General features: G+C 50.5%; 4 protein-coding genes across 6 annotated transcripts; all 4 read right to left on the bottom strand.

Moving 5' to 3' along the window:
• Positions 1 to 2,919: 2,919 nt before the first annotated feature.
• On the bottom strand, positions 2,920 to 37,518 carry NCKAP5L (NCK associated protein 5 like). 2 transcript variants are annotated; one of them, XM_028144336.2, is made up of 13 exons: positions 37,446 to 37,518; positions 16,074 to 16,129; positions 14,910 to 15,067; positions 14,165 to 14,233; positions 14,013 to 14,051; positions 13,184 to 13,303; positions 10,217 to 10,324; positions 6,631 to 9,260; positions 5,132 to 5,291; positions 4,778 to 4,859; positions 4,144 to 4,452; positions 3,925 to 4,067; positions 2,920 to 3,329 (listed from the first exon to the last, which is right to left on the bottom strand). In XM_028144336.2, exons 3-13 carry the CDS (start codon positions 15,030 to 15,032, stop codon positions 3,114 to 3,116), a joined length of 3,999 nt encoding a protein of 1,332 aa, XP_028000137.2. In that variant the 5' UTR covers positions 15,033 to 15,067; positions 16,074 to 16,129; positions 37,446 to 37,518; the 3' UTR covers positions 2,920 to 3,113. The 2 variants fall into 2 exon arrangements, with proteins under 2 accessions (XP_028000137.2, XP_054575074.1); XM_054719099.1 differs by having other exon boundaries at positions 14,910 to 15,038.
• A 2,639-nt stretch (positions 37,519 to 40,157) lies between these two features.
• Positions 40,158 to 41,525, bottom strand: LOC103285523 (argininosuccinate synthase-like). Its single transcript, XM_054718461.1, is given in 3 exon segments — positions 40,158 to 41,039; positions 41,041 to 41,372; positions 41,375 to 41,525. Coding segments are annotated over 3 exon segments (1,212 nt in total). The 3' UTR covers positions 40,158 to 40,310.
• A 14,543-nt stretch (positions 41,526 to 56,068) lies between these two features.
• Positions 56,069 to 60,901, bottom strand: BCDIN3D (BCDIN3 domain containing RNA methyltransferase). The gene is made up of 2 exons (XM_008140655.3): positions 60,668 to 60,901; positions 56,069 to 56,672 (listed from the first exon to the last, which is right to left on the bottom strand). Exons 1-2 carry the CDS (start codon positions 60,899 to 60,901, stop codon positions 56,076 to 56,078), a joined length of 831 nt encoding a protein of 276 aa, XP_008138877.3. The 3' UTR covers positions 56,069 to 56,075.
• A 24,725-nt stretch (positions 60,902 to 85,626) lies between these two features.
• Positions 85,627 to 113,023, bottom strand: FAIM2 (Fas apoptotic inhibitory molecule 2). Of its 2 annotated transcripts, XM_008140656.3 has the most exons (12): positions 112,965 to 113,023; positions 109,605 to 109,800; positions 106,790 to 106,893; positions 106,331 to 106,395; positions 105,937 to 105,990; positions 100,051 to 100,101; positions 99,667 to 99,706; positions 98,901 to 98,938; positions 98,286 to 98,373; positions 97,987 to 98,082; positions 96,288 to 96,341; positions 85,627 to 86,230 (listed from the first exon to the last, which is right to left on the bottom strand). In XM_008140656.3, the coding sequence occupies exons 1-12, from the start codon at positions 112,977 to 112,979 to the stop codon at positions 86,081 to 86,083; spliced, it is 951 nt and encodes a 316-aa protein (XP_008138878.1). In that variant the 5' UTR covers positions 112,980 to 113,023; the 3' UTR covers positions 85,627 to 86,080. The 2 variants fall into 2 exon arrangements, with proteins under 2 accessions (XP_008138878.1, XP_054574435.1); XM_054718460.1 differs by lacking the exons at positions 109,605 to 109,800; positions 112,965 to 113,023 and adding an exon at positions 108,593 to 108,690.
• Between the last annotated feature and the right edge of the window lie 8,873 nt (positions 113,024 to 121,896).

The raw sequence follows: 121,896 nt of genomic DNA, 5'->3' as shown, positions 1-121,896 counted from the left end.
TGGCTCCAGATATGGCTGATGCCACCCTGCTTTGGTGACTGACTGACAGTCATTTTCCCAGTCAGCCCACACTGCCCAGGGACAAGGTGACAGCTTGCATTTACAAGCACTGGACAACAGAACCTGGTAGCAGACTGACCAGACCCTGGTGACACAAACATGGATGCAGCCATTGGTGTCAGCTTGTAAGAGGTGGAATCCAGAGTCAAACACACCATGCCAAGCTTCTTTCCAGAAAGGAAATAGGATAAATATCCCGCAGGCCAACAATTCTGTTCTAACAAGGCAATGATGTAATCCATCAGGTTCAAATAGAGAAAAGGTCATGAAAAAAACAAGAAATAGTAAGTTAGGAGGAGGATGATGTAGACTTCTTTGAGCCCGCATGGCAAGAAGCAGAAATTTGCAGTTTGGTAATATCATACTTAAGCCCATAAAAGCAGAAGGCATAGTGGGATAGGAACCTGAAAGTAGAAGATGGAAGTAAGAAAATGGAATTCTGATATATATAGTTAATCCTCACCCGAGGATATTTTTTCATTACTTTTAGAGAGAGTAGAAGGGGAGACAAAAACATCGATGTGAGACACATAGTTGGATTACCTCCTGCACGTGCCCTGATTTTGGGGGGAGGAGGGGAACAACGGCAGGGATTGAGCCTGCAACCAAGGTACATGCCCTTGACCAGAATTGAACCCCAGTCTGCAAGCTGACACTAACCACTGAGACAAACTGGCTAGGGCTTTAACATATATATTTTTTTAATCCTCACCCAATATGTCTTTATTGACTTGCGAGAGAGAGGGAGGCACTGATCAGCTGCCTCCCACATGCACCCCGACTGAGGATCAAACCCACAACCCAGGTATGTACCCTTCTGGTCTATGGGATTACGCTCCAACCAACTGAGCTACACTAGCAAGTGCAGGATTCTGATATTTAAAGAAAACCAAGACATTTGACTTGACCTTTTTCTAAGTCTTACCAATTTCTTCAATGATGACATAAACCAAGGGAAATAGAAGAGAGGCCAGATTGAGGGAGGGGGTAGGAAGAGCAGAGCTAATGGGACCAGCTGGTCTGGCTCAATCTCCTAATCCTCTGCAGGTAAGGAAAACCAAGGCCTGGAGAAGGAACGCAACTCTCCCCATAAAACCAGACTTAGTGGCTAAAACCCTTGACTTCCAGTCCATTGCTCGCAACCCCAGCACACCAGGAGGGATCCGCAGGCCAGAAAAGGAAGAGGAGATTCAAGTCGAGAAGAAAGCAAAGCTACACACCCAAAAAGGAACTACTCAGGGCTCCATCACTTCTCAGCCTTGGGCAACCATGGAATGTCTGAGCCGGAAGTCTCCATCTGTGAAATGAGGATGGATGGTGGTGCTTCCCCCAGCTGGGCTGTGGTGGGGGTTAGGGATCAGAGGACGAGCAATATGGTAGGTGTTTATTTTAATGGGGAATTCTTTATACCACTCTCTCTGGAGCATTAGCCTGGAGACACTGCTGGAAGGAGCTAGTGTAAAAGGAGGTGCTGACACCCTCCGCACTCCCCATCTTCCCTGGGCTCGTCAGAGTATAACTGAGTTGTGAACGTGCCCAGCACCACTCCCTGACCTTGGCTCAACTGTGGTGTCAATCCACCGTGTGTCCCCTACAGGGCCCCCATGCCCACGATGAAGTGCCTAGAGTCCCAGCCTCAAGGCCAGGAGTACCGAGCATGCACACTGCCCGGGCGGCCTCCAGACTATATGCCACGGGGAGGCAGCAAGTGTAGGCTATGTCAGGCAGGCGCGCTGAAGAATCACCCTGCACCTCGCAACCAGGTGGGCAGCAGCTGACCGTGAGATGAGCTGGTTGCCACCTTCAGGTCACTGCCCAGCTCCATGCCCAACAGGAAATCCAAGAGCTGGAGGGCGGCAACCACCCTCTGTCCTTCTCATGCCATGTGGAGTCTGAAATAACTCCTGGAAGTCCCTCCTGCACTGCCCCAGTCCTGGCCTCCCCTTCCGGAAGTCAGAGTTTGAGACCATGGGAACTTCTGGTTGAAATGAGGTAGAATAGGGGCGTGGTCTGGGAAAGCCCAAGATCTGAGGAAAAATTAGAAGGTGGCAACAGTTTGGGATCCAGCTGCCTCCCTTCATGGTAACAGGAGACATTAAACACGTAACTCTGCTTATCCTACAGCCCCTGAAGCTCAGAATTTGGAGGGCCTCCCTCATTGGATGTGGCCAGGGTTTAAGTGCATGCCCACGGCTACCCTGCCCAAGCCCTGGACCAGGGGAATCTCCCCAACCCAGGCCTAAGCAGACCCAATCCTTCAATTCTAGGTGACCCCAGCCAGACTCCCTGGAAGGTGGGTTGCTTCACGAGGGCGCCTAAGACAGAGTCTCACCCACACCCCCTTCACCCTGGTGCCCGCAGTCTCCACCCACTTGTCCATCCCTGAGCCCTCCCACAGAACAAGCCGAGTCGGGGGCACAGAGGGGCCCTCATGTTTTATTAGGGGTACTGCAGAAGCAGAGGCTGGAAGCAGAGCAGCCGCATTTATAAGGACAGATAAATTAACCGCAGTGCGGGGTGAGGGTGGGGCGTGGGGATTGGGCCAGGTGCTTTAATATATAAAAAAACAACAACAAAAAGACGGACAAATGACCCCAAAGACATGGGACAGGGGAGGGCAGCACCATCCAGACAGCAAGGAGGACCAGGGCAGATGAGAGAGAAGGCAACTTGACCCCTCGCCCCCAAACTCCACCAGCGCGGGGCCTCCGGCTCACCCCGGAGGGGCGGGGGGCAGGGAGCAGCCAGGTTGGCGGAGATGGCACAGCTGGCGGGCAGGAAGCCCAGCACCACAAGATGGCTCAGCCTGAAGTAGGAGCTAGGGCTGGGCAGCGGCCTGGAACCCAGTCCCTCAGAGGAAGGACCAAAGGTGGGGTCTCTCCCTGAGCTGAGAGTGGTCATCTCCTCCACAGCAGCGGAGGGCAGCGCCCCCTTCACCTTCTGATCCATCTGCCTCTTTGGTCCCTGCAGGGAGGAGCCCCGTGGCCCCGAGGGGGCAGGGCCTGAGGAGAGCCGGTCCAGTCTGTGTCTGAGAGGGGCCGAGGCACGGCTCCTCAGCCCTGACTCCCACAGGAGGAGAGCGAGTCGTAGAGCGAGTCGCTGAGAGACTCTGAGGTCTCCAGCCCTGGGGGGCCCCCACTGGCCACTCTGCCTTCCTCACCCATGTCCGATGTGCTGGGAGTACGGCTACCCCCAAATGCCGGGCCCTGGGGCGTTGTAGTGGCTGGGTGGCTGCGCTCCAGGCTCCGCTTTCGGTCCACAGGCAGGGCCTGGGGAAGGAAGGGAAGCTCAGGAGGAAACTCCTCTCACCTCCTGGCCCTGCCCGAAAGGCCTGGGCTCTGCCCTCGGGATGGGGGCTCTGCAGATGGGGCCCACCACGGGGGTGGGGGGGTGGGGGGTGCACTCAGCGGAAGCTGGCTGGAGGCATGAGTGAGCAGTCCTACCACGGTTCTGTGGAAGGAGAGAAACCCTTTCCAGAGAGGTGTAAGAAGGGAGACTGGCCTGGCCAGTGTGGCTCAGTGGTTGAGTGTCGACCCATAAACCAGGTCAGAGATCGATTCCCGGTCAAGGCCCATGCCCGGGTTGCGGGCTCGATCCCGTGTAGGGGGCAGGAGGCAGCTGATCAATGGTTCTTTCATCATTGATGTTTCTCTCTCTCTCCCTTTCCCTTCCTCTCTAAAATAAATACATATTTAAAAAAAAAAAAGAAAGAAAAGGGAGGTGGGCAGGCTGCTCAGAGGGGCATCCAAGGGGCTCGCCACTCAACCCTCCCCCAGGAAGGGCTGAACCTCACAGGAAACACTGGTCTCTCCCCCATCCCCCTGCCCGCCAGTCTTATGCCCTTCCCCCTCCCACCATGCTCACCATGGGGGTCCTGGGCAGCCCCTCCAATTGTCGGGGTGGGCACAGGAAAGGGTCGGTGGAGCCACCGGCTGCCCTGGCATTGGGGAAGGTCCAGTTTTTGGCCAGCTGGACAGGAGGGGGAGGTCCTGGGTCTTCACAGGGATCTATGTGGGGACAAGGGGAAGGAGGTGGTGGTAGGTGGGGTACAGGGATGGCCCACCCACCTGTGCAGACACTCACCGTCAGGGCAGGTCTGATGGCCCCGGTGGCCGGGAGCAGCAGTGAGCAGCGCGGGGAAGGCCGGCATGCTGGGGTGCCGCCCGCTCACCAGCAGCTCCTCTATTCCTGGCACCTCCCGCTCCAGCGTGTGGGCGCGGCGGGGGACTTTGGTGAGGGGTGGCGGCCGAGCTGGGGGCCCCCCGGGTGGGGGCTCCAGCCGTGGTGGCTTGGTCTTGGGAGGATTCTTGCTGGGGGTCCCACTGCTGCCATGGTCTGGGGGCGGGAAGGTCCCAATGCCACTGTCCAGGGTTCGAGTCAAGGAGCCACAGGCTGGGGGAGGGGAGGGTAAGTCATGAATGTGAGGTTGCAGGTGGCTCATCCACTCTGCCTTCTTCCAGTTTCCTGCCCCAACCTAGGCTCCACCCCTGGTCCAGGCCCCTCCAGGCCCAACAGGCTAGGTTGTCCCTGCCTACCCAGTCCCACCTCCCCTAGGTTTGGGGAAGGGTGGCAGGTACCCCGAGCGTAAGAAGTGATATATTTCTATGCAGTCCCCGTGCCCGCCTGGTGATTGGTACCAATATGGCACTCAGGGCCTGGCATCCGCTGCAGTGACAGGAAGGGGGCAAGCCCTCTTCTTGGCCCTTGATCTACAGACCTGTGAAGTGGGAGGTGGGCACTGGCTCGGCCAGGCTGACCTCTGAAGGCATCTCTTCCCGCCTTCCTGGCTCGCTGCTTGGCTGTGGGAAACAGGAGACCTCTGAGCATATTCATCCCCTACCCCAAACCCCTCTCCTAGCCTCAGCATTAGGACCCCTGAAGTATGGATCTGAGAGTGCCCAAAGCCTTCCAGCTTCCAGGAGGTCCTCGCCCCTTCCCAGCACCCTCCCATCCCCCACCCAAAGTGCATTCAGCAGCTTCCAGGCCTCAGGGAGGGGAGCCCTCCAGGGTTGAGAGATCTGACAGGACCAAGAGATTAGCCCTCCACCCAGCCCTTGTCCCAGGACCTTACCTTCCCAGGTTTTCCGCAGCTCTGAAGGGGGCCCACCAGGCCATTTCGGGGCCCACAGGCTGGCCAGGGGTTCTTGGGGTCAGAGGACACTGGCTGGAAGTCACCATACTCGGGTTTGGGCTCCCTCCAGCTCTTGGGTGGCAGCTCCTTGCCATCCACCCTAGGGGCAACAGTGCAGGAGATGAGGGAGGCCTTGCTCCCACCAATGGTGAGGGTCTAGTGGGACCACCCCCCTGTCCCTGGGGAAGGGGACATATCCCTGGTGGTTGCCCACAACAACCCCTTCTGACAAGGGAACTGGCAGAGACCCTAGAGGAACCCCAGAGGGATAGCAGGGGCTGGGAAGGTGTGAGAACTCTCCCAAAGCTACCAGAGTCAAGCTTAGAGACCACTCAACAATGTTGGCAGATAGATGGCAAACCTGGTCACACACAGCACACCCTGCCTGGCCCAGCTGCATTTGAGTGCTCTTGCTGTCCAAATCACACTTACCTGGGGCCCAATTCCTGCAGACATTCTGCCTTAACCTGGCCCAGACAGGGCCACCCCAAGCGGGGAGGCCACGTCTATAAACCACAGCTCCCACTGCTGGGTCTGTGGCAGATGCCAAAGGGCAAGATGGGAAGGAGACCCCCCCTTAGTTCTATAGCAGGAGTGGGTACCTTTTTTCTGCCAAGAGCCATTTGGACGTTTACAACATTATTCACGGGCCACACAAAATTATCAACTGAAAAATTCAGCCTGTTGACCTAGCCAGTTAGGCTCAGTGGATAGAGCGTTGGCCTGCAGACTGAAGAGTCCCGGTTCAATTCTGGTCAAGGGCACGTGCCTTGGTTGCAAGCTTGATCCCCGGCCCTGGATGAGGCACAAATTGATGTTTCTCTCACATTGATATTTCTCTCTCTGCCTCTTCCCCTCCCTTCTACTCTCTCTAAAAACCAACGCAAAAATATCCCTGGGTAAAGATTAACAAGAAAAAAAAAATTATCCTGCTATATTTGGTCAAACATTTAATTAGCTCACCCTTAATGCCTTGGCAGGGCCAGGCCAAATGATTTCGTGGGCTTTATACGGCTCTTGAGCTAGATGTCCCCCACTCCTGTTCTATAGAATGGGAAACCCCAGAGTGAGACTTCATCCGGCCATGGTCGGGAACTAGCACCTTTGACTGCTGTGTGCAGGCATTTAGGTTGGCTGCCTCATCTGACACTGGAGATGATCCAGGAAAGTGTGGACTGTTCCCTCTTCCCAAATGAGAAACTGGGCCTCAGCAAGTCTGATATCAGCCAGAACGGCAGGGAGGCAGGGAGCTGGGGAACAAACACCCCATCTTTCCTCTTGGTCAGGCCACTAACCCCCCAATATTTTGGTAGCATTTTGCTTGACCTCTGTGAAGCCTAAGCTCCCAGGCCAAGCATTCCCAGCCAGTCTCTGGTGCACCCATGGAGAGACAAGTGCCCTCAGTCACCAAGCACCTGTGACTGGTCCCAGGCCCTCACCTGTTGAGCAGCTGCTGCATGAAGGTGTCTGCGCCCTGGTACATGCCAGCCAGCTGGCCCTGGACCTGCCCCAGCCCTGCACTGGGCCCGGGTGCTGGTCCCCCGGGCCGTGGCCGGGCCCTGCTGCTCAGGTAGGCCTTCTCCTCCTCCAGCGCCCGGCGCAGATCCTCTGCCTTAGCCATCAGCTTGGAGATGTTGAGGCTCTCTGCCTCCAGCTTCCGGGATTCCACCTTTACCTCCTTCCGGAGCGGGGAGCCCCCGCTGGCCCCTTCCTTGCTCTTGGTGGCCTCGGTGCGGCGGTTTAGTGCCGGCAGCTTGCTCTTCTTCAGGCCAAACCAGCTGGCGATGCTGCTGGTGTTGCGGTGCTTAGCCTCGGTGCCTGGTGCCCGCTCCTGACCCTGGAGCCGCAGTACATTCTCCTCGATGCCCTTCATCACCTTCTCCTCAATGGCCGAGTGTAGGGCACGCCCCTCCGGGCCCTGGCTTGGGTCAGCAGGGCCCGGTGCTGAGGGTGTGGGCTGAGCCATGGTGCCACCACAGTCTGTCCACGGTGGGCCCTTCCCCTTGTCAGGCTTGGGGGGCTCCTTGGTGGCTGGCAGGGCCACAGGCCGGGGCACCACCTTGGTAGGTGACTTGGAAGGTAGTTTTGTCGGGCTGCCGTGGGGGCTCTTACTGGGCTTGCCCAGGCTGGGGGCTGAGGTTGGTACTTTGGCAGGGGTGCGGGGTACCTGGGGACACAGGGCCCCTGCCAGCCGGCTCTTGGCCAGCTCCACTTTGGTGAGGCAGCTCCTTGGTGAGACTGGCTCCAGGTCCACCCGGGCCCCCATGGAGTGGGAGGAGTAGACTCGGGCCCCAGGGTCCCCCAGGAGCCCAGGTTCCTGTTGCTTCAGGCTGCTCGTGCCCAAGGCCACTGCCCCCCGCAGGGCCCCCTTGGCTTCTGGCTGCTCAGGGGGCCTGGGGATGGAGAGTGCCAGGTCTCCAGTACTCTCCCCTGACCTCCCTGCTCCCCGCACCTTCTCCGTGCCAAGCCTGGCTGGCACCCCATTCTTCTCTGGGCCTTGGGACCCCTCGGGGCCAGTCTTCAGTTTCCCCAGGGCTGCCAGTCTGTCCCGCAGAGGTGTGTAGCCAGGATCTCCAGGTCGCCGTCCTGACCCCTGGCCGGGCTTCTTGGCTGAGCTGCCTGGGGTCCTGCGGCCAGGATGGGGAGACTCCAAGCCTGCCTTGTCCAAATTTTTCTCCTGGGGGCTCCCATAGGGGCAGGATTCTGGGAGGCAAGGGCTAAGGGGGGCTCCAGGGCTTCTGAGGACCTCAGGGGCCTGTTGCACCTCCAGAGTTAGTTGCGGGTAGGTGGGCACCTGCAATGGGGATGGGGGTGGCTCTGGAGAAGGTCCCCTAAAGGTGCTCCGGGAAAGGTCCAGGATGTTCTCGTAGCAGGGAGATACCACTGACCCAGGGGAGAGCATGGTGGAGAAGGCTGGCTGGGGAGGTCGGAGCTGTGCAGAGTCCGGGGTTGTGGAGCAGGGTGAAGGGCTGGTGGGCAGGCCCTGTACCCCTTCTGGGGACAGTTCTCCTCCACCCAGGCCCTTTCGGCCCAGCAGTGGGGAGGGGCTGCCATCCGAGCCACTGTTCCTGCAGGGGATTCGGGAGTTGCGGGGGAGCTGAGGGCTGAGCTGGGGGCCTCCTGGGCTGGGGACCTTCTCTGAGGCTGGAGGCAACTTTAGAAACTTGAGCCCTCTGGCTGGAGAGGGCAGAAGGGGTCCCTGGGCTTCCCCAGGAGAAGGGGAGCCAATTTGGAGCTTGCTTTTCACCTGAGATGAGGAGTGGGGGTGGCCAGGTCGAGAGCCCAGGGGGGCATCCCCCGCACTAACGAACATGCTGAGGAAGGGGAGCGGCTCCTGGCCCTCTGAGGTAGCACCAAAGCCTGGCCTGTGAGCCTCTGTCGTACCTCCACCCCAAGTTGACTTGGGGAAGCCTTTGGACTTGGATAGCTGTGGGGGGCCCTGGTCTGGGGAGGATGGATGCCCGGAGCCTGAGTGGTCCCCGTTGAGTGGGCCGGTGGCCCCGGCCAGGAAGGCCTGTAGGTAAGACTCTGTGTCCTCAAGGAGCTGACCCAGGTTCAATTGTTTGTGGGCCAGGGCCCCGAGCAGGGTGTCGGGGCTGGGCGCCTCATTGGGATCGCCTGCCTCATCAGAAGAGGAGGAGGAGCTGCTGCCTGGGGCACAGGGTGGGCCGGAGATGGCACCCTGGGCCTGCAGGGAGCCCCTACGAGGGCCCCAGGGCCGCCCAGCACCCTCTTCCTCCCCTTGGTTCCCCAAGAGGCGCTCCCAGTGTAGCAGGCCTCCCAGGCTACCAGGGCCTAGTAGCAGGTAGGGGGGCCAGGGTGAGGGCTCAGGCTGGGGTGGGCCACACAGCTCGCCGTTGATGGGCTCTGGGGAGCCAGGACCCTCACTTGGAGGCCGCCAGGGGGTGGCAGGTGAGCAGAGAAGCAAGGGGTCAGTCTCTTCCAGAGCTCTCAGCACCTCCAGGATCTGGGCTTTCTTTCGAAGAAATGGGGATAGGGCATCCAGCGCTGGGGGTGGGGCAGCCGGGGGTCCTGGGCCTCCTGGCCGTAGCTGCTGCTCCCAACACACCTTGGGGGAGAAACAGCGTAAGGAGACCACGTGTGGACCCGGGACCTGAGCTGCACATAACTGAGTATGGAGCACAGGAACACAGCCGGCCTGGTTTTGTCTCTGCCCCCAGAAGGAACTGACAGGTCCTGGGATAAGATGGCTCCTCCTCCCTAAGGATCACTGAGCCCTGGTCAGTCCAACTCTTTCCCGGCATGACTGGGGTTGGGTGGGGACCCCATTTCCCCTCCTGGTTATCCCAGCCTTGCCTTCCCACCACTTCCCACTGCTGTTTGGGTCGGCAGAGCTGACCACCTTCAGCACTGACAGCTATGCTTGTCCCGGGGACGGAGGCCTGTTCATTTTTCAGGCTCAGAAAGAACACAGACTCAAGAAGGGGACGTGATGCAGCCAATTCCTAAGCCACTGCAGCAAGCCCAGGTCCTTACAGGTCAGACAGCGGCCTGCTGACCTGATCTCCATGGAGAAGAGGATTGGGAATGACTCTACTGCAAGCCCATCCCGGCTTTTGCCCAGCCCCTTCTCGTGCCCAGTCCCGTCTGACAGAGTGGTTAACTCCATGGGCTCTGGAGCCAGCCTGTGTAGCTTCAAGTACCAGATCTACTACTAACTAGTTACATGGCCTTTGGCAAGTTCCTGGATCTTCAAGCTTCATAGTATCACCTGTAAAATGGATGCTAATTATGTTTAACCTCAGAAGGCAGATGAGACCAGGGGCTCAGCACAGTGGCTGGCACACAGGAAGCCGTGACTCTTACTGCAGAACTAACACATTTGCTTGCAAGGCCAGTGGTTGGGATGGGATCTATTTTTCTTGGCAGGAGGTGACACAGCCTGGCCAAGAACCTGTGCACGGGGGCACGGCCTCCCCTGGGCCTCATTAGGAAACAGCAATGGAGGCAACGGACAAACCCAGGGCCAGCGGAGCCACAGACCACGGTGCCCCGCCCTCCTACCTCTCTCTGCCCAGCACAGCGCCCCAGAGGCAGCGAGGTGGCCAGTCCCTCGGCGGAGCTCAGGGAGGCTGGTGGCTCTGATGGAGGCTGGAGTGGGGTAAGTGGGATCTGCAGGGAGAGGCAGAGTTAGCACCAGTGCTCTGTCCCAGGTCCCTACTGCCCCATGAACTAGGCCTTCCCATCCCAGGGCAGGAAAAAGTTGCCCCTTCAGGGACATCTCCTGGCCCAGGGTACGCTTTCGCCACTGTCCCCACCACCTGGTCAAGGAGCCTTGGGAGACCAAGGCACAGGCAGACTGAAGACGTGCCTGCCCCGGTGGCAGAAAGGTGAGGGCGGTCCAGGGGCTTTGGGGGAGGGGAGACGTGGCTCCTGGGCCCGCGGGCAGTGGCAGGCCTGCCCTAGGTGCCACTGCCGGTCCAGGAGCGCTCTGCTTTTCCTCAGGACCGCCTCTCTGATTACAGAGAGCGCGCAGCGAGGCCCCTCCCGTTCCCACTGCCTTTGAGCCCAGCATCACAGGCTGAGGCCAAGGGAAAGGGACTTATTACTGGGTTCCAGAAAAGAGACGGTGGTGTCAGTTATCACTTCTGTCTCCCTCCCTTAACTAGTCTCATGTGAAACTTGTCCTCTGAAGGTGACAAAAGTCGCACTGAATCACGGGTCACTTCTCTCTCAGTCCCTGAGGATGTCGCTCCCTTCTCTTTGGCATTTCAACTAGATAGCGGTCAACATTAAGTCCTCCCTGTCTCTCATTCTCCGTAGCTTTTAGATCCTATCTTGGCCGCGTCTCTGCCTCCCCGCTGGCCACCTGCAGCCGCCCCTTCAGCCCAGATCCTCACACCTGCTGGATGCTGCTCAGCATTTCAGTCCCTCTGACTTGGGTGGCCTTTCAACCTCCGATGTACAAGGCAGCCTAAAACATCTTTTTCTTTTTTTTTCTAAAGCATGTTTGTGCTCAAAGCCTCCTATGCCTGCCCACTGAAGACAAGTCTGAACTCCTCTGCCTGCATTCCAGCCCAGCTTGCCTGGTCTTCCCGATGCAGGCTCCAGCTCCGTGTCTCACTGCTCCTCACACACCCTTTGTTTCAGCCCCGCTGGACAGCTTGCCGCTTCCTAGGCTTCCTGCTCTGTTCCTTCCACAGGGAATCGCATTTCTCTGCCCCCCACTGCGCTCTCTGTAAGTCTCTCATCCATCAAGGCCCAGATCCAATGCCGCCTCATTAAGGGAGACCCCCCCAGCCTGTCTCTGATGGCCTCCCTCCCCTCTGGCTCTGGGCAGCGCTGTCACACTCTGCTTTGTGCTGCTGCTGTCTGCAGACCTGCCTTCGCTTCTGCAGTCCCGGCCTTCAGGGGTTACATTTGCTCTGCACGGGCGACCGCCCTGTCCAGTTCCATATGTGTTGGCAAAGGCACTACTCACAACAAGAGCTTAATTAGCATCTCAATGGGGCTTTCATCCTAGAAAAGCACAATTTAGGAATAACATGAATAATGATAAATAGCTGCTGCCGAATATTGACCATCTACTGTGGGCCAAGCACTATTTATTATCTTACTTAATCCTCAGGACAACCTGCAATATAAGTGCTCTTATCCCCACCTATTAAGGAAAAACTGTGGTTCGTAAGATTATGTAATTTGTCCAAGGTCACATAGCTAAGAATTAGCTAAGTTAGGGAGTTTATCTGAGGTTCATGCTCCATTATGTCATAAATTACCTCTGGGGAAGATGACTCTATGACCCTAAACCCCAAAATTCATCTAAAGAGCCCAAATTCAAATCCCAGAATTAATTTAGGTAAAACAAACAAACAAAAAAATGACTTAAGGATGATCTATACCTCTTTTATCACCAGTTACTGAGAAGGAACGGACGGGGTGAGAGTGGCCAGTGTGGTTAGGCCTCTGGGAATTCCAGGGTGAACTCTGTAGCTGGGCAAGACCAGGGCAGGGGGGCTGCAGTCCCTGCTGCTGATTCACTCAGCTCTGTACCTGCCTGGTGACAGGAGTTCTAGACAGGCAGGGTCAGGCCTCCCAGGGAGCTGAGGGCATCCTGCCCAGGGCCTGGGAGCCAAGAGCTGCCTGGTTTGTATCAGACAGACACACACACAGAAGGTACTTCTCTTCTTGTCAAGGTCAGAGGTGGGGAGGGTGCGCCGGCTGACTTCAGAACCCGAGCTGCGCCTGACCCTCCTACCCCCATGTCTCACCCCATCCTTGAGGCTTTCTGACAGCGTGACCCCAAACGAGCACAGGATTCACTCCGAGTAGGCTCCTGCTTCTCCCGGGTAAGGCAGGTGTCGGGGCTAGAAGCAGGGACCAACCGGGGTCTACGGCCACGCCTGAGTCAGTGGGTGAGCATACAGGATGGGACAAAAGTAGGCTTACAGTTGTTTGTATGGAAAATAAGACAATAATAAATAATAATACAAGAATAAACTCTGTGTTTTGTAAACCTACTTTTGCCCCACCCCGTATGCAATGTGCTCAAATACAGAGTTACCCGGTCAAGTGCCTTTCCTGACCTCTCCGTGACACCAAGCGCTGGGTGCCTTCCACCCGGTCCCACCCCTGCCCCTGGCCAAGAAGAGGCAGTGCAGTGGCCAAAGGGGCCCCTGGGGAGCGTGAAATAATTACGATTTCAGCTTCCACCCATCTCCCCACACAGGGGGAGAGTAAGCAGGAACCTTCTCTGTCAATAAGAAGGGATCCCATCCACCTGGGAGGGAAGCACCTGTAAGGTGGGGGGTAGCCCGGCTTGAGGGGACTCAGGGAGTTTTCACCCCGTCTAAGTTGCAGACCTATCAGGCCAGGCGGGCCTTCCCTGGGTGGACTGCCTCCAGAATGGAGGGAACACTGGACAGCCTGCTTCTGTAGGTGTTTTGGGGGAAAGTGGGTGGTGATAATGATGGGGCTGGGGGAGGCAGGAAACTGAGGTGTGACGAGGGGAGGAGAATGGCTTATGCCCACCTGAGGGAGGGAGCCTGTCGTGAGCTGGAGTTTCTGCTGAAACAGGGAGCTCAGCATCTGGTTCTGTCGTTCGAGGTCAAACACTCTTTTCTTCAGCTTGATGCACTCCTCCCGAAGGTCCTGCACCACCCAGGAGGAGGTGGAGGAAAAGAAGGAGACGATACCGGGGAGGGTGGATGAGCATACAGTTCCCTTCATCAGAGCAGTGGGCACTCCTCCCGGGCATGCCCTTCTCCTGCCACCTCCTCTGGGAGGGAGGTTGCAGCTATCAAATCCTCAGGGGATGGTAAACTCTCTCAAGTTAACCACCCATGTAGGGAGGTAAATCCCATTCCCATTGGTCCCTTCCCCAATCCTGGAGCCAGCCCAGCACCTCTTAGAAACCACACATTAAAGAAGGGTCCATACAAGGCAGAAGATCTAGGGGTCAGATGGACCAGGTGTCGAGAAATTACCCACAATACTTGAGTAAATATTTAGATGCCACCTTATGCTCCCAACATCAACACTGCTTTCAGGTCCATTACCATCTGGGGCCAGGATAAGAGAAGGATTCAAGCCCAAATCAAAGGCACCATAACTCAGAGATCTGGCCTCACTATGCCACCCCTGCCTCCAGATAAAACAGCACAGGCCTGTCTGACGTGAGGAAGCGAGGGGTGGGGAGGGTGGGGGACATCACTGGGCCAACAGGACATTTCCACCAAGCTCCCTCCTCTAGCCCCCATCAAAGGCTTAGCTGAGAAGGCTCAGGGGTCCCCTGAGGTGCCCAGGACCTCTCCCAGGGAGGCTGGACTTAGGGGTGAGAAGGTCTCCCATGGCCACTTACCTTTTGGTTCAGTAGTGCCTGTACCACATGGTTGGCAACCTGGGGACAGAAAGGCCCGAGGCAGAGATGTCAGCCAACAGCTTTTATCTGGAGGAGACAAGCTATGCTCCCCAACCCTCCCCAGCATGAGTCCCACGGCAGACCCCACAGACCTCGTCCAGACAGCGCTCATAGGTCTCCCGCTGGTTTTCGTTGGCCTGGGCAAGTGCCGAGTTCTCTGCCTGCAGGACGCGGGAAGAGGGCAAAAAGGAGGCTATGGGATCATTCTTCCCTCAGGGCAAACTGCTTTTGGGGAAGGGGAGCCAAGGAGTCTACCAACTACACCCCTGCCCACCTCCTGGTTCTGGATGGGCTCTGCCACGGGGAGGCCTACAGAGACGGGCTGAGGGCATTAGAAGGCCGAGCTCAGATGTCTGGTTTTCTGTAACCTCAACCTCAGTCAGTGACAGGAGGACCTAAGGTGGGAGGTGCCAAGAGTAATGCTTATTTCGCTGGGGAGAGGGGAGAGGAGGCTGGCAGGACCTTAAGAATGTGATGTAAGTAGGGCCTTAGTTTAAGGATCCATGTCCTTGTCCCTCAAATCCTGAGTGCCAGGACATCTAAACCCTCTTCCTCTGTGACCACCCCTTTCTGTGCGGGGGAAGTGGGGTGAGGAAGGGAGACATTGAGGGGTTAGGACAACCCTGCCCCTGTGCATGCCTCGTGTCCCTGAGCCGACACCTAGCCTGGAGAGCAAAGAGCAGGGAGAGGGCTTCTCAGAGGAGCTCCCCTAAGAAATGTTCGTCTCCGCTGCAGCCTGGCAAAGGGGGCTGAGAGGAAGGGCCACCGCACCCAAAACTCCCACACCAAGCTCAGAGGAAAGGGCAGCCCTAATGCCCCATTCGCCCCGTGCCCCACCTCCAGCTCCCGCAGTCGGTGCAGGAGCTCCTGGCAGGTACCCGGCTCCATGCCGCCATCACCACCCTCTCCTGGCCTCGGGTTTTCAGGACTCCCAGCCGGCTGGTCCATGGCCTCTGACATCAGGTCCTGGGAACAAGCGAGAGAGGCCGGGCAGGCTACTCCAGGGCCCGGGAGGTGAGCGGGGGAGGGGGACAAAGATGAAACTTGTTAGTATTTTTGGAGCTTAGCTCAGTGTGACTGATGTGGCACAGACACTGTAACAACTCAGTCTAAGTCTCTCTGGTCCCGGGAAAAAGACACTCTTCCCATCTGAAGAACAAAAACCATTGTTTTGTAAACCCCTGTAACGCACTCGCCCTATCACAGGTCACACAGACACTGGCCAGGAGCTGAGAAACCTGAATTCTCCGCCGAGACTGGCCTCCACCTGGCACACTGTGTCCTCCTGGCGACACTGGGGGGTGCCTGCATGCCTCCAAGGACCCCTGGTCCTCTGCAGGGTCTCGACCTTTTACCCGCCTTCCCATTTGGCCAGCTCCTTCCTATTATTCCTCAGGGCTCCCAATCCAAGCCCGCTCAGGTCTGTAACGGTCTCCCCCGGACTCTCGATTCCATGAGGGCATGTTCATGTCACTGCCCAGGCTTACACTTCCTGGTGTGATACCTGGTGTGCAAGAGACAGACCGAGCCCTGACTACAGAGACCAGCCCGTCACTCACTGCATGAACACAGCGAGCCAGGCTTCTAACCTGAACTGCGCGTGTGATGCCCCACCCCGCCACACTGTTGCCATGGTTACTGCCTGTACCGACTAGGCTTCATCTTCCATTTGAGTTTCCATTTCTCTGCCAGAGGAAAGCGCTCATTTCCTTCTTCTACACAAATATTATGGAAATTTCCAGCAGATGGGAAACCCTTCCTAATGCCAAAGGGTGGAGGCTCCGGTTCACAACGGACTACTTGCCTCCCTGCCCCACGGAAGCCCCCACAAAGGAGCTTAGCACTTTTGGACCAAGGAAGAGAGGACCGCAGCAGCTCATGCACCAGGCATCTGAACGCTCTCTCCTCCGTCCTCCACGGTGGGGCACGGGGGCCTGCCCCACCCCAGCCTTCCTCCTCCAGTCCCCCTCAACAGCGCGCACAGGCCCCAGAGCCCCTCACCTGTCTGCCCCCTCGGCCAGGCTGGCGCACTCAAACAGCCAGCACGGTCACCTTGCCTGTGGAGAAACAGGGAGAGCATGTCAGCCACAAGCATTTATTTGGCTTCTGCTGTGTGCCTGGCGCTGGGCCACAGGCAAGAACAAGCCAGCGAAAGCCCTGCCTTTCGGAAGCTTCCATTCTATTGGGGGAGGCGGATCATACACGATAAACCAAGGAACATATGCTGGGTCCTGGCAAGACACTGAGAGGCGACCGTTACGCAGAGCCTGACTGAAGTCCGGATCAAATCCTGGGATGGAAAAAGCATTCTGGGTAGAGGAAGAGCCAGTCCAAAGGTCCCAGCTCTCAGCCAGAAATCACTCAGACACCAGGCGGAAATGGACAGTAACCCACGGTGCTTTCTGGCCCTTCCACAACCTATGTCTTCTTTCATCCTCATCGCCACCTAAACGGACTTAAAAGCTATTATCAGCACCTATATTTGAGATGAGGAAACCGAGGAAGAAGAGGTCACACTTGCAGACACGGAATGTATCCTGTGTGCTGCCACTTTCTCGTGCATCATTCCACTTGATTGTCCTACCAAACCTGTAAGGGGAGCGCCAGCCTGGGGGAGGAAGCAGGCTCCAGAGGCAAAAGATGCAGCCCAAACCACATGGCTGGTTCACAAGGCACACGGGACAGGCCTGGACTTCGCCACCCCCGGGGGGCCTCTCTGTACACATATAAGCTCTTTATATTCAGTCAGCTCGGCACAGTCCCGGGGCTCCTGGACCAATGCAGTTAAACAGACCTGGGTGAGAATCCTGACTCTGCAAGATCTGGTTCCTCACCTATACACGGGGATAAGAATACTATGCAGAAAGGGTTGTTGGAAGATGAAATGAGGTAATGTACGTAGAGTGTTGTGCGTGAACTCAGTAAATGGAAGCTTTTCATATCATCACATCCCGACCCAGGCACAGTGCAAAGTCCTGCAATGGAGCCTGCTGTTACATCCCCCCGCTTCCGGTCGAGTCACAGGTAGGCAGACCCCGAGTCACCTCAGCCGGGGGTGCCCACTTAACGGGCACCTGAAGATCTGAGAGTGCTGCCCACACTGCCCTGCCTTCAAGGAGCTCCCCTTCTCCAACCCTTCTCCCGCAGCTCTCCACCCCAGAGCCAGGCAGCCTGCACTCTTCTGTGCCTGGCTCCCTGGGAAGAGGGGTAACAGCAAACAGGAGAACACTTCTTCCTGAGTGAGAATGTGTGTACGACAACGGGATAAACTGAAAACTAGAAGAAAAGGAAAAATGGTGTAATGTTTATTTTTAACACTACCGCAATCTAAAGTCCTTTGTTGTTATTATTTTTAAACGTTTTTATTGATTTTAGAGAGAGAGGAAGGGAGAGAGAGAAACATCGATGTGAGAGAGAAATATCGATTGGTTGCCTCCTGCACGCACCCTGCCCGTTGACTGAACCCATAACCTGGGCCGGCAACCCTTTGGTGCACAGGTCAGTACTCAACCGGCTGAGCCATACTGGCCAGGGCAGTCCTTTGTTATTTTAATATCATAAAAATGTACCTAGCTGCCTGGTGGCATGGCTCAGTGGTTGAGCGTAGACCTATGATCCAGGAGGTCATGGTTTGATGCCCGGTCAGGGCATATGCCCGGGTTACGGCTCGGTTCCTAGTGGGGGGTATACAGGAAGCGGCCGATCAATGATTCTCTCTTATCATTGATGTTTCTATCTCTCTCTCCCTCTCTCTTCTTCTCTGAAATTAATAAAAATATAGTAAAAATATATATCTACTATAACTTCATTTGCTATAACATTTTCATATTTGATATGTTTAGAAATGGACAGGCCTGGAAAAAAAACCAAAAAAATTTCAAGTAATATCCTCCTTCCCACATACACAAATAGGGGTCAAAACCAAAAAAGGGCCTTGGGTTACCTCCACCACTGGGCCAGTTCCACCCCACCCACCACTCATCTCTGGGCCGACTCCCTGCTCTAGGAGAGGCCTGCCCCCAGGGATCACTAGCTTTCCCTCAATCCCCTCTCTATTGATTTCCCCAGTGGGTTGGGGTGGGTGCAGAAGTGCTGGGGAGTGTGAGGAAAAAAGTTGGGAGGATGAAGGACAGGAGTGGGATGAATAGGCAATGTCCAGGGGCCAGAAAAGAATAAAGCTAATGGCCTAGCTCTGTGGTCGGCAAACTGCGGCTCGCGAGCCACCTGCGGCTCTTTGGCCCCTTGAGTGTGGCTCTTCCACAAAATACCACGGCCTGGGCGAGTCTATTTTAAAGAAGTGGCATTAGAAGAAGTTTAAAAAATTTGACTCTCAAAAGAAATTTCAATCGTCGTACTGTTGATATTTGGCTCTGTTGACTAATGAGTTTGCCGACCACTGGCTAGCTGGTTTGGTGCATAGAAAGCTGGCCTGCGGACTGAAGGGTCCTGGGCTCGATTCCGGTCAAGGGCACACGCCTGGGTTGCGGGCTCGATCCCCAGTAGGGGGTGTGCAGGAGGCAGCCGATCAATGATTCTCTCTCATCATTGATGTTTCTATCTCTCTCTCCCTCTCCCTTCCTCTCAGAAATCAATTTAAAAAAATAAAAATAAAAATACAGCTAAAACTGCGGAAGGCCCAAGTCTTGTGTTCACCACACAACAAAAACCAAAGTAAGGGTAGTTTATGTTTTCCTAAAAAAATAAAAATAGGGTTTGGCCTCAAGCTCTGAGCGGCCCCTGCTATGACCTGCAGCAATATTAGGGGGAGACATCAGAGGCTCTGAGCGTACCTTCCCCAAGCAGATGGAGGAACTAGAGCCATGCCAGGTCCTACAGGATTGGAGCAGTGAGGAGCCTGAGGAAGAGCAGCAGGTACAGGCCTAGCTGGCTACCCCTATCAGCTCCTACTCCCTGAACCAGATCCTGACGCTGAGCAGGTGGAGCTGGCACCAGTGGGGGATGGAGATGCAGTTGTGGATATCCAGGATTAGATCCAGGACTTGGGGCTTCATTTGCCAGACCCACCATTAGAGAGCAAGGGTGAAGACCAGGGAGCTACAGCATGGAGCACCCATGGACGCAGAACTGGTGGAGCTGTGAAAAGGACGACGGCTGGAGTAAGCCTGCCTGCACCAGGGGTTCCTGCCAGGGCTCGGGAGGCTCTCCAAGCCCGCAGGCATCCCTGACAGGAAGTGATCACCTAGAGAGCTGCCTTATCTCCCTGCATTCCAGACGGAACCAGCACAGGACTGTACACATGCCGGTTGTAATGTTCATCTCCTTCCTCCACATCAAGACAAGTCAAACTTCTCAGGACCCACTTTATTCAGTTCTGTACTTACAGTAGGGGAACATCGGCCCAAGCCCAACCCACCTTAGCATTTCACTCCAGAGAATAAGGTACCCTATGTATGCAGCCAATAAACAAACACACAAATAAATAAAAGCACCCAGGTTAGACTCGAGGTCCCGAATGTGAGGACTGGCTATGGGTGATGCACACCCCACAGAGCCAACCATGCCACCCTCCAATCTGAGCCCCTACGGGTCTCAGAGCAGGGAGGCCTGAGTCCCACTGTAATCTGGGGGTACCCTCCCAGTGATAAGCCACCCAAGAGCAACAGCTCTGCCATGCGTGTCTCTGTATCCCTGGCTGGGGCTAGGAGAGACTCCGGAAATGTCGGCTGCAGGCAGGCTATGACTCAGCCTCACTTTGGGGGAGATATTTGCTGCCCTCAGCCGAGGAGGTGTGGCCAGCTCAGGATAAGGGGCCTTCTCTGTGTCTGCAGGGCCACAAGCAGAGGGCAGGAAGCTTTTGGCCAGGGTTAAGAGTCACAGGCAAGAGGCCTGCATTTGACCTCGGTGGTGGGGAGGGGCACATGCTATGAGTCAGACCAGATTTTGAGTTCAAGATTTCTATGGTGTTAGGAAAACTTCCTGCATCTCTCACTCCTCTGGGGAATGTTAAGATCCAGAGAGATACTACCACCTCCGGCTCCCAATCGGCCTAATTAGGCCCTTCAGAGTCTGGGTTTTCGGCTTAAGTCTCATGAGAAAAAAAAATCAACCCAGGTCAATTCCCCAATGGGGTCCCTACTGGGTGTCACTGGGGGCCCCTTGCCCCAGGGGCCGAGTACTCTCCTCCTTCTCCTTCCCCCAGGCCCACAACTACTCACAGCTTCTGTGTTCAGCCTGACGGGCCCCCGGGAAAACCCCCAGCCTGGGTTTCTCAGGATGGCCCTGGTTTCAAACAGTCCGCTGGTGGTCCTACAATAAACACATCCTGGATACGGGATGTTGGGTCGAGGTCAGCCAGGGCTGCGTAGGGATGAAGCTGCCGGGTGTGGAAGCTCTAACTTGAACTGTTGGCTTCTCCCGCCACAACTGCCAACCAACAGGCAGCCCCGCCTCCCACAAAGGCCTGATTCAGCGGACGGTGACCTCAGTGCTGAGAGGAGGGAGGGGAGAGAGGAAGAGCAGAGCCTCTCTGGCCAGTCCTTCGGGGGAGAGCGCAGTTTTCAGGCAGCCAGGGACAGAAAAGGGGGAGCAGCTGCTTGGGGGTGGGGGTGGGGGGAGTCCCTGGCCTGGGGACGTGGCTGGTTCAGCCCAATCGCAGAGTGAATCTGGGTGACCACTATCTCTTCAGCCTAGTGACTAGGCCCTAGTCAGTCATGGCCCTCGTACCCACTGGCCCTTTAAAGCCAGGAGGGGACAGGGGCTTCCAGGGCCTCAAAGGAGATCTCTCCTGGCCTTTCCGGCAGCCAGAGCAAAGGAGTCGGGTCTGCAGCTCCCATTCCCTCCCCTGCCAGGGCACAGGCAGCACTCAAGCCCAGGCCTGGGCGGCAGGGGCCTGAGAGGTGGCAGCAAGCCCGCCCCCCATGCTCCCTAAGCTGGGCCCTTCGCCAAGGCCTTGGGGCCCTGATGAGCCCCTCACTCACCAGCTGTTCCCCCAGCGTCCTCTAGGGAGAGGAGCCAGGGACCAGGAGGCGGGGGAGGGCTGGGCAGCTGCAGGAAGGCCGAGATGGAGAAGCTCACTCTAATCACAGAATCATCCGTGACACCAACGGTTCCCCCTGCTCCCCCCATTCTCCAGCTGCTTTCTGGAATCCCTGTCACACCCAAGAGTCCACTTGTAAACGGCAACTTCCGCACCCAGCAAACACTCCTTCCCAGGCAGGACTGGCCCTGGGCCGCCTTGGGGTGTATGGTAAGGTGACCAGATTTTAACATTGGTAAAGCGGGACACCATTGACCGGTGTATGTGTGTGTGTGGGGGGGTTCCTTGATTAAAAATTTGGTCTATATGGAGCAACAAAAATTTTCATAGAACGCAAAAATAGTATATATATTGTGATATATTTTTTTAAATTTCAACGTAAGTACAATTGTAATATATTTTTTTAAATTTCAACATAAGTACAATTTACAAATATAATAAATAAAAAATTATGTATAGTATTATTTTATTCTTTGGCATATTTCTCATTTGAGTGAATTTTTTTTAGTAGATTGCTGTCGTTGTTTAAAAGGTCATGAATTTGCCGTAACGTAAGTCGTAAGTGTCACTTTCAAGGCCAGCGCTAGACTTTTTGCCGCCACTATGAAATATAAATAATATAAGTACTGTCTGCTAAGTTCAAGAAAATTTATGTATTTTTGAAATAAATAAATTACTTACCTAAATTATCTGAATAGCTGATTTGTAATGACATCACTTGTTTAACTAGCTTACTAGCACGCAGTACGATGTGTATCGTCTGAGAGACAGTTACAAAATGTTTTCGTCGTTGCCAATCCCAAAAAATGCCATTGTTCATCAAGTCCAAACAATGGTGGTCGAATTCTAACAACTGATCAGCAATGCGAACTTTGATAAGCAGTTCTCGATAATCAGTTCTCAACAATTATTTGTTATTATTAAAGTTTAACATTATGCAATTAACAAAAATAATATAAAACTCATATCCTGACTAAATAGCCACATGGCCGCCGAAAACTGTATATTCCCTTCCCGTTCTCCCGCTGTTCCCTAGCTTGTCGTGCATTCTTTCCAAAAATCGGGACTTTTTTAAAACGCCGCGGGACACGGGACAAATTGTTAAAAATCGGGACTGTCCCGCCAAAAGCGGGATGTCTGGTCACCTTAGTGTATGGAGGCATATAAGGACAGAGGCCCCAGGGCACCCCTAGCCTGAAAGTGGCCACCTTAATCCTTGACCCAAAGCATCTTTTAGCCCCAAGAATTCCAACTGGCCTCTTCCCTTCTCAGGGAAAGAGAGAAGATAGGAATTTCCTTCCCTCCTTCTGACAACTGGCCTTCTGAGAGGCATGTGTCCCTGAATCTCCCCTCTAACTTCCTCTTCACGGCCACTCCAAGAACCTCCATACTATGATGTGGGTTCTTTGAATCGATAGTGGGATCAACCACCTGCCCTTCCAGGCAGTGCAGAAGGACAGACATGTTAGGAGCCCAAAGGCTTATCTCTCCTCCCTGGGACCCCTCATGTTCCCTGTCCATAACATAAGCCAACAACAAAAACGCAGCTGCTGGGGTGGGAGGTGGGGCGGGGGTGGAGGTGGGTGGGTGAGGTGGGGGAGGCGAGGGGACTCTGACACCAACACAATGGATTTATTTATAGGGCCACATGCCAGGGGCTCTGCAGCTAAGAAGACTAGGCCCCACTCCCAAAAGCCCAGTGGGGCCCAGCCCAGGCCAGCCAAAGGCACTGGAAAAAGCCTCAGACCGAGGTAGCAGATTTAGTTTAGTCTCAACACTGCAATTTACTTGCTGTGTGACTTTAGGCAAATTACAGTCTTGCAGGGACAAGTTCCTTCATGCCAAGTGGAGGTTTTTCTAGAACAGTGGTTCTCAAAGTGTGGTCCAGGGACCCCGAAGCCCTTTCAAGGAGTCCACAGGTTCAAAACTATTTTCATAACACTACTAAGACATTACTTGTCTCTTTTAGTTTCTTTCTCTTATAATTATAGAGTAGCATTTTCCAGAGATCATGTGATATGTGATATCACAAAAGATTGAATACAGAAGCAGATATTGAGAATCCAGCTGCCTTCTATTAAGTCAGACACGAAAGATTTGCAAAAATGAAGAACAATGACATTCTTTTTACTATTTATTTTTGTTTTGGAAAAATATATAATTATTTTTATTAAATACATTAATTTCTAAGAGTGTAGAGCAGCAATTTTCAACCAGTGTGCTGCAAGAATTTTTAAAACAGTTAATATCTGACTATTATTTAGTCAGGGGCACTGATCTCTTTTCCCTTAAACTGTCAAATAAAAAAATGACAACAGCCAACAGAACAATACCTGTCTGGTGTGAATGAGTCAAAATTATACCTAATATTTTTGTTAGATCAGCAAAAATATTTTTGGTGTGCTGCAGAATTTTAGTAATTAGTTTATGTGTGGCATGAGATAAAAAAAAGGTTGAAAATCGCTGGTGTAGAGGGCTCCTCAGGCCAAATAGTTTGAGAATCACTTTTCTAGGAGTGTTGTCCAGTTTGTGATGATGAAAATATTTATTCTGTGTTGTATAATATGGCAGCCCCTAATCACACATGGCTAGTCCAAATGAGGAACTGAATTTTATTTATCTATTTAAAATTTTTTTATTGGTGTTTAGAGAGAGAGGAGAAGAGAAAGAAACATTGATTGGCTGCCTCCTGCACCCCAACAAGGAATCGAACCCACAACCTAGGTATAAGCCCTGACCTGGAATCAAACCCGCCACCTTCTGATGTATGGAGCCACAGCAGCCAGGGCAGTACTGGATTTTATATGTTGATAGCCAGATGCAGTCAGTGGCTGCTGTGTACTGCTGTGCTTAACAGTGCAGTTCTATAAGACCCCTGGAATCTAGAAGATTCCTTGACTTTAGCATTGTAGGTCGATGCTTCTTTCCACAGACTGTAGAGGTTGGCGGTAGGAAGAAACAGGAACTGACATGGTCTCCTGTCCCCAGACTCACAGTATTTCTCACTCTCACTCACCAAAGGAAAGCCATCTCAACCACATGGTCAGTCCTGCCTGACACTCCTACCAAGGCTTACTGTTAGAGAGGCTCTCTCATTCTGACACGACTCCTTCACACCCTCTCCTCAAACTCCTGGCCTGTCACCTCTTGTTTCCCCAAAGGATGAAAGCCAGCAGAGGGAAAACACCTCACATCTCTTGCCACCACCCTCCCAGTGTCATCAGAATCTCCGCATCGTCTCCTGTCACAGCAGAGGAGCTGCCCTCTTCCCAGGCAAAGCAGTCCTTCCTGCCCCAGCCCCTTCAGTATCTACCTCCTGAAGGGATCTTTCCCATCCACCTTTAACACCTGTCAGGTGTCTTTCTTTTTATTTTTTTTATTTTTATAATAGCATACTTTATTCATTTAACATTACCTTAAAGACCATTTCACATTAACTCATATATCTCATCTTAAAAATAATGTTCCCCTGAGGGATTCCAAAATGGCAGCAGAGTAAGTAGAGCTACAATGACATTCTCCCAGGACCAAACTAGAAATACAACTAAAATACAGAAGAATCACCCTGAAAAATCAACTGAAGACTAGCTGGAGAGAACCCTGATAACCAAGGATGGAAAGTGGAGACTGCATAGAGACTGGTAGGCAGTGCAGAGGCGTGAAAGGGTTGGCCAGCTCTCACAGACAGCAGCTGAAGTCTCGGAGGGATAGCTCAGCTGTGGGGGGTTCCCACTGAGAATGCTGGGGTCTAAACCCCAAGCTGGGCTCCCCAGAGCACCAGAACTGAGAAAGGTGCCCACATAACATCTGTCTGCCAATCAGAGATGTCTGGAAAGGCAGGCACCCTCTTAAAGGACCAACACAAAAAATTTCGTGTGCAGCCACTCACCTTGGGCTCCAATAGAGGCAGAGCAGAGTGGACTGGAGCTGTGTGAGGAGAGTAGGGTTGGAGGCTGTAGGGTTGGTGCTCCGAGGGCAGCCACCTCAGTTTCCTGTGTTGAGTCATTTCCTCACACTGCGGAGGAGACCTTTCTCCACAGAACTTTGCTATCCAGGCTTTTGCCTGGGGAGAAAGCAGTTGCCCCATCCTGTTGGAAGACCTCTCACCCAACCTGAGGCTAATCAGGGCAGATAACAATCAGACTGAAGGCAGAGGGAGATTAATGGAGGCTTTGAGTCTTTGTCTGATCTCTTCCTGGGCTTGGGGCTAGGAAAAGCAGACCCTGGTGCACATGTTGGTCCTTTCCAAAGGCATCCAGCCCCAGCAGAGGGAGCCACAAGCTGTGGATTACTGATAGCTCCAAACCGTACTCAGGACCAGTCAGAAACAGCATCTGACATTGTCCTGTACTAGAGATTGGAAATCGTAGCAGCTCTACTTAGTACACAGACACAGACACAAACCCAAATAGGCCACCAAAATGGGGAGACAAAAAAACAAGCCCGAAATGAAAGAACAAGAGAATTCTTCAAAAGAAGAGCTAAATGAAATGAACATAAAAAATTTATCAGACATAGAGTTCAGAATAATGATGGCAAAGATGCTCAACAGCATGAAAAAAGATATAGTAATTATGAAGAATGACACAGAACTAATAAAGAACACAGAGAACCAAAAAGAAAAAACAAGCAAAAAGCAGGAGGATAGCTTAAGGGAGTGTGGGACAACAAGAAACATAACAATATTCACATAATAGAAATGCCAGAAGGGGAAGAAAGTAAGCAAGGGATAGAAATGCATTTGAAGAAATAATGGCATAAAACTTCCCTAACCTGGTGAAGGAAAAAGTTACACAAGTTCAGGAGGCACAGAGAGTCCCAAGCAAGAAGAACCCAAACAGGCCCATACCCAGACACATCATTATTAAAACGCCAAAAATTAAAGAGAGAGAATCTTAAAAGCAACAGAGAAAAGTGATTTGTTACCTACAAAAGAGCTCCCAAAAGGCTATCAGCTGATTTCTCATCAGAAACACTACAGGCCAGGTGGGAATGGCATGAAGTATTCAAGGTAATGAAAAGCAAGGATCTGAAACCAAGATTACTATATCCAGCAAGACTATCATTCAAAATAGATGGTGAAATAAAGAGCTTCCCAGAGAAAAAAGGCTAAAGGAGTTTATCACCACCAAACCAGCACTGCAAGAAATGCTAAAGGAAGAGAAGAAATATATATAGAGAGAAACATAGGCATAAAGAATAAAAATGGCAATAAATAAGTACCTATCAATAATAACCTTAAATATAAATGGATTAAACATTCTGATCAAAAGACATGGGGTAGCTGAATGGATAAAAAAAAAAAAATGACTCAATTATATGATGTCTACAAGAAAACCACCTCAGAACAAAAGACTCACACAGGATGAGAGCAAAAGGATGGAAAAATATTTTCCATGCAAATAGATAATAATAAAAAAAGCTGGAGTAGCAATACTCATATCTGACAAAATGACTTCAAAATGAAGGCCATAACAAGAGACAATAAAGGTCACTATATAATACTAAAGGAATCGATCCAACAAGAGGATATAACCCTGGTAAACATATATGCACCCAATATAGGAACACCTAAATATATAAAAAAAACTTCTAGAGCAGCGGTCGCCAACCTTTTGGACCTCATGGACCACCAGTTGGTGACCACTGATCCAAAGGTTTCCTTAAACCCGTGGTTGCCAACCTTTCAGACCTCATGGACCACTGGTGGAGGAGGCTTTGAGACATTTTGCTCAATCCCATTTACCAACTCTGTTTTAGAGGACTTTTTTTTTTTTAAGAGACAAATCTTTTACATATATATATATATATATATATATATATATATATATATATTATTTTATTTTTTTATTTTTTACAGAGAGGAAGGGAGAGGGATAGAGAGATAGAAACATTGATGGGAGAGAAACATTGATCATCTGCCTCCTGCACACCCCCTACTGGGGACGTGCCCTTGACCGGAATTGAACCCAGGACCCTTCAGTCTGCAGGCCGACTCTCTATCCACTGAGCCAAACTGGTCAGGGCTCTAGAGAACTTCAATGGGACACAGCGAAAGCAGTCCTGAGAAGGAAGTTCATAGCACTATAGGCCTACCACAAAATACAAGAAAAATTAATAATGAACTATTTAACCCTACAACTTAAAAAATTAGAAAGAGAACAACAAGAAAAAGCCCAGAGTAAGTAGAAGGAAGGAAATAATAAAGATTAGAGCAGAAATAAATGACATAGAAGCTAAAAAAACAATGAAACCAAGAGCTGATTCTTTGAAAAGATAAACGAGATTGATGAACTGTTAGCCAGACTAACCAAGAAACAAAGAGAGAGGATCCAAATAAATAAAATCAGAAACAAAAGAGGTGAAGTAACAACTGACACAACAGAAATACAAAGGATTATAAGAAAATACTATGAACAACTATATGCCAACAAACTGGACAATGTGGAGGAAATGGACAAATTCTTAAAAACATATAATCTCCCAAAATTGAATCAGGAAGAATCAGAAAGCCGAAATAGGCCAATAACAACTGATGAAATAAAAGCAGTAATCAAAAAACTCCCAGCAAACAAACGCCCTGGTCCAGAGAGCTTCAACAGGCGAGTTTTACCAAACCTTCAAAGAAGAACTAACACCTATCCTCCTCAAACTACTTCAAAAAATCCAAGAGGAAAGAACACTTTCACGCTCTTTTTATGAGGCCAGCATTATCCTAATTCCAAAACCAGATAAAGACACTACAAATAAAGAGGACTACAGGCCATTATTCCTCATGAACATAGACGCTAAAATCCTCAACAAAATATTAACAAAAGTCACATGACACATCAATAGACGCCCAAAATCCAACACCCATTTTTGATAAAAACTCTCAGCAAAGTGGGAATAGAAGGATCATATCTCAACATAATAAAGGCCATATATGACACACCTATTGAGAGAACATCATACTCAATAGGCAAAAACTAAAACTATTTTCCCTAAGAACAGGAATAAGATAGGGATGTCCATTTTCACCACTCTTCTTCTACATAGTACTGGAAATCCTAGCCACAGCGATCAGATAAGAAGTAGAAATAAAAGGCACCCAAATCGGAAAGGAGGAAGTAAAACTCTCATTATTTACAGATGACATGGTATTGTACACTGAAAATCTAGATTCCACCAAAAAACTACTAGAGTTAATAAAGGAATTCAGTAATGCAGCAGGATACAAAATTAACATCCAGAAATTGATGGCTTTTTTATACACCAATAAAGAATTCTCAGAAAGAGAAACTAAACAAACAATCCTATTTACCACTGCAACAAAAATATTAAGATATTTAGGAATAAACTTAACCAAGGAGATAAAAGAATTGTACTTGGGAAACTATAGGATATTGAAAAAAGACATATGCAATCCCTATTAAAATACCAATGGCATATTTCACAGACTTAGAACAAATACTCCAAAAATTTATATGGAACCAAAAAGACCCCAAATAGCTGCAGCAATCTTGAGAAAGAAGAACAAAGTTGGAGGAATCACAACACCTGATGTCAGGTTATACTACAAAGCTACTGTAATCAAAACAGCCTGGTATTGGCATAAGAACAGGCATGTAGATCAGTGGAACAGAACAGAGACCCCAGAAATCAATGCAAGATATTATGCTCAATTAATATTTGACAAAGGAGGCAAGAGCATATAGTGGATTCAAGACAGTCTCTTCAACAAGTGGTGCTAGGAAAATTGGACAGATACATGTAAAAAAAACCCAAAAAACTAGACCACCAACTTACACCATACAGAAGAATAAACTCAAAATGGGTAAAGGACTTAAATGTAAGTTGTGAAACCATAAAAATCCTGGAAGAAACCACAGGCAGCAAAATCTCAGACATCTCTTGTAGCAATATGTTTACGGATACATCTCCTAGGGCAGTGGTCGGCAAACTCATTAGTCAACAGAGCCAAATATCAACACTACAACGATTGCAATTTCTTTTGAGAGCCGAAAACCGACTTCTGCGCATCGGCCACGAAGTTTCAATCACACTGTATGTGCGCGCCCGCACGTGGTATTTTGTGGAAGAGCCACACTCAAGGGGACAAAGAGCCGCATGTGGCTCGTGAGCCGCAGTTTGCCAACCACTGTCCTAGGGCAAAGGAAACTAAGGAAAAATAAACAAATGGGACTACATCAAAATAAAGTTTCTGCACAGCAAAAGAAACCATCAACAAAATGAAAAGGGAGCCCCCTGTATGGGAAGATATATTTGGCAATGATACATCTGATAAAGGGTTAATGTCCAAAATATATAAGGAACTCATACAACTTAGCCTGGCCGGCATGGCTCAGTGGTTGAGCGTCAACCTACGAACCAAGAGGTCATGGTTCCATCCTGGTCAGGGCACATGCCCTGGTTGTGGGCTCGATCCCCAGTGGAGGGGCGTGCAGGAGGCAGCTGATCAATGACTCTCTCTCCTCACTGATGTTTCTATCTTCCTCTCCCTTCCTCTCTGAAATCAATAAAAATATATTAAAAAAAAATAACACAACAATGAGGTATCACCTCACACCATCAACAAATGACAAGTGCTGGCAAGGATGTGGAGAAAAGGGAACCCTAGTATACTGCTGCTGGGAATGCAGACTGATGCAACCATTATGGAAAACGATATGGAGAGCTTCCTCAAAAATTAAATAGGAACTGTCATTACACCCAGTGATCCCACTTCTAGGAATATATCCTAAGAGACCCCCCCCAAAAAACAATCAGAAAGAATGTATGCACCCCTATGTTCATAGCAGCACAATTTACAATAGCTAAGATCTGGAAATAGCCCAAGTGCCCATGAGGAGAAGAGTGGATAAAAAAGTAATTGTGGTACATTTACACCATAGAATACTATGCACCCTTTGAGACAGCATGGAGGGACCTGGAGAATATCATGCTAAGCGAAATAAGCCAGTCAGAGAAAGACAAGTATCACATGATCTTACTCATATGTGGAATCTAATGAACAAAATAAACTGAACAAAATAGATCCAGAGACACAGAAGCATGGAACAGACCGTGGGATCTCAGAGGGAAGGTGGGGGTGGGTGGGGAAAGATCTCTTTCTTCAAAGGGAACAGGCTGTGGCTGGCTAAGCACCGCTGTGTCTAGGAAGCTCCAGGGCTGACTTAGTGGGCACCATTTGGCCAGAACCCAGAGGTGACCTCCTAAGCTGCTAGCTCTGCTCTGGGAGGAGAAAGTAGCTCTAGTTCGCCCACAAGCCTCCACTGGCTCTGCTCCTGTTTGTGCCCACAAATGGGAACAGGCTTCCTGGATTCCAGTTCTCGCTTGGTCATACTGCATGACCCCACGTGAAGCCTAGAAACCCTCGAGGACTCAGTTTTCCTATCTGTAAAATGGGGTGATCTCTCTGACTCCTCTCTCCTTACAGGGCACAGAAGAAAAGGATGAGATCATGTCTGGAAAGGAATTGTAGCTGAAAAGACAGGTTTCCTTGTGAGGGGTTGGGGGCTGGGAGTGAGGAACTCGGCAGGGCCTTAGAAAGAAGCCATTGGCTTTGATGTTGCCTTCCTCCTACAGGGCCTACAGGCTTCCCAGGAAAGCAGGGGGTGGGGTTGTGGAGAGGAAGGGACAGCAAAGCCAAGAGCTTTAGCCTTCTTCTAGCGCCAGGGACAGGAAGTGAGGTGCTGTCTACAGAGGAAGTAAGAAGCAAACACCCCCCAACTTCCCCTCAGCCTACAGTGGAAAGGAAGGCTCCCAGCTTCTGGAGGCTGAAGTCCCAGGGCTGGGGAAAGAGAAAGCAGGAGTGGGGGTGGGAAGGAGGCATTATCAACACCATCTGGCGGAGAAGAGGGTTTCATGTCTTGGACACAATAAAACTCAAGGGGCACAGACTCCGAGAGGAGAGAGAAGAGAAGCCACTGAAGTCAAGTTGAGAAACCCAGCTTTCCAGGTCCATGGTATCACATCTGCAGTCCTGGCCCCAGACTCCAGCCCCGCTCCACAACCCCCACTCCCAAGATGGGCCAGGTCTGATTACTCACTCTTACAGTGTATGTCCTTTCTTTGCAGCCTTTATCACAGATGTAATTCTATGACTGTTTAATTATTTGATTAATGTGGGCTTTTTGATGACCATTGGACCCCCGGAGTCTAGCATAGCACCCATCACAGAGTTAAGTGCTGGCTGCGTGACTGTGCTGACCACTGCTTGAGAATTCCTCAGAGGCTGGTTTTGGCTTAACCCTGGCATCTGAATCAAATTCAGTATACGAAGATGAGTGAACTCTACTCATGGCCTGGGGTCGACTGGGAGACACTCGGGTGAGTGGTAAAGGTCGACTGGGAGACACTCGGGTGAGTGGAAACCGACACAGGTGCCCGGAGAAATCTATGCACACCTAGATACTGCCAACAGGTAAGGCAACAGAAGAAGATATATCTTTTGGGTAAGGGGGGAAAAAAGAATACATATTTGTATTTGTTTTTGTGTAAAGAAACTCCTGAGGGATATGTAAGAAACTAATAAGTGATTCTCTATGGAGGGAGAAGGGAGTGGAGATGGGAGCAAGATTTCTCAATGTATGGCTTTTTCTCAATTTGATTTTTAGACTGGGTTAAAAAAAAAACAACCTAGTGAGCCCTAGCGGGTTTGGCTCAGTGGGTAGAGCACCAGCCTTCGGACTGAAGGGTCCTGGGTTCGATTCCGGTCAAAGGCACATGCCTGTGTTGCAGGCTCAATCCCCCAGTAGGGGGTGTGCAGGAGGCAGCCGATCAATGATTCTCTCTCATCATTGAAGTTTCTATCTCTCTCTACCTCTCCCTTTCTCTCTGAAATCAATAAAAATATATATTTTTTAAAATATAGTGAAAAAATAAAGTATAAAACTTTAAAAAATGTAAGAAGGGCCCTGGCCAGTGTGGCTCAGTTGGTTGAGCATCATCCCATGCACGGAGAGGTTGCTGGTTCAATCCCTGGTCAGGGCACATGCCTGGGTTTCAGGCTCCATCCCCAGTAGGGGGCGTGTAGGAGGCAGCCAATGGATGGTTCTTTCCTATCAACCATTGATGTTTCTCTCTCGCTCTGCCTTCCTCTATCCCTCTAAAATCAATAAAAGCATACTAAAAAAAAAAAACGTTTAAAAAAATGTTAGAAGGAATAACCACGTGACCAGGTGATTTCTAAAGCCCCTCCCAGCTGGGGCCATCTACTCTCTCGCCCCTATTAGAAAGTAGGAACCAAGTCCCTGAAACAGGGAGGGGTGAGGAGGTCTGGCCAAATGAGTAGGGGATTCTGGCCAAGGGAGGCCAGTGTTTCCACTCCCTTTCTTCCCAGAAATTTCTCCTTGGGCTAGGAGAGGGCCCTCCCACCCCCAGACTGTGGTGTGGCGTGGTAGCACCAAATTATTCACAAGCCGATCGGGGCCACTGGATAAGAAGAGTTCACTGTAGATTCTTGGGAAGGGAGCTAATAGGGTCTGGCCAAGGGCAGAGGCAGAGGTGGGAGGTTGGGCAAGGTGAGAGTTTGGGGCAGGTAGGAATAGAGTGGGGTGACTCCTGGACAGGCCTGGGGCTGTTGTGAGCAGGTTCTGAGGGTGTCTCAACAGATCCTCACACAAAAGGGCCAATTACAGCCCCCACATCAAGCCAGCTGGGGGGTGAAGTGAATCAGCCTCTGGGAACTACAGTTGCTGAGAACCCCAGAGCCACACCCCAGAAGTTCCAGGGACCCTCACAATCCTGCCTAGGAAAAGCCTCATTATTCCTCTCTCCAGAGGGTCTTCAGGGAGGGACAATTTGAGAACTGCAGACCAATGCCCTAAGCAGCACCCAACACCCAAACCCTGTAGGCACAGCATGAGCAGCAGAATTAAAATTAGGTATCCTTAAAAAAACGCTTACTGAGGACTGAAGAATTCTCAGGGCTCAAGGACCAGCATAAGGTTCAGGGAGCTGTGCCTGACTGGGCTCTTCTCAGTGGCTGCTGGATTTTCAGAAATCAGTAATAACAGCAATGATAATTCACCTTAATAACAGCCTGGCCTCCTCAGGACTCTTTCATCTTGTAACTCCCAGAGGTGGGAAAACGGTAATTATCGAGCAGGTGCCACACCCCAATGATGATGTGTTATTAATCCATCAGCGCAGGCTGGGAAACTGAGGCCCAGGGAGAAGGATTTCCCCTCAAACAGGGCTAAGGATGCAAGTGCCAAGGCCACTGGGCAGTGAAGAAACGAAGGTGCCGGCTCCATATCTGTTGTGTTTTGAGAGGATACTGAAGATAAGGGCACTCCTTCCTGAGTCAGCCAGATCTGGGTTTGAGGAGGTGAGGAAAGACCTCAGATATGTGTCCCAAGCCCCCTCCCTAGGCTGAAGCAGGGCTTGGTGGTAGCCCTGTCTGGGAACCAGGGCCTCTGATCTTGAGGGCATACACCCACCCACTCTCCCCAAGTTCTGCAAAGCAGCCTGACAGCTGCTCTGAGCATCTCCTCCATCTCTGCAACTCGAGCAGAAACCATAGGGTAAGTGGGGGCTTAGCCCTCCAAATAACCGCATGCCACAGGTACAGTCCATAAAGTGGGAGCGGGGCATCCTGAAGCTGGGTGGGTGGATCAGATCAAGAACCCATCAGAAGTGGGGAGACTGCTTCTTGGGAACCAAAGCCCATATCCACAGCCCCCTTCTGTTTTGGCACTGATTTTACAATAATGAGGTCCTTCCTATAGCAAGGCCTGTTTGGGCTGATCCTGTTGCAGAAAACTGCAGAGGAGGCCCGCTGGCCTGTGCCCTCCAAGAGAGCAGGGAAGGGTGGGCAAAGAGTCAAAGAACACCAAAGACCTTTTCCCAGGGTGGCCACAGAGGGAAGCAGCAGAGACTCAAATGAGAATGTAAGGATAAAGACATTGCCTGTGAAGCTCTATCCACAGTCTATATGTGCCTGGTCCTGCGAGAGATGCAACTCAGCTCTGGAGAAACCATAAGGGCCAAGCCAGGTAGCAACCAATGACCTTGTCCTCTAACCTTCCAGGGCAGAGCCTGGGGAAAAGTATTAAGCGTGATGCTGGAAGGGATTTCAAGTTGTTTACTTCCACATATTAGACAGCTGACCAGAGCCCTTGGAAGTTTCCTGAGATAATACTCTGCCCCTCCTAGGGCCCAGCTCTCTATAATCTCATCTTCAAGAACTACCCTCTCTGCTGTAAACTCAGCCAGGCCTCCTCATGCACGAGAAACTAAGGCAGAATGGTACTGTGGAAAACACTTGACCAGAGTCAGGAGCCCTGCCTGACACTCATCACTGCATGAATCACTTTCCCCTCTGGACTTCAGTTTCCCCATTTTTAACACGAGGGCATTAACACTGTCTCTAGGATTCCTTCCAGTCTATGATTCTATGTTGTTTTGATGTAGTGGCAAAGTTCAGGTTACTTTACATAAATTTGCATGTCCAATCAGAAATCCCAAACTTGCGTGTAGAAAATCCAATCAGTCCTTTAGTGCAGCTAGGCCGGGGCTGGAGGAGCCTGCCAGGTTCAGGTTCGGGTGAGGACTGTTACAGCAGACAGTGGTGGTGGTGAACTGGGGGAGGAGCCAGGGGAAACAGGGCCAGGAAGCAGCACTTGTTCTGAGAGACGCAGTTCTGGTGACCCATGGCTGATGGGGCCCAGGACCCTTCAGCTACTAAATAAGGGCCCTTTCTCTTCCTGCTTCTAAAGAGGTCTCTTGGCTTGCCGGCGTCAGCCACACCCCAAAAGGGAACAGCAGCCTCTGCCTAGCAACAGCTGCATCCTTCACTCTGACAGGGACTCCACCATCACCCACTTTCTGGGAAATTGACCTCCCTGGGAGCTTCAGTTCTCCCTTTCAGGGGCTCTTAGCAGTGAGAAAGGTTTCCTTGGGGGTCTAACTAAATACCTCCTGCTGCAGTTTCACTCCCATGGGAAGCAGGGCCCGAGGGGGCTAGCCGAGGGAAGAACAATATTGGCAGGAGAATGTGCCCAGCATCCAACTAATCCCATGGCCTCTCTAACTCTCCGACATCCCACTCAGCACCTGGGAGAGCAAGGATGAAAACAAACAAGGAGAAAGCGAAGGCCTTTGGCTCTTGGGCTACAGAGCAAGTCCCAACCTGGGGAGCCTGACTCCTGAGAAAGCTCTCGCCCCAGCGGGAAGGAGGCTGGGAAAGGTGGGCTGACACGGCAGGGCCTGGGAGGCTGGCTGGGCTGGGTGCGGGCAGCAGGCGAGAGTCCTTATAGCCCCCTGCCTGGGAGTGGGGGTGTGAGTGCAGAGGTGAGGTGAGTAGGGCAGGGAGTGGAATGGGCAACAACAGTGGGCCCTCCTTGTCTTCTTCCCATAAGAGGGCAGATGAGTGTGCTGTGCTCTCTGGCCCAGATCCTAAAACAAGTCCCAACAACTGAGATGCAAACTCTCTCCTGGGAATCTGCTTACTTTGCTGGCCTTTGGCTGCCTCCTCCTTTCTCAACCCCTCCCCAAAGGCCCAACTCAAAGACTGGCCCGCCAGGATGTCTCACCAGAGGCCTCGATGGGTGGGCCAAACCCCAGCAGCAGGAGTTCATAGCCCAAGGCACCGGGGGTGAGAAGGACAAGGACTACTCTTAGGCAGGATAAGGCGGTCTACTCCTCTCCTCCCAAGGTTCTAATCCCAAGTAATCATGAGATTTAGAACCACATCACCTAACACCTACTTCTCCAAACTGAGCCACCCTACCAGAGGACCTTTCTCCCCTCCGGAATCACTCATCAGTGGAACCACACAGGACCCAAAGTGGAAGGGAATGTTAGAGCGTTCTAGTCCAACTGCTGAATTATATAAACTGTCTTGGCCAAGGTCATACAGCACGCTAAGAGGTGCAGGGACCAAAACTTCTGACCCAGCCCACAGTGACCACAGCTTGGTCCTCATGTACATTGGTTTCCACCCGCCTATTGTGGAAGAGCCTTGTTCCCTGAAGCTCAGGCCACCAAACAGGATGGAGGGCCCACGCCACCTCATGCATGGGGGCAGATGCCACCTAAGACACAGACCGTAGACTTTGAAAACAAAGTTGAACTTTGTGGGCATCTCCCCAGAGAGGAATACTTGTGTCCCTCTGAGGTAGGAAGCACAATAACCCAGGCTGTTCTTAGAGAGACAAGGGGTCTCAGAGCCAGCTGACATGTCTTGCAAGAGGGTCTACAACAGGCAACTGGGATCCATTAACCCCAAAAGTACTAACCACAGAATGGCTAGACATTGACCCCCTCTTTAGTGTCCCTCAGTACTATCTCTGTCCCAGGCATATGTTTCCAACCATGACCTCTGGCAGACAATTGTGCTTAGGCAGGAAGACCTCTGGGAGACAGAACAGGAATAAGAGGAATTGCCTTTACAGCCAGGGAGGGAATTCATCAGCCCAAGACCCCTGGTTCCTTAGAAAGGCGAGCATCACAAAGTAGCTGCTGGACAGGCTGGGTGGATAGCGCTGACACACCTGGGAAACTAGGCCTGTGGGAGGTGCGGGCCCTCTGTGCCCTTCGGACCGTGCCTGGGCTGTATCCTTATCCTGGGCCCACCTGGGATAAGGATAAGGAGATTCCTTAAGGGGGGCTGAGGTTCGGACAATCGCTCTCCTGGTCGGGCTAGGCCAGGGGAGTGTCGGGCATTCTCGGCATTCTTCTGACACCGCAGCAAGGACCCAGAGTCTTTTCTGCAGGCGCTGCCCTGGCCCCATTCCCTGCCCAGCCCTTCTCCCTCCCTCGGCCTCTCCTTAGTGTTCAGCCCATCGGGCTGCCCTCCTCCGATCTGCATCCCCTCAAAGCCAAGAAGGGTCGTTGCCCGAGGCCCTGATCTCTCCGCCTCTCCCCACTCCTCCAAGCCCTGCCGCCCCAGGCCACAGGAACTGCTAAGTGTAAAGAGGAGCCCGCGGCTCGTCTCCGCGCCTGCGCTTTGGGAAGAGCCTCCCCCACCGCAACCACCGGGCACCGCTAAGCGGCACCCGGACGGTGGGATGCGGGTGGGGTGGGGTGCGCAGCTGGGGCAAGGTCAGTGCTTTCAAAGAGGGAGGGAGACCGCCCCCGGAACATCCCCCTCTTCCGAAAGTTTCCCTTCCGGGGCCACGGAGTGTGCGCGAGGATGGCGCGGGGGGCTGAAGGGGGTGGGGTGGGGGTGGACAGAGTCCCAACCCGACCCCTGGGGAGAGTGCGGCGGGAGGGAGAGGCAGACGGCGAGGTCCGGGCTGGAAGCCGCGCTGCCCGCTCTGAACCAAGGCGCCACGAGAGCCTTACCCTTCATACCTCTCACCCCCAGCCCGTGCCTCACGGACCCCACCACTCGCCGCCCTTTAAGTCCCAAGTAGGCCAAAACTCACCGAAATCAGGTGTGGTGCTGGACCAGGGCAGGCCGGATAGGCCGGGTCCATGGCCAAGGCTCGGGGGCGAGGGGCTGAGAAGGGGGGTTGCTGGGTCCGCCTCTTGATGTCAAGGCTTTAAAGGGGCCAGGGAACTCCGCCCCTCTCCCAGATCCCGCCTCCCGCCTCCCGTTCAGCCAATCCGAGCTCACCCTGGGTGTACGCCCCGCCCAGCTCCTCCAGATGTTCCCAGGACAAGAGCTAAGTCTGCCCGCCGGCGCGCGCCGCTTCCGCCCGGGAGGGAAGGACTGCCCCTCCCCCCCTAGACAGAAACACTTTCCCCGGGCTGGGCCGGGTGGGCCTGGTGAAACCTCCTCAGTGCCGGGGTACGGGACGCCAGGCTGGGTCGAACTGGGGTGAAATAGGGGAGCATCTATAGCACAGAAAACTAGGTGGGTGCGCACGGACCCACAGACATGCGCGTCCGCTTCTGTGGGGCTGGGCGTGCACGTGTATATGTGGTTGTGAGCGTTGGGGTTTGTAATTTGCCTTCCTGCATACGTGTTAGGAGTAAATCTAAGGGAAGAGGCTTGAATGCCTCCTTGGCCTTAAATACTCCCGCCTCTCTTTTCTTCCTTCAGGATGGGGTCCACCCAGTAATAAGGAAAATTGGGCGCCGGGACCAGATTCCACTCCTTTCAGAGCTTTGCTGGCCCGTTTCCTCACTGGTTTAGGAGGGAAGGCTGAGCAGAAAAAGCATAAAACCTTGTTCTCAGCCACTTGCTGTCTCACTGGGGATGAGTCCCTTTCCTACTGAACTCACTAACCTCGAGTTTAAAAGAGGAAAAGCAAACAGCCCACTTAGGCTCTTGAGGATCTCAGAGCTCCCTTTGATCCCATTCTCATTGGTCCTTAGATAAACTATTTGCCCTCATCTGGATCCCATATAATCTTCATAATCTGCATTGTACTGACTGGCCCGGAAATGCAGGTTCTGAACTGAATCCTGCAAGGAAATAAAAAGGGATCCCTAGCCACAGTCTCTGTCCATTTTATTTAAATTGCTTTGGTTGTGGATGCATTCAAGCATCATGTTAGTAGTCAAAGGAACATAAAAGCCGAGGGAACATATGGTGCTCAGACTGACTAGGATTAATCTAGAGTTCCTCTGTGAAGGAGGCTCCGTAATTTAAAATGGGATTTGGCCCTAGCCAGTTTGGCTCAGTGTATAGAGTGTCAGCCTGCGGACTGAAGGGATCCCGGTTCAATTCTGGTCAAGGGCACGTACATTGGTTGCAGGCTCAATCACTGGCAGAGGTCCGGGTGTGTTCAGGAGGCAACCAATCTCACATTTCTGTCTCTTCCTCTCCCTTCCTCTTTCTCTAAAAATCAATGGGAAAAATATCTTTGGGTGAGGATTAACACACACACACACACACACACACACACACACACGCACGCACACACACACACACACACGCACACACACACACACAATAAAACAAAATAAAATAAAATAAAATAAAATAAAATAAAATGGGACTTGAAGGGTAGAGAAAAATTTTGTGTAAGATCCAGTTAGGGTAAGGATATAAAGGAGACTCAGATAGGAAAGAGCAAATTATCTATGTGGGATAGTGAGCAATCACCTTGGTAGGGTGGGAAGTGGGAGAAGTTCATGGAGGAGGTCTTGTATGGAGATCAGAACCAGGATATAGATTTGACAGCACAGGTGGTAAGTCATGGTGGGTTCTTGAGCATTAGAGGTAGCTTGACTTTTTCAAATGCCTGAGGACAGTTATTATTGGAGCCTAAAAGATGCCATGATGGTTACCTATACCAGGTCTTTCACCTTTGCTTTAAAAGTATTTCATTGATTTATCCTTAACATACAGTTAAATATACAGATCTTAGGTGCTCCATTTTGTGAATTTCAACAGTAACGTATACCTATGTAACTCCCCAAATAAGATACTGAACCATTACTCCAGAAAGTTCCCTCATGTCCCTTTATAGTTTACTAGAGGCCCGGTGCATGAATTCCTGCACGATTAGGGTCCCGCCAGCCCTCCCTGATCAAGGCCGATTGGGCTGGGCTGACCCTGGGGAGGGGATACTGGCGGTTGGCTGGCCAACCCCAACCCCGATAGGGATGGGGGGAGATCGGGGGTGGAGCTGGCTGGGGGGAGGGGCTGCAGGTGGTTGGCCAGCCCCGCCCCCTGGTCAAACTCCCAGTTGAACTCCTGGTAGGTGGAGGGGACAATTTGCATATTAGCCTTTTATTATATAGGATTACTCTGCACCTAACAACACCCATCCCTGCAACCCCTGAATTCTATCACTTTAGTTTTATCTGTTCTTGGATTTTTTATAAGTGGAATCATATAGTATGTACTTTTTTTTTTTTTAAGGTATCTTTTTTTTTTTTTTTAATATGTATTTTATTGACTTTTTACAGAGAGGAAGGAAGAGGGACAGAGAGTTAGAAACATCAATGAGAGAGAAACATCCATCAGCTGCCTCCTGCACACTCCCCACTGGGAATATGCCCACAACCAAGGTACGTGCCCTTGACCAGAATCGAACCCGGGACTCTTGCATCCGCAGGCCAACACTCTATCCACTGAGCCAAACCGGCCAGGGCGGTATCTTGTTTTTTATTTGTCATCTTATAGCTCCCCATCATAGCCACCCCCTACCCTTCCCTGCACTGACCACTTTTGTAGGCTACAGGGGATCAGGGAACAAAGCTGGGGCCTGGCACCCCCTCTAAGCTGCCAGCCCTGCCCCGGAGAACAAGTCACAAATACAAATTATCACGACAATTAGCGCCTGTACTTGGGAGATGGGCAAAGTGAGGAGGCCCAGCCCTCATTGTCAGCTGGTCTATTTGCCGGTGACCTTGCTCTGGAGGCGATGATATTCCTTCAGCCTCAGGGAGTTGATGTTGATAAAACCGGTGGCATCAGTGCGCTCGTAATTGCCCTGCAAGTTCATGCTCACCAGCTCCTCATTGTAGAGGGACAGTGGGGACTCCTGGCCCAGGATGTACACCTGGCCCTTGAAGACAGACACCAGGACTTGCCCTTCCACGCGCTCCTGGGACTTGGTGATGCAATGACGGATGAATTCACACTCAGGGCTGTGCCAGAAGCTGGTGTACACCAGCTCCGGGAATTTCAAGCCCAGGCCTTGCTTGAATTTCAAGCCCAGGCCTTGCACTTTCCGATCCATGGTGAAGCCCTCGATGTCTAAATGAGCGTGGTAAAGGACTGTCCCCGCTGGGGTCTCGTAGATACCTCGGGACTTCATCCTGATGAAGCGGTTCTCCACGATGTCGATGCGGCCCACGCCATGCTTGCCTGCGATTTCATTCAGGTACACGAAGAGCTCCAAGGACGTGCGATGGGTGGTGCCGTCCTTGACGTTGGTCACCTTCACGGGGACCCCTTTCTTGAACTCAATCTCAAGGACATCAGGGGTGTTGGGCCTTTTGGCTGGGTCCTGGGTCTTTGTGTAGAGGCCTGGAGGGGCTTGATTCTTGGGGTTCTCCAGGATTCCGGCCTCGTAGCTGATGTGCATGAGGTTCTCGTCCATGCTCCACGGGCTCTTCGGGGGTGACCAGGATGGGGATCCCATGTTGCTTCGCGTACTCCATCAGGTCGCTGCGGCCCTGGAAGCGGTTGTAGAACTCCGGCATCCTCCACGGGGCGATGACCTTAATCTGGGGGGCCAGTGAGTAGCAGATGAGCTCAAACCGGACCTGGTCGTTGCCCTTTCCCGTAGCACCGTGGGACACATACTTGGCTCCCTCTCGCTGAGCTATCTCCACTTGTTTGCGGGAGATGGAGGGTCTGGCCAGAGAGGTGCCCAGGAGGTAGCGGTCCTCGTACAGCGCACTAAACTGGACGGCGGACAGGATGAACTCCTCCACAAACTCCATGCTGAAGCCTTCTTCCTGGCTTCCTCAAAGTCTTCCTTCTGGCCGATGTTGGCCAGGTAGGCAATAACATCATAGCCTTGTTCCTTCAGCCACATGAGAATGCAGGAAGTGTCCACGCCACCACTGTAGGCCAGAACCACGGAGCCTTTGTCGGACATCGTCTGGATGATGGTGTGGATTCCTGGCTTCTGGAATCTGTTGGCACTGCTTGGCGAACCACTCGGGTCCGGCAGGAGTGGTGGCGGAGCAGGGTATTATGTACTTTTTAAAATATGTTTTTATTGATTTCAGAGAGAGAGGAAGGGAAAAGGGGAGAGAGAAAAAGAGAGCGGGAGAGAGAAACATTGATGTGATAGAGAAACATCGATCAGTTGTCTCCTGTATGTGCTAACCTGCAACCTGGGTATGTGCCCTGACTGGGAATCAAACTGGTGACCTTTTGGTGCATGGTATGATGCTCAACCAACTGAATCACACCAGCCAGAACTGCAACTATATTATTTAGCACTAGAGGCCTGGTGCACGAAATTCGTGCACGGGCGTGGGGGGGGGGGGGAAGGTGTCCCTCAGTCCAGCCTGCACCGTCTCCAGTCTGGGACCCCTCGAGGGATGTCTGACTGCCTGTTTAGGCCCGATCCTACTGGTAGGATCCCTCTCACAATCCAGGACTGCTGGCTCCCAACTGCTCGCCTGCCTGCCTTCCTGATTGCCCCTAACCGCTTCTGCCTGCCAGCCTGATCACCCCCTAACCACCCCCTGCCAGCCTGATTGATGCCTAACTGCTCCCCTGCCAGCCTGATTGCCCCTAACTGCCCTCCTCTGCAGGTCTGGTCACCCCTAACTGCCCTACCCTGCAGGCCTGGTCATCCCTAACTGCCCTCCCCTGCAGGCCTGGTCCCCCCCAACTGCCCTCCCCTGCAGGCCTGGTCCCTCCCAACAGGTCTCCCCTCTAGGCCTGTGTCCCCCACAACTGCTCTTCCCTGCAGGCCCAGTCACCCCCAACTTCCCTCCTCTACAGGCCTGGTCCCTCCCAACTGCCCTCGCCTGCTGGCCTGATCACCCACAACTGCCCTTCCTTGCAGGCCTGGTCCCTCCCCTGCTGGCCATCTTGTGTCCACATGGGGGCAGCCATCTTCTGTGTTGGAGCAATGGTCAATTTGCATATTACTCTTTTATTAGATAGGATAGAGGCCTGGTGCATGGGTGGGGGCCAACTGGTTTGCCCTGAAGGGTGTCCTGGATCAGGGTGGGGGTTCCCTTGGGGAGGCCTGGGCGAGGGGCCTGTGGTGGTTTGCAGGCCGGCCACACCCCTCGGCGACCCAAGCGGAGGCCCTGGGATCTGGGATTTATTTATCTTCTATAATTGAAAGTTTGTAGCCTTAAGCGGAGGCCAAGGCAGGCCAGGGTGTGCAGAAAGCTTGGCTTCCTCCATCGCCGGGGGCAACTCAAGCCTCCTGCTCTCTCCAGCTCTGTGGCTGCTGCCATTTTTGTTGGGATTTATTTATCTTCTATAATTAAAACTTTGTAACCTTGAGTGGAGGCCTGGGCCGGCCAGGGCAGGCAGAAAGCTTGGCTTCCTCCATTGCCGGGGAAACCCAAGCCTCCTGCTTGCTCTGTGGCCGCAGCCATCTTGGTTGGGTTAATTTGCATACTCGCTCCTGATTGCCTGGTGGGCATGGCTTATGGGTGTAGTGGAATGATGGTTAATTTGCATATTACTCTTTTATTAGATAGGATAGTAATGTTTTCTTGATCCATCTCTGTGTAGTGTATTCCTTTTTATTGCTGAGTAATAGTCTACTGTATGAATTACAACACAATTTCTTTATTCATTCTTTAGCTGATGGATATTTGGGTATTTCCAGTTTGGGCCTATTATGAATAAGGCTGCTAAAACATTCTTTTCCAAATATTTTTATGAGCATGTTTTCATTTCTCTCACCTCTTTAAAATTTTTTTAAAGTATGTTTTTATTGATTTTTTTTTTTTTAGAGAGTGAGGAAGAGAGAAGAGAGAAAATCAATGTGAAAGAGAAACATCGATTGGTTGCCTCTTGCATGCCCCTCACCAGGGATAGAGCCAGCAACCTGGGCTCACCTTATTTCTTGATGATAGATAGCAGCACCTTGGAATTCAGAAGTATTAATTAATTCTTATTTATTCAATCATCCAGCATTTATTGAATAGGGATCTGTGGGAGAGTCCTTGGTTTACAACAAAAATTAGACATGATTCTTTCCTCAAAAGGCTTAAATATCCCATAAAACTCCATTTATCTTTTGCATTCCAAAGTTAGGAGGTAGATAAACCTTGTCTGTCAGGTATTTCTAAATATTTTTGGATGTTTCCAAATAACTAAATTTTGGAAAGCAAACAGACCAACTAAATGATGTTTTACTTTTCATTCAGATGTTTACCATTGTTTAATAAACACAGCCAGAACATCTACACTTGTCAGAGCAAGTAAGTACCTGCCTTACTTGAAAGGCTCTTGCACACTTGGAAGTTTAAGCATTCAGATTTTGGCGGATTCTCTATGCTTCAGAAACCTTCATCCTCATTGACAGGAGGTGAAAGTATGATATCTAACATTACTCCATAGTTTTCTGTATTTGATGAGGCTTAAAACACTTTCATTCTCAATGGTATTATTCACTTAAATTATTTAAAAATATACATAAGTTCCAAAGTTAGTTTTGAACTATTATATACCATACTAGTGGCCCGGTGCACAAAATTCATGCATGGGGGGGGGGGGGGGAGAGAACCCCTCAGCCTGGCCTGCACCTTCTCCAATCTGGGATCCCTCTCACAATCCAGAACCACTGGCTCCTAAGCGCTCACCTGCCTGCCCGATGTCCCTAACTGCTCCCCTGCTGGCCTGCTGGCCCTAACTGCTCTCCCCTGCCGGCCTGATCCCCCTAACTGCTCTCCCCTCCTGGCCTGATCCCCCTAACTGCCTATCTGCTCTCCCCTCCTGGCCTGATCCCCCTAACTGCCTATCTGCTCTCCCCTCCTGGCCTGATCCCCCTAACTGCCTATCTGCTCTCCCCTCCTGGCCTGATCCCCTTAACTGCCTATCTGCTCTCCCCTCTTGGCCTAAACCCCCTAACTGCCTATGTGCTCTCCCTTCCTCTCTGTGCCTTCAGACCCCGGTGCAGGAGTGCTGAGAGCTCTCTGCCGAGGCCCTGCCCCTGTCCTGTTGCCCCCCTCCACCAGGGGGGCCGCCCCCTGTGGCAGCCTCATGTCCCGGTGGCACAAGTCCCCACCCACCAGTTCCTGTGCAAGCGCAGCCTGGTTGTGACTATGACACCGATAGGATCAATTAGCATATTACCTCTTTATTATATAGACTAGAGGCCCGGTGCACGAAATTCGTGCACTTGGGGGGGGGCGTGTCCCTCAGCCTAGCCTGCACCCTCTTGCAGTCTGGGAGCCCTCGGGGGATGTCTGACAGTTGGACATCCTTAGTGCTGCCATGGAGGTGGGAGAGGCTCCCACCACCACTGCTGCGCTCACCAGCCATGTGCCCAGCTTCTGACTGAGCGGCGCTTCCCGTGGGAGTGCACTGACCACCAGGGGTCAGCTCCTGCGTTGAGCGTCTGCCCCCTGGTGGTCAGTGCGCATCATAGCAACCAGTTGTTCTGTCGTTTGGATGATTTGCATATTAGCCTTTTATTATATAGGATATTGTTCTTTGAGTTGTCTGTTACAAAACAAGCTAGGCTTCATAGGCTGCAAGCTGTTGGAAGCACATCAGTTTGGTGGTGTGGTCTGTGCATACAGTGCTGATGACTGACTGGTAGATGGCATCTCAGAAACCCACCCCCTTCACTGCTCACCTCAGTACTTTGGGGTCTTTTGCTTCAATACTAGGTGGTCATTCACTCAGTGTTGGAGCATCTCCTTTCCTCAGTTTGGCACTGGAACTATTTGGCCACTGTGTCACATTGGTTGTAACTCACCTCCCCTTAGAATTCTTGAGATGGTCAGGTGGTAACTGGCCTCTCAAAACATTTAAATAATCTGTTAGCTCTAGCCGGTTTGGCTCAATGGATAGAACATCAGCCTGCAGACCAAAGGGTCCCGGGTTCGATTCTGGTCAAGGGCACATACCTTGCTTGCAGGCTCCTTCCCGACCTGAGCCCTGATCTAAGGCTCGTGCAGGAGGCAATCAATGATGTGTTTCTTTCACACCCATGTTTCTCTCTGTCTTTCCCTCTCTCTTCCACTCTCTAAAAAAATCAATGGAAAAATATCCTTGGGTGAGGATATAAATAAAATAAAATAAAACAAAACAAAATAAAAACTACGTTATTCTCCAGGCTGGATTGACTCTAAGTGTGTTCTTTTAAGAAAAAAATTTTTTTTATTGATTTAAGAGAGGAAGGGAGAGGGAGAGAGAGATAGAAACATCAATGATAAGAGAGAATCATTGTTCGGCTACCTCCTGCCCACCCTCTACTGGGGATCAAACCCATAACCCGAGCATATGCCCTTGACAGGAATTGAACCCAGGACCCTTCAGTCCACAGGCTGATGCTCTATCCACTGAGCCAAACTGGCTAGGGCTCTAAGTGTGTTCTTGATGTCTTTCCTGCTCAATAAGAGGAAGGAAGGAGCTGGTATTGGTTAATGTTTGGTCATTTACTGAATAGAAATAGATCTTTGCTATTGCTATTTAATTCTACATGGGACAATTAAGTTCCTTGGGTTCTGACAGCATTGCCAGTATGTGCTTTGAAACTTACTTGGTACAGATATGATGGATCTGCTTAGGTACTTAAACGCCTTTTCCCTCATTTTAATCAATCAAAAATCCTTATTGAGTACTTACTATATGCTAGGTACTATGCACTAGATAACATGTGAGGTATGGTAAATTAAGAAATTGACAAGGTAAGCAGTGGAAGATCATACTTCATCCTAAGCGTGAAGGGAGAGCCTTTGAATTGTTTTAAGCAGGAGGGTGGGATAACCAGAATACCATTTTAGAAAAATCACCGTGGTTGCAGTACAGAGAACAGAGAGAGTAAGATTGAAGTCAGGGAGATCAGACAGAATGTTTTCATGGTAATTGAGGGGGAAAATGAGAAATATGCTCTGGACTAGGAAAGTGATGGCGGTGATCAACAAAAGATGACTTCAAGAAATAAGCAGCTCTTTCCCATGTGAGGACACGGCAAGGACATGCTGGCTGCGAACCAGGAAGAGGGCTCGCACTAGAATGCAGCCATGCTGGTGCCTTGCTCTTGGCCTTCTCAGCCTTCAGAACTGTGAGAAATATTTATAAGCCACCTAGTACAGGTACTGTCATAGCAGGCTGAAAGGACTAAAACAGAAATTGGTATCAAGAAGTAGACAAATGTCTAAAAATGTGGGAGTGACTTTGCAACTGGGTAATGGTTAGAAGCTGGAAAATTTTTGAACTTCATGCTAGAAAAAAATCTACATTGCCATGAATATACCATTAAGGGTGGTTCTGGTGAGAGCTCAGAAAGAAAATAGGAGAGCTGTAGAGAAAGCCTTAATCTTTAAGAATACACAAGTCATTCTGAACAGGATGTTGATAGAAATATTTGAACATAAAGGCCAATTATGATGAGGCCTCAGGTGGAAATGAGGAACATAACTGGAAACTGGAAAAAAGACCCAGAGTTCCTGTTACAGGAGAAACCCAGAGAGAGGTTGGAGGCACTTCATCAAGATGGAAAAAAGCTAATTCCTGCTGGAATAAAACAATGTAAAAAATTCCTAAAGGTATCTTTCTCTCAAAAACTTGACATTTATTATTCTCATAGTTCACACGATTCCTTCATTGATTTTTAGATTATTTGAACCACCTTCTAATGTTAAAGGGACTTTATTTCATAAATTAAAATTGGCTAAAACATATTTTCATTCTATCCCTACTTAAATAGGCTTACTCTTTAAGTTTGTGGTGCCGTTTACAACTCATCGTTTTGACTTTTCTATGACTTTCTGACTCCTCCAGAATATTGCTCAGTTTTTATCATTGAATTGACACCCGTTCCTCTTTCAAAGCATAATAAATAGAAATTGCTAAAAATACATAATAAACGTAGAGTCACCAAGTCTTGGGATGGGAAGTGGAGGAAAACAGAGAACTAAGCCGACACTGGGTAACTTGCAGATGGTAGGCCACTCACTGAAATAAAAGACACAGGAAGTTTCATCAAGAAATAAGATTATAATAAATGATAAACTCTTTTTTTATTGATTTGAGAGAGAGAGAGGAAGGGGGAGAGGCAGGGAGGTGGGGGAGAGAGAAACATCAATCTGCTGTTCCACTTATTTGTGTGTTCACTGATTGTAAATCTAAACTCTTAAAAAAAACAACCCACCACCAGAGGAAGAGCAGGTTTGGGAGATGATATGCTCACTTTCAAACATGCTGATATTGAAACACCTGGGGGACATGCAAGTGGAAATGTCTATCCAACAGGTCAGAGCTTCCCAACTGTAATGCCTCAAGAAGAGGTTACAGATGTGTTGCATATTGATCTTCTCAACTCTGAAGGCAGCATGAGCTTCCTGACAGAGAGCGGTCTCAGTGATGCTGGGTTGCTATGATGTGGAAAGGGCTGGGAAGCACTGATGTATAATGCTGTTGGATAAATAATTCTGAAGCTCAGGAGAGAGATCTGGACTACAGACAGATAAGAGTTTCTGAGTCATCAAAACATAGGTGGTAACTGAAATCATGGGATGGAGGAAATTATGCAAGGAGAGAAGAGGGACTGGAACAGAACCCCAAGGACCAGTAATATTGGAGAGGGGTCTCCAAAGGAGGAGGAAGAAAATTGGCTCAGTGCTGTCACTAGAGCCCAAGAGGTTTCCAGAAAAAGACCAAATGGTTCCCTGATATTGCTGGTGTCAAGCTGGATCAGGACTGCGACATTACACTGACTTTAGCCACATATCACTAGTTACTAGCAAAACCAGATTTTGAAGGGGTGAAAGAGATATGTAATATAAGGAATAAACACAATTATTTAAAACTTTCAATAATTTTGGATATGCTGTGAAGTAAAAGTTAGACAGATAGGTAGGTGGGGTAATGGGGGATGAGTTATTTTAGAAAGACACTGCTTAATTTTATTTTTAAAAATTATTTTAAATGTTATTTTTAAAAAGCATTGTGTGCATATGGTTAAAAAAATCAAATAATGCCAGGCCAGTGTGGCTCAGTGGTTGAGTGTTGACCTATGAAGCAAGAAGTCATAGTTCGATTCCTGGTCAGGGCACATGCTCGGGTTGCAGGCTCGATCCCCAGTGTGGGGTGTGCAGGAGGCAGCCAATCAATGATTCTCTCTCATCACTGATGTTTCTATCTCTCTCTCCCTCTCCCTTCCTCTCTGAAATCAATAAAAATATATTAAACATTTTTTAAAAATAAAATCAATAAAAATACATTTTAAAAAATAAAATCAAATAATATAGAAGCAATTATTTGCTTCATTTCCCACTCCCAGTGATGCATTGTTTTAACCTTTTGGCTGATGTTTTGATAGGACTAAATATGCTTTTCTGTTATTCTTTGATTTTTCACTTTCGGATTTACTTTATTATCTAGGTGTATATTCTCTTTTTTAAAAAAATATGTTTTTGTTGATTTGAGAGAGAAGGGAGAGGGAGACAGAAACATTGATCAGCTGCCTCCTGCCCACCCCCTAGTAGGGATGGAGTCTGCAAGCTGGGTATGTGCCCTGATTGGGAATGGAACCGTGACCTCCTGGTTCATAGGTCAATGCTCAACCTCTGAACCACACTGGCTAGGCCTGGCTGGGCCTCATTCCCAGGTCTGAACACATAACTTGAAGAAGCAGAGTAACTCCGAAGCCCGTGCTCTTTTACACTGGCTCCGCAGAGTAAATTTGAGGAGCCAGTGTAAAAGAGCATGGGCTTTGGAGTTACTTGAGTTCTGTGACATCTCAAGGCCTAGCAGCCAAGGCCCAGATTCTGCAACAATATAACCAATGTCCAAAGCCCAACTCTTCTACACACCTAGTGTGACCTTAGGAAAGTCACTTACCCTTTGTTTTCAGGTTCCCTCGCTATAAAATGAGGATAATATTACCTACCTCATAGGGTTATTTCAAGGATTACAAGTTGTCTAGCATATGGTATTCTATTATTAGCATTTTTCTTATTTCTAACGAGACCTCTTTTAGTTCTTCCTATTTCAGCCCACAGCCCTAGGACATAGTCCCTTCCTATCATATCCACTTATTTTAGTAATTTACTACTCATCAAATCTTAATCACTCTATATGCATGACTTCCAGATTTTTATATTTAGTCTTGATCTCCCAAAACATCAATAATTAAGGCCTTGAATACTAGCACTGTCCAACAAAACTTTCTGCAATAGCCCAGCCGGTGTGACTCAGTGGTTGAGTGTCGACCCCTTAACCAAGAGGTTACGGGTTCAATTCCCAGTCAAGGCACATATCCAGGTTGTGGGTTCAATCCCAAGTAGGGAGCATGCAGGAGGCAGCTAATCAATGTTTCTCTCTCACTGATGCTTCTCTCCATCCCTCTCCCTTCTTCTCTTTCTCTCTCTAAAAAAAAAAAAAAAAAAATTAATCAAAAAAAACATATTAAAAACCCCCACAACTTTCTGCAACAATGGAAATTTGTGCTGTCTAATATGGTAATCACTAGTCACATATGGCTATTGAACACTTGAAATGTGGCTCGTATGGTTGAGGAGCTGAATTTTAAATTTTATTTCATTTTAATTAACTTAAATAACAAGCACTTACTGTATTAAACAGTGTAAGTTTAGGCACTGGATAAAGGACAAGAGTAGGTCACTGAAGGTTTTTAAGAGAAAGAACACTGGCAGCAGAACAGGGGCTGGATTGGAGGGTACATGACAGAAACCCAGGTTGGTGCCAACCACATGGATGGAATAAATGGGACTTACATGTTATTGGTAGAATTTGTTGCACTTTGTGACTATTTCAATGTAGGGAATATTAAGTGAGAAGAGTCAACTGAAGTTTGTAGCTTGAGCAATGGAGGATGTCACCATTGAGATAGGATTAGGTTTAGAATGAGGGTAATGAGTTTGTATTTGGCATATGTTGAATTTGCGATGTCTAAGAAATATCTGGGGGATATGACTATATAACAGGAAAAACCTTCATCTGGAACTGTGGAGGTGGGGCTACCAATATATTTGGAGGTTATTACTATAATAGTGACCTGGTGCACGAAATTCGTGCACATTAAAAGGGAATTAATTAGAGGAAATATTTTAATATTGCTATTTGCCCTTTCTCTATAATAGAAGTATCAGAGATGAAAGAAAATTAGTAAAATATATATGAAAATTTTCCTCCTGTCAGAGTCTGGGGCGCACCATGGGAACCAGAGTCAAGTCCCTGCTCACCCACGTGCACCTCGAAATCATGTGAGACCCAGACCAGGCCGGCCCCACCCATGTCAAGCCCCGCGGGGTAGGGGGAGCCGCCTCAGGTCATCTGGCCTGGTGCCAGGGTGGGGGGTGCGGCCTGAGGTCCCCTGGCCTGGGCAGGGGGCACTCTGTAAGGTCCCCGTCAAGCCGCGCATGGCAGGGGACGTGGCCTCAGGTTCCCCAGCCTGGTGCTGGGGCGGGGGCTGCAGCCTGAGGTCCCCTGTCAAGCCCCGCTGGGCAGGAGGCACAGCCTGAGGTCCCCTGTGAAGCCCTGCTGGGCGAGGGGCGCGGTCTCAGGTCCCATGGCCCAGCACCGGGGCATGGGCGTGGCCTGAGGTCCCCTGTCAAGCTCCACTGGGCAGGGGACGCAGCCTGAGGTTCCCCATCAAGCCCTGTGTGGTGGGGGGCGTGACCTGAGGTCCCCTAGCCTGGCGCCAGGGCAGGGGGCGCAGCCTGAGGTCCCCTGTCAAGCTCCACTGGTCGGGGGGCGGGGCCTGAGGTCCCCTGTCAAGCCCCACCAGGCGGGGGGCACAGTCTCAGGTCCCCTGCCCTGGCCCAGCGCCACGCAGCCTCAGGTCCCTGCTGATTGCTCATTAAGGCTTGTTGCAGGAACTCAGCCTCCGCTGTGGGTGCAGCCATCTTGTGTTACAGGATCCCTGCCTCAGCTGTGGGTGCAGCCATCTTGTTATGGCATGACAGTCAATTTGCATATTCTCTCTTTATTAGATAGGATAGGTAGTTGTTAAAGGAATGGGAGTGGAGGAACTCACGCAGGAAAAATACGTAGATGACGACAGGATAGAACCCTCAGTTGGTCTCTGCTTACATCAGAATCATCTGGGATGTTTGTTAAGAGATTCCTCATTGTGAATGTATTTAATGCCATGGAATTGTGCACTTAAAAATGGTTAAAATGGTAAATATGTATATTGTACCACAACTTAAAAAATGCAAAAAGCAAAACAAAGCATTCCAGACCTGAATCACTGTTTTTGAAGATGAATCCTGGAATCACCAAAGTGCAAAATTAAAAGTTGAACCAAATGCCTAAGGGGTAGTGAAAAACTGAGAGAAGAGAATAAAGGAAGGAAAGTATGGTGGAGAAACCAAGGGAGAGCAAGAAGTTCAAGAAGAAGGGCTCAATATTGGTGTCACTGGTGTCACTGACCAGGAGGAAGACTGAAAAGAGGCTACAGATTTGGTATTCAGGTGGTTATTGATGAACTGGGGTCCCTCAGCCCGACCTGCACCCTCTCCATTCCGGGAGCCCTCAGCGGATGTCCTAAGCCGCAGTCTGGCCTCCCTCTGCAGGAGGTGACAAGGCTGATCAGGGGAAGGCGCCACCCCATCACCCTGCTGCTGCTGCCACTGTCCGCCGCCGCAGCTGCCAAGGTGTTTTCATCAACACGGACTCCAGTCCCTTCACCACAAAAAAAATGACAACTTTCTTTAGGCATTTTTCAAGATGTCTCTTTCATTGGATATGACATTTCTTTTTTTTATCCTCCCCTGAGGATATTTTTCCATTGATTTTTAGAGAGCGTGGAAGAGAGAGGGAAAGCCAGAGAAACATCAATGCGAGAGGGACACTTCGATTGGTTGCCTCCTGCATGAGCCCTGACCTGGGCCTCGGTCAGGAAGGACCCTGCAACCAAGGTACATGCCCTTGACCGGAATCGAACCCGGACCCTTCAGTCTGCAGGCCGATGCTCTATCCACTGAGCCAAACCGGCTAGGGCAGGATATGACATTACTTAGCTCCTCCAGCAGCGGACCTTCGTTTTTTTCCTCCAGGAGTGAGGTGGACAAACCCTAGATCACCTTCTTGGATTCTTATTACCCAAGTTACCAAGAACACTGAGAGTGGCGTACGGGGAGCTTGGCCAATGAGCAGTCAGAAAAGGTGTTTCCTCTGCAGCTCATGCGCAGAGGCGGGACTACCAGCGCGTGCGGCTGGCAGGCCCTGTTCTCTGCAGGCCTGCACCATCCATGGTTTGCCTCACTGTGCACGCAGTCCCCTCCCCCTGCCTACCTGCACACGCAGTCTCCTCCCGAGTGGTCATGATGTTACGGGGTCCCAGCTAATTTGCATATTACCTCTTTATATGTATAGATATAGATGGGAAGTGAGGGAGCAGAGGCTGTAGGGTCTGTTGTTTCAAAGAACTTGCTCACATTTGGGTGGTGATGATATTGAAGGAAAGCTTGCATAAGTTTGGGGAGGATATAAGACACAGGAAAAATTGGTGGTTTTGAAGATGAGAGAGAATTGAACATGTTGGTAGGTGGACAGGAAGGAGTCAATACGGCCAAGGAAACACCAAAGGGATCCTCTACAAAGCATAATTTGGGAGAAGTAGTACAGGTTGGGATCAAGAATTTAGGCAGAGATTATTTGGTAATTACTGGGTAAGTTTAGAAGTGGAAAGGAGGCAAGATGAAGAAGTTCAAGACTAAGGTTAAGAAAAGACTTCCTGATACAACAAACAAGAATGACATTAGTTGGTGGTTAAGCTATTTGCTTAGATTAATGGAGCAGGGATAGAGTCAGAAGCCTGTAAAAGTCTGAAGGGTAAAAGTCTGACGTCACTAGGATAAAAGTGACTAGGAGCAGCAATATAAAAAGATTGAAAAATAGTACTGGAATCTGAGATTGGAAATGGCACAAACCAACACAATTAGCTGAAAATAGAAAATTGTTTTTTCTAAATGGTTTTAGTTCCACCCTCTTGTTGTGTAGGGACAGCAGTGGCCTCTGCTTCCTTAGCAGGAGCTTTTACCTAACTTCTCAGTCAATAGGTCCAATGTCAAACTGATGGTTCAGACTCTCTCGTTCCCTGCTCTTCTTGAACTTAAATTCAGAAAATAACAATATCTTAGAAATTTTGAAGCTCATCAACGCAATCTCCCTTCTTAGCTAGGTATGTTTTGTTTTTCTATTTTCTCTTCACCAAACAATCTTTTTACGTCTTCCACTTTCCCTTGGATTCAACTGATGGGTGTTTTAAAAATCAAAATGTAAAAAACATCAGCAACACTATCCCACAGCACTTACAGTGTAGTCATCCAATTGTAGACTGCATTTTACACATGCTTCTCTGCATATATACCCACCTCCATATTGGTGTGCTTTGGCAGTGGATGCTGACAAGAAAGTCCTGAATTAACTTATTCACTGGCTTTTTTTCTGTTTTGAGCTTAGATGAGGTTTCTTCTTGAGCTGAAATCTTCCTGGATAGAGTGGGTAAAAGCAGAAGTTTCTTATCTACCACAGATTCACAGGGTATTCCCAACTGTACTTGTCATCTTTATTTTTTATATTATATACAACCTCATTTCATTTTTAAAAAAATATATATTTTATTGATTTTTTTACAGAGAGGAAGGGAGAGGGATAGAGAGTTAGAAACATCCATCAGCTGCCTCTTGCACACCTCCTACTGGGGATGTGCCTGCAACCAAGGTACATGTCCATGACTGGAATCGAACCTGGGACCTTTCAGTCTGCAGGCTGACACTATCCACTGAGCCAAACCAGTTAGGGCTACAACCTCATTTCATTTATACCAGTTGGATTTTGGGTTCATAATTTAAATCTTTTATTTATATCTTTATTTATTATTAATTTATTGGATAACATTAATAAAAATTATATAGGTTTCAGGTGTACAATTCTATAATACATCATCTATATATTGTACTAGAGGCCTGGTGCCATGCACGGGTTGGGGTCCCTCAGCCTGGCCTGCACCCTCTCACAATCTGGGACCCCTTGGGGGATGTCGGAGAGCTGGTTTTGGCCCGATCCCCGCAGGCCAGGCTGAGGGACCTTCGTGCACTGGGCCTCTAGTATGCATACAAGATCCTTGGTTAATCTCCTCCTACCCTCTTCCCTCCCCCTTGAGATTTATAAGTCTGTTTCATGTTTCCATGCCTGTGGTTTCTGCTCCTGCTTTGAGCGTCTGCCCCTGGTGGTTAGTGCACATCATAGCTACCGGCCAGTTGGCTGGTTGCTTAGGCTCTTTTATATATCTACGCTAATAAAAGAGTAAGATGCAAATTGACCGTACCTTCGCGACACCCACCAGCCAATGAGTATGCAAATTAACCCAACAAAGATGGTGGGCTAATTTGCATATTCAGGCACTGACCACCCCAGCTGCTCTGGGCCTCTGGGCAGCATGGGAAGGCAGAAATGCACCTCTGGGCTGGAGCGAAAAGGCAGCTCCGGCCGGAGTGAAGGCGGCACCGGCAGCCAGGGGAAGGAAGGCCCATTCTTGCACGAATCTTCATGCATCGGGCCTCTAGTCTATATATATATATAGAAATTTGTGCACAGGTAGGGTCCCTAGCAGCTGCCAGATGCTGGTCGGGGCCTCCCTTCCCCCAGCTGCCTGCCATTGCCGTCGGCTGGGGCTTCCCTTTGCACCTGCCTTGACCTGGCACCACCAGCTTACCTGCTCCACCATCCCACTGCAATCCTGCTCTCATTGGGGCCCATCGGGGCCGGCAGTGACTCCACTGCCACCTGCTGCCAGCGCCCCCTGGTGGTTAGTGCACAACTAACTCCCGGTCGAACTCCCGCCCGTGGGGACAATTTGCATATTAGCCTTTTATTATATATGATTGTATGTTCACCACCCGAAGTCAAGTTTCCTTCCGTTTATTCACTTCTACCCACCCTCCATAATTTAGATCTTTTAAATATCTTTTAAATGTCAGCCAATCCATCTTGCGTAGTGTCTGTAGCCTGGACATGTTGGAGATTAAGACCTGCTCTGGAAGATAAGATGTTTTTCCTACTTATGCTCACTTTTAGCCAAGCCAGTGACTCTTTTTTCAAATTGTATAGTGAGATTTTGCCTGAAGGATGAGTTAAGTCATTAAGAAGCCAGATTTGAATCAAGGGGCCCAGGGAACTGATACATTCTAAGGCTAGCCTGGTTTTTATAAATAACCACCAAAAGCAGCTTCTTCCATATCCCAGAAACAGGATCATTTTCTCTAGGCCAGTCAGCCCAGCTCACTGCTCCACAGATGCATTCTCCTTCAGAATCATCCTGGACAATGGGGTACAGATACTGATTTTTTCAATGGCATCTTGGACATTTTGCCAAAAGCTTCTGCCAGGTTTTGAAGCGGCCTGTTAAGGAGAGTGGACTTAATTCTCAGAATAAAAGCCTTTCAATATCTCTTTCCTGGACTTCTCCCCTTCTCATCTTACTATCTCAAGGATCTTAACCTGTTCCCTTCTTTTCCTTCTATCAGTAATTCAGGATTGGATGAGTCTCTGTGGTTTGTTTTCCCCTGAAGAGCAGAAGGCTTCGGTCCCAGCTGGTGTTGCCAAAGCAGCATACTAATTCCATGCCATGGTCCTGGGTCAAGATCTGCACAATCTGACTGGCCATATCACCTCGGATGGCAAGGGAATGGAAGTGGTCAAAATCATGGAGGCCCAACTTTCGAAGACGCCTTGCAGCTGCCCGATAGCATTTCCAGGGCTGTGGCTCCACAAGGAGGTAGTGGCAGAGGGAGGAGAGGTGAGCCAGAAACTCCCACAGGCCGTGGTCCCCATGGTTCAGATGAATCCACATGGTTATGGACATGCAGAAGCCAATGTCAAAAACTGAGCGCCCAAACTGGCTTAAGAAAGAGCTCAAGAGAACTTTCCGGCTCCTTTGATTCATGAAGTCCAGGGTAATAAAAGTCAAGGCATCAGGAAAAGGGCATTCTTTTTTAGCTCGCTCCACCAGGACTGGATCTATGTCGCAGCAGAGGAGACGGAGTTCTCTTGAGGCATCTGAGTGGGTCTCCCCATCACGTAGGAAAAGGAAGTGTTTGTACAGAGCCACACTTAGATCCTAGAGGAATCCAAAAGAGCTTTGTCATTGCAGCTTTCAACCAGTGAATAGAAGATAAACTTATCTCTTTTATTGTTGACAGTATTACAGATGTCTAAACTCTTTTTAATATTTTCCCCCATCACTATTTATCCCTCCATACCCTCTTCTATCCCCTCCTCCTCCCACAATTGCCACACTTGTCCATGAGTTCTTTCTTTTTAAAATTTTATCCTCTTATCTCTTGAGACTGCCACCTACTCCAGGCTTTAGAGGGTGTGAGACTCCTAAACTATAGCCTAAGGAGGTTGTCTGTAGTTTTCCACAAAGCATGCTCTGAGCACCCTCCAGGGGTGAGAGGCTGTAATGAATCATCTGTATGCTTTCCTGACTGGTGGCAGATTGGATAGTATGATTGAAAGTTACAGCATAATAGATGCAGAAAAAGAGCAGTATTTTTCAGCTTAATATGCTGGTAAATTCCTGATCTTTTTGTTTTTTTCTTTTGGGTATCTCAGACTTCAGGGAGGAGGAAAGGGTTCCAGGGGCATTACTGGTGTTCTTACCAGGAAGATGAGGAATAGAGCAAACACCATCTTATAAAAACCTGCTTCTCAAACCTGTTATTAGGAAAGTGGATCCCAAAAAGTCCTCATCCAGCCTTCACTCTACAGTTTCAATTTCACTGCCGGTCCTATGCTTCACCACCCCTTCTGAGACTTATTCTGCTTCTGCCTCCAACACTCCCAAAGTCACTGCTGACCTCCTTCTTCAGTGATTGTTGATTTTCACCATCTTAGCACTTTTTTATTTTACTCTTAACCAAGTCACTATCGCTTTCTCTAACTTTGACTTCTATAACCATTACTACTAATAAATGTGCTCTTTTATACATTTTTTTTCCCAAGGCTTTTTCCTATTCATGACCTCATTTGCTCTATGCAATAATCCTGTGAGGAAATATTTATGCCTTTTGTGCAGGTGAAGAAAGCATGGCTGGAAACAAACCGGATGTCTTATAATAGTACATGGATAAATAAATGTGATGTAGTCATTAAGATGGAATACTAAGTAGCAGTTGAAAATGAAGGAATTTAGCTAAGTGCAGTAATATGAATGACTCTCACAAATATATAATACTGAGTAAAAGAAAAAGGCATAAAAGAAAATACATGATAAGCTCCCATTTATTTGAAGTTTAAAAATGGATAAAATTAAACTTCATTGTTTAGGGACACAAAAATAGTAAGCTATAAAGAAACAATAAAAAGTCAGACTAGTTCTTACCTCTGGGTAGAGAGAGGGGGTTATGAATAGGAAAAGACATATGGGGGACTCGTGGGCTACTGAAAATATTTTATTCTTGTTCTGGAAAGTAGTCATAAAGGTGTTTGCTTTATAATAATTCATGTGTAGATTTATGTTTTGTGCACTTTTCTCTATGTGTGGTATAGTTCACCAAAAAACACACACACCCCTGTATTTTAAAAATTATGGTTCAGAGGCTAGTGACTTTACTTGTCCAATGTCACACAGCAAGAGTTAGGCTACATTAGATTCTTTCTTCTACACCAGGCTTCTCACTCTTCAATGTGCATACTCATAATTTAGGGATCTTGTTAAAATAAAAACTGGTTTAGCAAATTGGGGTTGGGGCTGAGATTATTTCTAATAATCTAACTTCTAAGTCATGCTGATGCTGTAGTTCAGGGAACACATTTTGAGTAGGAAGGTTCTATATTATGCTACTCAATTTCCTCCCCATCTATTTATTTCTTCCCTGTCTCCCTGCTCCTATCTGATCTTGGGTGTGCCCCATGTATGACCAGTCATTTTGTCACATCAGTCCCTTCTCCACCACATCTCTTCATTCTCTCCATCCTCGATTCCCCAGTCCTAGAGCCCCCTGGAAGTTTAAAAAATAAAATACAGACTCAAGGGCTTAATATCCCGAGATCCAGATTCAGTAGATCTAGAGTGGAGTTTAGGAGTTTTAAAATTTAAACAAAGCACCCCATAAATTATGGCACATCTGCACAATATTATGAAGCTGCTGAAAAGAATGAAGTGACATATGATTGACCTTCAAATTATTAAATGAAAAGCAAGGTGCAATACAACATACAGATGATGTATTATAGAATTGTACACCTGAATCCTATATAATTTTATTAACCAATGTTACCCCAATAAATTCAATAAAAAAGAAAAAAAAAACAAGGTGCAAATTAGTGTCTATTATTTGTAATTCTAAAAGAGGGGAGATATTTATACTTGTATACACATAGGATGTATACCCAAGAAATTATAGCAGTTGCCACTGTATAGGGGGAAAGGAGGATTTAAGGTCAGTAGAGACTTGCTCCCTAAACATACAACCAGGGTTGGGAACTACTACCCTCTTTAACTGCAACTATGTCCTTGCCTGTAATATGTATATACACTGAGTGGCCAGATTATTATGATATCTGAAAGCATAATAATCTGGCCACTCAGAATGTGTGTGTGTGTGTGTGCGCGCGCGTGTATGAGGCCTGGTGCATGAATTCGTGCATGGGTGGGGTCCGGCCAGCCTGGGCAGGGGGAGGAGACATGGGCGGTTGGCCGGCCTGCCTGCTGGTCGAACTCCTGGTTGAGGGGACAATTTGCATATTAGCCTTTTATTATAAGGACTAGAGGCCCAGTGCATGAAATTCATGCATGGGGGGAGGGGGGAAGAATGTCCCTCAGCCCAGCCTGCACCCTCTCCAATCTGGGACCCCTCGAGGGATGTCCAACTGCCTGTTTAGGCCGGATCCCGGTCACAACCCAGGACTGCTGGCTACCAATTGCTCGCCTGCCTGCCTTCCTGATTGCCCCTAACTGCTTCTATCTGCCAGCCTGATCACCTCCTAACCACTCCCCTGCCAGCCTGATTGATGCCTAACTGCTCCCCTGCCAGCCTGATTGCCCCTAAATGCCCTCCCCTGCAGGCTTGGTTACCCCTAACTGCCCTCCCCTGCAGGCTTGGGTCCCCCCAAGTGTATACACCCCTGTCAACTTTAAAAAATCTCCTGTGGTTTACTAATGCCTTTCATGAAACCCCAAGCCTTAAACCTAGTCTCTTTTCCATTGCTTTCCCCCTGTGACTTCCTATATCATTATAGTGGATAAATATTTGCAGGGGACACACAGTCACCCATTTGCTCATTCCAGCTTTGAGTCTGTATCCAAATGTCCCCCTCTCCTTTATCAGTTGTGTCTCTATAGCCTTCAACCTTCCACCAAAATCTCTTCTGACGATGACCAGCAACCCAATAAAATTCTCCCCACCCTCTCCCACTCCTGGAGGTGGAGTGAGGGCATTAACTTTTGAAGCGTTTGGTGTCAGAGAGACATTTCGCTATTTTGCATGTGGTTTAACTATAACCATTATACACCTAAGAATGCTTTTCGGTAAGAAAACGTAGCAATGCCTTCCTTCAGGAGGCTGCTGTGTTTTTGCTCCTCGATCCTCTACACTGTACTCTGAAAACCCAGTGCTTTTAAAATAAATATCTACTTGACTCCAGGTTCCGTTCTGCACACTGCAAGGCACACGAATCTTAAATCCAGGCACGATTCTGTCACCTCTGGCTTATCTCTTCCAGTAAACAAATCCCAACCCCAGCTTCCAAACGGAGGTCTCTGGAAGTCCCCCCTCTCCCCAGCCAAGTCGCCACCCACGCTGGACAGAAGGCAAGCGCCAGAAGCCCAGACACGGTGGCCCTTCCCACCCGGAGTTTGGCCTAGAGGTGGCGAACGCGGAGGCGGGGACGCGAGAATTCCGGACGTAGTTGAGAAAAATTCCGCCACGAGAGTCCTAAGACAGATGGTGGTGGGGCCTTGGAGGGCAGCATGGAGTAGATCAACGTAGCTTCTATGCCTTTAAGCGCATTTTGGGGAAAGTGTGATGCCACACCCAGGCCAGAACCCCAGCGGACACGGAGGCAGCCAACCGCTGGACTGCCGACTCCGACCCCTCCCCTGTCACTCACCCCGGAGTTACACCCCACGTCCAGCCCCAGAATCGGCTTCTTCTCGGGACCCTGAGGGAAGAGCCGGCTGAGCAGCTCCGGAGGCAGGAGGCGGAGCCGCTGCTCTGGGGAGTGGAAGCGGGAATAATGAGGGAAATTTCCGAACGGGGCGGCCCCGGGTTCCAGAACTCGCGGTTCCTCTTCCACCTTGGCCTCCTCTGCGCCTCCTAGGTTCTGTTCGGTGGACGCCGCCATTAGCCTCAGTCTGTTCCTCCGGGTCCGGCGGAACCGGAAGCCGGGGACCTGCGGCCGCGGAGCCAGTGCGCCTGCGCTGAATGGCCCGGCGCGCGGGTACGAAGGCGGCCTCGCCGAGCGAGCGATGACACCCGGAGTAGGAGCCCTCTTGCCTTAGGGAGCCCTCCCCTAACCTGGGGAATGGTTGGTAATGGCATCCCATTGTACAGATGAGGAAACGAGCAGAGAGGTTGTGACCTCCCCAAGCGAACAGTTTCAACTCGGACTATCAAACGAGGAGTTTGCTGAGATCTTGGAAATCAATTTTGGTCCAACTTCCTTCCTTTACAAATGTATAAAGTGAGACCCAGGGAGTGAAATTATTTGTCCACGGTCACGCAGCGAAACTGTGACACAGGGATCTGCACCCGGATCATTTATCCGATGATGCTAGAAAAGGGTAGCCAGGAGCCATGTGTCACTTGTGCCAGAAGACCCACGTGGCCCAGCCTGCAAAGGTGGGACAGGTGGACGGGGCAAGTTTAACTGTGAGCTTCTTGAGAGGCAAGGACTATGCCTTAAGAGCCAGCACTTAAGAATGCTTACCAAGTATCAGACACTTTTCTAAGCTCTTCACATGTATTAACACACAAACTCTGTGGGGAAAGAACCACAAATATTATCCCTTTTATGTAGATAAGGACATTGGGGCACAAGGAAGTAACTTGCTCAAGGTCACACAGTTAGAAATGGTAGTATCAGCATTGGAACCCAGGCGGTTTGGCTCCAGAGGGTGCGTATGCAACCATTATGTTTTTCACAGCCTTGAATCCTCTATGCCTTATCATAGTGCTTGGGCCAAAGATGCTCAATAAAAATTTGAATGAAAACTCAATATCAACAAATGCTGCAGGGGAAACTGGCTATTCATATGCAAAAGAATGAAAGACCCTTATCTTACACAAAAATTAACTCAAAATGAATTATCGACTTAATCATGAGACCTGAAACTAGAAAAAAGAAAATAGAGAAAGCCTTCATGACATTGATCTTGACAATGATTTCATGTATATGAAAACAAAAGCAAAAATAGACAAGTGAGACTATATCAAGCTAAAAAAGCTTATGCACAGCAAAGGAAACCATTGAGAGAGTTAAAAGGCAACCTACAGAATGGGAGAACATATTTGCAAACCATGTATCTGTAAAGGATTAATTTCCTAAATATATAAAGAACACCTATAATGCAATAGCAACCCCTCCCCCCCACCCAATAACCTGATTTTAAAATGGTCAAAGAGCTTGAATTCACATTTCTCCAAATGAAGATACACAAATGGACAACAGGTATATGAAACAATGCTCCATGTCACTAATTATCAGGGAAATGCAAGTAAAGACCATAATGAAATATCACTTCACATCTGTTAAGCTGGCTCTTATAAAAACAACAAAAGACAAGTGTTGGCAGGATGTGGAGAAATTGGAACCCTGTATGCTATTGGTGGGAATGTAAAATGGTGCAGCTTCTATAGAAAACACTATGAAGTTTTCTCAAAAAATTAAAAATAGAGCTACCATATGATCTAGCAATCCCATTTTTTAAATTTATCCAAAAGAATTGAAATCAGGATCTTAAAGAAACATTAGCACTCCCATGTTCATTGCACTGTTATTCAAAATTAGCCAATATGTGGAAACAAATGTCCACATACACACGGATATATATATGTTTATATATATCCGTGTGTGTGTGTGTGTGTGTGTGTGTGTGTGTGTGTATGTGTGTGTGTGTATGAATATTATTCATCTTAAAAAAAGGAAATTAGAATCAAAGAATAGAATGGTAGTTGCCAGCCACTGGGGGAGAGGGAAAGGAGGAATTGTTAATCAATGGGTATAAATTTCAGGTATGCAAGTTGAATAAGTTTTAGAGATCTGTACAGCATTATGTCTATAGATAACTATACTGTACTGTATATTTTAAAATATGTTAAGAGGGCATATCTTATTTTAAGTGTTTTTATCACAATTAAATAATTTTTTTTAGAAAAAGCAAACTCAATAGAGGATTCAAGGGATTAACTTTCCTGGTGACTAAAGCCAGATCAGTTTTGCAAAAACAAGAATGGAAATGGAAGGGAGAAAGGAACCAAACTGAAACAGACATGATGGAATGGAGCTAGGCAGAATGTGGACTGAGCCAGAGACAGGAACAAACAGAGCTGATGAGGAGAGAAACTAAGGGGTCAGTCTAGGTAGCAGGTTCAAATCAGAAGCCAGAATGGCCCAGACTATCCAACCGGGTCAGCCAGGGGTTGGCGAGTTGTGCTCACCTCTCCACACCTGGCCAGCCATCTTAAAGAGGCCTCCTGATTCACAAGGCCAGTGGTTTGCTGAATTTCCAAGGGACTGAAGCAAGAACCTTGCAGACAATGCCATCAGGGTAAAAACAGGCCTTGTATCTTTTCCTCTCAATTTTTACTTCATACTTTCATCTCTGCCTGATCTATTTGGGGACATAAGTTAATGATGAAAAGTCACAGTGGAATTGAATAAACCACAGTACTCTGCATAAGAAAAGGGGTATGTATAATTTCTGTTCCCAGTGTTTGACAGATTATGGCGAGTTGAGCTTACCCCTTTTTGTCATTAGATGATGCCAACACAAACACTTGACAACCCTTAATTTTCAAGGAGCTAGAATCACCTTGCTTTAGTAAACACTGTTTTTGTTTGCTAGTTTAAACACATTGTATATATAATTACACACATATTGTACACACACACACTCTCACACAATTTGCCAGTAAAGAGTTTAATTTCATTAAGGATTAAGGACATGGGCAAGTTTTTGAATTCTTAAAACACTTCGTCAGAAAAAAAAAGGCACCAGGTTTACATGGTAAAAGGCAGGCTCCTCCTGATCCTGGAGTCTTTGAGAAGCAAAGATAGGGCGGGCCTGGTCATGTTACTGGGGACCTAAAATGCCCCAGAGGTGAGCCCATGAAGAAGCATTTTAGTTTGACGCAGTCTGGTGACTTTTTGAACTTGTATCCATTTTTCAGAGCCTGATTGGTTCAGATGACCTGACAATACTCAGCTCCTGATCCTGGGGCCTAAGTAACCAGTCCCAATACCTCAAATAGCTGTAGCAGCACCTAAGAGTATGCTCTGCACTGCAGTTGGCCAGGATTTGTGGAGCCCAGTGCTTATATATGTACAGGTGGGATATTTTAAAGAAAAAAATAACAAATATAAAGATATATGTCAAAGTGAATTGTATTTATTTATAATAATAAAAGGGTAATATGCTAATTAGACCAGACATCTTCCGGACATCATTCCAGAGGTCCTTTCTGACAAAGCTGGGGCCGGAGGGAAGCAGCCCGAGTCCCAGGTGCCAAAGAGAAGCCTGTGTCGGCAGCTAGGGGAAGGAAGGCCTACTCTTACATGAATTTTCGTGCATCAGGCCTCTAGTTTACAATAAGAACATAAATCACAACAAATTACACATTTTAAAAAGCTGACACATACCACAAACATCACAAAAAAAATTCCTATAATGGTTTGATGAATTAAATACCAATCATACCTGAATATTACTTATTTTTTAAAGTTCTCAATTGAGAATATGTTTATTGATTTGAGAGGGGGCGGGGGAGAGAGAGAGACATTGATTGGTTGCCTCCCGTAAACATCCAATTGGGGATTGAACCTGCAACCTAGGTATGTGCCCTGACCAGGAATCGAACCCACAACCTTTTTGGTGTCTGGGATGATGCTCCAACCAACGGAGTCACCCAGCCAAGGCTGAATGTTACTTTTGTCCCTACATTTTTGGCTGTTTACTCTTTGATTCCTTCTTTATATGACAATAATTTGATAGCACTCCTTTACAGAGAGGACTACAAAGACAATTCAGTCTTTTCTTAGCATTAAATTTCTTTCATTTTTTTGGAAAGTTTTTTTGAGGTTCACAATTTGTTATTGGAAATATCATGTAAACATGTAGGTTTGTTATCAAATTGGGGGAAAACCTTGGTCAAAGTTTCTTTCATGTATAAGCTATAAGATTCCAAAGCATTTCAAATTTTCTTGTGCAGTGACTGAGCTTAGATGTACTCTTTTTTTGTTTTTTGTTAATCCCCACCTGAGGATATTTTTCCATTGATTTTTAGAGAAAGAGTGGAAGACAGAGGGGAAGACAGAGAGAAATATTGATGTGATAGAAACACTTGGATTAGTTGCCTCCTGCAGGAGCCCTAACCAGGCCCGGGCTGGGGAGGAGCCTGCAACAGAAGTACGTGCCCTTGACCAGAATTGAATCCGGGACCCTTTTGGTCCGCAGGCCAACGCTCTAGCCACTGAGCCAAGCCGGCTAGGGCTAGATGTACTCTTTGGATTGACTACTTTACTAGCCAGTTTGTCTTTGAAAACCTCATTATAAGTGATGTATTCGGAGTTTTAATTATCTTGGTCAATATCAGTAATTTATGTCATCATCACAAATTGTAAAAGATTGTAATTCTGATAAATTGTATTTTGAACAGTTCTCATAAGAAAAAGAAAAGAATGAATGATACATTTATAATGATATATAGAGTATATTGCCAACAGGACAAAACTTCTTTGGATTGGATGTCAATAAGGACAGAAACCCCTGCTTATATTTTTGCATAGCTGATGATTGGATGAGTTTTCTTCAGACTAGCTTCTGGCTTTATACATTTTCAAAACTTGATTCTCCTCCAGTCCCTCACACTTCTGGTGCCGGGTGCTGTAGGAAATGTCTAGATCTTGATTTGAACTTTGGCCTTGCATCTACAAGTCCCAATTCCAGGTGAGTTAATAAAGTAGGCTGATAAGAGACTCCAGGAGCTATTCCTTCATCTGGGCTATGGGTCATAGCTCAACTCTGCATGCAAGTAATTGTAAACCATGTGAATAGATACCAAATGGAATGTATCCTAATGAAACTTCCCTCTAGCTGGGTTCCAAAAATGCCTGTGGCCATGCCAGTGCCACCTAACACAAAGGGAAATGTGAAGGAGGAGAAATTGAAGGGCAAATAGACAGAAGTCTTAACCAACTACAGTTAAAATACCTTACGTTTTCAAATTTTATAAAAACATTGTGAACATAATTCTAGGCCTTGGAAGGATCTTTGTGTGAGTGAGGATCTGAAGCTTGAGCTTCATTAGCTCCAGGATAAATCCACCTCTGTCATGCACACATGTACCGAAGCACAGTTACTAGTAAAATTAAGAAGTGTAATTAGAAATATCCAAGGTAGGAATGATTCACATGTACAATGGCTCCTGTGACCTCCCAGGGAAGCTCGTACAACTGATAGCCTGGCCCATGGCCCACCTCATCCTACCTTCCTATCCTGTCCCTCTCTAGTCAACCTCAGAGCCTCTGCTCAGTTCCTGACCTTCCGCCTCACTCACTGCCTACAGTTGTGGCTTGGGGAGCCTCAGAACTGAGGATTAAGCATGAATCTGTGCATACTTTAAAATTTTAAATCTATTTCTGACATAAGCAGTGTTCCAACAAGGGAATCACACCTGTCCTTTAGGAATACAACCCCATCTATAAGTGGAGAATATACTCCTTATTATAATGGAAAAATTCTGCAATTAGTCCTTGTAGAGTTTGAAACCACTTGGAATAATAATCATACAGTTTATAATTAGAGTGTAATAGCTGAAAGGCAACTAAGAGGGAACCCATTTAAACCTCACATTTTCAGATGAAGAAATTGAGACCCAGGCGGTAAATGCAGTTTCTCCAAAGATGGAATAAAATTAGTCAGGGTGGACTAAGTGCTATAACAACCTCCAAATACCAATAAAGGTTTATTTCTTCCTTATGGCACAGTCTAGTGTGGGTCGGTGGGGGAGGAGGGAAGGACCCTCTGCTTCTCAGAGACTTCATGGACTCATCTCTAAGTTCTGCCTTTCCCAGGAGCCCCAAAGTCCTCAAGTGAGTCTTCTATATCCGGCTGCAGATGAGAGAGGAGAGCTCCTAGAGAATCTCAAGTGATGATTTTGGGGCCAGGGCCAGAAGAGGCATTTCTTACTTTCACACACATTCCATTGGCCAGAACTCAGTGCCATGGCCCACCTGGAAATAAGATGGGTGGGGAATATAGCCTAGCAATGTGTCCAGGTAGAAAAAAAAAACATGGATTTTGGAAAAAACTCACTGGTCTCTGTCTAGGAAGAGTGTGAGATAAAGAAGAGATGGAATATTTGTAGAATATTGGAGCTGGATTTTTGTACATTAATTCATTAAGCCTGACACAGGGTTCAGATTCTCCTTGTTCACATGTTGTTATTTTTTTTGGCCTCAACCCCAGATGGAAGGTAAAATGGAAACAAGATATTTCTCATCCTCCATCTCTCTGCAAAGGCGTGTTTTAGACTCCAAGGGACACATAAAACCAACAATCTAATTACAGAGGAGATGGAAAATGTGTATGAAAACCTTTAGGAAGACTTTCTCTAGCCTACCCTCCACAACCTAAATCATTTTCTTGTCCCTTTTGAAATCCCATAGGACCTGCAGATTATTAACAGCCAATTCCTTCATTTATTTTCAGAATCTCCTCTTTTCCCCTCTGAAATAAATCATTTTTATTATGCCAGTCTTGGTTGACAAGACTCTCATTGACAAACAGAAAAGGAGCAAAAAAGACAGAGATGGAAAATAGAAGATGAAAGATAGAGTCCAGCCTAGAAGGTCTGATATCCAAATATTAGGACGTCCAGAAAGAGAAAACACGAGGAACTATTACACTATTTATCAAATAAATAATTCACGAAAATTTCACAGAATTTAAAGGGCCGTTCAGGTGTCAGGTATAGCGGATAAAAATAGTTTCACAACAAGACATAACATGGTAAAATTTCAGAGCATTGAGGACAAAGAGGAAATCTGACATGTTTCCAGAAAGATTAAAAACAAAATATTGCATACATAGGATCAAGAATCTTAATAGCACGGAATCACAACAGCCACACTAGCAGCTAGAAGGCAAGGAAACAATGCCTTGAAAATTCAGAAGGAAAGGTGTTTCCAATCTTTCATTCTACACCCAGCCAAATGATTAAGTGTAAAGATAGAATGAAGCCATTTTCAGACATGCAAGAAGCCAAAAATATTATCTTCCATGAACTCTTTCTGGGAAATATTTTTCACCAAAATTAGGTAGAAAACCAAATGAAGGAAATTCATGAAGTCCAGAATGCAGGTTTATACAAAGGAGAGTGGTGAGGGAATCCCAGGATGGAGATGAAGGAAGATTCCTGCACAAGAGGTGCCAGCAGATCTTTAGAGTGAACAATACAGGTGTAAGAGGTCAGAAGATTCTGGGAAGATGGCATCAACATGATAAAATTGACAGAACATCTAATGCATTTGAATATATTGAGAGGATATTTACCCATTTAGAGAAGGGTTAAAAAAAGTTATTAGTAAAAACATATAAAATTATGCAAATGAACAGACAACTAACAACAATGACGATGATTAACTTCCAGAAAAACAAAGCATTGTGGGAGAAAGGAAAAGTAACCATTGTATGTTACATAGCTTAGTGGTCTACAGGGTTTATAGTCTTAATAATGTAAACACTGAATCTACAATTATGGATTAACCAAATCAGAAAGACTCAGGGGTTGGGAGGAAGAGGAAGAATGTGTGTGTGTGTGTGTGTGTGTGTGTGTGCACTTGATTTCCATCTCTCTCCCATTTTGTTTTTATCCTTTCTGATTTTTTTCTCTGATTACCCTTTTATTTTCTTCTCCAAACGAATGTATTTCCCAAACTCTCAATAATGCACGTGTATTAGTTTTATAGTCAGAAAATATCCCAATACAGGTTATTACAAAGAAAAGATTGGGAACCATATCTACAGGCATTTTCAGCTTCTCTTAATTCACCATGGACTTAGCATCTGTGAATTTTTCTAAATATTATTTGAGCCGACTCATTTCAGCATGTACTATTGGTTATGCATAATGAGTTCCACAACATCACCTTGCTGTACAATTTTCTTTCATAGAATCATAGAATCTTACATTTTCATTTATCATCTTTCAAACCCAACGGACTTTCAGAATTCAAGGACTTTGTAACGTGCTCAGGACAATGTGGCTGAGGCAAGGTCTGTGAAGGGAAGCAATGGGTGGAGGACTGGAGTGCTTCCGAGTATCTGAGAGGCAGAGTGATGAAACCAGGAAGGAATGGACTGGGAAGAGGAAATGAAGAACCATCTCCTGCTAAGGATGCCAAGGGAGGACAAATCTGTGTCAGACCCCCTCGAGCCTACAGAGTAAAGTCCAAAGTCCTTAAATCCAAGCTTCTTATATGCAAATGAATCACCTGAACCTCTTCTTAAAATGCAGATTATGGTTCAGGAGGTCTGGAGTGAGCTGGGAGTCAATATTCCTGACAAGCTTTCAGGTGATCCAAGGCTGCTGGCCCATAGAGCATGCCTTAAGCGCCCAAGATGACCCACAAGGTCCCTTAAAACTGATCACTTGTCTGTTTCTTCAGCTTCACCTCCTCTACCCACTTCCCATCCCGTTCCAATGTCTCTATTCCAGTCATGCTCAGCCACTCACATGCCCTGAATACGCTGGGTGGGAGCTCCACATCCTTGCACATGCTGTTCTCTGTGCCTGGAATCTGCCTTGCCTCCCCGTGTCCACATCTGCTTTCCTGAAACTCAACTCATGTGTGTCCTCTTTTGTGAAGACATTCTAAAATAGAGTGAATATTTCCCTCTCTCTACCTAGATGTGTGTCTAATATTCCCTTTATCATACAATATTGCAATTTTTGATTTACGATGAACTCTTTAAAGGAAGTGACTCTGTCTCACCTTTGTGCCCCCAGCATCTGGCACGGTGATGGCAACTAAACAAATGCCTCCTAAATGAAGGAATGCTTGTCTTATAAGAGAGAATATGTTCTCAACAATGTATCGTTTTACACAGAGGACAAAGAAATTAAGACTCAGGAAAGGATACTCATGTGCCAGGTAGGTAGTACTTGGTAACTGCCACTACTGCCTGTTTCCTTCCCATCCTCCTTCATAACATTTTTCTCTACTTGTTTATTTATTTTTATTTTTTAAATAGATTTTTATTGATTTTTTACAGAGAGGAAGGGAAAGGGACAGAGAGTTAGCAACATTGATGAGCTGCCTCCTGCACACCCCCGACTGGGGATGTGCCCGCAACCAAGTTACATGCCCTTGACCAGAATTGAACCCGGGACCCTTGAGTCCACAGGCCGATGCTCTATCCACTGAGCCAAACCAGTTAGGGCTCTACTTGTTTATTTTTTGAAATTTCCTTTACAGTATATTTTATTACACAGTAATGTATTTTTTTCAGTATAGAACAATTACTAAATCTAGATAAATCACAAGAAAAGACTTAAAGTCTTACCACCTGTAGATAACAACACTTAACAATTTAATGTATATCCATCTAGATTTTTCCCTATTTATAAGTATACATAAAATGTATGCGTGTGTCTATATACTTAATTATCAGTAAACAAATTGATGTTTTATTTATTTATTTATTTTTTTAAATTACTTTATTGATTAAGGTATCACATATTTGTCATCAACCCCCTCCCCCCGTTCCCCTCCCAATCCCCCCCCACACGCAAGCCCCCCTCCCCCTGTTGTCCGTGATCATTGGCTAGGCTCATATGCAAGCACACAAGTCCCCTGGTTGATCTATCTCCCTTGTCCCCACCCTCCCCTACTCTCCCTCCGAGGTCTGACAGTCCGATCATTGCTGTTCTTGTTCCTCAGTCTATGCTGTTCATCATTTCCCCCAGATGAGCGAGCTCATGTGATACTAGGAATACACTTATAGGGACTGAAAACGAGACAAGCAATAATGGCCATGCTGAGAGGCAAATGAATCAGTCTGCAGTGAGCCTCCCCCTGGGCCAACATTTCTTTTGAGTCCCGGTTTCCATGTCCAGCAGTTGTTAATGTGTTCATAACAGCAATGATATTGCAGCTCTGGATGGTGGACAAACGGTGGTATTGCAGGTCCGACCCTCTCTGGTTTTGGTCCTGGGCAATCTGCAGTGACGCATATCTGCTGACTGCTAGTATGGCAAAGCATTGTCAGCGTCTTCCATCTCTGGACTGTTTCTCTTCTGACTTCATGGCTGGAGCACTCCTGTCAATTCCTCTCTGTTGCAGGAATCCACATGTCTCGGAGTTGTTTTCTGAAAATATACAAACATATTCTCGACCAAAAGTTAATAAAGGAATATTTTCTATAAATTTGACTTGCGATCCTTTTTCATTTTTTTGCCCAAATGATTTTCCTTTGGCTTGTTTTGATACCATGTATGTTTTACCTGGGTGACTTGCTGTTAGCATTACAAATGAAAGTTAATTTTCTAAAGTAAAAATTTTCTAGATGTAATTTATTTGCAGGATATTTTTCCTTACATGATATTCTTCTACTATTCCCCCTTTTTTGGTTTAAATATTGGGAGGCTTTTGGAAATTTTATGCTGTAATCTTGATAGCTTTTAAATTTTACTTTTTTGCACTAAAAAGTGACTGCTTTAGGTTCATTATATGTTATGCAATTTTACCATGAGATGAACTACCAATAAAAATTTTAGTTAACACTTTAGTAACAGCTTTTTTTGTCCAGTACAATTGATTTTTCTAGAGTATTTGCTTATTTTGATTGGCCAATTTAAATAAGTCTGAAAACTTGACTACTATTTTACTGTCAAATTTAATACTCTAACAACCATCTTGTTTTACCCTGTAATTATTAGTGGAGAGGATTATTTGCCTTCTTGAGTAGGCCCTGAGCATTCCTGGTGCTAGGCTGGATTTAGATATCCTAGACCCCAGTTCCCCGGATCATGGGTGCAAGACATCTCCATCAAGTCTTGTTGCAGTGAGAGGGCATCTGCTGTCGGCCAAGTCTCTGTTACCTGGGTCCCGATTTGAGCTGGGCATGTGGAGCTGAGCAGCCATGGGGGCAGGAGATCTCCTTCAGCAGGGGTGAGGGTTCAGGCCCCTGCAAACTTGGGGGGGTGAAGGTCTGTGCCCCACCTCTGTTGACCCCCAAGTTCTCTCCTGATGGCCCCTGTGCGACTGTGCCTGTCTTAGGTTGTTCCTTCCCTGAGGAATCTTACCCGTCTCTGGCTAACCAGCCATCCTCCGGGGCCAAGCAGGGTGATGTGAGGTTTAGTTCTGTCTCCTTGGTCACCTATGCCCCCATGGCCTCCGCGCCCAGCACCTGTCTTGGGATCCCCTCGCCTGCTGGCAGGGTCGCAGCACTGATCACATATCTTGAGGAACCCAGGTTTCTTCTCCAAGGAGGCCCAGTTCACCCCACTGGGCGAGAGACACATCCCTGGTACCAGCCATCATGAGGTTTCACCCTTGGCATGAACAGAAGCTCAGGCAACAGCTGTGGACAATTGGATTGTGAGAAGCAGGTCCCTCTTGGCTAAAAGGGCAAGAGGGGCCAATTTAGAATGCTCAGGTGCCTTCCCAGGGGGCCCTCTACGTAGTGGAAGGGATTAAACCCTTTCATGTCCTTTTTAAATTGCTGCCAGACATTCAAAGAATTAGTTTGTAAGTTTGTTTGGGGTAATTATACAATATGCTGTTGTAATTCTAAAATATCTAGAGATGTGCTACGCTTGTCTCCAAACGTAACACATCTCTAGATATTCCCCCCCTCCCATGGGTGTGAGGAATTATTATATGTAATGGGGGTGATCCAAGTCTGGGAAAATTTTTAATGACAGTGTAGAATAATATCATGTAAGGATATTCTTTGTTCTAGTCCATGGCAATACCCTTTCAAACTGGCTGTCTATTTCTTTTTGTATAAACAAGGTCTTGGTTACATTCTCTGCACTGCTACTGCGGGCAAGTAGTGATAGTAGTGACACCCTTTCTTTGGTGTCCACACAAGCCAGAAACCTCTCTTTAATTTTACACACAAAGGGGCATTGTTTTGATTTTGTGTTATACAAAAGGGAAGCTGGGTGGAGACCCCTGTGTAACAAATTGATGTTTTAAATATTAGGAAAAACCCAACTGTGAGTATAGCCTACTTTGGTGATAGATCCAAAAGCCTACATTTCAGAACAGTTTTGAGGAATACAGGCCAGTAAATTTGTAGAATATCCTTCAATTTGCTTTTATCTACGTTTTCCTCAAGATAAGACGCAGGCTTTGCGTTTTGTTGTAGAAATTGTATCAGTAGCGTGTGTGCTTCTCAGTATATCAGATCAGACAGCACATAGTGTCAATTATTTGTGATGTAAACTAATTCAAGATTCAGGTGGAATTGCCCTGGCCAGCATGGCTCAGTGATTTGAGAGTCAGCTCATGCACCAAAGGATTGTGGGTTCGATTCCTGGACAAAGGCACATACCTGGGTTTCAGGTTCTGTCTACAGCCCCGGTTGGTGCACGAGGCAACCAATCAATGTCTCTCTCTCACATCCATGTTTCTCGCTCTCTCCCCCTCTCCTTTCCTCTCTCTCTAAAAATCAATTAAAAAAAAAGTAACCTGGCCCTAGCTGGTTTTGCTCAATGGATAGAGCGTCAGCCTGCGGGCCGAAGGGTCCCTGGTTTGATCCCGGCCAAGGGCACATGCCTGGGTTGCTGGCTCAGTCCAATGTGCAGGAGGCAGCCAATCGATGATTCCCTCTCAACATTGATGTTTCTATCTCTCTCTTCCTCTCCCTTTATCTCTGAAATCAATAAAAATATGTATTTTTAAATAGTAACCTGTGAAAAAATCTGTGTATATGAAAATATACTAAATATTATTAGTCATTAGTGATATTCAAATCACAACCACAGTGTGATACTATTTCACACGGAGGATGGCTGAGATCCGAAAGACAGACAGTACAGTGTTGGTGACAATGTAGGGAAATTGGCAGCCTCACACGCTGCTGGTGAAGGTGTAAAGGGTGCAGCTCCTTCAGAAAACGGTTCCTCTGAAGGTGGAGTCAGCATACACAGGGATGAAGCACTGATACATGCTTCACCCGGGTGGTCCTTGGAAACATCATGCCAAGTGAGAGAAGTGAGTCACAAAACCCACATATTTGTATTATTCTATTTATGTGAAATGCCCAGAATAGGCAAATTCCTAGAGATAGAAAGCAGATTAATGGTTGTCAAGGGGAATGGGGAAGGAAGGACTGGGGACTGACGGCCAATGGAAGGAGGGGGCAAAAGTTTTCTACAGATTATGATGGCGGTTGTACAGCCCCTTGAATACACTAAAGACAACAACATTGAATTGTGTATTTGAAATGTGTGAATTATTAATTTCAATAAAACTGTTTAAAAGAAAAAAGTAATGTGTGTGGTGATAAGGTGGAACTACATAAATATTTTGTTCCTCATCAGACTTTCACCTATAAGTTTGGCATTCATTGATTCTTGCCTGAATCAATTACTTTGATTATAGCAAAATTTTAAATTTCTAATTCTATCATCATTTCTATATTTATTAGTTGGCATTTTACTTAAGGAAGAGCCATAAATACATTTAAAATATTAAAAAATGTGATTATACTCTACATACTTTGCAATTTGCATTTTAATTTAATATTATACAAGATTGTGACTCTGTAAATATTTATTCATATCATCATTTTTAATGGCCACTTAGTATTTCATAGAATAAACATACCAAAATTTGTTAAACAGTCCCTTATTGTTTAATATTTATCTATGTCAATGGACATTCTTATATTCTTTTGGTATTTGTTCAATTATTTATTTAAGATAAGTATCTATTATCTAGTATACACTGAGTGGCCAGATTATTATGATCTCTGAGTGCATAATAATCTGGCCACTCAGTGTATTTGTATCTCAAATGGGTACCAAAAGTATTCTGGACTTTTGCTGGAGATCAACCACCTATTTGCCCTGAGCTTTCTATCAGCCAGTGCAAAGGGGAAAACTGATCAGGTGCACGATTTATAGTATCTTTGATATCAAATAAATGAGGTACTCAAGAGAAGTACACTGAGTGGCCAGATTGTTATGCGTTCAGAGACCATAATAATCTGGCCACTCAGTGTATATTCTGGGCCAAAGGGTGTCTACTTCTAAAAGTTACTTGAAACTGCCAGGCCTGCGTGACTCAGTGGTTGAGTGTTGACCTATAAACCAGGTCATGGTTTGATCCCAGGTCAGGGCACATGCCTGGGTTGCGAGCTTGATCCCCAGTGTGGGTTGTGTAGGAGGCAGCTGATCAATGATTCTTTCTCATCATTGATGTTTCTTCTTTAAAAAAAAAAAAAAAAAAATATATATATATATATATATATATATATATATATATACACACACACACACACATACATATTGATTTCAGAGAAGGGAGAGGGAGAGAGAAATAGAAACATCAATGATGAGAGAGAATCACTAATTGGCTGCCTCCCGCAGGCCCCATAATGGGGATCAAGCTCGCAACTCAGGCATGTGCCCTGACCTGGAATTGAACCCATAACCTCCTGGTTCATAGGTCGATGCTCAACCACTTGAGCCACACCGGCTGGGCATTATTGGTGTTTCTATCTCTCTCTCTCTCTCCCTTCCTCTCTGAAATCTATAAAAATGTAACTTGACAAGTCGATACTATTGCCAACTTATCTTCCACAGTTGTTTCCCAAACACAGATCTAATCTTGTCACTCCTCTACTTAGTCATTTTCAGTGTCCTCATTGTCTACAGAACCTAGTTCTATCTCCCTGGCAGAGCGTTACGTTGTGCCTCATAACTTGACTCCTCTCTACATTTCAACATCTTTCTACTCCCTTCCATCCTCCTGTGCTTCAGCTACACCAGACAACTTGTCATCTCTTAACATATTATAACATCCCATGCTACCAGGTCTTTGTTCAGGCTGTTCTCTTTGTCTTAAAGGCCCTCTTCTCTCTTGTCTGTGTGACTAAAATTTGCTCATCCTTTAAAACCCAGTTCAAAGGCCGCTGAGAAGCCTTTTCTGACTTCCCATCTAACTATACTAGCATGACACTTATCACATTCCAGTTACTTCCCTGTCATCTCCATAACACTCTGCTGAATTCCTTGAGGACAGGGTCTCTGTCTTATGGTGGTAAACAATGTGTTGTTTTTGCCTGCTTAACATTCAACTTTTTCTGAGTACCATATTCTGATTTTCCTTTGGAGAAACATCCTTCACCTCCCTTGTTCTCGTGAATGAATGTGGCTCCAGGGTGAATATATGACCTAGGTCTAGTCAATCAATGCATCCTACACCAGTACCATAGTGATTGGTCCAGTGGAGAGTTGCTGAACCAAGGAGGACCCATCAGGGTCAACTAGGAATTCTGCTGGAATTGCTAGGCCAGAGGACTCTTGGAACTCACACAACAGCACTGTCATCATGTTCCATTGGTCAACGAACTTGTGGCCAATGCTTCATTCTATCCTCTGGTCGCATGCAAAATATATTCGACTTCTTCCCAAGACTCCCATTCTAACCTCAGGCTCAGGCTTGAAGTCCAGAATTACATCTAAACCAAGTCTGTGCATTTGAGGCTCTTCAGGTTCAGTTCCATGGCTGTTCTCAATCTAAAAAGACTTCAGAACTAGAAAGACAAGTTATTTACTCACACTGCCCCACCCCACACACACATTAGAGGTTCTGGTTCAAAAGGGAGGAAATGAGAGGCCCACAGCAAACACTGGTTAGAGCAATTCGAACTCCAGCTGGGCACATGTTGCCAGTTCCTTGACCCAGTATTGGGCCAATATTGCTTCCTGGCAATGATTCTCTGTGGCTCTTAACTCCACTCTCTGGTTTTGCCTCTGAGTCATCTTTTCCCCCCATAGGAACTAGCCCATCGTGCTTCTGAGTAGTTTTCTCAGCCTGCTTACACTCATAGAAGTTCAGGAGTCCAAAGGCCTCTTCATTTTGCACTATTTCTGTCCCTTTTAGTGTGAGCTCATGGTGCTTCTACCAATACTGTCTTGAAAACAGATTTTTCTATGACGTTTTGGGGAGCAGTCCATTAGACAAAAGTCACACATATAGACATCTTTAAGACAAGGAATTCTCTATTTGGGACTCCCAGTGAAGCTGCTGAGTAATATATATATATATATATAAAGGCCTAAGCAACCGTTACGACCGAATGACCGGAATGACTGGTTGACCAATCGCTATGATGCGCACTGACCACCAGTGGACAGACACTCAATGCAGGAGCTGCCCCCTGGTGGTCAGTGCGCTCCCACAGCCAACCTCCTGTGGTCCTCCCCCTGGCCAGTAGGCCCTGATTGGCCCGGCCCCCATTAGGACTGGGGGAGATGGCCCCGATTGGCCCTGATTGCCAGCCAGGCTTAGGGACCCCACCCGTGTACGAATTCATGCACCAGGCCTTTTAGGTGATTAGGAGTACTTCTGTCTGTCTGAAATCTTAGATTCATCTTTGACCTTTCTGAGGTTTGAACAAAGGGCTTTACAATCACACCTTTGCCTTTATCTTTACCAGAAGAACACCCCCCTCCCCACCGTACCCTGGATTTTATTTTTTTCCCTGAGGCCTTTATTACTTTGAGAATTCTTTGCTGGCTGGAAAGACTGTCATGAGATTTTTACATCTCCTCCAAATTCTGACTAAAAACAAAGTAATTTCTTTTTTTTAGCTTTTCCCTCACTATCTGTTTCTTATGGTACCAAGCCAAAATAAGCCAGTTGACATTCTACCTGGAAATCTTCTTAGCCAGCTCCATCACTTCACTAGGTTCTTTTGCTGTTTTTTACATTAGTGTAGGTAAGAGTTTTGCTAAATTTTCTCCTACTACCTAACAAGAATTTCTGTTCCTCCAAGTTCCTATTACATTTGCCTTTGAACTGTCACCTGCAATCTCTTCCAGGCCCTTCCAGCATTCCTAGCAGTATCTCTGAGGCTTCTCAGGCATCTCCTACCACCTCGTCCCCAAACCAATGCCATATGTTTTAAGTTTTGTATGGCCATGCCTCGCTACCAGATACCAAATTCTATTCCACTTATCTATAGCTGCATAGCAAAATACTGTGTAACAGAATGATCCAGAGGCCTCCCCTTTCCACATCTCCTAGTGGCATAAAACAACAACTATTTATGCTCACCGATCCTGTGGATTAGGAATTTGGACAGGGCACATAAGGGGTGGTTTGTCCATGCTCTATGATGTTTTGGGCCCCAACAGGGAAGACTCAAATGGCTAGGGGATGAAATAGGTGAAGTTTGAGAAACTACTACCAAAATGGCTTGTTCCCTGGCATGGATGCCACTTGGTAGGCATGGCTGGAAGACTGCCCTGAGCAGGGTCTCTTGGCTACAGCACTTACACATGGCCTCCCTGGCACGGAGAAAAAGGAGCTAACAAAGGGGCATAGAGTTATTAGGGGACCGGGTGGGGCCCACTCCTTTTGGCTGCATTTCCCCCATAAAGAAGTCAGAGACCTTGGATAAGGGTGGGGATAGTAGGCTGGGAAGAAAGTTCCTTATGCACCTGTGTTGTGTGGGGGAAAGGGCACGACCCGGCAGCCAGATTGAAGTGAAGGCAGATGGCACATGCGAGCTGGACCGGGTCAGCTCAGCTCTGGGATTCCTCTAGCCTCCCTTGGGAGCCAGGGATGGGAATGGAATAATAAACGTTATTTATTCTCTCTTGGTGTGAAGACCCCCTAGGGGTGGGGGAGGGAAATGCACACAGAGGTCACCACTCTAAATAGTGGGTAGCATAGTGGGTTGAACAGTGCCCCCTCCTCTCCCCCATATGTCTAAGTCCTAACCCCTGATATCTGTGCATGTGACCTTTTTGGGAAATGAGGTCTTTGCAGATGTAATGAAGGATTTTAAGAAGACTTCATCATCCTGGATTTACACTGGACCCTCAATCCAATAACGAATACCCTCACATAAGAAAGGAAACAGAGATTCAAAACAGAGAGACCCAGCCCAACCCGTATGGCTCCGCGGTTGAGTGTCAACCTATGAACCAGGAGGTCACCATTTGATTCACAGTGAGGCCCCAGAGTGGGTCATGCAGGAGGCAGCTGATCATTGATTTTTTCCCCCTCTATCTCTCTCTCTCCTTCTCCCTTCCTCTCTGAAATCAATAACAAATATTTATTTTTAAAAATATTTTTATTGATTTTAGAGAGGAAGGGAGAGGGAGAGAGAGATAGGAACATCAATGATGAGAGAGAATCATTGATTGGCTGTCTCCTGCTCACCCCCCACTGGGGATTGAGCCCACAACCCAGGCATGTGCCCTTGACCAGAAGCTGGGACCCTTCAGTCGGCAGGCCAATGCTCTATCCATTGAGCCAAACGGGCTAGGGCCAATAAAAAATATATTTAGAACAACAGCAACAATAACAAAAACAACAACACAGGGAGACCCCGAGGAAAAGGCCATGGGAAGATGGAGGCAGATGTTCTAGGGCGGCCCCCGAGCCAAGGAACGCGAAGGATAGCCAGCAGCCGCCAAGCCATGAGGGAGGCAGGGCACGATGCTCCCTCAGAGCCTTCCAGAGGAACCAGCCCTACTGACTCCTGGATTTCAGGCTTCTTGCCTCCACAACTGTGGGAGATGTTTTTATGGCCCACCCAGCTGGTGGTAATTTGTTACAACAGCCCTAGGAAGCTAATGAAGACAGAAATGGGTAGAGGACAGATAGAGTGAGGCTGAAGGGCTGGAGGCAGGGGAGGCGAGGGAGCCAGTGTTACCAACCCTGCCCTCCCCCCACCCCACCCCCGCTCCCCCCTCCCCCATGCTAATTTGGACTGCCATCCCATCCTGTCCACCAGTCAGGCCCCTCAGCCTTTCATCCACTTCAGGCCCTGATCCAGAGGACTCCCCTTTCCACATCTCAGCACTTGCTTCCCTGCCGGGGTGACTTTATTTTTTTTTTATTTTTATTTTTTATTTTTTATTTTATTTTATTTTATTTTTTTAAATTTCTTTATTGATTAAGGTGTCACATATTTGTCCTCATCCCCCATTCCCATCCCACCCCCCTCCCCACGCATGCCCCAACCCCCTGTTGAACTTAACCGTTGGATAGGCTCATATGCATGCACACAAGTCCTTTGGTTGAACTCTCTCCCTCCCCCCACCCTCCCCTATCCTCCCTCTGAGGCCCGATAGTCCGATCGATGCCTCCTTGTTTCTGGTTCTGTTCTTGTTCCTCAGTCTATGTTGTTCATCATTTCCCCTAGATGAGCGAGATCATATGTCACTAGATGTATACTTATAAGAACTGAATGTGAGACGAGCAATAATAGTTACGCTGACAGGCAAATGATTCAGTCTGTAGTGAGTTTCTTTCTGGACCAACAGTTCTTTTGAGACCCAATTTCAATGTCCACCAGTTCCTTATGTGTACATGTCAGCACTGACCCCTCAGCTCTGGATGGTGGACAAATGGTGGTAACGGAGGTCCGACTCCCTCTGGTTTGGTCTCGGCCAGACCCAGGGGCACGGCTTCACCCGGACTAAGGGGCACATGGCCTCACCCATACCCAAGGGGCGCGTGGCCTCACCCGGGCCTGGGACCCACCCTCACCCAGATGGATCCAGGGGCACACGGCCTCACCTGGACCCAGGATCCAGCTTCACCCGTACCCAGGGACGCAAGGTCTCACCCGGACCCAGGGGCACATGGCCTCACCCGGGCCCAGGGACCCAGCCTCATCTGGGTCCAGTGGCACGTGGTCTCACCCGGACCCAGGGGCGTGTGGCCTCACCCGGGCCCAGGGACCCAGCCAGACCCGGGTCCAGGGGCGCGTGGCCTCTCCCAGACCCAGGGGCGCGTGGCCTCACCCGGATCCAGGGACGCGTGGCCTCATCCGGATCCAGGGGCGCGTGGCCTCTCCCAGACCCAGGGGCACGTGGCCTCACCCGGGCCTAGGTGCGTGAGGCCTCACCCGGGCCTGGGTCCAGGTGAGGCCATGTGTCCCTGGATCCGAGTGAGGCCTCGCTTGCCTAGGCCCGGGTGAGGCCACGTGCCCCTGGGTCTGGGAGAGGCCATGTGCCCCCGGGTCCGGGTGAGGCCACGTGTCCCTGGATCCGGGTGAGGCCACGTGCCCCTGGGTCTGGGAGAGGCCACGCGCCCTTGGGTCCGGGTGAGGCCATGTGTCCCTGGATCTGGGTGAGGCCTCGCGCACCTAGGTCCGGGTGAGGCCACGCGCCGCTGGGTCTGGGAGAGGCCATGCGCCCTTGGGTCCGGGTGAGGCCATGTGTCCCTGGATCAGGGTGAGGCCTCTCGCACGTAGGTCCGGGTGAGGCCACGTGCCCCTGGGTCTGGGAGAGGCCATGCGCCCTTGGGTCCGGGTGAGGCCATGTGTCCCTGGATCTGGGAGAGGCCACGCGCCCCTGGTCCGGGTGAGACCATGTGTCCCTGGATCTGGGTGAGGCCTCGTGCACCTAGGCCCGGGTGAGGCCACGTGCTCCTGGGTCTGGGAGAGGCCACGCGCCCCTGGTCCGGGTGAGACCATGTGTCCCTGGATCTGGGTGAGGCCTCGTGCACCTAGGCCCGGGTGAGGCCATGTGCTCCTGGGTCTGGGAGAGGCCACACGCCCCTGGGTCCGGGGTGACTTTAAAGAGCATTTTCCTGGGACTCTCAGAGACGTGGTCTCTGGTCTCGAGCGGTTGTGTCTGCTTCCCCTCCTGCAGTAGTCAGTGTTTCCTCCCTTTCCTATCTCTCGCTGCCTTTGGAAGTGCTTTGTACACAGTGGGTGCTTAATGAATGTTATTTATTCTCTCTTCTGAGTCCCCTAACTATTGCCCTGCTCCTTTCCTTGAATTTATACCCAGACCTGTCAGAAGTGAGGATAATGTCTCCCGCTGCTCTACTGGGACGTGTCCCCCTCTCACACCCCACCCTTGGAAACAAGTTCTTCAGAGGAACTTGGTAACATGATCATCACTCCATGTGCCTTCTAATCCTGCTCCCAGTCACTAACTTGTGTATAAACTTGGATAAATAACTGTACTTTCCTCTCCTTAGTTCCCTTTTAGGTACAATTGAAGGGTTGGAGTGGATTCATTCATTCATTCCTCCATTCATTCCAAACTTGTTTATTAAGACGGTATCACAAATCCTGCAAATTCAAGGGTAAACAAGAGACAGTTCATGCCTTCGAGGAGCTCAGGTTTTATTGAAGGAGGCGGGAGTGGTTAAGGCCCAGCTAGAGTGGCACAGGGCAGGGGGCTCCGAGGTTGGAGTGGCCAGGACACCTGGGGAAGGACTGAGAAAAGCGTCACAGGAGAGGTGACTAAGCTGCTTCTCTGGGGATCCTTCCGGGTTCTAGGTACAACAGGCTTTCCCTCCAGAGCAGGGGTGGGGAACGTCCGGCCGTGGGCCGTATAAGGCCCCTGAAATCATTTGGTCTGGCCCTGCCAAGGCAGTAGGGGTGAGTTAATTAAATGTTTGACCAAATATAGCAGGCTAATTTTTAAGTATTGTGTGGCCCGCGAATGATCTTATAAACATCCAAATGGCCCTTGATAGAAAAAAGGTTCCCCACCCCTGTTCCAGAGAAACAAATTTTGGGTCAAAATAATAACCTTCTAAGAAACTGTGCACAAAGGAGCAGGCTCCCCTGGAAGGCGCCCCACTGGGAGGAGCTTCCAGGAGAACTGTGATAGGTCGGGTGCCAGCTCTCTGGGATTCCTTCCAACTCTGGGATCCCAAGAGTCTCTGCAAAGGGGGGCCAGTGTCCCTTTTCCACGTAAACGTGGAGGAGAGTTGATTCACACTTAAATACACTGGGAGAAGCAGCTCTGGTGTGGACCTTTCACCCCAAAACCAGTTGAAACTCACACACAGACTCCATCTGAAGTGACAAGCAAAAGGCAGGCAAAGAAAACCGCTCAGGTGTCACATTACTTTTATTCTTATCTCCCATCAGTCACGGACAGGGAAGGATAACACGTGGGTCTGAGGATGTGTGTCTGTCCTCAGACACTGGGAGAAGCCCCAGGTGGGGTGGCGCACGGTGGTTTACAGCAGACAGGTAAATCCGAGGAGTGCGACGATGGGTGGACTAGAGGGAAAGCTGGAGGGGGATGCAAGCTGGGGAGGTCAGAGGAGAGCCAGGAACGGAAGCCTGCCCACAGCTCCTGCCATAGGGCCCCCTGCTTCTCGCACAGAACCAGGCCCTGCTTTTCCTCAGGCGGCCACCAAGGGGCAGCAAAGTGCTGGTGTGACAGCCCAGCCCCGCTGGAGAGCTGACAGCCTTGGGACTTGCTCCAGGTGGCCAGGGAGAGAGAAAGGAGCCTTTTGGAGTAAGGGTGTCTGTCCGATCCTGACTCCCCTGGGAGGAAGCACAGAGGATGGAAGAGCCAAGATTCCTGGGGCTTCCCCAGGCGCCACAGGAGGAGGCAAGCATGCACCTGAGAATCAGTGTGGAAGTCCCCAGTCTGCAATCTCCAGAGCGGATCTCTTGGTCTGTCTTCCCCTCAGCAGGAGACCTCTGACCTCACATCACAGATGGTCAGATTCCTGGCTGCCTCTAGCTTTATGAAACCCAACCTACCCCTTCCTGGACCCAGTCCCGCCCCTGCCAAAAATGTGAGGGGCCAGCAGGTCCCCTCCTCCTCTGCAGCTTGTGACACCTGCCCCTGTTAGGTTTCTCAGGTTTCTGTTAATCCTGCATTCCTGCTCCCCTGCCCTTCCTCCTTCCAAGTCCCATCTGGGTGTTCCCGGGGCTCCTCAGGGCTTGGATGGAGGTGGAACTCTCTGCTGCCAGCTCAGCGTGCCCTCAGGACCCAGAGGGGCAGAGGGCAGCATACTCTGCGTTGTGATGGCCCTGAGCTGCCCCTTCCTCAAGGGCTTCCCCTCTCCCCTCTGCCCAGCTCTTGGAGCTCAGCCTCAGATAAGCTTCTCATGTCCCAGTTTCTGTATAAACTGTCTTGGGAAGAGAAGGGCTTGGGGAAGGGATTCTGAGAAGCAAGACCAAGGCCTAGCCCGAGAGTGGCAGGACTAAAGGGGGGTGGGGGGTGGTGGCAATTCTGACCTCTCAGACCAGGGGCAAGAGATTAGGAGAGGCATGAAGGGGCAATTGGATGAGGGTATTAGTGGAGATGCGTATTCTGGTGCCTCCCCTGTGCCACCCTGCTCATGGTCTTACTTCTTGCTGATAGCAATTGTGAATCACAGAGAGCAAGAAACACTCGCCTAGTGCCACGAACCCGGCCTCCCAGCGCGTGTCCAGAGGTGGAAACCACGAGTGGAAAACTGGTAGTAGCAGCGGGAGGCGAGATGCAAGGCCAGGGTTGAACCAAGATGACAAATCCCTAGTAACGCCCAGGGCCTGACCACCATGCAACCTCATTGCAGCCCTCCCAGCCTATTAGCTCTACTCCCCTGGGCTCATTTCCAAGCCCCCTGACCACCTCTGCCATGAGAACGGGTGAAGTACCGCCTTTGTAGGATGGCTGAAATGGATTCATTTAGGACAACACACAGTAGGCATCTCACCCATGCTCACGATTGCCTTTATCTCCCACACAAACACCACCATCATTTCTTGGTTCCTTATTCCCTCAAATACCCAAGGCGCAATAAAACTTCTGCAGTATTTATTGAAAGCTGAAAATAGGAAGGGTGGGGAGGGAGGGGTTGGGAACACAGACAGCATCCGTAGTCATCCTCCCCACGGGCAAACGGGCCCCTCACACAGGGGTAAGAGGTATCCAGAGGGAGAGGAATCCGCTCTGAACCTCCCTGACCCCACCCAGTAACTTTCCACTGGCCTAGGGTTGGCTGCTCACACGTGCTGGCTGCGCTGGCTGCACGCTTCCCCCAGGCGTGGCCCCCTGGTCCCCTCCCCACAGGGCCTGCAGGGGGCTGGGTGGCTGACGCATTCCCTGCCGGAGATCTCAGCCGCCTGGAGGCTGATAAGGAGCCCTGGCCTCATCACGTGGGACTGGCCCTGGCTGGATAGCTTCCAAATTAGGGAGATGAGGAGATAAGGAGTGGAGGGGGCGTAGGGACTCCACGCTGAGTGGCCAGAGAAGCTAGGGAAAGGGACATAGGCACAACCAACTGAGGCCTCAGGAGGCCTGGCTAGGGATAAGCCAGCAAATGGCATGAGATGGGGAGGGTTTAAGAAATGGGACGTGTGGAAAGGCCTTGTGGAAGGGCTGGGGGCAGGGTAAGATTCCCTCCAGATGCGGCTGGACCAGTTAGAATGACCCTCCCTCCCTCCCTCAGAACATCCACTGCTCTAGGGCAGAGCACTCGCCCCAGGCCCATGGGAGCATCCTGGGGGCAGAGAGAAGAGGGTGAGAGGAATAGATCTCAGTCCTGCCAGCCCCACAGGCCTCCCGGGTGTGTGCAGGTCGGGGTGACCTGGCAGGACTGCAGAGCCCAGACCTCCCAGTTGGCTGCCCTGCGCCCACCTCCCTTGGGGCCCACCTCCTGCCCCAACTGCTCTGTCATGACCCAGGAGGTAGATGGCACTGCCCTCCTACGCCTCTCTGGGTGCTCTTGGCCCCAGGGCTCTAGTCCCTAGAACAAGCCATTCGTCTCAGAGCTGAGAGAAGATGGGCAGCCTGGGACAGCCATTCCGCGCCCCCACATCCCCTCCACACCCTGCAGAGCACCCTCACCTCAACTCCCAGCCATGCCCGACCCCCTTCCTTACAAAGCCTGACCTGGAAAGAGAGAGAGGAGGGTGTCCTGGACACAGGACAATGTGCCCCCCAACCCACCCCCCATCACACCGCTGTGGCAGCCTTGGGAGGAATCTCGGTGGGGTGCAGGCCTCAGCCAGGCTTCCTAGGGTCTCTCCCTCTGAGATCCTGCTGCTCTCCTCTCACTTGTCCCTTGGGTCCTCAAACCCAGGGGAGTCTCCAGCCTGGCCTGTCTCAGTCTGGGAGATGTAACTGGGGGAAAGGGTGGCACAGGGCATGGGGTGACCTTGGTTCCGCAGGGCCCCTCGGGGCATGGGTACAAGCTACAGAGGGTGAGGATGAGGGGTGGGCGGAGGGAGTGAGCAGGCTGGCCCCAGGCTGGCCTGGCAGCTAGTTTATATCTGGGCTTACAGGAGCACAGGGAGGGTGGAGGGCCAGCGAGGGAGCATTCTCTGAAGGGAGAGGTGGTGGGAAGGGCTCCTCATTCCCGGCTGGTGCCAAAAATCTGCAGGAGGAAGGTGAAGATGTAGATGATGTCTAGGTAAATGTTGAGGGCTCCAAACACATACTCTTCGGGGCTCAGCGTGTGGCGTCGGTTACCCATCAGCAACTGAGTGTCAAATGCCAGGAACTGAGGGAAGGGGAAGAGAGGGGAGAAGTCAGAAGGTTCAGTCACTGTGACACTGACCAAGGGGCCCAGTGTCCCCACCCAGGCCCACCCCTGATTTTGTTACTATCACTTGCTGCCTGACTGCTCAGTGACCTTCCAGCCCAGTATCTGGAACTTTCCCAGAACCTGGAACTTTCCCAACACCTCTGTCCCTAATTTAACACCTATTCACTGAGCACCTACTGTGTGCCAGGCACAGGGATACAGTAAAGAACAGAACAGACAAGATCCCTTACCTCATAGAACTTCAAGTCTAGTGGGAAGTAGGTGTTAGTACGAGTGTAAGCAAAGCACCTGGTGCAGATCACAGGACCCTGGCCCTGTGTGGGTGTGGCAGGGAGCCAGGGAGGCTTCCTGGAGGAGGGGGCCTTGAGGGACCTTCAAGCTGAGTCCTAGCCTTCTGGCCATTCCCCCCAGGGCTCTGCTCTTAGAAGACAAATGAATGCTTCAAGTAATAGTGAGCAGGGAATGGAAATTTATTAGGTGTTTTCCAGACATTAGCCTGCTTAGACCTAATAACATCCCTACTGGGTAGGGGTTCTATTACTCCCAGAGAAAACCACAGCCCAGAGATGCTAAGTACGTGCCTAAGGTTATACAATTAGGAAGTGGCCAAGCCAGGACTTGAACCTGAGCAGGCCTCCTCCACAGCCCCCACGCTTCACCATTCAGCTCTGCTGCATGCGGACAGCACGAGGGTGTGTGCCTCCTGCCGGGAAGCAGGCTCTCCCCAGGGCGCCTTTTTGGCCTCCTGGACTATGAATAGTTATTCCCGGAGAGATGGCTCCTCTTGGCCACCCTGCTGCCCCCTACCAGGCCTTCCCACTGTCCATAGTGAGCCCTCCTAACAGCTTTTCTCGGGGGTCCCTGCCTACGGAGCAGAACCCCGCAAGAAGTAGCATATGAAATCTGACGGGCATGCTGTACTTTTCTGGGAGAAAGAAGCCAAAAAGTTCCACCCGTGTCTCAAAGGTTATGAACCACTGATCCACATGGGATTGGAATTCTTTAAATCGATTCACATTCTTGTTAACTGGGCTGTGCCCGGCTCTTCCGTCACTTGTGCATGGCCCTGTATTCCTTGGACTCTCTGAAACATTCATTATACGATACCTATGCATGGGGCAAGGGCGGGTGCCAGCGACTTGCTGAGAGCTGCAGCCAACGGGGGACACAAACGCCTGCCTTTGGGGGCTCCCGGCTTAGTCGGGAGTCTGAGCTGAGTACAATAAAAACCAGTAAATGCCATAATTAGGGCTGACTGGGTAGGAGGAAGGTGTTCCAGGAGAGGTGACACTTCACCTGGGCTTTGAAGGATGAGTAGGAGTTTGCTAGACTGAGAAGGCATGGTGTGATGGGTGAGGAAATTCAGCATGGGAAGAGCAGGGGGGAAGGAGACGGAGGGAGGGGCCAGCTTACACTTTACCCTGGAAACTGGGCCCAGCTCCATTTCCTTCACCCCAGACACTGACTCCCTGACTCCAGGACCCAGGCTCCTTGGAGTTGCGTTAGGTGCAGCCCCACGGAGGCCTGTGTGGACCCCGCCTCAGTGCCAATGACCCCAGGGCACAGGGGGCAGAGGCTCCAACAGGGAGCAAGTCCAGCAAGTGGGCCCTGGAGGAGTGTCACCCTCGAAGGTGTGGCGTGGGGGCCGGTTAAGAGTGCAGGCTTGAAAATCAGACTGACTGGATTCTAGTCTTAGTTCCACTGGTGGTGGGCCCCGGGGCAGGCATTTCTCTCTGAGACAGATGAGAGCTAAACAACTTTCCTGAGGTTGTTGTGACAGAAAGATAATGCGTGCAGAGCGCCTGGCACGGTGCCTGAAACATGGTAAGCGCTTAATGAATGGTAGCTGTTAATGTGGTTTTATTGTTATTATCTGCAGGAGAGGTGCCCTCTTGAGAACATGTGTGCGCTGCTGCTGAGCCTCCAGCGTCTCCCGCGGCTCACTGAGGAGGCAGGTATGTTACCAGGGAAGCTGTGTGGCCTCCACAGAAGAAAAATGGGGAGCCATGACCAGGGCCGAGAAGGCCCTGTTCACGGTGTGTCGGCCTTCCTGGGCTCAGCGGCACTGAGGAAAGGGCCTATGAGAGCACAGGGCTGGAGCTGGAACACCCGGGTTTGAGTGCTGGTTCGTCCCTCAGTAGCCATCACCCACGTGACCTCAGCGCCCTTATCTACAAAACGGGACAGTAGCAATGACCCCATCTCCGTGTGGTTTTGAGGGTCCATATACGGCAATGTATGTAGCACCAACTATTATTCTTTAGAATCCTCTCGCTCCATTCCACGCTCCTGAATTTGATGTGGGTTCCCCAAAACATTTTCCTTCTGCAGAGAGAACAAGCCAGGAGAGGGGCCAATCCAGTGCTACAAGCTGCTAAGCAGTCACGCCTGCCAGCCGAAGTTAATAAACTGCTGATCTGACTTATCAATCAGTAGCTCGCTTGGTTGATTGCCCAGAGCCTGGTCACCCCTGGGTAAGCTAATGAAAATCAATCTCTCAACTCTCCGAAGGCTGGGACCTGACCAGGGTTGGAGGAGGCCCCTCCAAGGAGCACTCACCCGGGAGGCCCCTTAGAGCAGCCAGCTGGCTCTTCTCTCAGAGAAAAGAGGAATGAAAGGATTCCTGCCGCTGCCACTGGCCTGTGGCCATGGATGCTTATCTGTGTTGGGATAGCCTGCCCCAAATCCCACCCCACTGCCTGGCAGCCCCCTTCACGGCAACCTCATGCCTGTGAAGCAACCAAAGGCTTTTCATTCATTGATTCCCAGCAATAGTTATTGAGCATCGACTATGTTTCAGGGAACCTGCCTTCAGAGAACTAATAATCGAATGAGAGCAAAAGACATCATCAGAGATTATATTGTTAGCAAGCATTCATTATAGGGGAAAGTTACCTACTAATAATGCCCCCTGGGTGACAGTAAGCATTGCTAACTAACATCTCGGTGGAGAGCAGGTATCTTGGTTACAGTTAACATCTTAGCTGGCAGCCAAGATCTCAGCTGAGAGCTAAACAACAGGCCAACCACAAAAAGGGTAGCAGGTACTTGAGTTGGTAGCCAGCTGAAGACAAGAGCAAGTGGGATATGGGCAAGAGGCAGGAGGATTAGGCTGATGTCTGAATAGTCCTTTTACACACTATTCTTTTATCTCATCTCACGTACCCAATTTGCCCTAGGAGGTGCGTGTTACTGTCACTATTTTACATATGAGGGAAGGAGTCCCAGAGCAGGTGACTGGTTTGCTGGCCGTCATTTATCTAGTGCCGCAGCCAGGTGACCTGTCTCATTCTGATGGAGATGGGAGTGGAGGGAGGGGGCAGGGAGGGAGAGGGCATGCACAGAGGCAGAGGATCCAAAGCAAACTTTCCTGGTTCACCCAACTGGCTAGCATTGGACCTGGCCAGGGCCCCTGGCCACACACTCGGGCTGACCCTGCTGTGTCCAGGGCTTAGGCTTAGGTCTGTTGTTCTCCCAGGCGTGAGGCAGCGAGGGAGTATGCCAGGGACAGGCCAGCTCAGAGCCACCAACAAACAGGCATTGAATACAAAACGCTGAGGCTGCAATGCGTTGAATCAGCATAAAAAATAACACACGGACCGCGTCCATCCTACAGAAATGCCAGCAGGCGTGCACAAAGCGGCACGCCCCAGGCTGTCCCTGAGGCGTTGGTTCCAACAGCGAAACACTGAAAACACCCGATTCCATCAGCGAGGACCGGGTGAGAAGCTGTGGGTAGCAGTTCTGGGGCAGAGACATCTCTGACATGTGCTATTACAAGAAAAAACCAAGTTGCAGACAAATCCATATCAGATGATCCCTTTTATGTTAGCAGACAAACCTCACAGGAGCCTATGTAGCAAATATCTATAAAACACATATAGAAAGGCCTGGAAAGATATTGATCTCAGCGGTTACCACTGGGGGAGGCAGTGAGGGACATGGTCAAAACAATGCTAGCCTTACCTATATTATTTAAGATTAAAAAAAATGAAATAGCCCTAACCGGTTTGACTCAGTGGATAGAGCGTCGGCCTGCGGACTCAAGGGTCCCAGGTTCGGTTCTGGTCAAGGGCATGTACCTTGGTTGCCGGCACATCCCCAGTAGGGTGTGTGCAGGAGGCAGCTGATTGATGTTGTTCTCTCATCAATGTTTCTGACTCTCTATCCCTCTCCCTTCCTCTCTGTAAAAAATCAATAAAATATATTTTTAAAAAATGACATGTATGACTAAGCATATTCACATATTATATAGTTAGGAAATTTAAAAAGAAAGATTAATGTTACACAAAAGAAGACGTGGTGACCTCTCAGCACAAGCCCCTGTGGCAGGTGCTGCATGATCGAGCTCGTCGGGTAGCTGAGGAGACTGAGGCACAGGGAGCGTGAGTGAGGTGCCCACTCCACACAGCCAAGAGCGCAGCTCGAGTCCCTGACCCCAAATCCCATGCTTTCCACCATGTGACACTCCTTGGGTCATGGCACACATGTGTGTGTGTTATGTGCACATGTGCGTGCACGTGTGTGTAAGGACAGAAGAGGTGGGACGAGATGTGCAAACAGAGCTCATGGCCAAGAGCACTGCAGGCTTCCTGGGGGATGTAGAGAGCTGGGCCCAGCTGACCCTGCCACCACCTTTCGGGCTAGAGAGTGAGCCTGGGCTTTGGGGATTCTTCAGGAAGAAACAATGAGCCTTACGCCTCCTGTCCCACATTGAGATGTGGGTCAGGGTGAGGGAGGAGAGGTGCTGAGCCCACTAGTTGCCTGGGGCCACTGTTACATACTTCTCCTGTCTTCACTGACCTCAGTGTCAAAAATGTTAATGATACACACAACTGCACGTAGCCCTGGGTCCTGGGATGCATCTCCAGATGGGCCACTGCGGGGGCAGGGTCTGGCAGGCACGTGAGCCAGAAAGCCTGGCCCAGGATAAAAGGGGAGCGTGAACAAAGTATGTGAGAGAATGGAGGGCGGTCGTAGGAGGAAGGGCAGGAGTGTGATACAGTGTTCAAGCACACGGATCGGGAAGGCATACAGACCTGGGTTCAAATCTTGCCTCTGACCTTAGGCAACTGACTACTACTAACAGGTAATACTTATTAATCACCGATGATGTGCGGGGCACGCTCTAAGTGCTTTGCATATATTAATTCATTTTAAAGTTACAACGACCTATGGAGTGGGTACTATTACTATCTGCATTTTATAGATTTAAAAAACGAAGCACAGAGACCTGACAGCTAAAATGTGGCAGAGAATGGATCTGAGCCCAGGTACCCTGGCTCCCAAATCCAGGGCTCCGGATGGCAAGGTTAACATTTACAGTAAGGGTACAAGCTACCACAGGAGATGAGAAACTACCATGTTCTCTGTGCATGTTATCGTATGTAATCATTACCCAGTCTTGTGAGAGAGTTCATATTAGCCCCATTTAAAAGATGAGGCATCTGAGGCAGAGAGGTCAAGTAAGTTGCCCAAGGTCATAGTGGTAAGAAGAGGAGCCAGGCCGTGAACGTGGTTTGGGTGGGATGTGTGTGGCCAGCGGGAGAGCTGCCTCCCACGCTGCAGGCTCCCCTGCCCCTTCTGATAGTGCCTCCCCTGGCTCTGCGCTGGAGAATGCCCCTGCATGTGAGAGCAGTGATCCTCCCCTCCCTGCCCTGCCCTGCCCTGCCCCTGCCCCTGCCCCTGCCCTGCTCCCCACGAGACCTCTGAATCACCATCTCCCTCAGTCCTCCACCCCTGGGCTGGGGAGAGGGGGCTCTGGGTCTGGTTCCTGAGAGGTGAGACTACAGGAAGTGAACGGAGGTGAGGCCGGGGAGGGAGGCACCTTTGAGCGGACGGACGTTTCCCCAAAGGAACAATTACTGGTCAATCCAGCCTCCCTGCTGCCCTGGAGGAATCTGTTCAACTTCCCGGCGTTAAAGGGTAATGTCCCAGCACATCGGACTCCAGGCATCTGGTGCTGGCCCGCACGTTCTCCCTGCCCCTGTCCCTGACGCCAGGACGCTTCAGCGGCCTCCTAACCGGTCTCCCAGCCTCTGGCCTATCCACACAGCTTCTCATTCATCTTCCTTAAAGCAGGGAGGGCCTCACACTGGCCAGGCTGGGCAGGCGGAGAGAGTTCTCGTCTCATTAGGCCCATCACCTAATTTCTAAAACCCTCTGCCGAGTTCCTTCCTTTGGCCTCCGGCTTGGCTTCTGATTTAGGTGGCTGGGGACCCTCAGTAGCTTTTGGGAGTCCCCAAAGAAGAACTAACAGAGGCAGAGCAACCTGCCCAAAGTCATGTGGGCATGGCGGCATAATTCATTAGGCACCGTGGCTCCACAGCCGCAAACCTGTTGGCCAGGCCCTCGGCCCCACCCGCCCTCCTTTCCCAGCCCAGCCCTCCTGCTCGGTCTCAGCCCCTCCACCTTGCCCATCAGCCCAGCCCAGCCCTCCAGCTGTCCTGCCTGATTTTCCACGAGCTTCTACAGAAAGCACCTGAGAGGGCACTAGAGGGGAGAGGAGGATGGGGCCACCCTGCGGTGAGTACCTTTCGGCTGACTCACCCACTTCTACTGGCATTAGGGTCTGGCGCCCAGTGGGGGTGGGGTGGGGTGAGGCAGAAAACCCAAGGCCTCTTGAGAATGCACCAAAGCTGATGGGGTGAGGCCTAGGAGGGGCTGCCTCTCAAGGCTGGGCCACAACCCTAAACACCTGGGCTCCCAACCCCCACCCCCCCTCTCAGCCCAATCCAGCTGGTGGCCCTGCCCTCCGAAATGGGGAGGGGCTGTGATCTCTAGGAGAGAAAACCATTTGCTTCTGGTAACTTTGCCAAGGCTCAGGCTGGTGGGAGGGGGCTGGTTCTCACAGGGGGTCTGGGCCTCCTCTGACACTTCTCTTCACCCCTCCCTCAGCATCTTCCCTGCGACAGCGAGCAAGGCAGGGACACGCTAAGTGCTTTAATTTTTCCAGCTGCAGTGCAGGGAGGGCCCCTCATGGTGCTGAGAATGCCCCACGCTAGGGTAGGGGATGCCAGGATGGGCAGCTGGAGAGAGAAGGGGTGCTGGGCGCTGGTTCTGGGGATGGTGACCGCAGATTCCACAGGACAGAACTGAAGTTGGACGGAGGTCAGATTGAGGCCAAGGGCCTTCTGAGTTGGGAGTTAATGGGAAGGCCGGGGACCTTAGTTCTTGTGGGGCTCTGAGGGCCTCTGTCCACCTGAAACTGAGGGGAGGGAGGGAGGGAATGAATCCACTGAGTGTCTCTCCCCCCGGTCCCCCGCCTCAACCCTCCTTTACCCCATGGAACCCAGGGGACCTGCTGTATGTCCTCCTTCCTTTGACCCAACAACTGAGGGCAGGGCGAGGAGCAGGGGGACGCACGCACCAGGTTCCTGACCATTGTTTACATAACCTGAAGGATGAGCCCTACCAGGGCCTTTTGGTGTGTTGTCTCCCAAGGAGACATTAACGGGTAATTAATTAGTCCTGTGGTTCCTCCTCTCCTGTGACTCACAGAAGCTGGTGCAGCACTTAAGTCAACTGTGCAGCCGCTTCCTTTGCCCCACAAACAGCACCTCAGCCATGCCTCTCGGGCATCCCTTCATTCCACAACGTCAAGGGCGCCTACTGTGTGCCAGACACTGTTCTAAGCACTGGGGAGGCAGCGATACACAAGCCAGACACAAGTCCCTGCCATGGAAGAATTTATATTCTGCCGGAGGGAGACAAATGAGAAACAAACAAATCAGAAAGATACGGAGTCTGTCAGAGGATGAGAAGAGCTATGGAGAGAAATAAAGCAGGGCAAGGAGGAGGGAGCAGTGTGTATGTGGGGGCGGGGCGGGGGGGGGGGGGGCGAGGAGAGAACCTGTTTCTAGGCTGATGGGAATAATCCAGTAGAAAGGGCAATACTACTGATGATGGGGAGGGGGGCAGCAGTTACTGGAGAGACCTCCCAGCCTCCCCCAACTCCAAGACAATAGGAGTTGTCTCCTCCTCCTCCTCTCCTCCTCCTCCTCCTCCTCCTCCTCCTCCTCCTCCTCCTCCTTCTTGGAGTTGTTTTCTTTGCGGGGGACCACGGGGCACTGGAAATGGCACCAGCCTGGGCACAGGACACCTGGGTCCCGTCCTAAATCTGCCTATTCCTGGCACTGGGACTCGGTGCCAGCCCTTTAACACCCAGGGCCCCAGGTGTGAAATCAGGCCTTGTAACATCAGCGATGCCTCTCTCCCTGGTGGAGGTGAAAACCCAATGAGGTAACAGGTGTGAAAGTGCTTTGTTGAAAGGTAAAGGGTGGAACAGATGGTTGGGTTGTTCTGATTATTCTAATAACACAGGGATTAGTAAAAAAATTTAACGGATTAATGTTCATCCAACTCTACTTGTACCGACAGCCTCCCCACGAAGCTGACACACTTGTGACCTGATCCTCTTGAAGCCAAGTGAACTCCCCTACCCTCTACCCATCATGCTCGGCCCCGCCCCCCCTCCCCCCTGCACTGACCCCTCTTCTTCCATTTGTCTCTGGCAAACCCTGGCTCCCCTCTGAGGCCCCAGCAGCTCACTCCTCCCAGTGTGACCCTCCCTCTTTCTTTCCTCCTTGCAGACTCCTCGCCCCATCCTCCTAGTCTAAACTTGTCTTTAGCATATACTGCCTGGAAGAGAGAGGGCTGGTCCGGCAGCCAAGGGAAGTGAAGTGTTGTAGGGTGACCAACCATCCTGGTTTGCCCAAGATTTACGAGGCTCCCCAAGAAGTGGGAATGTCAAGTTTTGAGCCCGGAGGTCCTTTACTCATCGCACAGATATTTACTGAATGCTACCATGTGCCACACCCCCCGCTCTTCCTGTTAACGGTGGCATCCTGGGCACACAGCACATCACACATAGTAGGTGCTCAGTAAAGACCTGTGGGGATGAATGAACACACTGACCACACCCCCATTCCTGCTTTTCCAATCTATCCAAAACCTCTGCTCACATATCTGACCCCTTCACTCCCCCGTTTCTGCTTTCCCGGTCTATCACCCACAAGCCTCTGGGACCTGTGACTACGCCCAGAACTCTGGCCAGACGGAGTTGAGCTGAACACTCCAGTGAGGGCGAGGACAGTCCGGTGGCTGCTCCTGCTGGCAGTGGAAGTTCACCTTGGGTACCGCCACCCAGGAGAGGTCACCAACGTGAGTTTGTCCCCATGGTGGACCCTGGAGCACCGTCACCGTCACCCTTGGAGCTCATCATCTGAGCAAAGGGCCAACACACAGGTTGCTCCAGGGGAATGTCTGCCCCTGGTCACCTTCTGTCCCCTTTGCTTCCAGCCACCCACTCCCTTCCCCACCTGGCCGGTGGGGCTCTGCAACCAGACCATCCAGTTCCCAATCTGGCCCTCCCACTTCCTCGCATGCTGGATGACCTTGGACAAGTCATTTACCGTCTCTGAGCTTCGGGTTCCTTACCTGCGTTTGTTAACAACAGAGCTTATTTTACAGAGTTACGGTGAGGATGAAGTGTACCCTGGGAGCTTTCAGAGGAGAGGGGAGCCAGTGCTCAATAAACGTAGCTGTTATTGTTATCAGAATCGCAACCGTGGTCATCAACACGCCCCCTTTGGTGGGAACAGTCAAGAACAAGCTCAGCCTGAGTGCCTCTCTCTCACAGGGTGCTCAGAATCTCCTTTGCTCCAGGAAGCCTTCCCAGATTACCCGAGGAGAGCAGCAACTAACTCAGTCCATGTGTCCAGGACCTTCACTCTCCCACCCCCATAAGCAGCCCTGGTTCTCCCCAGACGTGAGGGGCACGTCTTCCCAGCCCTGTCTAAAGCTTCCATCCTGCTGTTCCAACCTCCCTTCCCCCTCTGCCCAGATGAGCTGGTCTGTCTTGGAGAACAGAGAGAATTCCTTGACCTTAGCACTGAGCCCTGCTCTGCCCCAGATACGTCACACAGGTTCAGGGAGGACCATGAGAAAGGCAGAGATGGTGGAGGGCCTGGGGAGATGATCAAAGGCGGGGCCCCTAGGGAGCCGCACTTACCAATGTAAACACGCCTGCTCCCAGCACGGCATACACTGCATGGAGCCAGGGCACCTATGGGGCAGACGAAAGTGGGCTTAGGGATGGCAGATGGGGCGGTGGGGCGGTGGGGAAGGGAGGAGGGCTCAGTCTAGAGAATGGAGGACGTGGGACAGACCTTCCTAGTGGGACCCTCCCTCACTGCTCCCAACCCTCCCCAGATGTTCCTAAGAAATGCCAGGTCCCCAACAGGGATCCCCAATTCTCTGTGTGTCCAGGGTGGGTGGGGGAACCCCAAGCTAACAGTGATCCTGGAGGGCCTGGCAGGGAGCGCCCAACCTGACCTGCACCTGTTCCCTCCACACAGCCCCAGGCTCAGGCAGCACCAGGGTGACTTCCCGTTGGCCTGTCATTCTCCCAGCCTGGAGCTGCCTTGGGGCAGCTCCTCCCTCCCTGCCCTGCACAGAGTCTGTCTGTCTCTCTGTGGGGAGTTCCCAGGCTCTGCCTATGCTGGTAAGGGGCTGGGGTGGAAGGGGACAAAGACTTGAACTCAGGGGTGAGGTGGGTCCATGTGGAATTCCTGCCGGCCGTGCAGGAGGAGGCTGCCTGCAGAGGCTGGTACCGCGCTCCTTCCCAGTCTCAGCCCCTGAGGTCGCAGGGGCACCCCGTGGAAACCCTATGAGCGGTACCCCATCAGCTGTGCCCCCTGTGGGGCCTTCCACCAGAAGATTCCTGGAAGCACAGGCATCCCAGCCGCCTGACAGGGTCAATAAAGGGTTCTTTGAAGCTCTGGGGCCCCTCCCTGTACCCCCGATTTTAGATACACAGAGGGCCCCAGGCCAGCTCCGGCCCCTCCCTTCGTCAACAGGATCCTGGGAAGAGCCCAGGAAATGCTAGAACCAATCCCGCTGTCCGAGGAGCAAAGCGCTGGGGGCTGGGGAAATGGGGGTGAGGAATGCGGCTCCCAACCTGGCAGAAAAGGGGTGGGGCTGACCAAGGACCAAGAGGAGTAGGGGTGGGTATAAGACTGAGCCTCCCACAGGGGCCCATTAATTCAGCTTCATCTCTTGGGTTCCCAGGATCAGAACCTCAAACCCCTCCTGTGATGCCCTCAACCTGCCCTCTTTTCCATCAGCAGAGGCCTTAGTTCCCCAAATAGGTCACTGAGCCCTGGGGAGTCCTCGTTGGATTTCCCAGAGCAGGCTGGGCACTGTCCAAGAGCTGAGACTTGGCTGCCCCATGGATGTGCCAATGGGGTGGGGACAGCTGCTTGCCGGACCCCCACCTGCCTGGCTGCCCCGAGTCTGTCCCTCTGGACTTAGCTGATCCTCCAAGAGTCTCAGGAGGCTCTTCCTCAGGACCCCTCGGGGTCTGGTGGCCCCACGGAGCTCCAGAGCGCCCTTCCCTGCCAAGGGTTGAAATGCTCCGTGGCACCCTCCCCTCCAGCCTCCCCTCCCCGCTAGAGGGGAGGCTGGGAAAGGTGAAGCCGGATGTGGCTCATGGAGCAGGCAGGGGCCCAGGCCTGCTGAGAAAGGCCTCCTTGTTGGTGTGCTTACCCTGCCAACAAGCCCAGGGCAGGTGCCAGGAGGGGCCGGATAGGGTGGCAGGCTGTGAGCCTCTGGCTCTGGGCCTTCCCTGGAGGGTGTGGGAGGAAACAGCACCCTCTGGCCGGCAGGCTCCCTCCCTCCCTGTGGGGCCCGCTGGGAGCCCCCAGACTCACATATTGGAAGGGCAGGAGGATGGCCAGGATGAGTCCACTGAAGAAGAGAGTCATGAGCAGCACGAAGAGCACGCCCTGGCAGGAGGTGAAGTCAAACTGCAAGGATGGGAGAGGTCAGCTGCTGGCTGAGGCCTGTCCAGCAGGCCCCCACCTCGTGCTCATGCAGAACCAGCATTCCTTTCCCATCACCTCTCCCAGGTGGCCTCCCCAGACCCCACTCATCCCCTTTCTCTCTCACCAGATGGGGGCTGAGCTTGGAGCCCCCCACCCCACCTGCTCCCACAGGCCCCGGAGCTGACCTTGGTCTGGAAGCTGAAGATGGTGACGGAGAGGCAGACGAGGGCCGTGATGCTCAGGCACAGCAGCACCGAGGTGGTGTTGTAGTAACTGCAGGGCACAGGCCAGGGGTCAGCAGGTCTTCGACTCCCCTGGCCTTCCGCCCAGGCCCACGCTCCTCTCCAGACCTGCCCCGTGAGCTCTTGCCCCCACCCTCTCTCCTTCCTGAGGGTTTTCCTTCTCCCTGCTTCCTGGCCTTTCTCCTGGGCCCTGACCTCCCCAACGTGTTAGAAGGATCTTGGAGAGATGGGAATGGGGGTGGAGGGGTTTGTGCTATTGCCTGTAGGTGGGAACTTCCATAATCTCAAGTTTGGGGTCTTTTAAGCTGCAGCCTGACAGGGGTCACCTTGGTCTCCTCTATCCCCACCCCACCCCACCAGCCTAGCCAGGTCCTAGGGGCACCGTCCGTGGGAGCGCACAGGGAGAGGGCTCTAGGCCAGCGTTTCCTGCCTAAGCTCCTCCCCCTCCCAATGCTCCCAGGAGGATGGAGTTGGGGGCATTTCCACCCACAGTGTGGCGAGTCCTGGGCTCTAAGCCTGGCCTAGGGCCCCCCCCTTCCTACCCCCTGTCCCCTTTACCTGGACAACATCCCAGTGAGGTAGGCCATGGACAGGGTCTGAAAGGAAAAGCAGAAATGTTCCATGACTCAGACTTTGGGGCCCAGACACCTTCCAGGTCCAGCCTGGGTCTCCACCGCTTGCACATACCCCTCAACTCTAGTTGACTTCACTCACGCACGTTACCGCTAGGAGTCGGGCCTGGCAACATAGCATCCCAACAGGCCTCACGCCAGCTGTACCTTTCTTTCTTTTGCAGCCCTGCTCTGCCCCCCTTTCGAAGACCTCCCACTCTTCATTATCCAGAGCTCGTGGATGGCCCATGCAAACCTCTTAAACACAAAATTGCAATGAAAAGAGACAGTGGATGGAGTGGGGGGAGGGAGAGACTAAGCCCATTTGGAAAGCGAGTGGGATATCTTTGTGGAAGAAGTGGGGCCTGTCCAGTGTGGCTCAGTGGTTGAGCGCTGACCTATGAACCAGGAGGTCACAGTTCAGTTCCCAGTCAGGGCACATGCCTGGGTTGTAGGCTCGATCCCCAGTGTGGGGCATGCAGGAGGCAGCCAATCAATGATTCTCTCTTATCATTGATGTTTCGATCTTTCTCTCCCTCTCATTTCCTCTCTGAAATAAATAAAAATATATTTAAAAAAAAAGAAGTGGGGTGAAAATACCCCTCTCCCCCAGTGGCCTCACATTAGACATCCCCAATCTAGACATCCTGGCCTTGAAGCCCACCTCCCTCCATCCCCACTCAGCATCTGCCCTTAGCCCCCAGATCACTTACAAAGATGGTCAGAAGAATCAGGTTCCAGGGGAAATATCTCCTGTAAGGCAAGCCACTGAATTCAGAGGAATGGGGGGGCGGGGGGGGGTGGGTTGCCAGCAGCTGCAGGCTGGGTCACCCCTGCAGGGAGGTGGGTCTCTGCCCAGCCCCATCTCCACTCTTTGGAGGCTCTTTCTTTAGCCACATTTCCATGTGCCATCTGTCTGTCCACCCTCCTCCTACCTCAGAGTAAAGGAAGGAGGTGCAGCCCTACATGAAGGAGCCCAGAGAGGGATGGGTCCTTCTTAGGGGTGCACAGCACACTGGTGGGAGGCAGGCCTGGGGTCAGAATGCCCAAGATCCTGCTCATGTTCCCACAAGTTGCTCTTCAAGCCATCATCATACCTAGGTCCAGAACAGCAGGCCAGGGTCAGGTAGGTCGCAAAGAATACAACGCTGTGAGAGACAGATGAAGGGTGAGTTAGCGGCCCTCCCCACCCCCACCCCCACCCCCTCAGGCCTCTCCATTCAGTCCCCGGCTCATCCCACTCTATACCCCCACAAGGCACCAGGCAGGGTGACAGGGACTGGGGGAAGCTACAGTCATCCTAGAACTTAGCAATGGGCAGGATGGTGGTTCAATTCTAAAAGAGAGGAAGGGGAATCGAATGAGCCTGCCTCTATAAATACTTGGGTGCCATGGGACAGCTGATGACCACCCAATCAATCCAAAGTGGTCTCCCTGGACACTAGCTTATTACTTCAAAGGAAAAGCTCATCTATACTGTTTTCTGTGTGCCAGGCAGAGTGCTATGTGCTTTATTAAAATGAAGTAATCTCATATCTTCTCTATGAAGCATGCTTTTTTTTTAGTTAATCCTCAGGCAAGGATTTTTCCCATTGATTTTCAGAGAGAGGGGAAGGAAAAGAGAAGGGGAGGAGAGAGAGAGAGAGAAACATTGATGTGAGAGACACACATTGACTGGTTGCCTCTGGCACGTGCCCGGACTGGGCCGGGGATTGAACCTGCAACCCAAGTACGTGCCCTTGACTGGGAATTGAAACCTCGACCCTTCGGTGCATGGGCTGATGCTCTGACCACTGAGCCATGCCGGCCAGGGCAGCATGCTTTTCATTGAACAGCTGAGGCACAGTGAGGTCAAGTGACTTGTCCAAGGTCATGCAGCTACCACCTGGCAAAGGCAGGATTAGAACCCAGGCTCTCTGACTCCAGAGTCCCAGCTCCATGCTGCCTCCTTCAGGCCCTTCCCAGCCCTGGCATTACCCATAATGACCTTGTGAGGTACTTTATTGTTGGTCTACCCTACCAGCAGGGGCAGGGCCCTTGTCTGTCCTCCAGTGCCTGGCACAAGCAGGAGGTACCTGCAGCATGGATTTCTGGAACAGGTGGCTAAGTCCAGTGGGAGACTGGCAGGGAGCTCAGGCACAACCCAGAGACAGGGATTGGGGATTGAGGATTTCCTGGAGAGCAGTGGAAGTGGAGGCCAGTCAGGGAGGTAGGAGAAGAGGGCTGAGGACCCAAGGGTAGGGCATGCTCACACCTACCTAGATTGGTGCCACCACCAATGTGTGGTCTCCAGCACCCAGAAGGCTCTCAACAAGGCTCCTGCCATCCTTCCCATCTCCCTCCTGCGTTCTCTCACTCATCCCCCACAGCAGCAACTGCCACCATTCTCCCCCATCCCCAAACCTCTCAGGCCCCCTCACTCTTGGCCTGGTCTGGCCTGATATGTCCCAGGAAGATTTAAGAGGAGGTGGGGCTCCCTTAGCTCCCTGCCTGCCACCTGCAACCATCACGTCCTGCGTCTATGTGCCCTTCCTCCTGTCCCTCCTCCCACCCCAGGCCAATCCCTCTGGCCTGGGCTCTGGGTCCCACACCCTCCACTGCCCTGCCATCTCTATTACTTAAACCTTTCTACTGCCACCTCTCCGCCCACACAGACCTCCTCAGCTGTTTTCCATCTTTAATCAACATCTTCCCTAGTTTTAGCTGCTGCCACCTTAGCCAACTCACAGCCAAGCTTCTTGAAAAAGTCACTCCTACTCACTGTCTTCTTCTCCATCTCCCAATGACTGCCCAGCCCAGCAAACCCGGCCCCCGCGTCACCTAATACTAGGACTTTGTTGAGTCCAACTGACACTCGTCAGTCTACCTCTTCCCTGACCTCTCCACAGCATCTGCTCTCTTCGTCGTTTCCCTGGTTCCACGATGATCCACACTTGCTCCCTTCCTGCCTCCCTGGCCGCCCCTCAGTCTCCTTCAGAGTATCTCTAACCACGGCTCCTTCCTCCCGTGCATAGGGTCCCTTCACGCTCTTCCCGGTGGGCTCACTCACCCACAGGACTTCCTTTATTAGGCAAATGCTCATGACTCACAGACTATATTTCTGATCTAGATTTTCCTTCTCAACCTAAGACCTGAATACCCAACTGCTTACTGGGCAGACATGGCTACCCCGAAACGCGCCAAACTCAACAGGTTAGACCTGAACGCGCTCTCTTCCCTGCTCTTCTCCTGCATCCCCTAGTGCAGAAGACATGCACCCTCCAGGTTTCCCAACCAGAGGCCTCAGCATCGTCCCCGACTCTCACTGCCATGCCCGATAATCACCTGGACCTGTTGATCCTCCTAGCCAGGCAGCTCTCAAATCTGTCCCCTTCTCTCCAGTCCCACTCCCATTCCTTTCGGTGGGCCCCTCTCTGCCTCTGGTCCTCCTGCCTCCAGCCCTGCCTTCTACCCTCCAAGCTACTGGCTGATCCCATCATGGGACTTCCCTGTTTAAAATTCCTGAAGACCTGGCAGTGCCCTGCCTGATCCACCCCTGCCTACCTCTCCAGCCCACCCCTCAGCACGCTCCACCCCCGCCTTTCCCCTCTCATCCCGCTCTGCACCTCACTCTCTGCTGCTGGAAAGGACCAACTGGCAAGGACACTGGAGGTCTGGGTTGGAGGGGCTTCCTCTGTGTGCCATGGGCATACCTCAACCGAAGCCCGCACCCCCACTTCCCACGGGCCTGCTCATCTGAGAGGCCCTTCTAACCCAGGGCCTGGCACTGGTTAGGCGATCTTTAAGTATTTGTGGGTGAAATGCAGGACAGGGAATGTAGGGTTGAGACACGCCTACTGGATTTGGTGAACACATCCTGCTTCATGAAGGATAGTTGAATCTCCTGCCCCAGTTGAGAAACACGCCAGCGTCTGCTCTCTCTGGGACTCCCTTCAGTCATTAGTCAGTTGCTTCAGCAACACACGTAGTAATGCCTTGTCTACGTGCGTCCTGGGTGTGGGTCCTGTCCCCTGGCCAGAATGGAAGCCTCCTGAGGACAAGGGCCCAGTCTTCTTTTGCTCTGGCCCACAGCTCCTCAACCCTGAAGACCAGTGGTCAGGAAGAAGGGGGGAGGGTGCAGCTCTGGAGCCTGATAGTCACATTCACATCCCTGCTCTGCCACTACGATCATGTGACCTTGAACAAGGGAACGGCAGAGCCCCCATTTCGTCCTTTGGAAACAGGAATATTGGTACCAACTCACTGGGCTGCGAGGATCCAATGAGAGGATGCACATCGAGCATTTAGCACTGGGCCTGGCACGAGTGAGGCCTCGAGGATAGGAGTTGTTATTATTGTAATATGATTGACAGCTCCCTAGCTCTGGTCTCTGCCTCTTCCTCCTCTGCCTGGTTCCCCTATCCCCACCCACAGCTCTCACTATTCCCACTGCCATGGCTCGGAGGGAGCAATCAGACAATAAGGCAAGAGCTCACTGAGGGAGATCACTCGGGCCTCCAGAAAGTTGTGAGGGGGGGAGAGGGAGTGCTAGAAGGCTGCCCTCCCAGGGGGCAGAAAATGAGTCACAGGAGTGAGAGAAAGACTGACTTGTATGTCAGAGCCTGGGCCCCAGGGCCTGGCCTGGCGCCACGGTCTGTTTACAGAGTGTCAGGACAGAGGAGTGCAGCTCAGGTGGAGGCCAGCTCTAACACCAGTGTCCTCCCCTCCCCTGTCCTGAGCCACGAGCGGGGGTGGGGGTGGGGTGGGGGTGGAGGGGGGCAGCAGATCGGGAAGTGCTGGAGCTTTGCAATCAGAAAAACGTGGCTATGTGGCTTCAGAAGCAATAACTCTCTGCGAGCCTCGATTTCCTCCTCTAAATGCGGATAACGATACTGCCTGCCTTGGTGGGTTTGGTGTAAGAATCAAATGAAAATATCTGTAAAGTACTTAGCACAGAGCCTCACACATTGAGAGAGAGAGAGAGAGAGAGAGAGAGAGAGAGAGAGAGAGAGAGAGAGAGAGAGAGAGAGCGCTGTTTTAGTCTTACTGCTATTAAGGGCTTAGTATGTTGCAGGAGGTGAGATTACTAGGTCTCAGACCCGGAGGCAGATCAGGGGGCAGGTGAATGGTGTTGAAGGGTGAGGAGGGGCAGGGCAGGCTGCTGTTCTGGAGAGAAGGGCACACCATGTGGTGAAATGCTCAAGTATCTCGAAGGCACTGTGACACCCCTGAGAAGCACAGGGCCCATGCCCGCTTCCTATTTCTCCCCACCCCTCCACCCCGAGCCAGGGAGAGCGTCTCTGCTGTCTGCCCTGAGCTGTTGAGGCGGCCTTGGTGAAGCTCACCACCCAGAGGCCAGGTTCACGTGCCCACGCTCAGTGGGTGGGCTCTGCCTCCACTTCCGAGGCTGCTCCCCCTGTTTGGGCTGTCCCCCTGCCACCCTCTGCGCAGGGCACAGTGTCCTGCAGACCCTCCCGCGGAAGGCCTGGCCAAGGACCTGGGGACTCCATTCCCTTTCTCAGGACACCCGAGGCTGCCTGGCAGTGCTGACGTGCTGGGAGCCATGCCAACCTGCTGCATGAGCCGTCCCTGGGGCCTCATTAGCTTTACCACACAGGGCCTCCCAGTTCCCCGGGACGCATGCCTCCTGCCCGGTCTGCAGACAGGCCCTCTCTCCTGTGCCCTCGGAAAGGCTCTGGGTGCAAATGCCCCCTCCCCTGGGGCCCCCAACTTGATGGAGACATCCCTTCACGCCTCTGCTCCTCTGAGGAGCCCCATAGGCCAGAAGGAGTCCCGCTCCGATCAGCCTTTGGCTGGCTTGCATAAACTCTAGGTCCACTCTGGGACTGTTCTTGGCTTGGTTGATCCAGCAGGCTCACATCCCCACCGGATCCCTTTCTGGAAACAGGCCTGGCACAGCCCTAGTGTGTAAGCTTCTTGGCCAGGGGTTGGGAGCCTCTACCCCATAAGCCCCCCCTGTCTCTGAGATACCCTGGATTCCCCCACCTGGAGCCTCTAGCCCTCTGACAATCTAGATTCCAATTTACCAAACGGATCAGCGCAGTCCCACTGCCATGCTGTTGCTTAAGCCACTCCAGTCTCCATTCTTTGAGGTGCAGCCCCACTGTGGACTGAGGTTCAGTGTACCAGGCTCACACCTTCCCTCGTCCCCCCGTCTGACCGCCAGTTTTCCACATGTTGCCTTGTGCTGCCCACTGCCCTCCCCAGCAGCCCCAGAACGGAGCTGGGCTCAGAGCAGGTGCTGAAGGAAACTCTGGTGAGAGAATTGTGTTGGATAACTCCTTCATCGCCCAGATAGGAGGGTCAGGATCACCTACACTGTCAAAACCTCTTCTCTCAAGTTACCTGCCACATTCCTTAAAGAGTACAGCCAGGAGCGGAGTGGCTTGAAAGGAAGGGAGTCTGCCAAGATGAGGGATTAAGAGCACAAGCCTCAACCTGATGTTTGGGTTTGAATCCCAGCTCAACCACGAACTAGCTGTGTGACCTTGGACAAATTACTCAACCTCTCTGAGCCTTAGTTTTCTGAGGTAATCATACCCTGTAGATTCGAGGAATGAATTCAATACCATACATCAAGCACACAGAACAATGCTCATCCCTTATTAGGCACCCTGTAATTAACAATTCAATTAGTAAGATTTAATAACATCAGTAAGAGTAGCAACATTATTATTAGTGTGAGCAAATGTGTCCCACTCCTCCTTCTCTACAGAGCCAAGGTCTGAGTCTCTCCAGCATGGCGCCAGCCCCACCCCTCCCTCCTTGTGCGGGCATCACAACCTATGCCTACCTCCTCCCCTTCTCCTAAGACCTAAACACCTCAGAAGGGCCCTTCTGGCCTCACACTTGTGGGAACACATCCTATGGGGTGGGACGAGGCCATGGGCTTGTGTTCTGTCAGCAGCAGAGATTTCCCACTCTGTGCCACTGAGGGTTCTCTGGGAAGGGGCCTGGGGACCGGGGGTCTGGGATATACTCACTAGGATGCCCAGTACCAGCCTGGGTTAGCCTGGATATAGTCCTTAACGGGGTCACTGCAGAGGGAGGGAGGGAAGAAGCACAAACATTTACCCTCTGTCTCTATTTCTGGTTCAACATCTGCAATGGCCCCCCCACCCCCACCCCAGTTCACAGGACTTGAGAGAAAGAAAGGAGGCATGCACCCCTGGTGGCTCAGGAAGCCCCAGCCACAGTCCCAGGCTGGGACTCAGAAGTGCTGGGTGTGGGGCGAGAGGATCGGAGAGAGACCCAGAAGGAAGGTTCTCTCCAGGCGTGAGGAGGCCTACGGCCCCACAACGTCGGTCCGGGTGCCCCCCACCCCAGGCCTGGCCACGGCCAGCCCCCAACAGGTGCTGGTTTCCCATGTCAACTCACCAGAAGGTAAAGAGAGCCACGACACTCAAGGTCACCAGCAGCTGGATCAGCAGGATAGTATAGACCTGGGGGTGAGAGGGGTTCCTTGTTCGAGGCCAGGGAGGCTCAGGTCCCCAGCGAAGCTCAGGGAGGCCCGAGATGCCCTGTGACTCAATCTCCTCTCCAGACCCGCATCCTGTGCCCTCCGTCCTCCTTCTTGAGGGTCATGGGAACAGAACCAGGACCCAGTAAAAGGAGTAAAGATGGTCCAGAACCCACACCCATAGGCAAAGGGGCCTCTCAGTATCTGGAGAGAAGAGACGACATGTTTAGGGGTGGCAGGGCCAGTGGGGGGGAATCTTAGGAAGCACTTCCCAACAGCTGGCATCACGAGAGAGGGACAGACTGTGGCCTCCGCCGCAGAGAGCTCCCCACACCCACACCCCAGTCCTTCCTGGAGAGCTGGGGAGAGGCAGTTACCTTTCTGATGAAGACTCGGCGAACTTGCTGGTCATCCCAACTGAAGGTGGTGAAGAGCTCATGGTCTCCGGTGGGGAAACCGCTCTCATAGCTCGAGCTGCTGCCTGGTGGGCAGGGGAGGGCCATGAGGGCTCCCATACGCATAAACACTGGCCCCAACAGCCACCTGCTCAGAGCTGCCGTTTGTCAAACTGGCTCTCCGGACCAGCCGAAACCTTTCTCTCCAGCCCCATGCTCAGGCCTTGCACCCCATCGTCAGATCTCTCTCCCTAGCTGCTTCTCAGACTTCTTGTTCTGAGTCCTGAGAATGAAGCTGTGCCATACAAATTCGACCCTTCCCTCTGTGTCTCCCCACCGCTCCCTAGACATTCGGGCTTCCTTGTGGCAAAGAATCAGAGAGGGACAGACATAATCTCAGAACTATCTAGCACATCTCAGGGTCAAGGGTCCTGATCCCAGCTTGCTCTGAGGCCCCTGGGGTGGAAACTGGGACCAGTTGGATGGCTGAACTTGCTGGTGATCCAGCTGGGAACCAGGGCTGGGGGAATCCTGGAGGGGAAATAAAGCCAGGAGAGGGCAAGAAGTGGGTTGTGGGTGGGAATGAAGTTTTGCAGGCTGGTCCCAGAGCTCAGACTTTCAGAAGAGCATGGACTCCACTGTCAAACAGACCCACATGTGGCTCCTCCTCTAAGACTGACTGTGTGGCCTTGAGCAAATGACCATCCATCCCAAGTCCCTTCCATGAAATGGGTCAGTGAAGCCACCTCATGGGGGTGAAACGAGATAAAAGTGATTGCCTACGGCTCTGGCATCACGAGAGGAAAGGGTATCTGCCTCGAGTCCTGAAGAATGGCATGAGTTATTCTAGTAAAGAGGCAGGGAAATGAGTCCCCCGATGGGGACTACGCCACCCTCTCCCTTGCACCCCTCGTCTGGGCCATTCCTGAGGCCTCACGTGCCCACTGTCTCCATCAGTTCTCCATGCTGTTCCCTCCACAGGAATAGCCTCCGTCTTGGTCTTTCAAAGGTGACCACAGCACGGCCTTGCTTCAAGCTCTCTGACAGCTCCCCACTGCTTTTTACTCAAGTTCAAGTTCCTTAACAAAGGCCCACAGCCTCCCATGAGCCCCCCAGCGCCCTCCACCACACATTATTCCCTCCTCCTTTTCTTCAGCCTGTTCTTCTCAGCCACGTGTTCTCTTGCTACTGGGCCTCTGCACATCCCCTTCCTTCAGCTTGGAACACTCATCTCCCTGCCTCTTGACTAGGAAAACTCATGCTGTTCTTCGGGACTCACGGCAGATACCCTTTCCTCCAGGAAGTCTCCCCTGACAGCCAGGCAGGCCAGGTGAGTGCCCAGGCCCCTATCACTGCGTCTGTTTCACTGTATGGTAGTTGTCCGTTTGCTTGTCTGAGCTCTGTGAGGGCAGGTCTTGCAAATGGATGCATCCCCAGAAACGAGCTCAGTGCCAGACACAGTGCCTGGCACACACTTAGTAACTGTTTGTCACATGTTGACTGAAATGACCTGCCTTCCTGTCCCGACAACTGCTTGGAAAACGTTCTTTAAGGCAGCCAGTCCTGGCCACCAGGAAATGGATAAAGAGGAAGGGGAGAGAGCTGGGCCTATTGCAGGCCTGGGGCCTGGAGACCCTCACTCTCTCATCCTTCACTTCTTCTTCATGTTCTTTCTGTCTGCATCCCCCCACCAAAGTCCCACTAGCCAGGCCATGGAGGGGGAGAAAAGAAGGAAGCACCCTGTGGGTATCTGAGGCGGTGAGAAGGGCTCCCCAAACACCAGACCTTTATTGGCCTTCCAGTTGGACACAAGCACGTAGTTCTGCTTGGGTCTAGGACGAGGGGTTTTGTGGCGAGTGGTGTGGACCATGGTGACTACTCCTTGTGAGTAGAGTCCGTCTGAGGCATTGTCCCTGGGACCCCTTCTAGAATTCTGCTGGGGGTGGGGGTGGGGAGCTGCCAGAGTGGGGGAGGGAGGTTGAGGGGCTACTGAGGAGGCTGAGGGGGCTGAGGAAGATTTCAGAAGGGGCCTTTCCTTACAGCTTGTGGGAGCTATATGTTCCCAGCCCTGAGGCAAAGCTCCTACAGGCTGCTCCACTTAACAAAGGGGCTCCCACCTGCTCCCATTCTGGGCACTGGCCTGGTGAGTGTGCCTCTGAATTATGCCTGGTTGTGAGGGGCACTGAGGCCGTCACCCACACACCCGCCCACATCATGCCTCCAACAAGGGCCTGGGGAAAGGGAGAGAGACAGGAGAGTAATGGGTGCCGTGGATCCTCAGGTCTCTGGCCCCCAACACTCCTAGGGCCTCCTTGGTGATGTGTCCCCACTGAGGTGTCATATCAGCTAACAAGTAAACAGGCTGCACCCCACTCCCAGGGAGCCACCCCAGCCAAGGCTGTGGCCAGCCGCAGCATCACACGGCTCCTCCCTGCACTGACTCTGTCCTCTCCGCATTGCTTTCCCGTATCCCTTTCTTCTAGGAGGGCCTCTCTAGACCAGCCCCTGGTTGTCCTTCCTGCATCTGTCCCCTCTGCCTAGCATGGTGCGTTGAAAAAAATTCCCCACATCCCCATCCAACAGCACTCTGACTGCAGACATTGTACGTCTCCCTTTTCATGGAGTCCTCCTTGACCGTCCTCAGAACAGTCCTCCAAACACCAAACCTTTGACCACAGAGCCTCCTACAACAACCACACAGGGCATCTCTTTCTGGGCAACTTCCTCCCACCCCAGGTTTCCATGTGAGTCCACCTCTCCCCCTGATGCGCCAGCCTTCGGGAGCTGAGAGACTTACTAGGGTCCACATAGGCCCAGCTGGGGTGGAGAGGCACAGCTGCAGGGGCTGGAGGGAAGGCCCCTGCCTTCAGCCCCTCCGCTGAGGTGGCCTCCTCATAGGAGGGCGGGGCCGATGGCACTGCTGGAGCCTCCTTCTTCTCTCCATTCGCCTGCTGCTGGCCCTCGGTCCCGGGGGCCTTGTTAGCCACGGAGAGCTGTGGAGTGGAGGCAGAGAGAGACGGTTACCAGGGAAAGGGTGCCTTCCGAGCCCTCCTCACCCAGCCTTCCCTTCAATTTTGGGAGTTTTATGGGTGCTTTGTCCCCCGCACTAGGAAGGGCGGGGCGAAGACAAGAACCTCCCTGTTTTTGTTGTCTACGTCTGCAATGAAACATTACTCAGCCTTAAAAAAGAAGGAAATCCTTCCCCGTGTGACAACCTGGATGAACCTGGAGGACATTATGCTAAGTGAAATAAGCCACACACAGAAAGGCAAAAACTGCATGCTCCCAGGGATACGTGGGTGCTAAAATGTCGAACTCATGGAAGCACAGAGTAGAACAGTGGTTGTCAGTGGCTGGGAGATGGGGGAAATGAGGAGATGTTGGTCAAGGGGAACAAAGGGTCAGCAGGATGAAGAAGTTCGGGGATCTAATGCACAGCGTGGTGACTGTACTTAACAATACTGTATGTTGGACTTAAAATCTGCTGAGAGGGTAGATCTAAGTGCTTGCCACACAAAAAAAGAAGGAGCGATGTGGAGTGATGGATATGTTGAACAGCTTGATTTTGGTGATCATTTCACAATGTATATCAAAACATCAAGTTGTACACCTTAAATCTGTACAATTTCTATTTGCCTCTTATACCCCAATAAGCTGGAGCGGGGGGGGTCTCCCTATTTTATAGATGGGAGAACGGAGCTCCAGGAAGGTCAGGGCTGGCCAGGCACACACTGGAGCTGGGATAAGAACGGAGAAAGGAGAAAATTCTTAGGAGAGACCCTCCCCATTGGTGGTCACTGTTCCCATGGCAGGATTGGGTTTGTATGGTTCCACTGTTTCTGTGGGGTCTAATGAGGGGTCTGGAACACAGTAAACCCTTTAAAGTATTATTGAATGAATGGTTCTCTTATTTAATCTTCCTGCTTCCTTGCTAGTTGTATGTTGACCTCTGTTTTAAAATGAGGGAATGGAGGATCAGGGAGAAGAATAACTCGTCCAAGGTCACAGCACCACACGTGGCCCACTGGGCTACAGAGCCCAGGCACCATCCACTGGGACTGGCGGCTTCTGCCGGGCTGAAGACAACCAAGGACAGTGAGGGTGGGAAAGCCGGGAAACAGACGCGGGGAGGAGAGGGAGGAGCGCGGAAGAGGAATGGGACTGCAGGGCAGAGAAAGGGCACGAGGCCCTGGCTGAGGGCCCTGTTCTGGCCTTGTCCTATCGGAATCTCAGCCTTGCCACCGAGTCAGAACAGAATCACAGAATGTCACTGCTGAAAGGGAGCTCAGAAGGCATCGAATCCAACCCCTTTTCATTTTACAGATGAGGAAACGGAGGCCCAGAGGAAAACGTGTCCATGGCAGGTTGAAACCTCAAGTGCATTTAACTCCGATGTGCCCCCTGCCCCACAAGGTACACATTTAGCTTTGGAGAGAGGATGTGAGCTGTGAGGGCCTGAAGGACGCCGCCAGAGAAGGGCAGATTGGGGTGGAGGGGTGGTATGAGAACTGGAACAGCAAAAAAGGACTGAACTCTAGATCTGCCTCCAAAAAGAATGTGTTAAACCTCAAGGTCTACTGAGGAAGGACGCAGAGTCCCTTCTTTGCAGGGTCCAGCTGAGGCAGCCAGAGTCGGGCAAGCACCAGATCTCTGTCCTCATCCAGCCCCGAGGACCACTGACCTGGAAGGGTCTATTCCGTCACTAGAAAGCCTGTGAGTAAGCTGGGGGTGAGCAGCAGAGGAGGTGGGGGAACGCAGTTAGCCCAGAACAGGGTCAGCAAAATGCCTGGTGGAGGTGAGGGTAGGGAGTGGAGGGGGAGGGTCTGGAGAGGGAGGAGTTTTCATTTTCCCCACAGTGAATACCCCCCAGGGGAAGGGCGTCCAAGCCTAGGCCTGTGGGAATGGGGTCCTGGCTCATCTGCTTCCCTCCCACTCCCCAGCCTCCATGACCAGCCAGACCAGGAAAGTCATGCGCAGGAAAATCCCTTTCAGCCCCAGAAGGAGGTCCTCTGAGCCCAGACCCAGGGCTCATGCCTGGGAAAAGGACGATCACCTCCGACTTCAGCTCTGTCCAAGCTGGTCCCTTCACCAGCCCCTACCCTGGCACGCAATCACCTGGAGCCTCCTGGGCCTTGCCCCCCATACACACACACACACACACACACACACACACACACACACACACACACACCCGGCATTCCCAAGTGAGGTCTGCCCAATGGCAGGAGGTGGTATCACCCAATGACATCATTTGAGGCCTTATGAGCTTAAAAACAGGGAGAGGAGGGTCTGAGGAGCCAGGGAAGGTTGCCATTGGCTCTGAGGCTCATCTCAGGAAGAAGAAGGGGAGTGTAAGGGAGGTCGCTATCTGTTTTCTCAGCGCAATCCTCAGTATCCCCAAGCAGAAGGCCAGGGGACCCTCCCCCTTTGCCCTAGGCCCTGGTGGCTGTATAATTCCACAGGCTGCTGATGTTACATAACCCTCCTGGGCCAGCCAAGTCTCTGCCAAGCCCTTCCCCTACATTTTAGGCCTAGAACTGGAAAAAAAGAAAAGACGTTTCATCTGGTCTCATCTAGTCCCATGCCCTGCCAAACCCAAAACAAGAATTAGAGCATCCTGATGCTGGGCTGCCATAGTAACCCTCTAATCACAGTTGATGTGTCCAGATGTAGAGTAATGACAGGGGTTTGGGTGGGGGGGTGTTTTTGTGGAGGGTGCGAAAGATGAGCTAATGTTAGGGTTGGGATTGGACCAGAAGGGGATGCTGGATGGGAACTGCCCCTCAGGGCTCACCCTGGTGAACACACAGGCACTCACACACACACATACATACACACATACATACACGCACACACACGGACACGACACCAGGCTGACTCCTTAAGGGGGGCTGGGCATCTGTGCAGGGTTCTGGGACGTCAGAGCAAGGGGTGGAAGGGGGACCAGGGAGGAGAGGTGAGCCTGGTGGGCAGGAAGAGGCCCCGGCCCATTCCGTGAAATGGGCCTTTTGGTCCCCTGACTTCAGCAAGGACCACAGAGGACCTTCCCACAAGGGCCAGGGGAGGATGCTAGAGTGGTCCAGAGAGCTTGCTCAGGATGGTAGGGAGCCGGGAGCCCGAGGATGGAGGATGGTGCAGGCGGGGGAGATGCCGGTACCTTTCCCTGGGTCATGGTGCCGTCTCTCGGGGAAGGGGTCCCCGAAGCCTGCCTGCGTCTCTTCCTTCCTCCGCGTGGGTTCTAGCAACCTCCACTGCAGCCGTGCCAGGCGGACCGGAACGTACCACCGGGGCGCGGGGGGAGGTGCGGGCGGGGGCGGGCCGGAAGGCTGCGGAGGAGGCCTCTGCGGATTCGCGAGCCTAGGGGAGGAGGCGTGCGCCGCCCCTGCTTCGGCCCCCTCTTCCCTCCTCCCTCACCCCCGGGACCCGGGCGAGCGTGCCCCGGAGCAGCTCCAGTGGATGGGTCTGTGCGGGGGGAGGAGGCGCGGGGACTCCGTGACGCCGGGCAGGTGATGCCGCCGGCGGGTAACTGGAGCTGGGGTGTCAGGGCTCATTTCTCCACCGTCTCCGCCACTGATAGGCTCTACCCCTGCCTCTGCCCCCTTTTCCCTCCCTCTTTGGATGAAGCCCTGATTTCTGTCTCCTTCTCCATTCCCCCTCTCATCATCTCCATTTCATCATCCCCGGTAGATTGGGAAAAGTCTTCCTCAGCTTCTAACAGGGCCCTAAGTTCCTATGGGCTTTGGGGCAAGCCAGGTGTGCACCTCTCCTTGCCTCCGTTTTCTCACCTGTGAAATGGGAGCAAGAGGCCCCTTACTGCCCTGTCACAGAAACAGGCTGTGGGAAGGTGCAGCCTCAGTTTTTATCGCCCTGCTGGGACATTTTACCACGTCTTTCTGGGAGCACCTCTAATTCTGTCTCAGAGCTTCTCCAACCCTCTGTGCTGCTCCTCTTCTGCTTCCACTCTCAGCGCCCTTCGCTCTTCTCCACCCACCCCCCTCCGCCCCCCATTCCAGAGCCAGCCCCATCCCCTTTCCCAGGCTTGTCCTTGGGACTTGGCCACCACCAGGCCCTGCTGTCCGCAGCTGCTGCAGTGTTACCGTGGGGCTTGCAATCTCAAGAGCTGGGCTCAAGTCCCAATTTAGACACCCACTGGCGGCGTGACTTTGGCAAGGCCTTAACCCCTGAGCTGCACCATCTCCGATGGAAAGGAGGACGACAGCGGAGCTCTGTCCATCCTAGATTAACCGTAAGATGCACAGTTTATAGTGTGTGTGTGTGGGAGAGGGGGGGGGGGGGGGGAGACACAGGGTTTACGCCTCCCAGCAGAGCATCCTGGGCTGCCCCAGTGTGAAGACTCAGAGAGCTGTCTAAAAGAAGGGTCTGAGCCTCACAGGGTGGGCTGAGAAGCCAAGGCCTGGTGCAAGCGGGGGTGGCCCCCTACCTTCTGCTTCCCTGTCAACAACCAGCCAGACCACCTCGTGACCCGTGAGAAAGCAGGGCCCTGGGTAGGCAGGTAAATAATGGAAGGCTTTATTCCACCTCTACTTGCCCTTTGTCCCCCACTCCATAACCACACACTTAAGCCTGAGCCTCCCATTCTGGAGGCTTTCTAAGCTCCTATAAACCTGTCTGCCTCCCTGCCCCCTCTCTCCTTCTCCCAGCCCTGCTCCTGGAGCTCCTCTTCCCAAAAACTGGCCCTGCACCTCCACCCCCTGCACTGCCCCTTGAGCTCTGCCTGCCCTCCCTCTCCACGCCTGTTTTGGAGTGTTTTCCTCCTCCTGTTTGACAGCTCAAGGCTACCTCCTCCAGGAAGCCTCCTTGGCCCCTAGTCTGAATTAGATGCTTTTTTTTCTATAGTTCCACCCTGACATAACACCTGCCACATAGCACTGTGGGGTTTCTTTTTCTTTTCTTTTTTTAAAATATATATTTTATTGATTTTTTACAGAGAGGAAGAGAGAAGGATAGAGAGTTAGAAACATCGATCAGCTGCCTTTTGCACACCCTCTACTGGGGATGTGCCCGAAACCAAGGTACATGCCCTTGACCGGAATCGAACCTGGGACCTTTCTGTCCGCAGGCCGACGCTCTATCCACTGAGCCAAACCGGTTTCGGCTGTGGGGTTTCTTTATCTGTCTCCCCATTAGACTCTAAGGAAGCCTGTGAGTATAAGGCATGTGGAACACACTCAGTACATCCCAGCTCTCACTGTTACCCAGCATGTGGTATTCCACAGAGCCTGCCTTTACGTAGGCCTCAGCATTTTCATGTGTTTGTACATCTCACCTGCTCCTTCTCTCCCCATTCATTCTGCTCCTGCCACACAGCCCTCTTGACTGCTCCTTGACTGGGCCACGCATGCTCTTAGTTCAGGGCCTTCGCACTTGCTGTGTCCTCTGCCTGGCATGCCTCTGCTCAGACATCACCTTACTGGGAAGGACTTCCTGATCCTATACAGGTAGCAATGACCCCAGCATACCCCCACCAGCTCATTGGACAGTCCCTCTTTCCTAACCCAGCTTAATTTTTTTCCATGGCAGTTGTCACCTCTGACATATATTTTTTGCTTAGTGCGTCTCTCCCCACCCCCCAACACCCATCTCTCACTAGCGTATCAGCTACATGAGAGGAGGAGTTTTGGGGGAAGTTGCCATTGCTCTGCACCCATCAGTTAAAATAGTAGTAGATGCTTGATAAATGTTTGAATGACTAAAGTACAGCATGATACAAAATCCTTATATTCCTCAGACATTTTGACACGGTCAGCGCTAGGATGTGTCTCAGCACTGGACCCTGTTACCATGGCATCACTGCTATGTCCCCCATTGTGTGGTCTTTGGACATTACCCAAATATTGGAATGTTTGTCTAACACTCCTCTGGCCACTGGAGGCGGCAAGATATGACAGTCCAAGGCAAGCTTCAGAGTCAGGCAGGCTTGGTTGCGGTCCCAGCCTCTCTGCTTCAAAAGCTCTATGACTCTGGACAGGTTAGTTCTCCTCTCAGAGCCTCAGCTCTCTCCTCTGTAAAACGAGGGAGAGGGATCGTACTGACCGAGATTGTAGAGTGGATTAAATGATGACGTACGGAAAGAGTTTCACGTAGCCCCCAGTATTAGTATTGGCCCTAAGAGTTCCCCAAATGTTGTTTAGTGAAATAATTCATTCCCACCCTCATCAGCAGCTCGGTTTCACTGTTACTCACTCATCACGTGTACTGTGCCTACCTCGGTGTGACACACCGTGGTGGACGCTTTGGTGAGTCAAAGAGGAATCAGATGTTACAGCCTCTGTCTGAGGCGGGAAGGTCCATTCAGAGCTCACCCGGTGATGTGCTGGCGTGGGAGCAGGTGACCCGGGATGGCTAGAGGAAGGGGTGCCCAAGGGCAACGGTGAGGGGTGGCCCAGGGGAACTTGTTGGGGTCACACCCTTGAATTCCTAGCCTAGGGATGGGCTCTATTCTGTTTGCACGAGGTGGGGCAGCGGGGGAATTTCTAGGTGCTTTGAGCAGGAATAATGTGTTCAAAGACATGCTTCAGAAAGACCCAACTGCTGTAGTGATTTTTGCCAATAAAGTGTTTTCTTAAGCACGAAGGGAATAAGGACCAGCCTGTGGCCATCGTACGGGAGGGATTGAGTGAGGGCACGATTAAAGGTGCAGGGACAAGGATGGAGACTTCGTGACGGTACAAGAGACAGAGGCTCGCAGCCCAGACTCTGAGCAGGCTGCCTGGGCTGTCATCCCGGCACTCCAGATGCTTCACTGCTCTGTGCCTCAGGTTCCTCGCCTGTAACACGACGGTGGTGCATTCACATTGGTAAAGCACTTAGAACAGAGCCAGACACACCAAGTGTTCCATGTGCGTTTGGTAGTCTAAAAGTAAGACAGATGGTCCAGGGGCAGGAAAGATGGAGAGAGGCAGACAGCTTGGGGCAGGACTGATGGGACTTAGGAAGAGGCTGGACCTGGGACAAAAGGAGAAGAGGTGTCAGGAGGGACGGAGGTTTGGAGCCCGAGTCCCTGGGAGAATGGTGTCCTTATTAAAAGGGAGGAAGGAGCTGACATGTTCAGGGCTCGGGTGGAATTTGTGGTGCCTTTGGGACAACCAGGTGGAGATGTCCTGTGGGCAATCAGGTGGAGGCTCCCGAAGTCTGGGGCCTTGCTCACCTCCGGGGCACCGTGCCCTTTGTTTTAGGGGAGTTTCACTTCCCTTCCCACCCAGCAGCCCAACCCTGGGCTTCATGGAGTTGAGTAGTGTGGCTACCGGGGACTGGACTGGATTGGGGGTGTGGGGCTCCTTGGAGAGTGGGGCCAAGGAGAGAAGAGTGGGGAGAGTAGACCCAAGGCAGCACCTGGGGTTGGAGGGGACAGACGGAAGTTCTTTCCTCCTCCAGAATTTCCCTCCAACACCTCCACTAGGCTGTGGTGAGAGTGGAGGGATTCAAAGACCTAAGTCAGTGTTTTCAGGGCTGCTGCTGGGGGGCAGGGAGGTTGTGGGCCCGGCCATTTCCGCTCTCTTCCTTTCAGGCCTACACTGTGGCGGCCCATCCCGTTCCACCGTTCTGCTCCGGTTGCCAGCCAGCTCTGTTTGGGGCAAGTGCCAGGGAGAGGAAAGAGCTGAAGGTGCGGACAGAGGCAACACGTCTCATTTTATAAAAGCCACAGGAGCCAAAGCCACAGATGGTGACTTTTCCAAACTTACATGACATTTTGGGGGCCAAGCCAAGGTGAGAAAAGTCCATCAGCCCAAGACTGTGTCAGTGACACTTAGACTGAGCGTGAGGGGTGAGTTGGGAGGTTTTCAGGGGTCCTAAGTGGGCAGAATCAGAGCTATCCAGGCACCTCTCCCCAGATCCTCACCCCAACCACGGACCTGTACACCAGCCTGCACCGGCCTCTATTCCATCGCCTGGCCCCGCGGCTCCCCAGGGTAAAGAGAGAACCTGCCCACTTGAGGCCAGTGATGGGGTGGGGCCGAGGCAGGCGCTAGAGCCCAGGTTGCTCACAGCAGGCAAGTTTCTGCCCGAGGTAGTGGGCTAGCTGAGCCCAGGCATCCCAGTGCATGCTGAGTGTAACCTGTGCCTCGGCGGGGCTGCCTCCACAAGTTTCAAAGCCTGTCATTGCCGTGCAGGTCCCTGGCCCCCTATGACTCTCCTTTCCTACCTCCTCCTCCTCCTAACGGCCCTACAGCAAAGAACCAGACATCCTGTGCTGGCCAGCCAAAGCCTGGTTACACAACCCCTCTACTCAAGGCGTCCATTCCTGCCTCCCGCCCCCCTCACACCAAGACGCACTGCCTGCCCAGATACAGTCTCCAAGGCACAGGGACAGAAGCCTTTGGCAAGCATCGACACCCCTCTTCTCAGCTGCAGGATTGCTTAAGGTGTGGAACCACATTCCTGTCTCTCCTCTCCCTCCCACCCCCTCCTTCCAGCCCACCATTCCTGGGCCCTTGCTAGGAGCTGGGGCAGGGGAGCAGAGTGTAGAGTCAATATCCCCACCTCCTCCGCTGGCCTTGCAGTATCCAGGCCCTTCAGAAGTCACTTCCCTCCCCTGGGCGTGGTGTTGGGCCTGCCCTCCCTGATTCCTGAAACAGTCACAGGTTCCGCTCCAGTCACATGTTGTGCTATGAGTATGTGCACTTCTGCTTCTCCACCAGGTGGAAAGCTCCTTAAAGAGAGGACTGTATATCTCAATCCTGCCAGCCCCACCCCATCTCTTCCACCTGGTAGAGTTCAGTGATGAAGAACAAAGGTTTTAGATTCAGGTCCATGTGGTGCAAAGAGGTGACCTCGCCACTTACTATGTGAGTGACCTTAGGCAAGTTCATTGGCCCTGTCTGAGCTTAGTTTCCTCAGCTGTAAAATGGAAACTCATTAATTCACTCATTCAACCACTATTTAGTGAAAGCCTACTACATCGCAAGCATTGATGTATGTACAGCAGTGAACACAAACGACGCAAATCCCTGCCCTGTGGGGCTTGCTTTTTACCGGGGAATATTGGTGCCTGTCTCAGAGGGTGACGGTGAGCATTCAGTGAGCTCCCATATGCAGTGCCTGACATGGGAGGCCTGAGAGCTATTGTTGTGAACACTCATTCGGAACCATTCATGGAGAACTTACTATGTGCCAGCGCGGTGCTAAGTGCTAGGAAGGCAAAATGCACAATACCCATCCACGCCCTCAAGGAGCTAGCAGTCTAAGGCACCCACTGTGTGTTGAATGGACACGATCTTCATCATTGTTCAGAAGCTTATAACCAGCACTGACTTGTATTGCAGGCTACAAAAAACACATAAAATTCCGGAATGTCAAGTGTAGCAGAGATATAGCTCTGTGTCCCCCAGTATCCCTCAGACAAAGCCATGAAAATAAATCACGTGTGGTTTTTGGGAAGTTCAAAAAAAGGATGGTCATATTTGGTTGGAAGATCAGAAAAGATTGGGGGGAGGCGTCTTTTGAACTGCATCTTGAAGAAAAGAGTAGGACTCCACAGGGACAGGGTGGCAGAGATAGGGAGGGAGGCCCTTCAGGAAACCAGAATGGCACACAAATAAAGGCATGGAGAAAGGAAAATGTAAGACACCAATTTTTGTGTTTTTTTTTTTTAATTTAATAAATCTTTATTGTTCAGATTATTACAATTGTTCCTCTTTTTTCCCCATAGCTCCCCTCCACCCGGTTCCCACCCCACCCTCTGCCCTTACCTCCCCCCCACTGTCCTCATCCATAGGTGTATGATTTTTGTCCAGTCTCTTCCCGCACCCCCCACACCCTTTTCCCCCTGAGAATTTTCAGTCCACTCCCTTTCTATGTCCCTGATTCTTTTATATTCACCAGTTTATTCTGTTTATCAGATTTTTAATTCACTTGATTTTTAGATTCACTTGTTGATAGATATGTATTTGTTGTTCATAATTTTTACCTTTACCTTTTTCTTCTTCTTCCACTTCTTAAAGAATACCTTTCAGCATTTCATATAATACTGGGTTGGTGTTGATGAACTCCTTTAGCTTTTTCTTATCTGTGAAGCTCTTTATCTGACCTTCAATTCTGAATGATAGCTTTGCTGGATAGAGTAATCTTGGTTGTAGGTTCTTGCTACTCATCACTTTGAATATTTCTTGCCACTCCCTTCTGGCATGCATAGTTTCTGTTGAGAAATCAGCTGACAATCGTATGGGTGCTCCCTTGTAGGTAATTAACTGTTTTTCTCTTGCTGCTTTTAATATTCTCTCTTTGTCTTTTGCCCTTGGCATTTTAATTATGATGTGTCTTGGTGTGGTCCTCTTTGGATTCCTTTTGTTTGGGGTTCTGTGTGCTTCCTGGACTTGTAAGTCTATTTCTTTCATCAGGTGGGGGAAGTTTTCGGTCATTATTTCTTCAAATAGGTTTTCAGTATCTTGCTCTCTCTCTTCTCCTGGCACCCCCATTATTCTTTTTTTTTTTTTTTACCCCCATTATTCTGATGTTGGTTTGCTTGAAGTTGTCCCAGAGGCTTCTTACACTATCTTCAAATTTTTGGATTCTTTTTTCTTTTTGCTTTTCCAGTTGAGTGTTTTTTTGCTTCTTTGTATTTCAAATCTTTGACTTGATTCTTGCGTTCCTCTAGTCTGCTGTTGGGTCTCTGTATATTTTTTATTTCAGTCAGTGTATGTTTAATTTCTAGTTGGTCCTTTTTCATATCCTCGAGGGTCTCACTAAATTTATCGGCCTTTTCTAGAAAATTCTTGAAAAACCTTATAACCGTGGTTTTGAACTCTATATCTAGTTGTTTGTTTTCCTCCATTTCTTTAATTTGTGATCTGTTTCTTTGTCTCCACATTTTCGCTGCTTCCCTGAGTTGGTAGGGTAGCTTTGTGTGCTAGGTGTTCTATATGGCCCAGTGGCTCAGCCTCCCTAGTTATCTGAGGTGGACACTCTTGGTGCACCCCTTTGTGGACTGTGTGTACAGCCTTGTTGTAGTTAAGTCTTGATTGTTGTTAGTATCACTGGGAGGAATTGACCTCCAGGACAATTGGCTGTGAGGATCAGCTGTGTCTACTATGGGAGAACTTCTGTGATGGAGACAGCCTTATGAGACAAGACTTGCAAAATTGCAAAGCCTCTGTGCTCAGCTTGGATGGGGCAGAGTCTCAGGGCTGAGCAGACAGTCTTGGCTTCCCGTCAGACCTGCCCTATGATGCCCCTGGGTCTCTGTGTCCCTCGGTAATCGCTGCAAGCACCTCTAAGAGTAAGCCACCCTCGAGTTTCGCCCACTGCCAGACAGTCCAGTTTCTCCCCCAATGAATCTGGATTCCCAGATTCTGGCCTGGAACTGGAGTTCAGCGTAGTGGGGGAGCTTCCGTTTCCCACCCGCTAGAGAAAGCCAGCAGCATTCAGCAGTCAGTCCTCTCTTCGCGCACTCGCATGCGCGCCTCCAGACCTCTGCCTTTCGCAGCTCCCCTGAGTTTCTGCCTGACAGTCCAGATTCCCCCCGTATAAGCCTGGGTCCCCAGGGTCTTGCCCAGAACTGGGGTTCAGTGCAGTCGGAACTGGGGTTCAGCGCAGTTGGGAGATTTTGTCTCCTTCCCACTAGAGAAAGCCAGCCAGGCACTCAGCCACCCACGCACGTGTCTCCATACCTCAGCCTTTTGCAGCTCCTCTGATTCTCCGTGTGCTTTCCTCTTTTCTTCTAGTTGTAGAATTTCCACTCAGCCAGCTTTCCTGTGGTTCTGGATGATGTTCGTTTTGTCTTTTAGTTGTAGTTTTGAAATTGTTGTGAGAGGCAGCAGTTGAGGTGTTTACCTATGCCACCATCTTGGTTTCTCTCCGAGACACTAATTTTGTGCTTATCCCAAGATGGCCTGGCCCAGTGTGAGGTTGGAGGATGAGCGAGGCAAGACACAAGAGACAATTGCCCAAGAGGTAGGATTTAAGGGATTCCCTTTCCAACCTTCTACCCTTGGCCAACCCCACACCAGGCTCAAAATGTCACCATTAGAAATGTATTTCCTTGGGTAAGTATTCAGTCTCCAGGTGGTCGTTGGCAGGGGGCAAGCCATCCCCAGAGGAATAACATGGAAGCACGGTTCCTGGCCAAGGAG

Source organism: Eptesicus fuscus, chromosome 7 (genome assembly GCF_027574615.1).
Source record: "Eptesicus fuscus isolate TK198812 chromosome 7, DD_ASM_mEF_20220401, whole genome shotgun sequence".
Taxonomy (NCBI): domain Eukaryota; kingdom Metazoa; phylum Chordata; class Mammalia; order Chiroptera; family Vespertilionidae; genus Eptesicus; species Eptesicus fuscus.
This window is presented reverse-complemented; position numbering and strand designations above follow the sequence as displayed.

Bases quoted from the DNA above. Each gene is read 5' to 3' on its own strand.
- NCKAP5L (XM_028144336.2), bottom strand. From the start codon at position 15,032: ATGTCAGAGGCCATGGACCAGCCGGCTGGGAGTCCTGAAAACCCGAGG. The intron at 9,261-10,216 runs GTAGGAGGGCGG...TTCTCCCCCAAG, and splicing joins GCTGTGCTGGGCAGAGAGAG to GTGTGTTGGGAGCAGCAGCT. The intron at 4,068-4,143 runs GTGAGTGTCTGC...GTCCCCACATAG, and splicing joins CCATCAGACCTGCCCTGACG to ATCCCTGTGAAGACCCAGGA.
- BCDIN3D (XM_008140655.3), bottom strand. From the start codon at position 60,901: ATGGCGGCGTCCACCGAACAGAACCTAGGAGGCGCAGAGGAGGCCAAG. The intron at 56,673-60,667 runs GTGAGTGACAGG...GGATTCCTCTAG, and splicing joins ACGTGGGGTGTAACTCCGGG to GATCTAAGTGTGGCTCTGTA.
- FAIM2 (XM_008140656.3), bottom strand. The intron at 99,707-100,050 runs GTATGATGATGG...CTTGCCTTACAG, and splicing joins GCCTGCTGTTCTGGACCTAG to GAGATATTTCCCCTGGAACC. The intron at 86,231-96,287 runs GTAAGTGCGGCT...CCCTTCCCTCAG, and splicing joins GAGCAGGCGTGTTTACATTG to TTCCTGGCATTTGACACTCA.